Source organism: Apodemus sylvaticus, chromosome X (assembly GCF_947179515.1).
Source record: "Apodemus sylvaticus chromosome X, mApoSyl1.1, whole genome shotgun sequence".
Classification (NCBI taxonomy): domain Eukaryota; kingdom Metazoa; phylum Chordata; class Mammalia; order Rodentia; family Muridae; genus Apodemus; species Apodemus sylvaticus.
The window spans coordinates 104236368-104380546 of record NC_067495.1 but is presented as its reverse complement, the minus strand read 5'-3'; the positions used below and the strand labels follow the sequence as shown (position 1 = coordinate 104380546).

Here is a 144179-nt window from a genome sequence, read left to right as displayed (position 1 = left end):
ATATCTGTTATCAAATTAAGTCCCTTCTATTTCTAGTTTGCTTCAAATTGCTGATTATAACAATTTTTTTCATATTCAATCACATATAAACACCTATTTTTTTCCTTTATAGTCCTAGAATAAACTCTGTTTCGTACTGGATTGTTATTCTACAAATGTATTGCTAAAGTTCTTCTTATTAATACTACATTAAGCATATTTATGCCTGTGCTTATGTCGCTAATTTTCTTTTCCATTAATATCTTGCCAGATTTTGATGTTGGAATTACACAAAGTTCATAAAACGCTATGTTATTTGTTTTCCCTTTTCTCTTTTGCCTGAATTTATAATGTTACTTAAATGTTTGATAAACATCATCAATGAAACCGCATTAGCACAGATTTTTTTTAGGAGAAATTTTTAGTGATATTTTTTTCATGGTTCACTGCTCTTTATTTTTTATTGATATATATTTTATTTACATTTCAAATGATTTCCCCTTTTCTGGGTCCCCACTCCCCGCAAGTCGCATAAGACCTCTTCCCTCCCCCTGTTCCTCCATCTACCCCTTCCTGCTTCCCTGTTCTGGAATTCCCCTATACTCTTGTACTGAGTCTTTCCAGAACCAGGGGCCACTCCTCCATTCTTTTTGGACATCATTTAATATGTGGATTATGTCTTGGGTATTCCAAGCTTCTAGGCTAATATCCATTTATTAGTCAATGCATACCATGATTGATCTTTTGAGACTGGGTTACCTCACTTAGTATGATGTTCTCCAGCTCCATCCATTTGTCTAAGAATTTCATGAATTCATTGTTTCTAATGGCTGAATAGTACTCCATTGTGTAAATATACCACATTTTTTTGTATCCATTCCTCCGTTGAAGGACACCTGTGTTCTTTTCAGCTTCTGGCTACTACAAATAGGGCTGCTATGAACATAGTGGAGCATGTGTCCTTATTGCATGCTGAAGAATCCTCTGGATATATGCCCAGGAGTGGTATAACCGGGTCCTCAGGAAGTGTCATGCCCAGTTTTCTGAGGAACCACCAGACTGATTTCCAGAGTGGTTGTACCATCTTGCAATCCCACCAGCAGTAGAGGAGTGCTCCTCTTTCTCCACATCCTTGCTAACCCCTGCTGTCTCCTGAGTTTTTTACCTTAGCCATTCTGACTGGTGTGAGGTGAAATCTCAGGGTTGTTTTGATTTGCATTTCCCCAATGATTAATGATGTTGAACATTTCTTAAGTTGTTTTTCAGCCTTCCGAAGTTCTTCATGTGAAAATTCTTTGTTTAGCTCCATACCCCACTTTTTAATGGGGTTATTTGGGTCTCTGGGTTCTACCTTCTTGAGTTCTTTGTATATATTAGATATTAGCCCTCTGTCGGATTTAGGGTTGGTGAAGATCCTTTCCCAATCTATTGGTTGATGTTTTGTCCTTTTGACAGTGTCCTTTGCCTTACAGAAATTTTGTAGTTTTATGAGGTCCCATTTGTCAATTCTTGATCTTAGAGTGTAAGCTATTGGTGTTCTATTCAGGAACTTTTCCCCTGTGCCCATGTCCTCAAAGGTCTTCCCCAGTTTCTTTTCTATTAGTTTCAGTGTGCCAGGTTTTATGTGGAGGTCCTTGATCCACTTGGAGTTGAGCTTAGTACAAGAAGACAAGAATGGATCAATTTCATCACACAATCAAGAAAAGCATCTAAGAAATTCACTACCTCAGTTGTTGGTGATTAAAACAATTAGTTATTCTCAATTACATATTTCAATATAAACTTGGAATTGGCTTCAAGCTATGATTTTGGTCTAATCTTACCTCCTGTTCCTCATAGTCTCTAGACCACAAGCTGCCAAGGATGTGTATATTTTATGTTTAGGGTGAAATCACCAGAAAGCAAGCTCATATATGAAAGCACATTTTAAAATGTTTGTTTTCATCATTTCCACCAATATTTTATTGGCTGGAGCAAGTCTTATGGCCAAGACCAACATAAATGAAATAATATAAAACTGTATACCCTGTCAGCATAGAAAAGAGAACAAAGGATAAACATTCATAGACAAAAATAAATACAATATTACTGATTTTATTTATTCAGAATGTAATTTAGCAGAGCCATGCTTGGGTCACTGGTAAAATTCCAAGTATGTAAAAAGGTACTACACATATAATAAGTACTGGATAATTCTTTCTTGAAAATATGCATGATTGAAGTATTGATGGAATTATTTGGTCCCTTGTCCTTCTTTCTATAATAGAACCTAATTCAGATCTCTTCAATGACAGTAGAGTAGGACTTCATTTTTGTTTCTCATGACCTTTGAACCTACAGATACATGTATAGTCTCAACTTGAAGGGAAGAAGGAAGAGCCCTAACGTCTCAATGGCTCATTTTGAATCATGAGAAGTGACCATGGTTTGAGAGAGCATGACCTGTTTCTCTACTGGGTATGCTGTATTCTGATTGCTATGGAAATGCAAAACAAAGACCATGCCAGACAGCCTGTTGAACATACCAGACTCAAAAACACTAACCAAACAACCAAACAACCAAGTAAACAAACATAAAACTGATTATTATGATGTGGAATCAATGGAAGGAGAAATGTAGACTTTTTCTTTCTATCCTGAATCAAAAATTATCTATGTCATATAGCATCTCTACCAGATCCTATACTAAGATAGTTATCTGCCATACAGGAGAGGAGTTACAAAATTTCTTTAAGATATTAATGACTTGTATTAACATAAACTGATTGATGTTTATCTACTTTGTCACTAAATATGGTAGCCCTATAACCTTAAGGTGTAATGGAAGCTACATAGAGGACAAACATTTTCTGTATAAAAATACTTTCACACCACACACACACACACACACACACACACACTACACACGCACACACACACACACTACACACACACACACACACACACACACACACACACACGTGCACCAATATCTAGAGCCTGATCACAAAGATGTTGACTTAATTGTTCTAGGCATTATGATTTATTTTTAAAGAAAGAAAAGTTCCTCAAGCAATTCTAACATGTAGCACAGCATGAGACCCACCACTTAATGCTCAGTTGTTACCGCAAACTAATAAACACATGATGGATGAGAGCACAACAAAACTTCTCTATGCTGGGTCCTCCTTAATCACATAATAACATATTGTTGTCTCTCCCATCTTTAAACCAAAAACCTCTACTTTTCCCTCCAGGGATGCTTCTCTTTTTTCTTTTTCTTTTTATAGAATAACTCCTGGAAAGGGTTGCCTGTTTCTAGCCATGGGTTTCCCTCCTCCCACACTGTCCTGAATATATTCTAATAAGGGTTTAGGTTCCACCACTCCTCCAAATCTGCTCTTCTTGAGAGCATCAGGTCTCAGTTGCCCTGTTGGTATAGTTCCCCACAGCTGATTTTCCCTTCTCCTGCCTCCTTCACTTCACTTATAAGATGATACACTCACGTGTCAGCCTTCTTATCTGGGTAGCCAATTTTTTTCTTGGATTCCCTTTGCTGGCTTTTTCTTCTTATGCTGTCCAAGTGTTGAAGTCCCCAATGCTCAGTCCTCCTACTTTGTAATACTTGTTTCCTAGAACTCTATTAATAGTAGACACTATCAACACATGGCAACTTCAACAACGTATGTAACTCCCTTTGATATTAGGGTGAAATCTCAAATCTGACACATCAAGACTCCATATTTATACATGTGTGGACAGGACTAATTGAACTTAGTGACTTCTGAAAAAAAAAAACACATGAACTTGGGAGCAGGGAGTGGAGGTGGTTTAGGAAGAATTAGAGAGGGAAATAGAGACCAAATATGATTGAAATATATTATGTGCACCTACAAAATTGTCAAATAATAAATTATCAAATAAATAAATAAATAAATAAATAAATAAATAAATAAATAAATTACACACCCAATATTTAACTCCTGTTCTCTCTGAAACATTATAGATTTTTTCTCATCTATGTATATGGCAACATTGTTTTCCTTTTTGGTAAAGTCCAAAACTTTGAGGTAATTAGTTATTTGTATTATATCAGAAAATGAAATACTAGTATATCAAAACACAGATTAACCACAACACTAAAATAGTGGGTGACTTAATATTCCAGTCTCACCAATTGACAGATCACCTGGAGAGGGCTAAACAGAGATACTCTGGAATTCAATGACACGATAATAATGTACTAGCTGACGGGAACCTAGCGTAACTGTCTCCTGAGAGGCTTCATCCAGTGGCAGATCAAGGTAGATGCAGAGACCCACAGCCAAACATCCAGTGGACCTTGAGGAGCCTTGTGGAAGACTGGAGGATAGAAGTGAGCAAGTCGGAGGGGTCAAGGGCAACACAAGAAGACCCACAGGGTCAACTAACCTGGGACCATGGGGACACACAGAGCCTGGGTCACCAACTAGGGAGCATGCAGGAGCTGGACCTAGATCCCTCTACACATCTGTAGTAAATGTACAGCTTGGTCTTCATATGGGTCCTCTAACAACTGGAGCAGGGGCTGTGTGTTCCCTGCCATTGGATCTCCTTCACCCCCATCTGGACTACCTGATTAGTCCTCAGTGGGAGAGGATGTGCCTAATCCAGCTGGGATTGGATGTCCCAGGACCAGGGAGGTACCCAAGGGGTACTTCCCCTGAGGATAAAGGGAGGGGACAATGGGGGTGGGATTTATAAGGGTGGGACTGGAGAGAGGAAGGGGAGAGTGATCAGGATGTAAAGTGAATGAAAACTAAATAGGTGGGGAAAATTGTACCATAACACTCTACCCAAACACTGAAGAGCACATTTTCTTGTTTCCAGAAGCCCATGGAAATTTATTTAAAAAAAATGGATCATTTATTAAGAAACAGAGAAAATCTGGATACATGTAAGAAAGTAGAAAAAGCTATATCTAATTAAAAACCACTCAGAAAACGAAAAACATTAATCTTCTCCAACAGGGTCTCACTGGGTATACAAACCTCATTTAAGGGCCGGGCCTATGCCCAGCAGCCTATGGCCTACACAAAATAAACTCAATGGTATTTTTAGAGTTCTATTTTTTAAACCTTACATGTCTTTTGCTTGTATATTATCATTTCTGTCATTTCTGGGTTTGTTTTTATGCCTTTGCTGTGTTTTTGAAAGTGTATGTCTCAGAGGCTACATGTTTTTCTTGTGCTTTTTCTTTGGCTATTTGCCTGTCCAACTGTTTATTTTTTGTCCTATTCTGATTTGTTTTATTTTATTTTATTATTGCTATTATTTTAGATGTCTGTTTGTGTTCTTTTTTATTAATTATTTTATTTATTTACATTTCAAGTGTTGTCCCCCTTCCAGGTTTCCCCTCCACAACCCCCCACCCCATTCCCCCTCCCATTTGCCTCTTGAAGAGTGCTCCCCCACCCACCCACTGACTCCTGGCTCACCCCCCCCATCCTGATGCACTGGGGCAACCAACCTCCATAGTTCCTCTCCTTGAATTAATGACAAATACAGGAATCTTCTGTTACATATGCAGCAGGAACCATGGACTCACCCATATATACTCTTTGGTTAGTGGTTTAGTCCCAGGGAGCTTTGTGGAGTCAGGTTGGTTGACATTGTTGTTCTTCCTATGGTGTTGCAAACCTCTCCAGCTCTTCCAGTCCTTTCCCTAACTCTTCCATTGGGGTCCCTGAGCTCAGTCCAGTGGTTGGCTGTTTGGTTATCTGCATCTGTTTTAGTCAGATGCTAGCAGAGCCTCTCAGAAGACATCCATACCAGGGTTCCGTATGCAAGCACTTTTTGGAATCAGCAATAGTGTAGGGGTTTGATGTCTGTGAATGGAATGAATCCCAAGGTAGGACGGTCTCTGGATGGCTTTTGCTTCAATCTCTGCTCCATTTTTTTTGTCCCTGTGTTTCCTTTAGACAAGAACAATTCTGGTTTAAAATTTTTGACGTGGGTGAGTGGCTCCATCCCTCCACCAGGGAGCATGTCTATCTACTGGAGGTATTCTCTTCATGTTATATCTTCCTGCTGTTGGGTATTTTGGCTAAGTCATCCCATTGGGTCCTAAGAGCTCCTTGCATCCCCGGCATCTGGGACTTTAGTGCTTCCTCCCCTTCCACAACTACTTATTTCTATTCATTCTTCTGGCCCTTTGTACCTCTATCCTGTCTCTACTCATACCTGATACTAACCCCCCTTTTATTGCCCCTCCCCTCTCCCACCCAGATGCCTTGCTCCCTCTGCCCCTTGTGATTATTTTGTTCTCCCTTCTAAGTAGGATTAAAGCTTCCACACGTTGGCCTTCCTTTTTGTTAAGCTTCATATGACCTGTGAGTTGTATCATAGGTATTTTGAGCTTTTGGGTTAATATCCTATTATCAGTGAGCATATGCAATGTATGTACTTTTGGGTCTGGGTTACCTCACTTGGGATGACATTTTCTAGGCCCATCCATTTACCTACAAAATTTATGTAGTTGTTCTTAATAGCTGAGTATTATTCCATTGTGTAAATGTATCCCATTTTCTTTATCCATTTCTCTGTTGAGAAGCATCTGGTTTCTTTCCAGCTTCTGGCTATTATAAATAAGGCTGCTATGAACATAGTGGAGCATGCGTTCTTATTACATGTTAGAGCATCTTCTCGGTATATGCCCAATATGCAAGCTGGGTGTTCAAGTAGTAATATGCCTAATTTTCTGAGGAACTGCCAGATTGATTTCCAAAGTGAGTGAACCAGCTTGCAATCCCACCAAAAATGGAGGAGTGTTACCTTTCTTCACATCCTCATTAGTATCTGCTGTCATTTGAGGTTCTATCTTAGCCACATCTTAGGATGATATATCTCCAGTGGGGCAGATAGTTCCTGAATCTGCTGGGCCTGTCTGTGTTCTAATGATAAAGAAAAAGAAAGGGTATAGATATAGGTTGGTGAGAAAGTAGGGAAGAATCTTGGAGGAGTTTGGGGGAAGGGAAACCCAGAATATATGGTATGAGAAAAATATTTTCAAGAGAAAAGAACTAACAATTTCCAACAGTTTTTCACAATAAATATATTCTCTGCCCTCTTCAAAAAAAGAACAGCATGGCGTTGCCTGGCATAGAAACATACATATTGATTAATAGAATAGAACTGAGGACCCACATATTTAAGTTCATTCTTTTACAGCCATCTGCATTTTGCCAAACTCGACACCATACACTGGAAGAAAAAATAGCTACAGATAGAGGAATAAAACTAGATCTTCATCTCTCACTCTGTATGAAAGTCAATTCCAACTGGATCAAGAATCTTGACTTAAGACCTACCACCCTGAATATGATAGTTCAGAAAGGAGGGAATACACTTGATTCATAGTCATAGGAAAGGACTTTCTGAATAGGATCGCAGCAGTGAAAGCATCAAGACTAAAAAGCTGTTTATAGCAAAGGACATCATCATTCTAGAAGAGCCACAGCCTAGCGAATGAGAAAAAAAATCTTTAGAATCTATACATCTGACAAAGAGTTTATATCTTTATATAAAGGACAATAACATCAACAAACATCAATAAAACAAGCAAGTCAATTAAAATATGGAACATAAAGGGACTAGAAAGATTATACACCAGATAAGAGAACCGATTGCTCTTGACAATAACCTGGATTTCCAAGGGATCCATACTTTCTTTTGACTGCCAGGGGCACATGCATGCTGCACAGATATATGTGCATGCAAAGCACTCATGCACAGAAAATAATCTAAAAATGAGTAAATATTCATCGTATGTATAACAGTAGTAAAGAAAAAGAGGCTATCAACTTTGAAGGGGTCACATGGGAGGGTTTTGAGAAAGGATATGTGGTAGGGATTGGGAGGAAAAACTACAAAAAAATCAAATGTGACATGATTCTAAACAAAGTTCTCAAATGATAAATCACAAATAGGTGAGAAATAGTTTTTTTGATTGTTCAATATTCATAGCCATCATAGAATTTCAAACTAAAACTACTCCGAGGTTTCATCTTACCCCAGCCAGGATGACTAAAATCCAAAAAGCAAACAACAACAACAACAAAAATGTTGGCATAGCTGTGGAGGAAGGAGACTATTTATTCACTGTTAAGACTGCAAACTATTGTGGTCAGTATGGAATTTACTGTAGAGCAGCAGTTCTCAAGTTGAGGGTCACAATCCCATTGGTAGTTACATATCAGATATCCTACATATTAGATATTTACATTGTGATTTGTGGCAGTAGACAATTACAGGTATGAAGTAGCAACAAAATAATTATATGGTTGAGGGTTAGAATACGATGAACTGTATTAAAGGGCCACAGCATTAGGAAGGTTGAGAACAACAACTAGATTTTCCTCCAAAAAAGTCAAAAATTGATCTACAATGTGGTCCTGCTGTAGGTATATACCCACAGGACTCTGCATCTTACTACAGAAGTACTTGATCATCTATGTTATGCTCTATTGACAAGGACTAGGAAATAGAACGAGCCTACATGCCCTTCAACTGATGAATGACCAATGGAAATGTGGTATGTCTGCATGATAGTACATTATTTACCTGGTAAGAAAAATGGAATTCCTGGGTAAATGGATGAAGCTAGAAGCAATAACTGTGAATGAGGTAATCCAGATTCCAAAGGACAAATGTATATTTCATCTCATTTGTTGGGCATCAGCCCCAAAATTTTACATATGTGTGTTTCATTTAAACTATCCTTAGATGCCAAGCAAGTGGTAAGGAACCATGGGGAGGAGTACTCCAAGAGAAGGGAGATAGAACACAAAGATTTGAAGGAGAAAGGAAAACAATGAAACAGGAAGGGTAGAATGAGAATGAAGGTGGCTGAGCAAGGTAGAGATGGGAACATGAGGAGGAATGACTAATACTACAGATCTTTTGGAAAGTCATATGAAAGCCCGCTACTATAGGAGCCTCCTAACATATATTCATGTATTTTAAAACCTTACATGGAGTTATTCTGTAATGGGGGAGGGATACTGTGCCTACTGGAAGCCACAGGGAGATAAATAAAACATCCAGTGCCAAGAATGGGTTGTTCAGTGAGATCCCATAGACCTCAAAATAGTATAGACTATTTACATTGCTCTTAATTGAACCCAGGACTAAGTGGAAAAACGCTATTGCCAAAACCCTGACATGACTAACACATAGAACATGAAAAACACAAGCTGGTACTGACCAGGAAGTTTTTTCTCAGCTATCTAGTTTCCATACTGTTGAAAGATGCTATGCAGGCTACCAGAGTATTAGAGTGGCCCTCAGTCTTACCCCCTTTTCAAGCATGAATAAACAAAATAACCAAAGTAATAACTAAAAACTCACTAGGGATGGTTAGTTAGGATGAGCCTAACTGAGAATCAACATAAGCCTAAATAAAATGTCTACATTATCCAGAATTAGCTCTGCCAACTGATTAACAAAATCATGTTATTTGAATTACTATTTCAATCCAAATTATTATTTGGATCCAGACATTTAGTTATCTCATTGTAAAGCCTTGAAAAGGTCCATTTTTTTTTTAAATCAGAAACTCCTCATGTTTCATGATCAGTCTCCTTGATGTTTTAATATCCAACTGCTATACAAATATTTAAATTTATATAGAAATGCTTCAGAAACTTCTTGTGACATTTGAAATATAATAACATCTACTAAGTACAATAAAGTCACTGAGAGTTCTTTGTTCAGTTACATAGCTATAACATCTACTTCATTTATTTTTCCACTTCTTAGCCAGTTTTCTTTCTCTGATGCCTTGATGTAAGAGATGGAAATATATTAACCTCAATAGGTCACAACCAATTTGTCATTGCAATACAAAGAACTATAAAATGGTAGAAACATTGTGATTGACATCAATAATGCCAAACTTAGGATTTGAAACTACTACTCCAACCCAGCTTTATTGATGTATAATTAAAACAAAATTGTATTTTCTTAAGATGAAATTCATGAGATCTTTTAAGAATGAATTGTAAGGTGATTAGTTGTAATCACACTAATTAATGAATACAGTCTTTCATATAGTTTTTCTGTTAATGTATGAAATTACTCTGATATGAGATTATCCTGTTTCCAAAGCTCAAGTATAAAATGCATTATTATTTGCTACTGAAACTATGGTGTACCCTCTTAGATTACCAGACTGATAATTGAAAGCTTATGCCATTTGACTCAGTTTTCCCCTTGTCAATTATGGCCACTGGAATGACAAGAGAAAATAGCTTTTGACAGAAAAATCTACCTACTTTGTTTTGGACATGACCACATTCTTATTTTTATTAATGCGTGTCTTGAAAATGAATACCTCCCTGTCTTCTTTAGATGAAGGCAAACTTCATGGATACTGTGTCATTTGCTCCCCCAAACTCCCTCAGATGAATAAGTAGTTAAAACTCTGTTCCCATTTTATAGGAAACCAGCAGAGAGCTAGCTAGTTAATTGCAATTTTGGAAGGTCACATAGATGCATAATGATACTTAAGACTAGAATTCAAGTTTACTAAATTTTCTTTTAACTTTTTATTGGTTCTTTGTGAATTTCACATACATCCGAACCCCACTCATCTTGCCCTCCCCTTTTACCTACCCTCCACCCTTGCAATCCCCCCAACAGAGAAAAAAATCATCGAAGATATAGTGTGTCACAGTGTGTCCCACAGTGTACCATTTGTGCTTACTTCTTTGCTTGCAGATGTTCATTATAATGATTTGTTGGTCTGGTAAGAGGCCTCTGGCTTCTTTTATGTTATGGCTACTGGAACCTCTCTGGGACTCCTCAAAGATAGGCTGTTGTTGCCTTCTGTCATGGAGATCATAAAGCTTTAGATCCATAGGACCAGCACCTTCTTACATTCCAGCATGTCATCCATGGGATAGATGTTGGGATGGGCCCATTCAAAGCCCTGGATCTAGGCCTGAGAGATATCTGAAGTGGTCAGGTATCGCTGGCTCTCATGCCCTTGGGGCTGGCTCACTAGCAAACTCCTCTACCAGGGCCAGTTCTACTGTGCTTCCCAGGCTAGGTGCAGGACATGATCTCCCAGGTGTTCCAGCAGACGAGGTACATGGCCAGTTCTCCCATTCTCTTGACCCTAGGGTCAGCTCTCCAGTCCTACCATAGATGGCAAGGGAGAATGGAGGAGAAAGGACATCTTTCCCTAGTCCATGCCTCTTTCCAGCAGACAAGAGGCAGGGTGGGCTCTTCTATACTCATCTCCTCAGGGCTGCTCACCTGACCCCCCTCCCCCACACACACACACAGACATCCAGGGCCAGCTCTACTGTGCTGCCTAGGTGACTTGCAGGGCCTGCTATCCTGAATGTTACAGCATATGAGGGGCAGTGACAGCTCTCCAATTCTTAAGATCTACGAGGGCTAGCTTTCCTGCCTGCCAGTGGAGACAAGAGGGCATCTCTCCCTAGTCCACACTTCCACATGAGAGATGAGTGGTAGGGCCAGATCTTCCATTCTGGGCAATGTAGAAGGCCTGCTTTCCTGAGAACTGCGGCTGGCTAGGGATGGGGTCAGCTCTCCTGTTCTCATGCCTCCAGGACCAAGGTGGGACCATTTCTTCATAGTCCTCAGACATCAATATGTTCCCAGGCGACAGCCCAGACCAGGAAAGTTCACTTGGATGGTAACAGAACCCTGCTGCTGCAGTGCCACAGACTGAGTCATGGCCCTGAATGGCGGCACAGGCCAGGACCCTACACCATGGTTCCAGGTGGCATCACCTACTACTCACATCACGCTTTTCCTCACTACTCTAAAGTCTCCAGTTCTCTCTCTCTTCATTGCTCTGTTTCTCTTTCTCTTCCATTTCTCCACCACTTATTCCTCTTAGATGTGCCAAAGTCTGTGAGTGTCTGGGTTGTCTTAGGAGTAATCTCAGGAGTGCTAGGCCCTGCTCATGCATTATGGTGCCGGGCAGGGGCTCATCTCAGGCATGCTATGTCCCCTCACCCCCAGTCCCATGTGGTACATGATTGGTGGTGCTCTCAGGCTAGCTCTCTTTCTCCAGGTCTCATGGTGCAAGTCCAGTAGTCATCTCAGACTCATTGCTGGCCTGGCATGCCTTAGTGGCCCCATGCAGAGCTCACTCTAGTTGGGAGCCCTCAGTCCCAGGTGGGGTTCTTCCAGTCTCTGGCTTGCTCCCCATTGAGGTCTCCTTGGCTCTGGACTGGTGATCTTCTCGCATTTTTTCAGGGAATGCTAGGCTACCAATCAAAACATGTTCATAGGTCAGAATGCTGAGCATAGACATTGCCTCTCTCTCTTTGCCATCTACTGATGCACATGTGACATAGCAACCACACCTGGAATACTTCTTAGGGCAGGCACGCTTACTAACTTAATCCAGAAGTCTGTTTATTCTATGACTGTTTTATACAGTTCCCTGAGCTTGCCCATTATGGTATTACTTATTTTTAAAAGCTCTCCCAACAAAACAATCAATCAATATTTAACATTTAAAATATTTTATTTGCAGAGGGAAGGGGCTTAGGGAACTTGTGAGGAGGGGGGGAACCAGGAAAGGGAAAATCATTTGGAATGTAAACATAGAATATAGAAAATAAAAAAATAAAATTAAATTAAAAAAATAAAAAGAATTTATTTGGGGGAATTCATATGTGTATATGTGTGTGTGTGTGTGTGTGTGTGTGTGTGTGTGTGTGTGTGTGTGTGTGTATGTGTGTGTGTGTATGTATGTGTGTGTGAATGTGTGTATGTGTATGTGTGTGTATATGTATATGTATACATACACACAAAGTATATTGATTATATTAACCCCCATTTCTCTGCCAGCTCTCCCAGATATTCTTACCAGAACCCATACTCATCTTTGTGTCCTCTTCCCCAGCCCCTCCACTGAGTTTACTTAGGGCTTCCAACTCCTGCATAAGCATGAGGTAATTTATTAAAGCATGGGAAACTCACCAGGGGCCACATCCTTGAAGAAAACTATCACTTCCTCAGACTCCATCAACTCACAATAGCTTTTCAGCTTGGGACTGGACTACGTGAGCCCAGCTCCAATCCATGCAACCACAGTCTCTATGAGGTAATGTGTGAAGTGGCCCTAACACGTCAGGAAAACACGGTTCCATTGCAGTTGACCCAATCTTTCTGCTCCCCACTTCCATGATGGCACTCGCCTTGAGGAAACAGGGTGAAATAGAGATGCTTCATTAAGGCTGAGTACTTCAGAGTCTACATTTTGACCAACTGTGAGTCTCTACACTAACCATTACCCATTGCAAAATGAACATGCTCTGGTGAGTCTTTAGAAGGTCGTTTGATACTGCATGTATTTACCAAAAAAGAAAACTGAATAGAATTATACTCCCTCTTAAGGCCTATGATTTATCTAACTATGGATTCTTATTCCACTTTGCCATTCCAGACTGGAGTTCTGTCCTAGCCTCTAGGACTTAAATGCAATCATAAAGCGAATGGTTACCATCATACCATATCCACACCACTATTGCATTAATGGGAACAATTTCTAAGGACAATGATGATTGTACCTCACATTGTGAATTGCTGCTTAACACTGTTAATGACGTTTCTCCTTCAGAAACCTGCATAGCATCATTCTTTGCAAATGAAAACTACTTTGTGTTCTCATCTTATTCCAGTAAAGATGGCTAATAAAAGAAAACAAAAAGTAACAAATTCTGGTAAGAATGTATGATTATTAACAGTTGATAGGAGTGAAAACTGTGCAGTCACTGTAGGAATCAGTGTGGTGTTTCCTCAAGACGTTAGTGAAGGAACCATCATATAACTCAACTATACCACTCCTAGATACACACACACACACACACACACACACACACACACAGGGTTCTGTATCCTCTACAGAGATACTAACTCATCTTAATTCACTGATACTCGATTCACAATAGCTAGGACATAGAAATAGCTTAGGTGTCCATAAAGTGATGAATAGATAAAGAAATGTGTGCAATCTAGCCACAGTGGAATTTTATTCAGCTATAAAGCAAAATTAAATCAGGAAACTTACAGGTAAGTGAATGCAGCTAGAAGTACTCGCACTGATTAAGTCAAATTCATAAAGACAAACAACACATGTTCTTTCTCATATGAGGATCTTAGCTTGAAATCTTTCAATTTGTGTGTCTAAATCAGAGTTCCTGCAGAAGCTAGGAAACTATAAAGAGGGTAAAGGGGCTAGAAAACAAACAAACAAAAAAGGTCTCATTGAGGATAGTAAAAATTTAAGGGAAGGTAGGTAGCAGACTACAGGTGGAAAATTAAGGGTTGTAGCTTAAGTTAGGGGGTCAGGTCAGGATGGCCACAACTATCACTAACGATGTTTGAAAGCAGCTATATGTTTTATAGTTTAACAGTATATATACTGTTTTAGGAGCTTCCTAATATATAGCATACACATGTATATAGTATATATGAGTTTAAACGGAAATACCCTATAAAGTGAATAATACCCCTGCCAGACACCTTAAGGTTATCAAACGAAAGCCCAGTGCAGTTGTCAGAGACCTCCTTTAGAGTCATTGGTCGAGGCTTTTAATGACCACCTCCAAACAATACAGCTACTGCCATTGCTACTGGTTACCCTCCAGAACATTATAAGAACCTATTGCTGAGTACACTACATACAAGCTGGTACTGAACTAGAAGCTTCAAAGGCCATCTTCAATAACAACTCATTTTTATTTCCATCATCCATTGTTGTCCCTTTTCTATTATCATTCTGTCACATATTCATAAAGATATTGCCAAATCCAATAAGTAGTGATGTGCTTAGGACATAAAGTGTCTTCTCTCATTTATAATTTGTTGAGTCTCCTCCATTTAAAACATAATTTTCTAAATGCTTTGTTGCAGCATGGATAGAATCCATGAATATAGAAAGGATATTAGTGGGGAAAATTGAATAAAAGTGAGAGTTTAAACAAGTATCAACATTAATATCTTAATTTTGACACACCACACATGGTAACATACAATATAATGTGATTAGTGAAGATAGTTTGAAATGTATATGCTGAATAACTGCTTTTATATCTTTTGTATAAATATGAAGTTGCACATATTAATCTAAACTAAAATGTTATTAAAATATAATAAAGCCCAACCAGTTTGAACTCTGATATTCTATAAGAACTATATTGGAGGAAACCTAATAAAGAATCAAGAAAATATGCTTTCCCAAATAATTTTCGATTTGTTTTTTTATTTCAAGTAAATATTACAGCCCTTCATATGCAAGCATATTGTATCATTCGGAATGTATGTTTTGAATTGACATTGGGAAACTAGCAGCTAATTAAATGACTAGAGAACTGATTGTGCAGTTGCTGAAAAAGTTAAAATAATATCATGTATACCGCCCTTACCACATCAAGCTCTGTGATATTTTCCACATAGCAGTATTTACAAGCTGTAGAAAGCAGAATTGAAAAGAAAAGGAATCCTCAAAGAAAATTGTGTCTTTAAATCATTTTGTAAACCATCTAAACTTTCTTTCCTTTTATAAACATATTTCACGTCCAGAATCTCCAGGAAAATTATTTTGCTTCCAGTATTTTGTCTCTAAGTGACACTTGTCAGTATCATGGTGCGCTTCATAGTGACAGAGGAAAGGAAATGTGTAAAGAAATCTAGATTCTGCTTTCATTAGCACTAATGACGGTGTAATGTTAGCAGAGCCAATGTTCCCTGATACATGAAGACGTAATCTAAACCGTGGCTGTAGGATGCCAACTGTGTGGGTGAGCCAGGGACATTATTTGTTAACTTTCTCTAACCCACACATGCTGTTTCTTCACAGGAGTGAGCAAAATATACTAACCCACACAGTGTATTTTTAGTACAAAGATAATGCATCTGCGAAGCAAGTACTTTTAGATGCTCTTTAAGTACATGGGCTCAATGGCAGGAGACACCTCCACACTCCTTTCCTTTAATAGTGATCTTTTGGACCAATGTTAGGCTATGATTAAGTAAAACCCCTTGAGTTTGAATCTGACTAGTTCTTAAACATTTTATTCTTTTAAATTATATGTCTGGTTTATAGACATGAGTGTGAAGTTCAAGGAGTCCAGGGGCATCAGATATTCTAAAGCTGGGATTGCAGGCAGTTGTGAGCTGCCTGACCTGGCTGTTGGGAACCAAAGTCAGGTCATCTGAATCAGATGGTTTGGTTTTGATTAGTTTAGACACACACGAGGTTCATGACTCAGTTGTGTAAGAAAGGGAACATTCTTAAGTCTTCCATAGTTCGCCTTAACTTCCTTATCATCTCTTTATTGAGGTCAGTTACTCTTCACTGCCGAGAGTTGGGTATATCCTAGTCGGTCAAATCAGGTGCGTTTAACTGCTGAGTTGTTTCTTTAGTCAAATCTGGAAATTTTCTGAAATATTAACCAATTTACACTTTTATTTCAGGTGTTTCCTATTACTCCATACTCATTTGGGTAGATACACCATAGAGTATTCATTACTTCAGAGTTGAGCTGTCACCAGAGAAATAATGTGAGAAAGAAAGGAATAAATTGCTGAATTCTCAAGTTCAAACAAAATCAACCTAAATGTCCATTATTATGAACATGGATAAGCAAGCTATAATATACCTACATGATAGACTGTCACAGATGTCAAGATGGGTGAATTAGTTATAAACAATAGTCTTGATGGAGTTAGTGGTATAAAACTAGATAAAAAGAAACAAATACCTAAAAGGCCAGAAATGACCCCCTTTAACACTATAAAGTTGGGAGTTAAAAAAAAAATACTATTTTGTGGCATGAAAAGATGTAATAAAATACTATGAAAATAACAGAAATAGTGACAAATATGGTGTTCCAGTTAACAGTGTTGTGAGACAGAGGAGAGTAGAGATAGAATCAAAGAAAGGAGTTGAAAAATAGTTGGACTTACATAATCCTTGCATGTAAAACAAAGAATACCCACACATCAAATGAGGTACAAGAAGAAAGGAGGAGTGGCCCCTGGTTCTGGAAAGACTCAGTGAAACAGTATTCGGCAAAACCAGAACGGGGAAGTGGGAAGGGGTGGGTGGGAGGACAGGGGAAGAGAAGGGGGCTTACGGGACTTTCGGGGAGTGGGGGGGCTAGAAAAGGGAAATCATTTGAAATGTAAATAAATTATATCGAATAAAAAAAAACAAAGAATACAACAATACTATGCTTAACCAGATGAAATGTGGCACATATAACTAGATGTGAACATCTCTCACCTACATCAGCCAATCTCCAATTTAAGGAAATTGCAGGAAATCTCCAGAAAACCATATAATCAAAGACAGTGGGTGAGTAGGAATATGAAAGATGGAAGCAAAGAAACAAATGAGTCTTGCATGTGGTCCTTGTCTGGCTTTCTTTCCCTGCAGCTCAAGTCCCATTTCTATTATATAATGGCAGTAGCCGGAGTCTAGGTCAAGGTCTGGCCCTGCTAGTAATATACTATGTGATATAAGAAAACTTCTTTATTGTAGGATATTTGATTATACTCTGAACCCCAAGGTTGTGTTATTTACTTAAATTACCTGTGTCTAGTTGTGGTGTGGCTCATCCCTTAGACCACACCTTTAATCACAAGCAATGAGAGTAAAGTTAGTTTGTAGGAAGCACCCATGTTTGAAAGTGATGTCTAATTGGGTGACAAAGTGACAACTCAGAGAAAGACTTGACAGAATAAGATCTACCCAACTCTCACTCAGAGAGGAAAAAGAGGCTACTTAAGAGAGAGTAGAACAAAGAGAAAAGAAAAAGAGAGACAGTTTTAACAGGAAAGTTAGACAGAGACAGGTTGCAAAAAGAGAACAAGCTATACATAGATGAAGACAGAACAAGCCAGAGAATGGGAAGGAACCAGTAGATTAGAACAGATTGCTGGAGTTAGTATGATGCCAAGCAGAGCAATTCAGGAGAGGCAGAAAGAGAGACGACAGACTGAATTAGTCAGCATGGAGAGGAGTTTGGGGCCAGAATAACTGAGTTGAACCAGCCAGTCAGAGCTCAGAAAGAACCAGGAATGGGTGTGCTTATTCAGCAATAAGTCTCAGAGGCTGAAAACATTCTAGGCCTAGACTAGGTTGTATGGAGGCTAGAAGCTTCCAGGACTAGGCCTAGGTTTGTAGACTAAGGCAGTAAGTCTCAGAGCCTACAATTACCTCAGGAGAATAAAAAAAAAAATCATATACTTCTTTCCTTCTTGGCTTGCTCATGTGTATGGAAAAGTACACATTTATTTTAACTTCAAATGGTGTATAGTTCTAATTTTCATATGGGCTATTGCTGAGACACTACACATTTTGACCATAGGAGATGGTAAAATCAAATTGGTACTGACAAGGAAGCTTTGCCCATACTGTATAGCTTTCCTGGAAGGTGTTAGGAAGACTGCTGGAGGAGGAACATCATTAACAGCCTTGCCCACTAGTGAACTCTGTGATGTATACAATGACAGACATAGGAAGAGATCCCCACTGATGCAATTCTGGTACAAATTATATGTGAGTAACCAACTGTTTTCTAATGGCACTTAAGGTCTGACCCATAGGAGGATATACATTTCTGGTATGGAAATCTGGCCAAGACCTGGTTGGGGAGCTCATGGACCCTGGGGATGAACCTACTGATATTATTCTACTAAATACTCAAATGTTCTTCTAAATTTGTGTCTCTATAATCATAGGTTAGTAGAGCTTTCAGATCTCAGCAGGGAAGTTCCTTTGAGCAGTGAATGACAGTTAAGGCAAAACTTCACACCTGATCAAAGTGCATAAAATAAGTATCTGTGAAATGCTCATTCACAAATGGGGTATCTATATCATCCCTCTCACTAAAAGGCTCTGAGAACTTTGTAGAAAGCGGGTAGCAGGGATTGGAAGAGCTGGAGGTCAGGGAGAGCTAAACACTCTTTTCTGGACATCACTGTGTTCACGAACCAACAGCAGCTGTGGTTGCCTGCATAGGATTTACACAAGATCAAGCCAGCTAACATTCCAGCATGAATATTAACTCAAGAGCACACACCACAAGCTGAGGAGCTGTTGACAGTTGATTGCTTCTGGGAGAAGGGAGAGTTAGTTTTCTTAAAGGGTGTGCCCCATGTAGGTTGACCAGGCTCCAGTGGATGCCCTGCCACCACTACCACATGATTAAATAGTAGCACAAATTGGACATGAAGTAGGAGGCTGAAGAATAAGGGATGCTTCTGGGAGAAGTTTGGGGAAGCGTAGGGGGTGAATATGATAAAAATATATTTTGTCCCTATATGAAAGCCTTGTAAGAATTAGTAAATATATATATATATATATATATATATATATATATATATATATATATATATATATATATATATATATATTTTAAAAGGCTTACAGCTAAATTGGTTTTGTAGTGGACCATTTAACCAAATCTACAGCCTGTCACTCAGATAGCCAGAAACAGCTGGGACATTAACATTTAACCATGAACAACCAGCAGGATTCTTCTGCAGAGCTAAATACAGTCAAATTTTGTTATTTTTCTAAATATTATTGGCTTGGCTGTCTCTGCTTGAGAACAGTTTCCAAGGGTCATGAATATAACCCGAGAGTCCTCTTCAAATCCAACCTCAAAAGAGAGTAGATGGCTCTATTTACTTTTTAAGGAGTTGCTGTATAGGTTTTGGCCTTCTAACTATTCTATTTATTTGCCTGTACAACAACATGATAATAGAGAAATGAGGAGAAATGAATATGTTAGGTGCAGTTTTGGTGAGCTAAGACTCTGGGGATGGGGAGCCAAGGGCTCGCTGTTAGGTATAATATAGAGAAGGAAAATAGAATTTGGTAATACTCGCCAAGGCATTTATAGACACATGGCTGGAGAGCTTTAACATGTGGAGATACAAGATATGTGGAATAGAGAGAGATAAATATTGGAGGTTTGACATTCAGACAGATGATTTTTGTGTCTTAGTTATACCTTTTAATGTCTGACTGAATTTCTTTTGAAGAGATATAATGACAGTACCAGCACCTACACAATAGAGTTTTTGGAGGTCCAAAGAAAAGAGTGCATACATTAAAAGACATAGTTTTAGGCCTGACACATACTGTGTACCTGTTCTGGTTTCTGTTACTATGATAAAACACTGAGTATATACAACCTGAGGAAGAAACAGTTTTATATCATCTTAGAACTCCTAGGTCCCAATGCATTGCTAAGAGAAGTCAAGATAGGGACTCAATGAAGAAATCCATAGGCGGGAACTAAAACAGAGATTGTGGAAGAATACTGCACACTGGCTGCTTGCTTTCTGTGACTTTCTTGGCTTACTTTCTCATGTATTTCAGGATCAACTGCCCATAGTGGGCTAGGCCCTGCCAAATTAATCATCAATCAAGAAAATGTCCCCATACAAAAGCTCATAAATCAGTTTTATGAAGACAATTTTTCATTTGAGATTCCCTGTTCCCAGATGATTCTAGCTTATGTCAAGTTGACGAAAACTGACTAATGTATTAAATTAACATTTTGATGGTTAATAATAAATGCCATTCTAGAAAGTCCTGAAGTTAGAGAGATTGCCTAAGATCATTTAATTCAGTTGTCCTTTGGTTGTAAAGATGAGTAAGACTAGATTCTGACCCATAAAGAGATCGAGCTAACCAATGGCATTACCAGTACTGGGATGGGGGTCTCCTGAAGTCCATCCTGAGTTCCACCCTCCCCACACCACATACATACATTTAGTATTTATGTCCTTCTACCACTAATTCCACATTATGGAGATGACTACAGAGCTTGGGGTGATTCTTATAAGGGGAAATTTCCAATCATAGGAGTCAGCATACCCTTATGGGTGGTCAGAGAGGATATACTCCAAGGCTTACCAAAGATCTGGCTGCACCAGAGGATAATGTAAAGCACTATCTCTATCTCTGGATATCCTCAGAGAGTTTTAGGCCTGGAGCTGAAAAAGGGGGAACCAACAACTACTGGACTTACTGCTCTAGAGACATATATGGTAGGTAACTGAGAAGGAACCTAAGACCTCTACCTGCTGACCCACCATAATTTGCAATGTGTCATTCCTTCCATGTTCGAGGATTCTTGAATCCCCTGTCTCACTTTCAAGAGCTAAGATTAGCAAAATATTTAAAAGCCTTTTAGTATCAATATATTTAGCATTTTTAAATTAGGTGTCTTTTGACTATGAATCCATCCAAATAGAAACTGGTCTCTGGGGAACACCACACTGTCTTTTTGTAAAGATTAATTTATTTATTCTATGTATATGAGTACACTGTCACTGTCTTCACACACACCATAAGAAAGAAGGCAGGCATCAGATCCCATTGCAGATGAATGTGAGCCACCATGTGGTTACTGGGAATTGAACTGAGGACCTCTGGAAGAGCAGCCAGTGCTAGTCAGTACTCTTAACCATTGAGCCATCTCTCCAACCCCTCCCCCCACCCCGCCGCCACTCTCTTTAACACACACACACACACACATTACCAGATAATTACATTACTGTGTGTGTGTGTATATGTATAGCCAAAGAATCATTCTCTTTGTCCCATGTGATAAGGTGTCCCAGGAAACCACAGAAGTACTGGATCTCCACAACAACTCTCTAAAGGCATATTTAACCAGTGCTGTTTTGAAAAAAGAAAAGAGCTTGTCAAATGGGCTGCATAAAGATGATAATTAGATTAAATGAAATTAATCCCAAGGACTACTATTATGGGATTGGCTGATTACATAGGTAGCTAAGACCCACTAACTACCATTTTCCCTGCTGCACTCAGAAAGGACATTTTTGTTCTGGATGAATGTGGTAAGAGCAGTTAAGTCCTGTCCAGAGAAGAGACTCTTCTTCACATACTCTGAAAATCAGGAGTCGTAGTGGAGTCTCTGGGGTGTGCCCTCTGGCCTGACGGCTGCACTCCTGAATGCTCCTTGCTGTGCTGTGCCACAATTAATCAAGCTTTCTAGGTTTTAGTTAATTTCAGGACCCCAATAAATTGGTTTGTATTGGCATTAGTCCAATCCTGATAATTTCACAGCCGTGTGCTTGGAAACTGCTGTAGTTTGCACAGGACTTAGCAAGCAGGGAGCTGGGGGAGAAAGCATAAAAGGGACTCTTGTTTGGCTTAAGTTCCATTAATATTGGAGAAAGCTGAACTCTAAGTGACAGAAAAACATGGTTTAGCACATGGACTTTGTAGCTGGGGGTGGGTGGGTTTCTCTGTGTTCCTTTTGCTCCCTCTTCAACTCATGGCAGATTTGAAAACAATAAAATTAAATAAATGCAAATCGTTAGCTTGACATTTCTCTTTGTCTGATTGTTCTCTTGTTTTCTGTCTCTGATTTCACAAGAGTCCCTTGAGAAGTAAGCCTGGAGTCCATAATCTAGTAAAAGGTTCATTTGGATTTAGGCTATTTCTTGTTAAAGATGTGATGCTCTGAGTTTCTTTGTCATTTCTCAGTTTAAGGAGGCTTTTATGACTTAAGAGGCTATTGGGAAAATTCAAAGACAGCAACAGTAGGTCTCTGATAAGGAATAGCAATTTGAGACTGGCTATCGTAAATAAATGGCTGTAGAAATAATTTCAAAACAAAGAGGCATATATACAGATGTATAACTGTGTCTCTAGCACTTGGGTACCAAAAAGTTGCATAGCAAATTACAGAGACTGTGGACTCCATAAAACCACTGAATGGACACCTGCTGTGAGTTTACAGTTGAGCCAGAGTTTGAAGGGCTCTTAGCAGTCAATTCCTGCACTTTGCAGATGGCAACACTGAGGCCCTGAAGAAACAGGAAGCAGGCATATTTGCCTGTTGAGGCAGAGACAAGGAGTAAAGCTAAGGCTCCTAACTTGCAGCAGAGCGGATCTATCAAGGTTTTGATGGTATTTTTCTTGTGACAGGAAAAATTATATTGTCTCTAATATGAAAAGAGAAGAAAAAGACATCGACACTTGGTTGCAGACCCTGTGGGAGAATGACTGTTTAGATTTTCTTGGCAACCCCCCTCCCCCTGGATGTGCTAAGTTTTTAAATAACTCAAACACAGAGAAAACTGGAGATGAGTGTTTTGACTTCATGGACATGAATATGTCAACTGCGTTGACTGTTGATTCAATCAAAAACTATTATTCCTGTTTCTAGTTTGGAAATGCAAGTGAATTTTTCTCTTTGTAGCTCCTTAGTGTGTTGGGCGTGGCGGAGGGCGGGGGGTGGGGGGTGGGGGTGGGGGGTGGATGGGGGTGGGGGTGGGGGATGGGGTGGGAGAATAGAAAGCCTAGGCTGGCGTTCAGAAACATGGCTTAGAGGACTGACTGTTCAACTATCTCATCCACATCTGAGCCTCAGTTTCTCTTTCTGAGACGTAATCAGAATTAGGCTAGGTTTTCACTTCGGTAAACACACATTTTCCTCCATGAGACAGGAGAAGTTGAGAGTCCCAGTTGAGGATGTGCTGTGTCTCCTTTTCCTGTCAGCTATCTCACAGCACCTGTGAGATGAGATTCCTGCCTGTGAAGTGCAGCTTAGGTTCATTTCCTTTTGATCCTAGCTTCTGATTAGGCGTCCCACTGCTCACTCCAGTCCCTTGCTTTCATTTCCACCTGTGGGACAAAAAGAAGTCTAGTGGTCAGTGAGAAGAACCTGGTAGCACTGTCAGTAGGCCTGGACTTTTCATCTAGACCTCATCAAGCTCGTGCCAACCATTCCTCAGCCCACACCTTCCTTGAAGATTATCCATGCCCAATAGCTGCATAACTGGCCTGTGGGCTTCTAAAAAAAGAGGAAAGGAACAAGGCATCAGCGTGGATGTAATGATGGGTTCCATGTAAGGGGCTTGGATCAGATTCTTTTTGGATGCTTTCTGAATCCTAGCCTGTGAAAAACATCTTCTGGCTTTTTGCTCTTGACCATGCCAATAGCTTGCTGAAGTTTTCAGAGCCAGTTCCAGTCAGAGAAGCTCTTACAAGTTCTCACCAGCTTGTGAAGGGATTGTACACACATTTTTTTTTCTTTTTCCACCAACTTCACACCAGGTGACAACATGTTGACATGTTGTTAGTTGGAAATTGGCTATTTTGGAGATTATGTACATGGAGAAATTGGAAATTGCTATAAATTGAAGCTTTTCTTTTTCCCTAGAGAGCCAGCTTTACATTATCACTGCACACCATGTTTCAGATTCAAATGCCTCAAGGGTCTAGAAAGGTAACCGCAGTGAGCAAAAGAAGCCAGAGCATATCCAAGAAGACAGGACATGGTGTGGTGGTGTCTGCCACGGTCACTGAGTAGGTATGTGCTCTGAAAGTGGCCACCTTTCTGCTTTTCCAGCTTGTGTTCTCATGCAGGAGTGCCAGCCCCATGTCACTAGCAATTACAAGTAACTTTTTCGATGTAAAATCTCTCGAGAATGAAAGCAAAAACTTGTTCAGTTCACTTTCAAGTTTGGGAGAAAAACTATATCCTTGTTTTATTATGGCGGATCATGTGGGCAAGCTGTGCTCAGACCTTGAGTTAATACTGGGTCCTTGATACTTTGTAGACTCTCTGTCCCCTGCTTTTTTCTTTTGGAATTCAGCTCCTATGATGAGTGTCCAGCATCCTTCATAATCTGAAACACCACTTTCTACCTTGAGAACTGAAAGAACAGGCTAATGGGATCTACCTCCAAATCTACTTCTAGAATCTTATGATATTCTCTAGGTAGAAGGACAACGCCTGATGCTTCTGCACCTGTATTCAGGGATTTTGATTCACTGTTCATCTGAAGAAATGTCACCATTCTACACTTTAGCTCATTCTAAGACTCTCTCTGTTCTGAAGACAGAACAAAAAAGAATTAGTTAAAAAGGACAGGAAAACTAGAAAACTAGATAGACTGAGTAGCTAATAAAGACCTTTACCCATTGTCAAATAGCTCTCACATTCAGATTAAGAGAATGGAGGCAGAAAGGGGAGAGTGAGTGTGGGAATAATGACTATGTACATGTGATGTGCCAGATACTGCCCACCACTGAATAGTAACAGCAACATCATTACCAACATAGAAGGATACAGACTCAGAAGGATTATATAACTTTTTAAAAAGTCCAAGTCAAGTCACATTTGACTCTAAATTCTTGGTTCTTTGGATTATATCATGTTACTCCCCTGAGAGAGCTAGAGGCTGTGGTTGAGGCAAGATTGTCACTATGTTGGTTCTAATGAAAAAAAAAAAAAAAGGACAGTGAAGCAATCAGCTGCCTAACTCTGGGAATAAAAATGAATACTCTCGGAAGTTCATGATAGCTCAATGGATACCTTGGGACCCTGTGGTAAGCTATCTAAGCAAATGAAATATGGTAAAGTGATTAAATATTCTACAGCAATGTAAGTTTGAGAGAGCCATTTCTTATCCTGCATTTGTTTATGCATAGCATGACAATTGAACATATCCTATCTCTAGTTTTCCCTTTAGCATCCTTGGATACTAAATTGGAAAGAAAAAAAATTGAAACTTTGTGAGACAAGACAAACATTGAGTAGAACTAATTGTTTTATATTCCTTTCCTGTGACCCACTCATTGCAACTATAGGCACACTATTACACTGGAGCAAGAAAGTCACTGTTTTATCTTTAGATATTTATTATAATATAGTACAGTATAATGTGTTTAGTTTGAAAAACTCAGTATGCTTCCCAGATTTCCTATAAACAAACAATTTCTTTTGCAGTGGCCTGTGTTATAAATCTGAGGATGTGGTGTTTTGGAAAAAATAATTGTTTGAAAGCTCACACAAAGAGAAAATGCTTTCTATAATATTTCTATTCATATATAACAAAAAACGCAAATAAAAATTGCCTTGAGTTATTTTTCTTTGCTAGAAACAACTGAAAGGTATTAATGAAAATCTGACAACATAACTAAAAATACTATATCAAAACAAAGAAAATAAATGACTGATCCAAGAACTGGGGATTCATTGTGGTATTATAGCATTGTAGACATGAGCCAGGCCCTAGATTCAATATTCAGCAAAAAACAACCAAAATAAAAAAAATCATGTGCTGCTATTAGTTCTAATACGTTACTTTGAATATTTACTTTGCTGTTTTTTATAAAATTCTAGGAAACAGAATTAAGCAGTGATAACAGTAGCTATTGGGTAGATTTTGCTGCAAAAATAAAGCAATTTCCAAATCTCAGAACCTAAACACAGAAAGCATCCTTTGTTGCTCACTCAAGTAGATAAAATACACTTGCCTGGAGCTTTGCATTTCTTTTTTTGCATTTCTTAGTCATTCAAAAATGGAAGATTCATTTGATTATTTGCACTAATTAATTATTCTTACGGCAGGAAGGAGGGAATTAGGCAGATCATGCACCCCAAAATAATGATGTATCACATTTGGTGACCAAAGCAAATCTGATGGGCATGCACATCTCAAAAACAAAACAAAAAAAAAAGTGAAAAATCTTCTATTAACCTTAAAGGGATAAACTCTTAGCTGAATCTCACTTTCTATACATGACTGGCAGAAATAAAATACAACACAGATCCAAATTTCAGTAATAACCAGAGATGCACACAACCAACAAAGAGTAGAACTATAGCTTACATACATTAAATGGTCTACGGAGTAACTTATCAATTCACATACTCAACAAAGTTTCTTAAAAATACATATTCCAGGCTACTTTGCATTTTTTAGAAGTGGGTAAGTCTATTCTATAATACACTCATTGATTTACAAATATACAATCATTTTCAGGAAGTTAAATCAACGATTTGGCTTTGTCATGTTCTGATGAGATAGACGCATTTTAAAATCTCAAATTTGGAGCTGGAGAAATGGCTCAGTGGTCAAGAAAACTTGTTCTTCCTGAAGGGGACCCTGAGCTCACACAGCACCTAACAGCATTCATTCACTTCAGCTACAGGGGATCTGACACCTTCTTCTGACCCCCACTGGCACCAGGCATGCATATGGTGCACAGATATACAAGCAGGCAAAAGTCAGTCATACACATAAAATAAATAAATCTAAAATTTGTGTCATCATTACAGCAAAGTAAATATTCAACTTTGTAAATATTTACACTGTTAAGTATTAATAATTCAGTAATATATCCAGTTGTACCTTTTGTTTATTTTTGAGCTTACAATTTAATTACACTTCTTTCCCTTTTCTCCCTCAAAACCTTGCCATATGCCTTTCCACATTCTCATTTAAATTCATGGCTTCTTTTATCATCAATCATTATTACATGTATGCATGGATTTGTACACACACACACACACACACACATGCACACACAAAAACACATAGACTGTTGAACTCATACATTGTGACTTGTATGCATGCTTTCAGGGCTGAACATTTGGCACTGGACAACTAATCAGGGACCACGTTTCCTGTTCACAGCTTTCGTCATCCGCCTATAGTTCTTTGTTTAGCATTAAGGCCTTGTCTAGTTCACATTTGGACAATCTTGTTGATATTTTAGGAGTGTAGCTTCCAATGCAACTAGGAGACAAAATTTCACAGCAAACTCCCTGATCCTGCACCTCTTACAATCTTTCCACTCTCTCTTTTGCTACATTCCCTGAGCATAAGATGCAGGGGTATTTTCTATTTTTCAAATGAGTGTATATTCTGAAACTCATAGTATAGATTAGTCCATTTTAATATTTGCACTTATAAATACTAGCAATGTACACATGGAAAGTGAGCTTAGAGCACACTCATTCATAATTCTTGAAAGAAAATGAAAATATACATGTATATATATATATATTACTATAGCAAAATACGTTTAAGAGATTTATGTTGAAATGTGCACTGACTGATGCATAAGATAAAAGATGACCAGCATAATTCCTTACTACATTCTAAACCTTACCCTTCTACTCATAGGTAAGCATAGCTACCAAACCTGATAAAGGAAGTCTCTCTTTACAGTAAATGAAAACCATTACAAAATCCCACAACTGGACACTACACATATCAACAGATCATGAGGAGCCTAGCCCTAATGGATAAATCTACATAAGAGTTCTTGCATCTATGGCATAGGACATTTTAGAAGAGAGATGGAAAGATTGTAAGAGCCAAAATACCAAGAAGTCTGCTGTGAGGCTCCCTCTCTTAGAAATGCCCACATAAACAAGACCAGAATGGTGGCAATAGCAATAAATGGTCTTGCTAACATGGAGAAAATTTTTTATTGAGATTTACCTATGGATAAAAGAACTATAAACAACTAACAACTTCGGTGAGAAGCAGAAGTAGCCTCCAAGGAGATATACCTCGAACTTGTGTACACACAAACAACAAAAATGGACTCAGCAAGTTGTATTTATTTATGAATACTTGTACATATAAATTCATATGTATGTCTGTTTCAACAATAAAGAAAAAAAACAAGTTAAAAGTGAGGAGACGCGGGGGGGGTGGGGGGGGGTGGCGCAAGCCTTTAATCCCAGCACTTAGGAGGCAGAGGCAGACAGATTTCTGAGTTTGAGGCCAGTCTGATCTACAGAGTGAGTTCCAGGACAGCCAGGACTATACAGAGAAACCCTGTCTCGAAAAACAAACAAACAAAAACAAAAAAGTGAGTAGACATGGAAAGGTTTTAAGTAGGCATATGTGCAAAGGACTAGAGGGAGAAAAGGGAGGGGGAACATATTTTTAAAAAGAAGGCATAAATGAATGCAGAGGTATATAGCATTCATGACTTAGAACATAAAACTAAAGTCTTTCCAAAATTGGTCATTAGATCTTATGGAATTCCTGTACAAGTCCCAGTAAGTATTTTTGTAAACGTACATAGCTTTATTCTGAAGTTTATATTGAAATACATTGGACTTTGGTTAGCTAAAACAATATTGAAGAATAAAGTGAAATAAGCTATTTTCTTCATATTAAACCCCCAGTCCTTATACAGTAATCAAAGCTGGTAGAAGGGTAGACACAGAAATCGATAATATACACAGAAATCAGAGGTAGTCCCACACAGTATTTGCAATCAATGACTGGCCAAGTGTAAAGGCATTCAGTGAAGGAAAGGTAGTTTTATCTGCAAAAGACAGCAAAGGAGTTAAAACACCCATAGGCTAAAAAAGTAAAACTCAGCTTCATACTTCATGTATGAATGGATCCACTTGATATAGATAATAAACTTAAATATAAAACTTGAAACTGTTAATTTCAGAACAAAAATATAAGAGAAAAATGCATGAGTTGAACTAGACAAATTTATCAACCACATCTACAAAATGTGATCTATACAAGTAAATTTTGACAAAAAATAAAACCTTTGGGGGTTCAATAGGTTGCTCAGTGGTTAGAGCTCTTGCCAACCTTGAGCAACAAGCACCAGGATCAGAGTTGAGATCCCCAGAATCCACAAAAATGTCGCATGCATTGTTGTGGCAGTTCCCTGAAAGTTCAGGTGGTGGTAGGAGCTTCAGCTGCAAGCTGGCCAGCTAGACTAGTGTGTAGGAGCTCCAGGTTCAATCAAGAGACCTCTTAAGGACCAAGATGGTGATTAAGGAAGAATCCTGACATCAACTTCAGTCCCTCATACATATAAACACTCAAATGGACCCACACACATATAAATATGCATGCAACACATCTATGCAAATCCCTGTAAGAAACCATGTTTAATCTGCAAAAGCCCATGAAAAGAGAATGAAAGATAAGCTGCAGACAAGGAAAAATATTCACAGAGATCTACGAATGTCAAATAAGCACACGAAGAGGATAGATATCATTAGACATTAGAGGCAGTTTGCATAACACATTGGTATGATTCTAGTGCTTTGGAAATTAAAGCAAGAAGATCGTAAGTTTGAGATCAGAATGAGCTGCAAATAAGTTCAATCTAAAAAGGATAAAAGATGGAAATATCCTTAGATATTACGAGAATACAATTAAAACAGAATTAAATATAATTAAGTGAGGTTCTCTTATTTTATTCTTCAATATTGTTTTAGCTAACCAAAGTCCCATTTATTTCAAGATAAACTTCAGAATAAATTATCTGTTTACAAAAATACTTACTATAAGCTAAAACCAAAACCAGATACATCTACTAGAATAAATCAATAAAATTAGTAGCAGCAGTTAATGCTGGTAGAAGTGCAATAAGCCAGATATCACATACACTGGCAAAGGACATATGTTAAAAAGTATAGTTGCTCTAAAAAGACCTACGCAGTTCTTATAAAATTATATTATATATGCATCTGCCAAACAAGAGTTTCACTGTTGGGCATTTATCTTAGCGCAATGTAATATTGCTTATACAAAAATTGTACACAAATACTTGTAGCAACTTTTCTTGTAGTAGCCCAAATTTAGAATCAGTTCTTCAGTGAGAGATGACCTTAGGGCAAAATATTGTGCAGCAATAAAAGAAACAAGCTTTTGATAGGTGGAATAACTTGAACTTGTTTCTAGAAAGCCATTTTTGGGGAAATAGAGAATGCAAGGCACACACATAGATAGGCATCAGCTTATTTTGGGAGAAAAATGGTAGGAAGGTTACATTTTTATTCACCTAAAGCAGAGTTGCAGTTTAAGAATCAAGACCAGAGCTAAACAAGGACCACAACATTTATACTAATAAAGAATCTCTCAGGGAATTACAGCAGCCACATTTACTGTTGCCAACTAAATGTATAAACGATCTTGAGTGGATTCAATAGAACTAATTAAGTAGAACCAATTGACAATGATAACTTGCTTTAAGCCACTAAGTGTGGGATGTTTTATCATGCAGTAATCTAGATACTATACCAACCAGCAGGGTCGAGTGGTTTTAGCCAGCTAGATGAGGTTTTCAACCTCAGTAAGTCTATTTATTTCAAAAGCTGGGATCCATGATTGTCTCTGTTTCTTAAATCCCATTCCCTGAATACTTCTGGAAGTGTGCTGGAAAGGATGGTGAAAGTTGGAGCACACACACAAAGGGAATTGAATAAGCCCTCCTAGCTCTTGAAGAACTCTGGCTAGTAATACAAACTATCAGCACATTAAATGGCACAGAAACAGTTAGAAGGCAACACCGCTCCAAGTTCAAACTAATTTACTATAGCACAAATTAAATGCACGTGGCAACGTATGGCTACTTGGGCAGCAGAATGGAGCTAGACATTTTAAGCCCCGAAGGCAATATCTCAAAAAGGGCATCTCTCTCTTGTTAACAAGGAAATAAACATCTCCAGCAATGCAAGGCCTGGATGAATGACACTAATACTTAAGTAGGTAGAAAAGGGAGGATTCCTTCTAAGGAAAATTATTGTTTCAATTTTCATTTGTTCCTTGCTCCCAATGTGTGGGTTTTTGTTTGCTGGCTTGCTGGCTTTGCACTAACCACACTTTCTTTGAGAGTCAATTGCATTTCCATCTGTAGACTAGAGATAATATGGTCTAACGAGTTAAGACTCAGGATATATAAGTTAGAATCTCAAATATGTCGTTTACTATCTGTGTGACCTTGCATACATCCACTGCTCATGTGGGTTTCCACTTCTGTGGAAGATGTTGACTTGACTGGCACAGACGGTCCCCGCATCTCATCCAGAAGGCTACTGCTAGTTTATTTAGTTCATAAGGAAAGTGTCAGGGTTATAAATACTAACACTGATGTGATACATTGTATGTACTCCGTAAGCCATAAAGTGGAACACAGATGTTTAGAATATCAGTACTATCCATTTCATGTACAAAACACCCTTCAGCTCTCCTCCAAATTTGGGAGGGGAGCTTAAACTCTGAGTGGGTATTGTCTGTCAAGAAGTTGCTTTTGTGAATTTTCGAGGATTGTGAAGAATCTCTGTAACTATAGTCTGACACATAAATACACATCAGGAATAATGTGTCTGCAAGCTTCAGAAATACTACTCACTCTTCCTGTTTTGATTTTTGAAGGTCAGGCCCTTAATCTGCAGGACTGGTAAAACAGTGGTGGAGATATCAGGCCACTTCAATTTTTCCTCAAAATACTTAGCAGTTACTAGGGACCTCTCCCATGGAGTTTGGGAGAGCAATCTCTTTGTGGCAGAAATTAGATTTCCGAGGTCCCCTCAGTCTCCCTCCCTTTTCCACACCACGTTTAGAAAAACACTAAGCCTTTAACACTTGTGACAATATGAGAAATGCCCTGAAATGGTAAGATGTGTCTTAGAGTATAATTGGGAAGGCCAATTCAACTTGCACACTGAGCACACTCTCAGGAGCAGACCAGGTGCAGAGGGAAGGGTCCCTGCCCTGCAGGAGAGAAGGTGAGCTGCATCTGTGTAGAGGAGTCATGGGTAGTTAAGAGTTAGGGTCTTCTAGACAGGCAGCATAGGTGGGGAGCTCTTCTGAGCATCCACAGCAGAGGCAGAGGATGCATTACAGAAGATGCGCGGTCCCTTTAAGACCCCAACGTTCTACTAGCCAAAGGAGGGGTGTGTGGTGGGGGCGCTGCGTGATGGGAAAGTGCCGGCTGAGCCTCACACTTTCTCCCCGTTTTGTAACTTTCGGGTCTGGGATGTAGGAATAAAGCCCGGTGCTGGGACCAAGAAAGGGTGCGTGTTTGCAGCGACTGGGCTGCTTGCTGGAGAACTTCCCGCCAGCGCTGGGCGGCTGGGGCCAAGTGGGGAGCGGACAGGCAGGCGGGCAGGTGGCCCCGGGCCGCCGCGCCCGCGCCTTGGCTCTGCCCCCTGGAGCCAAGCGAGCCTCTGCTCCCTCGTGGTGCGAGGGCGGTGATGTTTTTCCTCCCACCCACTTTTGAGTCCCCCCTCCCCCTTCGCGCGCACTCAAGTTCTCTCGCCACAACCTGCGAGCCCCAGACCTCGGAGGAGCGCCCCAGGGAGCTCAGAGCGCGTGCAAGCGTGGCAGAAGAAGGCCAGTGCCCAGGTCAGTAATCAGTGCCTTAAGCCTTTCCTCTCACCTCTGCCTAGCTTTCCTATCTTTTCACAGGTGGGGTGTATTCTGTTCCCTGGAACTGCTCCCTGGACGTTCCTACAGGGTGCTTTGAACTTGGGGACCTGCCATCCCAACCAGTTCTAGAGTCCTGCGGATAGAATGAAGGTAGAACCCCAGGTACCCCCCAAGAAACAACCTGGGGCTGGGGATTTGAACCCACAACTTGCGGCTCCCTCTTCTACTTGTTCTGGGACTTCTTAGTCTTCCAGAGGCAGTGCAGGCAGTCCCTGCCCAGCGACCTATGGGTTTTGTGCTTTGCTTTATTACTACATGTGTGCAGGAAAGAGCCAGTTTTGCTCCTTTAGTTAAGTACTGTGGACTGATTCACAGTTAACGAAACAGAAACAGGGTGGGTGGAGGAGAGGCTCCTGTCTCTTTTGGGCATCCTCACCATTCCACCCCTTCCTTTTTTTTTTTCCCAAGGCCAGACCTCTGGGATCAGAGTTTGACATACTAGGCTCAGGAACCAAGTGGGACTGTTGGATTTCGGGGGCCTGAAAACCCTGCCTTCCAGCCCTGCCACTAACTCAACTCTGATTTCCTTCTCACTCCAGTGCATTCCAAGATGTTTGAGGTAGAATTGTGTGGAGTCAAACTGAATGCTAGATCAGAAGGTGTTTTCTAAGCCAAAAGCAAGGCATTCTTTTTGTCATAAGCACTGATGAAGGCTCTGCCTCTGACAAGAGATACCTTGGACTCTTTCTTTGGTAACCCACCAGGAGGTAATGGAGCTTTTGTTGTTGGGTAGTAGCCTGGTGAGAGGATTTCAGCTGATGGACAAGGACTCGGGTCTCCGGTGTCTTTCTTAATTGTTTGTCAGAAAGAAAATTGCTACCCAAGGGGCTATCCCACAGATGCCCTTGACTGAAATTACAAGGTCAGTCAAGCTCCCGCCCCCCCAGCCTTGAAGAGACACTGTCAGGTGTAAAGTGGTGTCTGTCAAATGGATAACCATTGTCTTTTCTTTAGAGATGTCTCTGGTTCTGTTCTGCTCCGGAGATCTGCTTTGAGAGTGTGTGCCCAGATGATGTTGCTTGATGCAAATGACCAATGTGAACACCGGTTTCCTAGAGACACCTGACGTGATGTCTTTCCCTGGGTATCTGACACATTTCTCCATCTCTTAGAAAGCTCAAACACTCTCCCACCCCACCTTAACCCCTAGGGTTATTTGCAATGTTTTATTTTCTTTGTTCCATTCTTCTTGGGCCCTGGATCCTTTGTCCTTACCCCACCAGGTCAGTGGTTACATTTCTAAGGAACCTGTAAGAGCCAGTGCAAGTTCAGCAGCACAGTAGTCTGTGTGAAGCAGAGAGTTAATGCAGAAATAACTCCAGTTAACTGGGTCAAAGTATAATTTGAAAAATTAGGGACACTTTGGCTCTTTGCAGGAATAAGAGTTGGATGTTTCCTGAGCGATGCTTCTGTTTATTGCTACAATCCCAACAAATGTCTTGAACAACCTCCTGCCCCAAAATAGAAAGGTAAAAGAATAAAGAGAAATAGAATAACGAAGAGCCCTGGGGAGTGAATCCTTTTCAGTTCATATTTCTGCACAGAACACAAAGGCAAGACTTCAGGATCTTGTAAATCATACGTGAATATTTATAAAACGATTCATTTTCTGATGTTCTCCATCACCTCCTGGGAGGCCACACAGATGACAGGAATGCCAAAAGAGATTAATTGCTCTCTAGTCACCAACTTTTCTGTTTGCTCATAACATTAGTTGGGACCCAAGAAAAGCAAAAATTCTAAGGGCCATTTTCTTGCCAGCTTGAGTTATGAAGCAATGCTACTGTTCACCAAATCGCCCAACCATTGTACAAGAAAAACAACCCCGTTGATTCTTGCATGGGGAGACTCAAAAACCATAATTTTAGAAGCACCCCTTGAGAACCATATATGATTGTGATAAATTAGATTTCCAAAGTTAAAAATCTTGGTCTTTCAGAGACTTAGAGGAAAAAGCTTATAAAGTAGGCTCAGGAAGAAATCAATTGGGGTGAGTGGCTGTGTTAAACTGTTAATAAAAATGCTTTCCTTCAAAAGGATCTAGTAGCTCTCAACATACAGTGATGTTGTGAGAGACTGGGATTGGGAAGCCCACAAAACAGATAAAAGCATCAGAATTCAGGCTTCAGCAAGGCTAGGAGCATGCACTAGGAGAATGTGAACCTCCCATAATGTGCAGGGAGAGCTGAGAAAGAGAGTAGATGTGTGCTAAAAATTTGCCCAATAGCACAAACAATTCTCTATGGTCAGCCAGGTGAGCATAGATTTATAATCTGAAACAAAGGGTTTTGGTTATTGGTGGTGGTGATGGTTTGTTGTTGTTGTTGTTTGGGGTTTGTGTGTGTGTGTGTGTGTGTGTGTGTGTGTGTGTTTTAGACAAAGTATCCCAGTGTGGGCCTTGAACTTATAGCGATCCTTGGGCATCTGCCTGCTGGGATAGTAAGCTACGCTTAAACAATGGATTTTTTTTTAAATGATCATGGCAGTTTCATAGCCTTTAAATTAAAAGCTGTGACATCCAGTATAAAGCCCAAAGAGATTCAATTCTCAGAGAGAGAGAGAGAGAGAGAGAGAGAGAGAGAGAGAGAGAGAGAGAATCTTGCATTTTGTTCCTTCAAATAAATAGTTTGTCAACATCGGTGTGTATGTTACTATTTATGATTAAACCCTGATTGAATACAATGCTTCTAGAATATTTAAATATTTTCTAATCACCTGTTGGAAGAATTTTATGAATTCTAAATTCCATGGAAAATAGTCATGACTAGATGCAAGCAAATTGTCTGTGTTTTAAGGCTTCAAAAGCTTAAGATTTCAAGCTTGCCCACCAATTCCTATTTTTAAAGAATTGTGGTTTCTTTAACAGCCTCTTGCGTGGTAGGGCAAATTGAATCACTGCTGAAATTTGCTTATTTTCTCTTAAAATTACCCATTTTACATTTTTTTTCACAATGGGTTTCATGGGAAGAGCTATGTCTGAACTATTCTAAGCAATAAAACTTCTCAGATGTTGAATTGCATCCATTACCAGATTATATCTACATTTTGCAACCTAAGTACCCAAAGTGAAGATTTCTTTAGGTCACACAAAAGACACAAAAGAAATACTGATTGAGGAAGGATCTTTGAACGATTAATGATAAAATTAGTCTAAATCGAAGGCTAATCCGTGCTACTTGTACATCTTTTGCCAGAATAGCCTTTTTATAAACTCCTAATTTCTGATTCCCTACTCCCATCAACCAAAAGTAAAATGGACAAAAATTTTCAATTTTTCATTTTTATTTTCCTATGTCTTGCTTGTAAGTATTTCGTCTGTGTCGGACAGAAATATGTACTCAACTCATGAGAATTTCCTCCCATAATCTTTACAAGACAGGAGAGGTAATGTCTTTTTCTTCTGCAAACAATGCTTGCTCTATGGTACATTCTAAAGTATTTTTTTTTTTAGCCAGTTAGAAATCTAAGTATCATTGATGTTCAACAGTCCCTAGGGATCTGTTTTAATTACTTCTTTCTTTCTTTCTCAACAGCTTTAGTCTACCACTCCTCAGAGTTTCTGAATTGCCGTTTGCAGTAGCTCAAAGGAGAAGAAAGTGGAAGATGGAAGGCATGAAATATATCGTTTCCTTGTTTTTCTTCTTTGTTTTCCTAGGAGGAAGCAAAACAGAACAAGGAAAACGTAAGTATCTTGCTTTGTTTTTTTTTTTAATCTGAAATTCATCACATCTTTGAAATTGTGGTTACATCCTGTAGGGATTATGATTAGCCCAAATGTGGCCATGCTGCTACTCTATGAGAAGAAAAGAAATGTTACTGATTTATGTATGAGTCGATAAAGTATGAGAGCTTTGATTCAAGCCAACTAAACTTGAGGCTGTTTTTCTGATTATCATATAGTGTTCATCTCAAAGAACACATGACACATTTTCGCTTTCCTCTTCTCAACTGTACAAATATCATTCCATTTTACGTAACTCTAGAAATATCTGACAGATGAGCTGGATTTTTTCCCATTTTCAGACTCCTCAGTGAAGGTTTTAGTTTATGAAAAAAGCATGAAACAAAGAAAGCAAAGAAAGCAAAGAAAGGCAGGCTCTGCAGATCCCTAGTATCGAAAATCAATGAAGGAACTGGATTCAGACCCAGGGATGAAGCTTAAGTTCCAAGAACTGTTAGTAAATTAGATGTCATTTATTGAAAGGAATGGCCACAAAACCCAGGGAATGGTTCTAGGAAATAAGTGATCTGTCTGGACTAACACATAGGAGAAAATGAGGGTGGTAGGAGTGCTGGAGGGGAGCACTAGGAGTGCTGGAGGAGAGCACTAGGATTGCTGGAGGGGAGCACTAGGACTGCTGGAAGTTTAATTTGCCACCCCTTGTTGCCACTTACATATCCATTCTTATTACAAGCTCTCTGCTATTTGCACAGCATAGGCCTCAACTTCTTTTGGTCACTTACAGCCACATTTGAGGTCAATGCTTGCTCTATATTTAAGGAGGAAACTAAGCTCTTTTTTAGGGCTCAACAAAAGGCAGAAAATGGAATTGGGGAATCCAATAGGGGTATATTCTGTGTGCCACTTAGTCACAAAAAAGAGCAATAAACTATTCTTGATAGGAGCTGTTAGCAGCATCTGAATCCCATCACTTGAACATTTATCTCTTCTATCCATAGAATTAAATATGGGCGGCAGAAGGCACTTGATATTGATGGCAGAGCCAAGCCTATTCTATCATTAAGAGTGTTTCTGTTCCATAATGATTTTCATAGCAAGCAGTCTTCTTCCTGGAAGAAAAAGTGCCTTTGATAAGGAGCTTAAGCATCTGTGATCTGTAGTGACATTTAGTATAAGTGAGGCATAAATGGAAGAGGAGTGGAGGGCAGTCTCGGAAAGGAAATTTGAGCTTCTCCCCTTGTCTTTCTCACATTACCCACTTTTCCTTCCATCCACAGAGTAGTCCATATCAGAACACTCTCCGTCTATTTAAGTGCATGTGATAGAAATGTTGTCTGCCCATTCTTAACTCCGTTAACAATTGGCAGACATAAAAAAATTCCTGGTCTCTTAGAAAGACATTTCCCTTATAGCCTGGGTTACTGATGGCCTCATAGGGAATATTGTAACTCTCGATAGATTATTTCTCCTTGGAGGTCTTCCATACTTACCAAGAACTGAAGAATATTATTCATAAAACTTAGAGCTTTGTTGACAAATCAAAGAAAGATGATTTATGAAGCCTAAACTGATACTTTCTAATGTTTCTTTGTGCTTATTATAATGTCCCAAGTCATTTTAATATTTGGTTGGTGTAACAGATGGCTTAAGGCACTGGTTTTGTTAATATTTCAGATTACACTCAGATGGTGAGGCCATCATTGTAGTAATTGTTTGCTGAAATTTCATGTGGCCACACCCAAATCAGAGATATGCAAAATAATCTTTACTAAAGTGAAAATATCAGAGTATGTGCTTCACATATGTTGCTTTCACACATGAAATGTTCATGCGCATATATTTATATTGATGCCCTAACAATGACAAAGTTATAAACAGTAGAAATATAAAACAAATGGAGAATTTCTACAAATGATCCAAGTACTGTAATAAAAACTCATATTTAAAAAATGGGGACTCTATAATTTTTTCTTAAACTATTTCTCAGAAAGACAAATATATACATGATAGCCTTCCATGTCATGTTAAAACATTTTTAACAGTGTCATGTCTTTCTTATGCCTAGATCATTTTCAACTGCACGTATATTCCATGGTTTAACTAAGCATCCTCTATAGATATGCTACTTCTAGTTTTTGACATTACAAATTAAGGGCATTAGTGAAACCTTTTAGATATTAATGCACACTTTTGTGAGAAATTGATAGTCAAATAGTGTTTTTAGTTTTAATCTTGATAACTGCTATCAAATTGCTCTTCAGTAAGTTCCTACTATATATGAATGTCCATTTATAATTCCCTTACAAAGAGTGTTTTTAATATTTATATTGGATGATCATCATAATTACATAAATCATATTTCATTTTTGCCTTCATATCTTTCTGTTCCTATGTGATTCTTTTCAGTAATATTCTGGCTTAATGGACTTACTAGTTACTTATTTTTCATGTGTAAAATCTTAACTAGAATTTTGTTATTCCAAATACTGCTTTGTAAGTTGTATTTTTATATCACTGTTTAAATTCTGTGTGGTCGGATCTGTACTCCTTTCCTCTGTGGCTACTGAATTTCCTGGGAGGTCTCTCCCACCATAGATTATTTCATTTTCTTTTGGAGTTTATCCATAGTTCTCTGTTCCATGAAAAATGTAGATTCATATATGGGATGCACCAGAGAATTACTTTTTTAAGTCTCTGGGATCATGAATATTACTTATGATCTTTTTATATTATCTATTCCAGAATTTCTACAAGTAGAAATCACTATATTTTAAAAGAAAAAAGGAAGTTCTTCAAAGTAAAAAGACACATGTTTTTACTGTCTGGTACAAGAGAAAGAGGCATAAGAGTATATGAAAAGGAGGGTTATTTTTAAATTTTACAAAGTTGAGAAAAATATAGAAATACAGAAGTGTTAAATTTTTTCATCTATTCATACTGTCTGTCTCCATTTTACTTGAGGAAGCCTCAGTTTTTGAGTTTTCAGGTACTGGTTAGAATAGAATCATCTGAGGTCCAGGAGCATGTTTGAGCTCCTATCAGGACATCCCAAGTAGGAAGCCTGTGAGGTATTCTTATGGTGAAATATATTTTCTCAACTGCTGTGGAAGAGTTTTAGGAAAAAGTGTTTTGTATGTATGCAGAAAATACTGTTCACAAGGAGTGGTGAAGGCCTGCGTTGCAGCTTGCTGCTAGCTAATTAGCCATAGTTGTAGCTTTCACAAGCAGGAAGACAGGCTAAGGACACCAGGAAATACTGATAGTGCACTGCAGTGGATGAATGAGGCATTTGTTGCTTATGTAAAAGTTTGCTACTGTCCAGCATCAGCAAAGTTTGAGGTCCTTAGCCAGGAAAGGATCTTTCTATAACTCCATTATTCTCTGTTGTTAAAGTTGTAGTCAATGAGGCCAGGAAGTTCTTTTGAAGTTCAAAGAAGCGTAACATTCACAGCATAATATTCATGCAAATATGGGACAAATGGGCTGACAAGTTTGCCCCTTTTGGCAGATCTAACTTAGGTAATGAAGTATTGATCAAAGTGAAGTTGAAGAACTGAATTGTGAAGAATATTTTATTATATGTTTCTAATGAACCAGACTACACTAAGTCTGGCAGAGCTGCTGGAGACAAAACTGTGTCGCATGGATCCATTCCTGCTCTATAAAAGTAGACTGGATCTCTGAGAGAATATATTCTCACTCGTTCTTTCTCTTCCAAGCTAAAGCTTGCAAACATTTATGTTTGGATTAAATAAAATGGGAGTCTAGAATTCTCAAGGAAGGCAAGCCACCAGCATAGTAAGAAAAGTGGGGGGGAGGGGGGGAAGAAACTTAGCAATTTGTGGCCATGCAGGCATCTGCTACATCTCTGGTGAAAACCAGACAAAAAGGCACTTTTCTAAGATCGCTCTGGAATTTCACATGATTATTAAAGATTAAAAAGAAGCAATAAAGAGAGTATACCTATTAAAGTTTTCTAGGTGGAAGAAGAAAAGAGGAAGAGGCCATCATGGTATGCATGCCTGTAATTTCAACTCTAGGAAAAGAGAAGACTGCGAGTTTAAGGCCAGCCTGGGTTATGCAAGTTCAAACCCTCACTTAGATTAATATTTTTAAAAGTAAATTCTGATATTTTTTAAAATACAGGAGCATGGTGACTTTGGAATTAGCCTAAATGCAAGCCTTAGTTTCACAAGTCTTAAGTATTTGGGGAATATTACCCTCTAGGTCAGTGGTTCCCAACCTGTGTGTTGTGACCCCTTTGGAGGTCAAATGACCCTTTCACAAGGGTCATGTATCAGATGTCCTGCATATCACATATTTACTTTATGATTCGTAACAGTAGCAAAATTAAAGTTATGATGTGGCAACAAAAGAATTTTATGGTTGAAGTCACTACAACATAAGAACTATATTGAAGGGTTACAGCATTAGGAAGTTTGAAAACCACTAGTATAGATATGTTCTTCCATTCCTTCAATGGAAGAAATAGTGATCACCATTGGATTAATTTTCCTCGTTGCTGTGAAAAAAAACCTGGCAGTTTAGGGAAAGAAACATTGATTTTGGCTCTTAGTTTGAGAATATGTTTCATCATTCCCAGAAGAGCATTGCTGTAGGAATTAAGGCACCTTATCATATTTTGTCTATAGTCAGGAAATAGACAAATACTGCTATTCAGTACCATTTCTCCTATTCATTCAGATAGGGACTAGAGACTGTCTTCAGGATAGTTCCTCCCACATTAGTTAAACTAATCTAGAATACCCCATCACAGGCATGTCCAGTGGTTTGTTTCCAAAGTAATTCTAAATCCTATCAAATTGACAATCAAATCAATAATCAGAACCAACCAATCATTTGCATATTTGCTGGGATAAGATTAACTTTTAATAAGTGGTAGCCATTACAGTAATGTTTTTTACAAAACCAAGCTGCATGGTCCACTAAATTTGAGATTAAAAATTGAAACAACATGGCATCAAATGACTTGGTGCAAAGACAGATCACTGTAAATGCCAGCCCGAGTTAGAACTACAGCACAGATCTCCAAATACAATATTCTCTTCACTATACCAATTTGGCTCTGGAAACTCTTTGAAGAATCCAGTTCATTTTCTTGAATTCAAGCCCAGTCTTTTACATGTGGCAGCAACTTAATATATAAGTGATGATCTAAGTGAATGAATAAAGACCTTTTTAACAACATTTCCTTAAGAGGGGCAGTGTGCACTTTGGGATTTAATGAACAAAAGTTATGGATATAATTCAGAGGTAAAGGACCTGAATTCCATTGCCAAAACCACTAAAGTAACAACAACAACAACAACAACAACAACAACAACAACAACAACAAAAAGACCGAGACTGGGGCTGGGAAATGGTACAAGAAGACTGATAAATAAGAATGAGGATTTGTGTTTGAATCCTTATTAACCCCTGCAAAAATATGTACCCATAGCAACGTAGGAGACAAAGACAGGAGTAAGCCAAGACATGATGGCCACCAATCAAACTCCAGATTCAATAAAAGACTGTGTCTCAAAGGAATATAGCAGAGTTATTGAACAAGACACTCAGTGTATTCCTTTGACTTCCATGTATAGGCATGACTATGCACACACATGAGTGTGAACACACACATACATACACCATAAACATATACCATATATATTCATTCACAAACAACGATATAGATACAAATAAAAATAAAATGTGAATCTTCAAAAGACAGGCTAAGATGAAAACATTTAGTTGCCTAATTGAACCAAATAAAATTTCTGAAAGGTTAGAAATATGTTCCTGGAAAGAAGTCTTACATTCTGGACAGTGAACTAAACATCAGAGTATCGACTATGGGAAAGAGACAAGAGAAACCAAGGCTTCAGTTTTGTGTATTTTGCACAAAGCACCTGGAATTTTAATCTTATCACAAGGTCATGCTGAAGAAGATTTTATTCATTTAAGATTTATAACCTGACTATTTCCACAAACATTGGATACAGGTTTAAGATGAAAAGACTAGTTAGAAAATAATGATTTTTAAAGATTAAATAAATCATAGGCCATCTAAATAAGAAGTAGATAGAGTTAGGATATAGTTAGGTAGATGATAGTAGCACTTTTACTTTCAATTTGGTGTGTACCTTCTGAAGAAATAAAAAGAGAAAACTGGTTTTTGTTTAAAAGTAGCAATTGTACCTATAGAATATCCTATTTCCCACCTACTGCTTAAGTTGTGTTTATTATGTGCTGCTCAAATAAAGCATATTCAGTATGATATAAAGAGAACAGCTATAAGCTTAGACTTGGAAAATAAAGAGGACCTCTGATAATTTTTTTTTTTAGTTAACCATCTGTAAAGGAATAGGGCAGAAATTAAGCAATAACAAAATAAATGTCTTTCAATAATGATAAAACATGCTCCATGGACTTTAACATTTAGTGACATTAATTAATTGGCATACAGTATAATGAAATGATCAAGAAATAGATGTTTAATGTTCCTATTAGACTAATAACGGCTGTCAGGCATCCAAAGAAATCTTCACATGAACATGGTTGTTTTTCTAATATAAGAATAGATTCTCATTGCCAAACATATAGAAAATATATAAACATGTAAGAAAAAACAACAGTAATCTTAATATCTTCTTAATATCTATGGATAATCATAGGCACTTATTACAGCTACTCATAGTGTCATTTTTTCTAAGCTTAGCAATACATACATATATATTAAGTGAAATGCTGTCTTGAAACCAATTTGAATCAGTACTTGGCATGTCAATTCAGTTGTTATCTCTAAAATGTATCAATATTTAACATATATTCTCAGGCTGTCCAAAAGTTAGGGACTTTATGTTTGCATGAAAAATAAATTTGATTCTGTTGTGAAATATTCAAGAGCCCATCTTGTATTCTTGATCAAACAGGAAACATCCCCAGTCAAACAGGTCTCTTTTAGCTAAAACTTGTGATGCTGAGGTGCTGATAGGAAGGATTTTTTTTAAAATAAGAACTTGGAGTTTTGGCCACAGTCCTATGCCATATGACATGGAACAGATTTTTAGCCAGAAAAAAAAATTCAGGTCAAGTTTCACCAGCCAAGTAGCCTTTTTGTAAAAGGATATCCCCATGGCCTCGTAGAAAGACTAATGAGAATACCATCCACTCTCAGCTATCCATGCTAATAAGAGATAGAAAGACATGATGAATTGAAATTTTATGGCATAACTCCTGTTCTCATCTTTGCCAATAGTGTCAACCTCCTGTGTCAACCATCTTTTAACTATCTACCCCTGTCTTGCTAGTGCATTTGAGTACCTCCTGGTAGAGAACCAAATTAGCCACAAGTGAATAAAGAGAGGACAATAATATGTGCACAATATTTTACAAGGGTATAGTGTTTGTTGTGGAGAGAGAGAGAGAGAGAGAGAGAGAGAGAGAGAGAGAGAGAGAGAGAGAGAGAGAGAGAGGTTGAATTAGTTTGGGGTAAATATGATTGAGATATTTAATTCCTAGATGAGGAAATAAGCCATAACCATGGAATGAGGAATTTGACTTCTTCCTAAATTTCCTTTCTCACTGTTTTTCACTATTGAAAATGGGGTCTTAATGTCTGGAGGGAATGGGACAGAAACTTCATCTAAAGCCTCATGCCAAGGAAATAAGACACAAGTTATGTAACTACTGAATGTTGCCCTGTCTATATTGTGCTTCAACTTTGATAAATGAACAGAAGGAAAGTTCTTATGGTTTTCTCCCCCCTTCACTGTTCTAGAAACTTTATAAAGAAATTAATAATTAAAAAGGAATTTGTTTACTTGGTATGTCCACTCCACGTAACTCAGAGCAAAGATTCATTTTTCCCTTTTCACTGACCGTATGTGTTATGGTAGAATAAATATTATTGTAATGCTGACATAGTGATGTGTCTACAGTAAGAGCTGTTATCAAAAACAGTTCATGGGAATGTCTTCTTGGTTTTGGACTAGTGGTAGAGTTATTGACCCTTTGGCCTAATCTTGGGAGAAGTGCAGAGCATTAATGACACAGATGTATGTCTCTGTGGTTGTTTACATTCTGTATTATTTCTATTAACAGGGGTTACTAAAGTAGCAGGAATTTCTACTTCTAATTAAGGCCAGCTGAGCTATTTGAAAAACAGCTATAAGGATGCAGGTTGAAGGTCCATTTTACATGTTAGTTGAATTCCTTTGGGACTCCCAGATACCAGCAGTTAGCAAGAAGGCTCTAAGTTCTCCAGCTGATGTCTCTCAGATAATGCCTCTGGACTGATGGACTTTTCTTCTTCATATCTCCTAGAGATTAGTGTAACATCTTCATTTCAACAAAATCAGCTCATTGGTGCTTCTTGTCCAAGAAGATATATTGGGTTTCTAGGTGTGCTGGATTATACATTGTAGCTCTTTAAATTCTTTCCTGGGTAATGTCAAATCTTTTTAAAGTCCAAACTTACAAGCATATGTTGGAATTAAATTTACTTTAGTTTCTGAAAATTGATAATTGTTCAGTGTACACATAAATGTTTAGAATTTTGAGTACCCTTAGATTTTGAGAAATGTTAAAATATTTCTTAATGACTCATTTTTAATTTTATTATATGCCTGAAAAATATTAATGTCAGTGATTGCTGGAACATTATTATTTTTTGGAACATTATTTAATAGCACCAGTGTTCTGTTTTTTTTTTTTTTTTTGCCTGCCACCAGTCCCTGTCTTTTGCATCTTTAAGGATCTCATTGGCATAATAAACTAAATATATCATTGATATAAAACTGGTATATATGATGTAATACCATTATTTTGCATTAGGATTGGTTTTCTGTCATCAGTGGTGTTTTGAGTAAGGTTTTTGCATTCCTAAATAATACAGTTTGGAAAACACTGTGATAGTAATTTGGTTTACATAAGATGTGAGCATATAGGGTAATCATTTGTAGGTTTAAGAAAATGACAGGGAATTTTAATTTGGGGTGAATTTTGTTTTCCAAACAAGATTGCTTTAGCTCAAGAGAGCTGTTCTAAACTTTGTTTTGTTGCTGATACAGACACAGAAGTTCAAAGTGAAAGATTGGCCATCTATATTTTTTGAATGTTACTTCTTTACATTTCTTTCTTTTAATTTTGTGATGGCTTGGCATGAACAGAAACCAGAGTCACACTCAGTGGAACCTGTTCTTCCATCATGTGAGTCGTGGGATTGATGTCTGGTCATCAGGCTTGGCAGCAGGTGCCTGTCACCACTGAGCCACCTCAGTTGCCCATTTGGAATATAAAATTATTTTAATGTATAAATTCATTTGGAACTTATAATTGGGTAACTTATTTTATTTTAGTGATTGTTTAATCTTTCCAAGGTCTTAATTTTCTGTTATCTCATTTGTTTATCAAGTAAGACAGAGATAAGTCATCCTAATATGAAGATTGCAGCTCGTAGCAAAAATTCATCTAACTTTATATTTTAAACAGGCAGATCTGATATCAACCATACAGTATACTAATCCACCTGAGAGAAGAATAAAATACATGATATACAGGGTATATTTTATGTAAACCATGGATTTATACTTAAAAATAGCTTCTAAGTGCTTTCAAGTACTGTAGACCCAGATACATATTGCTGTGCAAAACTAATAATGCTACTTAAAGGTGTCATGTTCACGAAATTGTTTTCAAGTATGCCAGTTATTTCTGAAACACTGAAATAAGTTTTATATGTAGAATGCAAATCACTTGATTGTCAGTGTGACTATAAACTTATTAACATAATAGTCATTTTCTTGTCACTAACAAGAAGGTAGGGAAAGATGCCTCATTTAGATATAGGTATTGTGAAATTCATGATCATTCCTCAATAGTTAAAGAATTTTGGATTACTGAAATATTTCTAAGTTGTGTCTGTATAAGGAAGTTGTATTTCTAGACTTACCTGGAAACCACACATATTATGCCTAAACACCATTGCTTTTTAGTGAAAGCATGGTCCTGAATACACATTCTTACTCAGGAAATATACTTTAATGTAAATGTAATGTTAGGGTAAAAATGGCAATATCATAAAGTTAGAAACAAAAAAATGATTACTTAAAATTAACACATACTAAATCTTACTGATAATTCAAACAAAATACTTGGTTCCTTATTCCCTATAGAATTGCCAAGGTTTAAAGCTCTTAGGCTATCCATTGCTGGTCATTTTTACCAACTGATAACGGGAACAAAGGTTAGTATAGCTTTTCTGGGAGAATGTTTGGTAATATAGGTCAAGAATTTAAAAATGTGCAAAACTTTTGACCAAAGATTTCTGTTTCTTAGAAATTATATTAAGAAAACAACCAGTGTAGAAAGTTTTCTCATGAAACTTTTAAAAATAGAAATGGCAAGAGTGTAATTGGCCAAATAGGGAACTGGTTAATGTTAAGGTTAAACCATATCTTGATATAGATTATTGTTCCTAGGCATAAAGTATGAGAGAATATTTAATGCCATAGCAATATTCTCATCATGGTATTTTGTGAAGAAATTTCTCTCTACATAATATCTGGATAAAAATTGAGTTTATAGTTTCCTATTTGATATGCAAAAGGCTTCAAAGATTTTTTTCAATTCCATTGTGTTAGAAAGCACTTGAATGACCTGAGAGTTAATGATTCCTCTTAGATTCAGTATGATGGGAGATGGGATGAAAACAATATAGATGGAGGAAAAAAACACAAGAATGTCCATGTAGAAAATTCCAAAGTACCAAGATTAATGTATAAGAATCAATTGTTTTCCCTATATTCTGGCAAAGAACAAGAGAATTTTGAACTAAAAATGTGCATAACTACATATCAATGTTCTTACAAACAAAATGTATATATAATAAGCAGTGTTTTTAATGCAAATTGTAAGGCATTGATTATGTAAAAACCAAAATAAATAATTGGAGAGTCCCTGATACTGGGTTGAAATATTAAAGATTGTTAGTATTGGTTTTTCAAAATTGAATCTGTATGCCAATAGCATTCAAAATCATAACAAATCTTTTTTGTGATTCAAGTTTGTATGAAAAAGTAAAAGATAGAAAACAGCAAAAAATACTGAGAAAATAATGATGTCATGGAACGGATGTTACGTGATTCAAGACCTATTGTATAAGCTGGAACAATGAAGACTGTGACGCTGGTTAAAGGAACAATAAATCGATCAATAGAACACAACAGGATGCCCAGAAACAGATATATGCAAACATTGTCAGGAAACATTCAACAAAGAAGGAAAGTTGTAAATGAAATGATGGATAGTCTTTTCAATAGATAGTGCTTGAACAATTGACCTCAAATACCCTGAGTAAATAAGTTAATTAATTGAGCCATGGATCTTACATACTTCACAATAGTCTTGGAGTGCATCACTGAACAAAGTCTAGGTAGTGGTTTGACTTTGGCAATGATGATTTGAATAAAACATCAAAGGCACAATTTGTGAAATACCTGACAAAATAGACATAATATTAAAAAAATGTTTGCTTCTCTAAAAGACATAGGATCAACAAATACTATAAAATTGAAACCACCATTCTCAGGAAAGCACATTGGTTAACTGTGCCAAACATTTAAGGTTGATATTACATGATGTCTCTATGGTATGTTCCAGAACAAAACGCAGGAGTACTGCCTAACTCACTTCTTGATTACCCTATTTCCATCACACCCAAACTTGACAAAGACACTGCAAATAGAAAATAGTAAACCAAAATCTTTCATGAATATAGGTGTTGGAATCCTTAAACATTTTTAGTTAATTGAGGAACTGGAGACTTGAATCAGTGGTTAAAAACTTTTGCTGCTTTTGTAGAGTACTGGAGTTTGGTTCCCAGCACATCCATGGTGTGCCATAGAACTATGGACTATTCCAGGTCCACTGAACTTGACAATCTCTTTTTGGCCTCTGTGGATCGTGTGTGTGTGTGTGTGTGTGTGTGTGTGTGTGTGTGTGTGTGTGTCTGTGTGCGTGTCTGTGTGTGTGTCTGTGTGTGTGCACTTGCATATATATGCAGGTGTACACCCACTTAAATAAAAAATAATATTTAATTAACAAATTGAATTTAATGATGTATGAAAAGAGCGATTTACCATAGTCAGGTGGGATTTATTGCAGGTATGTAAATGGGTTCCAATATTTTTAGTCAAATAAGATAGTCTATCACATCAAGATGAAGAAAATAAATGCAAGATGAAGAAAATAAATTCTTAAAAGATGCCAAAAAAGCATTTGATAAGAAAAAAATCTAATACTATTTAGCAAACTAGAGTTTTTTTCATCATGACAGAGGACAGCAGTGTCATGAAGGTGAGCCACTAGATGCTTTCCCACTTAGGTCCGGAATCGGAAACAAAATCTACTCTGACTTTTAAATTTTACCTTCTAGAAGTCTTAGATAACGGATAAATCATGTATGCATACTGAAAGAAATAAAACTACTTTTGTTCACAGATGACATAATTATTCATGTACAGTTCCCCCAAAGGACTGGAGCGATGATCCAGGGACTAAGAGAAGTTAATGCTTTTGCAGAAGACCCCAAATTTGTTTACAGCACTCACATCAGGTGGCTAACAACTGCCTATTAACTCTAACTCTGAGTCAATGCCCTTTTCTGGGCTCTACAGATGAAGGAAATGCATGGATATCAATATATCAAATTATGTGCAGGATCTCTATGAAGAAAACTAAAAACTGATGAAATGAGTGAGCTAAACAGCTATTTTGTGTTTATGGGTAGAAATACATGTAGTTGACAGATATCAGTTCTAACCTCATTTGAAAGTTTACACGAAAGGCAAAAATACCCTGAATAACTAACAGTATTGAAGGAGGAGAAAAAAAAATAGTAGTGGTTAGTAGTGTTCAGACCCTACACAATTTCAAAGCTGATATAAAACTACAGTGATGGATACAGCGTGGCTTGGTGACAGAAGAGAGAAATGGATGAATATAACATAATACAGAGCCAACAAGTAGACTAGTACATATGTAGCTGATTGATTTTTTTCACTGAACAGAGACAGTTCATTGGAAGAGAGGCTAGCTATCCTTTCACAAAATAAAATTTGACCTTAATAAAACTTCTAAAAGATAACATAGCAGAAAATCTGGGAGTCATTACATTTGGTAATGGTTCTTTTGACACTGCTCCTAAAGCATATTCTGAAAAGTAGAAATTGACAAGTTGGACTGCTTTTAAGCTAAATTGTTCTGCTGTGAAGAAAGCATTATAACAGAATGGAATGACAGCTCAATATCTGTGTCTCTACAATGCATTTCTACTCACAATATGTAGCAAACTCTGTAAGTTGACAAGAACAAGAACAATCCAATTAATATGTGGACAAAATACCCAAAAGACAGTTTACTAAGAAAGGTATGCCAGTGACAAATGAAGAAAGGTTCAAATTACATTCCATAAAGAAACAACAGAATGGGGGCTGGAGATGGCTCAGTGGTTAAGAGCAATGGCTGCTCTTTTGGAGGTCCCGAGTTCAATTCCCAGCAACTACATGGTAGCTCACAATCATCTGTAATGGGGCATGATGCCCTCTTGCAATGTATCTGAAGGCAGCTACAGTATACTCACATACACAAAATAAATAAAACTTAAATTAAAAAGAAAATGCACAAAATAAATGATCACGACTGAGCATGGTGTCTCATGCTTTCAATCCAAGCACTTGGGAGGCAGAGGCAGGCAGATCTGTGTGAGTCCAAGGCTAACACGGTCTGCATAGAATTACAAGCTATACATGGACACATACTTATAAATGTTTTGAAATAATATGATGTATTGATTTTTTAAAGATACTGCTGTGCACTTACTAGAATCGCCAAACATTGAGAATAACAAGTGCTTGTTGAGATATGGAACAACAAAAACTTTTTCATTGCTGGGTGGGGAGTACTAGCTTTGTTTCTGTTGCTGTGATAAGACATCATGACCAAAAGCAACTTGGAGCACAGTTTATGTCATGTTACAGCTTATAGTCCTTCAAGAAAGGAAGTCAGGAAAGAAAAGCAGGTCCGCAGTCTTACAAAATCAAAAATCACTTACTTTTTTTTTTTTTACAAGAAGATAGACTGATATGGCACAGTCACAATCAAATCAAAGCAAAAACCAAACTTCAATCATCTAAAAAGTTCAGTTGATTTATAACCATAACCCACTAACCATCCTTTGAGCTCCACAAGCCTGAGACTCTCTACTTCTCCAATTCTACCATCTGTGGCACACACAATTCACCTCATAGGATCACATTGGCTTTATTTCACAGTTGTTGATGCCCTTGGCAGTTGTCCTATTGTACTGGCATCTACATTATGCTAGAGCCTCTACTGTAACTGAGGCACCTACTCCAATAGTCTCTCCAAACCTCTCTTCTGGGTCTCTCTCCCTGCCATACCGTGTCAACCTCAGCTGCTTCCCATGACCCATTTATGACTTCAAAACCAGCATTTCCTATGTGACATTACTAACCCTCACTGCCAGCATGAGATTCAGATTTGGCCACCCTGTACCACAGTTTCTCTGTGCTGACCTAGAGAAAAATTCTGTCAGAAGACATCACCTCAATGATGCTGTTTTTTTTCTTAATCACAATTGATTTCTGAGACCCAGCTAACCAATATCAATTGTCCTGTTTAAGCAAAGGCTTTTCTTCAGTGGGGGAGTCTCCTATTTATCACAGCTGATTCTTCAGCCCCAGCTGACCAGAACCACAGATTCCTAATTCAAAATAGTGCAAAAACTGATAAGAGTCTTTGCTTCCCCATTCAAACTTCTCAAGCCAGACTTCTATCTTCTGAATTTCTTTCCATGTTCTTATCATCCAAGCTCCCGTTAAGCTTTGAACACTCAAGGGCTTTTCCAGCCCCCTCCAATCCAATATCTTTTACAATTCTTCCCAAACCAACATAGTTCCGTCACAGCAACACCCCACAATTTTGATACCAGTTTCTGTCTTAGTTAGGTTTCTGTTGTGATGATTAACACCATGGTCAAATGGAACCTTGGGGAGTAAGAGTTTATTTCATCTTGTGCTTCCAGGTAACAATTCCTTACCAAGGAAGGGAAGGGCCTGGAGGCAGGAACTATTGTAGAGGGCCCTGAAGGAATGCTACTTGATGGCTTGATTACCCCAATTTGGTCTGTTTACTTATACCTCAAGGACCACCCTCCCTGGAGTACCACTGCCCATAGCGTGCTGAGCACCTCCCCCATCAGTTGCCAATCAAGAAAATGCCCCACAGCTTTGCCTACTGGCCATTTGATGGGGAGATTTTCTCAATGGAAGTTACCTCTTCTCAGTTGATGAATTTACATCAAATTGACAGAAACCCTAACTATCACACTGTGGGCATGCAAAAATGGCAAAGGAAATTTAGAAGGAAATTTACCAATTTCTTTTTGAAGCCAAACATAACCTTGCCATCAGCTTCAGGAACTGTTTTGTTACTGATACTTAAACGAGGTAAAAATGCATGGTCACACCAAGACCTGTAAACAAGTGCTATGGAATTTTTATTCACAGCTTCTAAAAAAATAAGTAATCAAGTTTTCCCTTAGTAAGGAAGTAGTTGAACAAGTTTAAGTGTAGCTATATAATGTATTTTTGATGTTTGAGATATACAATCATAAAAATAAGTGAACGATTAATAATACCTTGAAAGACACATAGAAACCTCAAATGCGTATAGCCAAATGAATGAAGCTAACTTTAAATGGTCATATATCTGATGTTGCCAACACTCTGGCATTCTAGAAAAGTTCTAGGGAAAAGTCCAATGGAAAGATAAAACACAGAGCAGAGCAGAAGTTCAGGGCAATGAAGCGTGTCTATTTGTTATTGCAATGGTGTATATATAGCATCCAGTTTTAAAAAACACATGGAACTGCAGATTACAAAGAGTGGACCCTAATGCAGAACCTGTACATATACTTTGATTAATATTAACAACTCAACATTGGTTCATCAGAGAACATGAACCATGTTGATGCAAGATGTTAATAATATGGACAAGTGAAAATGTAGGTGGAAAGTATTTGTACCTTATGCTAATTATTTTTAGCCCTAAAACTGCTCTAACAGATAAAAACAGATTTTACAAAGAAAAATTTGAAGGGATGATATCAGAATGTGGAAAGTGTTTAATTGCTGGCTGAAAAAATTTCATGTGATTTTTTTTCCTTTCTGTTGTTTTTATTTTTTTACTAACATACAATTTTCATATGGTGAAATTTCTCCCTCTTTTAGAACAATATTACAAATGCATTATCTCCTTTAGAAACCACCATAATCAAGGTACCCCCAAACACTTCATGTTTACATTTGAGATTTAAATAAAATATCCAAAGAAAAGAAAAGGGGAAGGGTGGGGAGGGGAGAGGAGGAGAGGAGAGAGGAGAGGAGGGGGAAGAGGAGGGAAGAGGAGGAGGGGCAGAGAGGGGGGAGGGGAGGGGAAGGGAGGGGAAGGGAGTGGAGGAGAGGAGAGGAAAGGAAAAGAAGAGAGCATGAGATCTTATCACAGATGGTTGTGAGCCACCATGCTGGGAACTGAACTCAGGACCTCTGAAGAGCAGCCAATGGTCTTAACCATTGAGCCATCTCTCCAGCCTCTGAAGATAGATTCTTTTATCATCATCCAGATGACAGTTCCCTCTCCCTGTACTCCTCCCAATTCTTCTTCACCTCCTCTTCTATGTGAATCCACTCTCTTTCTGTCTTTCCTACACCTCTATAATGTAGGGAACTGCCTATGCTTCCTTCTATCAGTTTCATCATTTCAGTTTATGCATTAAATGTTTTGATTCATTTGTCATTCATTTTTGTGCAGGCTGATAGATACAGGGATAGTTTTGTTCTCCTGAATGTGGACCACCAGATTTCCCAGCACCAAGTGTTGATATTATCTTTTCTCCAGTGTGTTTTGACATCATTACTATGGCCTGTATTGAGATCATATCTCCTACTTCGCTAATTATTCCTCTTCATTCGTACCTGCCCATCTTGAAACAGGGTCTTGCTATGTTGCTAATACTGGCCTTAAAACCATGGCATCCCCCACCCACACCCACACTGTGTTAGCCTTCCAGTTACTGGGATGAGAGGCATGATCCACCAAGCCTCCTCTTTTACTTCACTTTTGTAGGTGTTATTAGAAATGGCAAAAGGCTAACTAAATATTGGATACAAGTACTTAAATGGCTCTATAGTATTTATTGAATTTGTTTAAAACACTATTGTTTCTTCATAGAATTGACTTTGCATCTTTGTTTAATCAGTTTAGGTATTCTGTTAGTTTGTTTATCTAACAATTAGCTGATAGTATATATACTGAAAGCTATAACATCTTTCTTTTTCAAAACTATTTTGGTTCTTCTTTCTATTACTTCTAATAAAAATGCATTATTAAACTCCCATCTTTTTAAAATAAAATATCCTGCTAATACTTGTGTCTTTTTCTTTGAGACAAGGTTTTACTATATAGCCCAGGCTAGCCTATAATTTACTACATAGTCCAGATTGGCCTTGAACTACTAGGGATCCACTTGCCTCTGCATGGAATCTATTATCTACTTTGAAGAGAACTGACATCTTAAAAATTCATCTTCCAACCTACAAATACTATAAATGTGTCTGACTTATAGGCCTTCATTGTTCCCTTCCAGCAATGCATTATAGTTTTCCTCTCTCTTTTTTGCATTATAGTTTGGTTAGTGCAAACCTTGCATATGTTTTGCTAGATGTGTACTTCTAAAGTCTCATATTTGGGAGAAGCTAATGTAAATATTGTATGTACTAGTTGGAGCTCATTTGCTTTCATATATTGTATATACTAGTTGGAGCTCATTTGCTTTCATATCATTTTTGAGACAGGGTGTGACTTTGGAGTATGGGCTGGAAGTAAAATCTCTTCAGCCCTCCTGCCTTTGTTCCTCATGTGTAAGGAATGATCTGCCATACGCAGTCATACATCAGTTTCTCTTTGTTTATTGGTACAACCACTCTGGAAATCAGTCTGGCGGTTCCTCCGAAAACTGGGCACCTCACTTCCAGAAGACCCTGCTATACCACTCCTGGGCATATACCCAGAAGACTCCCCACCATGTAATAAGGATACATGTTCTACTATGTTCATAGCAGCCCTATTTGTAATTGCCAGATGCTGGAAAGAACCCAGGTATCCCTCAACAGAAGAGTGGATGCAAAAAATGTGGTAGATCTACACAATGGAGTACTATTCAGCCATTAGAAACAATGAATTCATGAAATTCTTAGGCAAATAGATGGAGCTGGAGAATATCATACTAAGTGAGGTAACCCAGACTCAAAAGGTGAATCATAGTATACACTCACTAATAAGTGGATATTAACCTAGAAACCTGGAATACCCAAAACGTAATCTACACATCAAATGAGGTACAAGAAGAAAGGAGGAGTGGCCCCTGGTTCTGGAAAGACTCAGTGAAGCAGTATTCGACAAAACCAGAACGGGGAAGTGGGAAGGGGTGGGTGGGAGGACAGGGGGAGAGAAGGGGGCTTACAGGACTTTCTGGGAGTGGGGGGGGGCTAGGAAAGGGGAAATCATTTGAAATGTAAATAAAAAATATATCGAATAAAAAATGGAAAAAAACAGTGAAGAAAAAAAAAAGAATATGTAAATATGGTTTGTCTTGAATCCTTCAGTCTTGCTAAATTCTCTTACCATTCATAATAACATTATTTTTTAATAGATTGGTGAGTTTTCTTTTTAGAAAACAATGACACTTTGTAAATACTTTATTTTTTGCTTTGTGACATATAAGCCTTTTTGGACCTGCTTCCCATGCTAACATTGGAAAAACAGACATTATCATATAATTCTCAGTAATAAGGGAAAAAAAATCAGTCCTTTGCCATGAAGGGAGTTTAATGTCAGCCACATTTTTATTGCTGATGATTTTGTTATTAGATGCCCTGTATGAGGTTGAAGAAATTTTCTTCCCAGTTTACTAAGTGTTTCGGCCATGGCTGAATGTGGCATTTGGTCAGACTCAGGTTTTACATCTATTGCAAGAATTCTATCTTCATCCCCCCATTTGCAAACAGTGAAAAAATTACAATGATTGAACTATGAATGAGGAACTAACTTTCACTTTTCAACAAAAACACCACTTGCTCATAAATTATCCTTTTAACATCTTAATAGATTTAATTTACACCAGTATAACTTGCAGGTGAATTGGTATTGGAGGTCATATGATTCATAACTGAGAAATATTGATTATTTTTCTCCTCCGGTGGCATGTATAATACTTTCCAGCACCAGTAGGGATGATGCTTACAGTTGGACATCTGCTTGATTTTTTTATGATGGATTACATAAATGTGTAGTGCCTTCAGCAATAAGGCCTTACTGTCAAGTTGTGGCAAACAACCCACAGCCTTGGCAATAAATAGCCAGTGGTGTTTGCAAGGGTCTGTGATTCTTCTTTGACTAACAAAACAGCAACATATAACCTGCTACTGGTTTTGAAGCCTTTACTTGTTAGTATATGAAGTCTAGATAGGGTATTGTCTCCCATTATTAGTTGTCCTTCCACATAATCCCTCCTTCAACCTGCCCTCCCATCCCCCTCCCTATAATAGTCTCCCTAGTCTATTCAAGTTTCCCCATCATTTCCTTTATAACACCATATTTTATTTCCGCTGCTTCAGAAGATTCCCCTCCCACCACCAGGTCCCTTACTAACTAAAAAATCACTTTAATTATTCTAAATAAAACACATATATCTAAAGCTTGAATGCTAATTTCCACATATAAAAGAAAATATAAAATGTTATCTGGGTGTGACTTGCCTCATTCAGGATTATTGTTTCTAAATCATTAATTTACCTGCAATTTCATATTTTCATTTTTCTTAGGAGCTGAATAATATTCCATTGTGTAAATGTACCAGATTCTTATTTTCCTTTAATTAGTTGATGGACATCTAGGGTGTGTTCAATTTATGACTATTATGAATAGAGAAACAATGTACATGGATGTGGGTGAGCATCTCTGTAATGAGATGTGGTATTCTTTGGATATATACACATATATGTATATATATACACACACACATATGCCCAAGAATGGTATAGCTAGATCTTGTGGTATTTGCTTCACTTTCATTTCTTGACCAGTATATATGGAGTCATGTGATGGATTGAATATAAAGAATAAATGTCTACTAATCTTTAAATAACAAATACATATAAAACATGACAAGTAATATGGAATATACTCAAACATCCTGCAGTATAATGCAAATTCCAACTATAAAAAGTTTTAGGGGCTAGAGAGATGACTCAGTAGTTAAGAACACTCGTTGTTCTTGCAAAAGACCCATACATGACTGAACACAAACATCTATACCTCCAGTTCCAGGAGACTCAATGCCCTTTTTTGGCAACATGCATGTAGTAAACAGATCTGCACGTAGGCAAAGCACTCATACTCATAAAATCAAACCAAATATGTCTATATTTTAAAATTTCCTTAAACTTAAATATATTTATTATATATGTATGGATATTTTGCCTGCATGAATGCCTGTGCATCACATCTGTGTATGTTGCCTGCAGAGGCCAGAAAAGGACATCCGATTGTCTGGAACTGGCATTATGAATGTTTTCGAGTTGCTATGTTGATTCCATGAATTGAATCCAAGTTCTCTGGAAGAATAGGAAATACTCTTAATTTTTATGGTGTATCTCCAGCCCTATAATAAATATTCCAACAAAAGGAAGTGAAGATTGTTCATGCTCAAGAAAATCTGTATGTTAAATGGAAGCAAAGTGTTCATTATTTTACCTTTGAAAAGGAAGCATATCCTTCTCAGAAACCAAAAGGCCAGTGATAGGTTTTCTTATATTGCTATTATAATGGAGCTGTAAGTAAGATTTAGAACTCCACTATCAGATCAACCTGTGTTTGAGGATCATCTCAGCTGCTTTCAAGTACTATGTCTTTTGGCTTCCTTATGAGTTATTGTAAAAATGGAGTAAGCAAAATACATAAAACATTAAACCAGCAGTAGATGCTGTACAAATGCAATGACTCTTCCCTTGATGTACAAAGTACAATGGATAGAATCCATAATTGTCTTTGAATTTCATGACGTGGCCTATGTATTCTAACACTGTGTTCTCCCCCCCCCCCCCCCGTAACAGACTCAGAGACACATTGCATGTTTCAAGACAAGAAGTATAGAGTGGGTGAGAAATGGCATCCCTACCTGGAACCATATGGCCTGGTTTACTGTGTGAACTGCATCTGCTCAGAGGTACATTGCTTTATTGCTCGAGATTTCTCTCTTCATTCCTTATCACATGGGGAGGTTGTCAATGTTCATTTGGCCAGAGAGCCTAGGTGATTACAATCATAAGAAATATTGGAAAGCACACAGGTGTCATGGTGCATGAGGTAACGGTAGGAGAATCAGTAGTATTTGATGAAAATTCTTGCCTAGATAGCAAATTTAAGATCCACGTTAAAAAGGGTGGGGGGTCCCAGGATAATGGCCAGATTGCAAAGAATATCTCTCTTGATTTATTTTCTTTTAAAGTTTGGCTTGTTTTTCTTGAGATCTGTAAATATTTACTATAAATAATTTTCTATAGGCTTTTAGGCTAATTATATAGGACATAATATGAGAAAGTAGGAGAATCAGATAGGAAAATTGATCTGCATTCTAGATGGTAGTAGAAGCAACCCCAGTTGTGGCAACAAATAATGTCTTCAAACATGTTTAGTTCTCTTAATGAAAACCACAGCATGAAGCAAATTGGGAAAGAAAGCCTCATCATAATCTTAAAGAACTGAGAATTCTGAATGCATAGAATGAACTATGTAAACAAAGAATGTAGGGGAAAAAATCTAGGGTAAAGGCTGCGTGTAACTCCATTTCTGTGCCTAGCTAGAGCAGACAGAGTCATTGAAGCTTGTTCTTTTGCCATTTGAACAGATCTTTGTGATTTCCAAATGTTTAACTTGTATAAAGCATCCTTCAGTTAGTATAATAGTAGGAGGTATTCAGTGTTTGTGGAGTTTTAACTTTGTGGTAGACTAATTTTCAGACCTTAAAGCAGGCCACCTATAGCACATGGTGTGTTGGATAATTTACCTATAAACTCTGTGAGATCCCTTCAGTTTCCTCTTTCAAACAGGATAGCCTGGTGTGGGGTAGCATGCCTATGGATCTCAGCACTCAGGAGGCTAAGTCAAGAGGATCGTGAGTTTGATTCCACTGGTTTCAAAACAAGACATAATGATATTACCTATTTCATAAGTTGTATTAAGGATTAAACTGACTAATTCATCTAAAACAATGTACAAGTGATCAGTGTTAACTTGTACTATCATCATTATCATTACCGTTATTTGTGCTCTTACTAATCTCTAGAGTGTAGAAGCAAATTCAGTATACAGCATTAAAGATTGAATTTTCTTCTCAACCAGGAACTATGCTCTTTGATGTGCTGCTGAGAGCTCATCTTCAGATGCTATTTCCTGACCCTGAGTAGTGTGGTACATTAAGAGCCTCTGTACTATTTCCAAATACAATATTATAAAACTTTATTCTAGAATGCACATGAGAAGAAAAGAGAATTGTAGTACTAGGTGACTCCAGTCTGGATAAAAGAAGTCTGCCTCTTTAAATGACTAGGGCTTGTATTAAATAGAGAATCTGGGGGCTGATTAACTGCCTGGTATGGCATTATTTTGTCAGATTCTTGACTCAGTACATTGGAGATGGACAGCTAGCCCTTGGGGGCCGAGGCTTTGAAGTCCACAAGGCAGTGAAAATGTTAACATGATCCCTATGCCAACAGCTCACACACTAGGCATATTCTTTCTCTGTTCACTTCGCCACCCTTTACCCTGTAACAGCCTGACAGATGCAAGTCACCCTTCCTTCAGATGAATTATGGATGGGATATGTAAATGTAAATGTAAAATGCATTTCCAAAGCTTTCTTTGTTCTAGCAATGACTGAGAGCTGTCAGAGTTGGGGATCATGTATTGTTAAGTCTTACAGGGACCAAGTTGCCTCATCCAGACATACTAGCTGATCATCTCAATATCTAGTTCTAGCTTGTTCTCGGAAACCAATGTTGACTGAAAAGGGAAATGAGGAGAGGAGTCACGCAACCTAACGAATCAAGGCAGAACTGAAAGCAAGGACGTCCATGCCAGGGATGTCTCTGCACAGGGCTGGGAAGCAGCTCTCAAGGGACCTATTACTCACCACCCCTTCTCTTCTATGGCATCAGACAGGTGGTTATGAAATCAAAATAGGCTCTTGGAAAAGCCATGTAGCTAGAACTGTGAAGGGTAGAACTATCACAGAGCCAGGCCACAGGACGCCTCCCATATTTATAATTAAAACTGGGTTTATGTTGAACCCAGCCTCATAAAAGGTATGCTGATATGCTTCCAATCAACCCAGCAGAGGTGCTAGGAATGGGAAAAGGAACTTTTTTTTTAAAAAAAAAAAAAAAGCTTATTGCATTCAGATTCTTGGGAATGCATTATTCACTGTCTGGGTGAGTCCCTGCATGACTGTTTCCCAAACTGGCATAATCCCAATGACCTTTGAAAGACATATTTTTTCTCTCTCTCTCTCTGCCTTCTCATTTCAGAATGGGAATGTGCTTTGCAGCCGAGTCAGATGTCCAAGTCTTCATTGCCTTTCACCTGTGCATATTCCTCATCTGTGTTGCCCTCGTTGCCCAGGTAATCCAGTTTGCCTCTGTTTCTCCAGTCTGTGATTCTGTTTTCTGTCTTTGCCTGATCCAACTAATCTTCCTAAACTCCCCTAGAAGCAAAACTTCCAGTCAGAAATAAAATTAGAACATTTTAGACAACTTAAACTGGCCCCCTAAATACACTTTATAGCCCAAGTGGGACACATTCTAGGTTCTAATATGTTATTGGGTACCCAGTAACAGATTTTCATTGGGCTTTTAAACATTTGAAAGGGAATGAAAGGGGAGAAACGAATTATAGCTATAAACAGCCTCTTCCTGCCATGAGCAGTAGGTAACAGGGGAGTTGTATCATTGTGGCACGTGTCCTATACAATTAGTGCTGGAATTGCATCCAAGCATAGCTTCAAAATGATGAGGAGTAGTTCATAAATCAAAGGAACTGAACCAGTAAGGTTTATGACAGTATAAAGCTGCCTGCCTGCTGAACAGTCACCTCCTCCACACTGCACAGTTGTTATTAGGTACACACTGTTAAGGGCAAGTCTGGGGATAACCAGCTAGAAATATTTTCACAAAGTTGTTAGGAAGCCTGTTTTCACAGTTTATGGTTAGGGCATTTTCCTGAAGTAGGGGTCTCCTCAACTACACTTTATTTTGATATGACTAGGGCCTGGTTCCTGCACCAGAGTCTTAGAACCATGGAATGATTCAGAGAATGCCTGCCAACCCAATGGCATTCTAAGGGAAAGCTATCAGACTGTCTTGAGATCTGAAAATTGAAAGCCTTGCCATCCTCTAGATCTATTCATTCTGCTGAGGAGAAAAATTGATGAAATGAATATTCTGCAGTATACTTTAGGGAGTCAGAGAACTCTTCAAAATTAATTGCAGATTTTAGATTTACTGTGTACAGAGGTAACTTCCTTTATAAATAATATATTGCTTTATTGATATTGCTCTATAAAGTATACTTCTATGCCATAGTAAATACAATCTAATAAACAAAGACATTCATTTTCCCAGGTGACAAATATCCCATGCAGATCTATCTCTTTTTGAATGTCTATGATGATAGTATATGCACCAAAATATGAGGAAATGACAAATCTGAAAGTTACTTTTCAGAGTAAATTCCTACAAGAGCATGCTGGTTTTGAATGTGTTCATTTGCTTCTGCTTGAATTGAATTGTAAGAGGCTTTGATAAATGAGAGAGAACAGTATTTCTGATCAATAGTATGCAAGATAGCCTATGATATCACTACATAATCTATCCAAGACATCTTCTAAAGTGGCCGAATGTCATAGGAACTTGTCTAAACCACAGCTTCTTAAATCGTGGGTCACTGGCAGAAAATGATTACTAACAAAAATGGTAAATAGGGGCTAGCAGCTATTCTAACAGAAAAGGAATGTGCTAAGAGAATTGAGTTCATAAATTCCAGGGGGGAAAGGGTGAAATAAAATGACTTGAAAAGCTAATTTTACAATGCAGAGAAACTGTTTTTCCTTTCCTTGTCTTGCAGTTTGCATATAAGAAATTTAAGTTAATATTTCTTTTTCATTATGGAAAGTCTTTCTGTGAGTAGTTGCCCTACATTCTCTAATACTTATATTCAAAATTTATGAGGTCATTGCCATTCTTGAATGATAATTTGGCTGGGTATAAAATTTTAGGACGCTCATTTCCCCTCAGCACTTTTGAGGTTATTTCTAAATGGCTTCCTGGCTTCTGTTTATGAAAAAATTGAACTATTTGATTATAGTTCTGTTGTAGGTCTTTTTATTTCCTTCATCTTGAAAGATTTCTTCTTTTATTTTGATGAATAAATAGATATGGGTTTATGTATAATTTGTTTCATTAGCCTGCTTTGTGTGATTCCTTTTTTGGTTGTTGTTGTTGTTGTTGTTTGTGACAAGATTTTTCTAAATAACCCTGGTTGTCTTGCAACTCCCTATGTAGTGTAGGCTGGCCTCAAGCTCATAGACATCTGCCTGCCTTTGCCTGTCAAGTACTAGGATTAAAGGTTTGTGCCACTGTGCCCAGCAGTATCATTATTTTTCAGATTGTTTTGTCAGCCTAAGAACTGAGAAATGTTTGTCAGTTATCATATTTATAAAAATAATCATCCCTATATCTTGCTTCTCACTGTTGGAACACCTTTCTCCCTCCACTTCTCACTCTTCATTTAATTTTTGGATAAAATTTCATGTATCCCACACTAGCCTTAAACTCCTAGTCCTTCTGCCTCAGCCTTTCTGGTGCTATAAAACCCGAAAATCTAGTGTCTTTGATGTAAAATGTTGCACCTCATTTAATTTGTCCTCTGTGTCTCCTAATGTCTTTTACTCTTTTTCATTGTACATATTTCCCACAATGATACTTCATTAATTCTATTCTCTAGTTTATAAATTTCTTTCAGACATATTATTTGGACAGTCCGTTAAGTTTTGTTTATTTATCTTATCTCCAATAACTATATTTTCTTCCAAGTTTTCAAATTATATTTTAAAAATATTGACATATTATTTTAAAATCCTGCTATAATTTCTTGGGGTTGATTCTCTTTCGTTTTCTGGTTTTATGTATTTGAAATGTTCTTATACTACATTCTAAGTGGAAATATTTGTGGGTTTTTTTCAGATGTAAATTCTAGCCTTTCTGTAGTTTCTTGAGTGCTTTTCTTAGTTATGAATTTTTCTTGTTTTTCTAGATATTACTTAAAAGTTATTTAAGATTTTTATCTTGAATGAGCCCTTTATTCTTTAACGAATGGTTATTTCAGTCCTTTTTGCACATGTTGCTCTAACCTAGGATTTTGGTTATCTCAGACTAGGTTCCTCCTGCCTTAATAGAAACTTTTGTTTCAATGTAGAGTACTATTCTTTCATAATGTTCTTGAAATAGAACCTCAACTACAACTGCCAACCTTGGGTAATCAGTGTATTTTGGGAGAACAACACAGTGCGGGCAGAATTATGTTAGAACCTTTTTAGATGTGAAGCATATGACTTTGGTACTCAGCCATGTTAGTCATGTTTCTATTGTTATGACAATAAATGTGAGAAAACCCAAATTAACTGAACAGGAAAAAAGCAGATTTATTTTGGCTCACCTTTTCTGAGGTTTCAGCATGAGGTTGTTTGGCTGTGTTGCTTTGGTCATATGAAGTCCAACATGTTGGGAAGTATTTAGTGAAAGAAAGTACTTTGTGCAGTGCAATGTCAGGCAGGCAATCAGGACGTGGGAGGAGAGAGAGAGAGAGAGAGAGAGAGAGAGAGAGAGAGAGAGAGAGAGAGAGAGAGAGAGAGAGAGAGATCAAGGTCGCACTATTTCCTTCAAGGAAATGCCCCCTTTTCTAAAAGTTCTTCTCCATCTTAATAGTGCAACATATTCATTAATGTTTCCGGACTTTCAGGGATACCAAACCCTAGTACCAGCTTCACACAGAAGCCATTTTCAGACTGTAGTTCCACCTTAGCTAGTGTCACCTATCTGTATGTTGTTCCAGTTGCCAGCTGACCATTTGATTTGGCATTACTGTACTCTTCTACATCTGATTCTACAAACTATTTTACCTTATTCCTATGTTTCTTTTTACATTTAAAGAATTTTATTTTATTTTATTTAGCTTCATGTCATCCTCATTCTGAGGGATTTTTTTTCATGTGCTCTCCTTTGCCATATTGAACCACAGTGCAAGAAGTTAATTTTTCTTTCTATTAAACAAAACAAAGCAAAAGCAAATGGTTTAAACCATAACAGAAAATAATGGGTTTGATAAAAGAATTTTGCTATGTAGATATTGATCTCAGTTCTACTATATGGAAGTTTTAGACTCTTGAATGAATATTTCTAGAAATAAACGTCCCACTCATGTAAGATGGAGTGTCATAGTCCTCCTAAGAGACAGGACATTAAATTTTATGACACCTCTATATTATTTCCACTCCAGTGATTATTAGGCATGAAGAAACTCATGCCATCAAGGCCACAGAAATGCCTGGTCAAAGAAAAGGAACTAAAACTAAAGTTACTATTATATCCCATCTATTTCACCTCTAGACATATATCCTGTTGCTCTATTTACAATATCTAGGAAATGGAATCAACCCACACATTCATCCACAGGTGAAAGGATAATGGAAATGTGGTACATATGTAAAATGGAATTTTATTTACCCATAAAGGAAAACAAAATTATAGAGCATGCAGGACACTCAAGGGAACCAGAGGATACTATACTAAGTGAAGTGACCCAGACTCAGAAAGTTAAATGCCACATTTTCTCTTTCAAATTTACATCATAGCTACTGATGTTTGAATATGCATATCTACGTGATGTAAGTAAATATAGATGAATCAAAACTAGAAATGGCCCCATGATGGCGTGGAGGACAGGCTTCTAGAGAGAGCAATGGGGAAGGTCATACCATAGAGGTGACATAAAACTAGAAATGGGAATAATACTGGGACCTAGGATGGAAGCAGGGTTGGGTGAGACAAAGAGATATGGGAGAAGACTAAGAAGGAGATTGTCCAACCAATACTATATGTAAAAATGACACAGGAAAACCTGTTATTTTGTATGCCAGTTTTAAAATGAGAGTTATATTTAAAAGCTATATTTATATATATATAAGCTCTATATCTAAGAGTGATTTTCCATAATGGCAAATAGCATTGTGAATTACAAAGGAGCAATCATGTTGGTAATGGCAAGATTAGAGGAAGGGTTCTAAGTGTTGTGCTTGAAAAATAGAGCGGGATTGTGTATTACCAGTTGTTTCTTTGTTCCCACACCTTTTGTTGTAGACCATTTACGCTCAAATTTCCCAAAGGTCTTACCTGTTTGTGGCTGTGTCCTGTAGCTCCTGCAAAAGATATAAATCTGAGTATGCAGACTGCTTTTCCAGAATTGCCAGTGAACAATAGATACTGATTGTCATGAAACACTGATGAGCAGTGTTTTCTTCTTTTGGTCACATACCACAGGCCTCTCCTGGGCCCAAAGAAAGCACTGCTGCTACACAAAGGCTGGGGCATTCTTCTGAGGATAGTTTAAACTACTAGGAGTCACGGGTGTCATTGATCCTGTTCTCATCCCTAAGCAGGACTGACTGTATGTAGTCCTTGAGAAGCCTATAGCGACACATTTCCCTATCTTCTCTATTAGGGTAAAGATGTACTAAGGAAAGAAGGATAGCAAACCAAATATTTCCCTTTTAAATTTATATATAATTTTTGTCACCCAAATAAGTATTTCTTACTGAACAGGACCCTAAACTATGATTTTTATCTAAGAATGCTTAATGTTTATTCCATGAGAGTTTGCTATTCAGAATTAATAAATTTGTGTTCCCTTGGAGGTGTTCCAGCATTCCTAGGTTATTAAAGAGTTGTTATAAAATGGCCAAAATAGCTGATTTGATCTGGTTACTGGCCGCCTAATCCACACTGTTTTCTTTCGGCTAGGTGTGAAAAAGTTTGGCTCTTTGACATGATTTTATTAGGGATAAGGACATAGTGGTTTTATTTCCTCAGTCCTGGTCTTTTTAATTCCTGGTGGGGCAAGAAAGGGTTTTTCCTACTGAAGCACTGTATTCTCAGAAGGGGAAGGCTAGAAACTCCATCATTTCTTTTACCAATACCTGAGTTGTAGATGAGTTTGCAAACACAGATATTTCTGCTTTAAGGCAATAGTGCATCTCTGAAAACCCTCACTTTCTGTCTAGTTGTACATTCAAAAATTGCAGAGCATTTGAGAAAAAATAAGATTAGAGAAAACCACTCATGGCTTATGAAAGCTATAACTGGAATCCTGACAAAGCAGTATACTAATAAATACTAGTGGAGTCTAAGGGTTTCTTACATTTGCAATTAAGCAATATTACAAAAATAGAAGCATCACCTTATAAAATGGTGATAGTGTCTTACTAGGACTAGATTAAGAAAGGTCTGAGGCTGCCAAGGTCTGTATAAGAGAACAACCCACATAATTATGCACCTTAAAAAGAATGTGCCACCAAATCAGAGACAAGAATAACAAAGGGTGATTGGAAACAAGGTTATAGTTCTTCATTGCTTATTGGTGCAATTCAGTCAGTGTACTTGACATTTAATTTCTGTCATTTGATAGTGCAAAATTTCATGAATGAATGAAGAAAAGTTCTCCATTGCACTAATCTGTTATTCTTATTCAACATACATATACACAGATTTATATCATGTAAATCCATACTCCAGCAGAAATCAGCTATGTAAGATAAAGTAGATATAATCTCCTTGGCCTTTGACACTATAGAGGAAGGAGAACAAATCACTTGACCACTATGCATCCATTTTTTCATATTTCAATATTAACTTCATGCATTTTGTTTCTTGCTCCCATTCCATACATTTAATCAAATGACTGTGCCTTTGACTTCTGGCATTAATAGCAACAAAAGAAGGAGGCCTTTTTTGATCCTTTTAGTTTTGTCTGTTTGTACAATAATGCAAGGAGATAAGATGGATATTTATTAATTATTTATTTATGTTACAGTAAAATTCACACAACATAAAATTTATCATTTAAAAGCATGCAATTCAGTAATATTAAGAACATTTACAAAGTTGCGATGCCTTAAACACATTACACAGTTACTTGTCATTTTCCTCACTCTACGAATCTGTGGATATGACTATTGTGGAGTTCACAGTAATGAATTCATTCAGTAAGGGGACTTTGGCTTATGGCTTCTTTCACTTAGCATAATGTTTTCAAAGCTAGGGCTCTGTTATAGTTTGTGCCATTGTTTCAGTACCTTTTTATGGCTAAATAACATCCACCGGCATGCTCATACTGCTCGTTTTAATCCCTGTTCTGTTGAGGTGAAGAGACAGCATAACCAAGCATTTCATTAGGGACTGGCTTACAGTTCAGAGGGTTAGTCCATTATCGTCATGACAGGGACGTGGTGGCACACACGTGTTGGTGTTGGATTAGTGGCTAAGAGTGGAATTCCTGATCTGCAGGTGGTTGGGGGGAGAGGGAAAGATAAAGGGGGAGAAAAAGATAAAAGACACTTGCCTGGTAGCATTAGTGGCATTTGAGGTTTAAAGCCTCAAAGTCTACCCCCAGCAGCATTCCTCCTCCAACAAGAATACAACTACTCCAACAAGGACACACCTCCTAATCTTTCTAAGCCCTTCACCACTAGACACTAAGCATGCCAATAAATGAGCCTGTGGGGGCCATTATCTATCAAAGCAGCATATTACATGTGTTTATCATTTCATCAACTGGTGTTCATGTCAGTTCTTTCCACTATTTGACTGTTGTCAGCAGTGCACTATGAATATTTGGCTACAAGATTTTGGGTGGCACATGTTTTTGGTTCTTTTAGGTGGACAACTAGGAGTGGAACTTCCAGATGAGTTCAAAATGATTCTAGATCCACTTTCACATTTTTAGACTTCCTTGTTCTTTTTTGTGTGTTTGTTTCCTTTTATTATGTTGTGTGTCCTGTGTTCATGTATGTATGCATGTTTGCATGTGTGAGGGAGCGCATTGTACCTTTGAACTTATACACAATAAAGGTTGAAGTTTGAAGTTATGATTGCCTTGAGCTCTCTCCACCATATATATTGAGGCAGGGTCACTCACTGGATCCAAAAGTCACTGGCTTGATTCATTTAGCTGGGCAGCTCACTGCAGTTAGCCCCTCCCTCTTGCCTTTGTTCTAGGATTACAGATGGACCATACCCCCACCACTAGCTGCCTCTTTATATGAATTGTGGGGATCTGAAGTCTTGTCTTCAGGCTTGTGTAGCAAGCACTCTACTCCCTGAGCCTCTCTCCATCTTTAGGCTCATGTGGTTTTCTCTCAGCTGCTTTGTTATTCATGCCATTAACTATTTCTGATAATCATTTCTTTCTCTTCATTTCCTATGTTATGTTTTAGATTCTGTATTCAACTACCTTTTATATTTTGTTGAAAAAGCTGATGACCTCTAAACAGCCAGTTAACTTTTATCCCTTTTTACTAGGAGATGAATATTGTAGCTGCAGTATGAAATGTTATCAGCTCAGGGGATTTCTCTCTTTCTTCTCTTTTCTTCTCTATTTTCCTTTTCTTTTGTTTCCCTTTCTTTTTTTTTTTTTTCTTTTTTTATTCTTTTTTTATTCGATATATTTTTTATTTACATTTCAAATGATTTCCCCTTTTCTAGCCCCCCACTCCCCGAAAGTCCCGTAAGCCCCCTTCTCTCCCCCTGTCCTCCCACCCACCCCTTCCCACTTCCCCGTTCTGGTTTTGCCCTATACTGCTACACTGAGTCTTTCCAGAACAAGGGGCCACTCCTCCATTCTTCTTGTACCTCATTTGATGTGTGGATTATGTTTTGGGTATTCCAGTTTTCTAGGTTAATATCCACTTATTAGTGAGTGCATACCATGATTCATCTTTTGAGTCTGGGTTACCTCACTTAGTATGATGTTCTCCAGCTCCATCCACTTGCCTAAGAATTTCATGAATTCATTGTTTCTAATGGCTGAATAGTAAGTACTCCATTGTGTAGATATACTACAATATTTTTTGCATCCACTCTTCTGTTGAGGGATACCTGGGTTCTTTCCAGCTTCTGGCAATTATAAATAGGGCTGCTATGAACATAGTGGAACATGTATCCTTATTACATGCTGGGGAATCCTCTGGGTATATGCCCAGTAGTGGTATAGCAGGATCTTTCGGAAGTGAGGTGCCCAGTTTTCTTAGGAACCGCCAGACTGATTTCCAGAGTGCTTGTACCAATTTGCAACCCCACCAGCATTGGAGGAGTGTTCCTCTTTCTCCACACCCTCTCCAACACCTGCTATCTCCTGAATTTTTAATCTTAGCCATTCTGACTGGTGTAAGGTGAAATCTCAGGGTTGTTTTGATTTGCATTTCCCTAATGACTAATGAAGTTGAGCATTTTTTAAGATGCTTCTCCGCCCTCCGAAGTTCTTCAGTACTTTTAATTACATTTTTTCCTTTCCTCCTTCTAAACCCTCCCATATACTATTCTCTCCTCTTCTTCAAATCCATGGCCTCTCGTTATATTTTAGTTAGCATTTCATGTAAATATATATATATATATATACATATATACATACATTGCATATATATATATACATATATATATATATATATCCGAATATGACCTGTTGAGGCTGTACAATGTCACTTGCATGTATATTTTCACAACTGTGTGTTGCTAGACAACCAATTGGTATTCTCTTTCTTGGGAAGGGCCACCTCTCCAACTTTCAACTGTACTCAGTCACTTGTAGTTCTTTGTGTAGGGATGAGGCCTTGTGGGCTTTTCCCCATATGCAGTTTGACAGGGTTCCTTGGTGACTTCCTTGTTCAACTTAAGTTTGGGTAGACATGTTGGTGAGACTTTATGGGTGTAGCTTGTGTAGAAGAATTAGCACATAGGGAGGAGTTGTGGTTGACAAGGAAGGAGGGAGATAATAAAGGACAGGAGAGGATAATCAGAAGGTATTTGGTATACATTTAGGAAATTGTGAGGAAATAAATTTCATTTTTAAAAAAGTTCACATATTTAAAACAAAACAAAATTACAGCTAGACCTGGTAGCTCATGCATGTAGTACCAGCACATGGAAGGCTGAATCAAAAAGATTGTGAGCTCAAAGCCATCTTGAGCCATATAATTATTCCCCATGTCAAAAACAAAACATATTTGCCTGGGTGAGATCCAGGGTTTATTCTTTGGCATCTTCCAATAGCCACTGACATTTTGCTAGGCACAGTGGCATACACCTGGAATCTCAGAACTTGGGAGTCAGATGCAGGCAGGTCTCTGTGAGCGGGAGACCAGCCTTGTCTGCAGATTGAGGTCTAGGACAGCAGGGCTACAAAGTGGGACCATATCTCAAAAAAGAAAGGAAGACAAACAGGAAGGAAGGAAGGAAGGAACCACCAGATATTTTGCTTGAGATCCAAAGCTATCCAGAATCTAAGGATTCTATACTGTTGGCCTCTAGTTTATAGTTTATGTTATCACTATTATTTTATCATTACTATAATTTTATTTTTTCTATACAGCTTGGTAGAGGTTATTAAAGGACATGTCTACCTCTGATTATTAGACCCTCTGTCTACACTGACAGCTCTCTCAGACCTCTTCAGTTATCTGCCATCTTTATTTACATCATTTTTCTCAATCCTGGTCTTTGGACATTTTGAAAAATATGCAGTGTTAAAAACCTTTTTCAAGAAAGTGTCACTTGTCACTTTACTTCAAGTTAGGCAGGTGAATTTCTTTTTGCCAATAGTTTGATTTCCTATATAAGAACAAGGCTTTTAGAAAAGAACAATATTGTCTTCTGTAATGACAGGACAGAGAGCTCTTCAGCTGGCATTAGCTGGCCCCTCACAAAGGTGGAAGACAGCAGCAGCTAGTTCAGAATAATTTTTCCACTTGATTTCCATATTCAAAAATATCTTGGGGCTGGAGAGATGGCTTAGTAGTTGAGAGTTCTTGCTGCTGTCCCAAGGAACTGAGTTCAGTTCCCAGTACTCGTGTCAGGCCAGACTCTAGCTCCAAGTCATCCAATTCCCTGACCTCCATGGCTCCCTGTACTCACATGCTCATAACCAAATGTAAAACCAGCACTGTGACAACCCCCCCCCAACACACACACACAATTTTAAAAATAATAAAAAATATTTAAAAAACATTATTATAATGATGTTTCTTAATCTGGATGGTATTTAACAAAGTTTCCTCTAAGGAACATAACTTTGTGGTGTGGTAATAGGGTTCTTAAGGGAAAATATTTGTATGGTCAAGTATATTTGGAAGTTTCAGAATTAGACTTCAACCAGCTACTTTCAATGCAGAACTTCTCAGAACCATTGGTATATTAACATGCATCATATACTAGAAATGTGAATAGGATGCAGTGTTTCTCAAACTTATTCAGCCATAGGACTCATGATTTTGTAAAGCACTTTATAGGATTAGTGTTCTTTGATACATATTTTAGAAAGCAGTGGCTCATGTCAATTACTAAAAGCCATGTGTGTCAAAGCAATAATCTGCGAAGGGGCCAAGGATGCAATTCAATGGATAGACTGTTTGCCTAACCTACAGAAAACCCTGATTTTGATCTCCAGCATCACATAAAACTGGGTGTGGTGGCACAGGCTTGTAATTTCATCACTCAGGATGTAGAAGCATGAGGATCAGAAGCTCAAGGTCATCAGCCACAAAGAAAAATTGGACTCTAGTCTTATTCATGAGACACTGTTTGAAAGACATGGTAGCTCTTTTTATCGTTTCTTTAAGACAAGGTTTCATTCCTGTCCCCTACTTCTGTACCCTAGAATTCATTGTGTAACCAGTTGGTCTCAAGCTCAGGGCAGTTCTCTACCTCAGCTACCTATGTACTGGGATCACATGCATGAGCTATCAAGCCCAACTTTATGTGAGTGTCTTGATGTGGAAGAGGTCCTTAGCATAACGGGCTATTTTTTCCCACAGATCTGTAAATATGTACTCATTACAGTTGAACATGCTTAAGGGTAACCTTGGGGAATATGATAAAATGTCGATTGCCAGACTCTACACTAAAAACTCGGATGCAGTTGGGCTGTTAGTTTCATATACTTAACCCGACATTCTTATTAATTTCATCTCTTGGATTTGGAAAAGGCAATAAAGCTATTGCATCCAGGGGAGATCCTGGGAAAGGGGACTCAGGAGAACTCAGAAAGCAGCAATCCTCTGTAAGACTGAACTGGCGAGAGGACCCTGCTAATCTTCAACGGGCACCATGACAACATTTTGCCAGAGTAGCATTTCCCAAGGACTAAGCGTGCAGTGGCATGCATACAGTGTGCCATCTGGCCTGCCTTCACATGCTTTCCCACTACTTTCTCTTCTGCCGCCATGCACATTCAGAGGCCCTGGCTGTCATGTCCAGAAAGCAAGACCCTCCGTGGGGAGCTCCCCCTTCTACCCCACCCATTGTTCATGACTTGTTGTTGGCCAGAAATGAATGGCATTTCTCGGAATTAGCCCAGGAATTTCTGCTGATAAACAAATGAAACTCTCAAAGGGAAAAGCAATCAACATAGTTTGAAATAAAATCAGTGTTTTCAACTTAGTCTGTTTTCAACTTGGTTTGAAGCAAGAGTCACATCTAGGGTATTTTAAGAAACAGATTAGTGAAATGTCCTTCAGTGGATTTTCATCCTAGTTGCAGGCCTACCTCTTCAGCTAGGGCCTGACTCCTGCTCCAGCTTGTGGAAGAGTTGATTGATTCCCTGTGATCTGTGCTTCCAAGTCCTGTTAAGCCCGCATATGCTCCTCACTCATCCCCATTTCCCCATCAAGGTCTGACACCTGAGGTCAGCACTATTTCAGCATCGTTCTTTTTTATGTAAACTGAGATTCCTGATATATTAACTCATCTGTCTTGAATGCACACAAGCATGCATATGTGTGTGTGTGTGTGTCTCGAGGAAGATATCTGACATAAACCTCTAGCCTACAAACACAAATATGTATGTTCATACACATGTTCACACACACATGTGAACACATGCATACCACACACGTATCTTCCTCGATGACTGTCCACATTCTGTTTTGAGATTGAAGGTGCCTTAATGAGTAAGGCTCTCCTTTTCCAAGGTCCCAGTGCTACAGAGCACCAGGCCTCTGTTTAACAACAAGGAGTTCTATATACATGGCATAGGACATAGTAGTTTCTAGAATGTGTTGCCAGCTCTCAAGTCTTTTACTTTAGGGTTAATTGAAAACCAATATGTCCTCAAAGTAACCAAATATCCTTGCTATCTGTTGCCTGGAGCCAAAGGGTTTGAGTTCAGGATTTTGGATACAAAATGACTATAACCTGAAAGGTTTGCCAGATTATTTTCAGCCACTAAGATAAATAACAGTCTTTATTAAAATGATTTTGTCTGATTTTTGTATTTAGACTTTTATAGTCAGCTGTTCCCTAAGAGTGATTTTTGAAACTGGCAGACATAGGGTGCCAAATGATTGTTCCAAAATACACCTCCTCTCTACATTTGGCCATCTAAGTATTCTATTTGTAAATGTCTCAATGTGTTTATTGTCCTCTGTCTTTGCCACATGCACACTAAGACCCAGAAGGTTAGCAGTGATTCAGCCATATCTGTGTGTCTACTTGCAAAGTGTTGTGGGCATTGTTTTCCCTCAGAATTGGACAGAGACTATAAAGTATCTATACACATCTTCTAAGGAAAACCTCTCAATCCAAGCTGTCCACAGGAGATGCACTACCTCCTTGTCTGGAATGCTCCTATTTCAGGTATATGCCACCATGCCTAACTTTCACTTTCAGTACCAATTGGAGAAAAATAGAGTTAAAATCAGGAAGACATTACTCTATTTCCTTCCTGCTGTCTTGGTATCTGTGCATCCTTCTTAACTAAACTTCCATCTTGTATATTCTCTTTTTATTTTTAAGGTTTTGATTGTTTCATTCCTTTCTCTTCTGTTATGTAAAATATACAAGGCATACAATTAAGCATTTAGGCCGTTTTAGGTTTACAACTAAGTCTGTGTCATTCAAGAACATTATCCTTGTTATATAAAGCATCATCAGCATTATGTCTTTCCTGAATATTTTTCTTTTCCCAAACTGAAACTAACCACACATTAAACACAACCCCCAACTCCATCTTCCCTAAGCTTCTGATGACTGCCAAGCAATGTTCTGTCTCTGAATTCGAATATTTTAGGTACTTTTTATAAGTGGAATTAGACATTTATATCCTCTTTTGTCATTGATCTATTTCATGTAACAGTCTTCAAAGTTCATCCAGGGTGATTTGTCTCTTCACTTTTAACTCCTCCCCTCTCCTCCCATAACCTCCCCTTCTCATTCTCCTCTCTCGTCTCCCCACCTTCCCTTCTCATCTCTTTGCCCCTTTCCTTCTCCCCCCTCCTCTCCCCTCTCTACCACTCATCTCCTCTCTTCTTCTCTGTTCACCTCTCCTCTCCTGTCTTCTTCCTTCCTTCCTTCCTTCCTTCCTTCCTTCCTTCCTTTCTTTTTTTCTTCTGGCTTGGAGCTGGAATTCAGGATCTGAGTTCAAAAATTAATCTAGACCCTATTTTAAGTTGAGAAAGCAGGCTGTGAAGAAATTTGAGAAGAATTGGTGTCTTAGGGTTTCTATTCCTGCACAAACATCATGACCAAGAAGCAAGTTGGGGAGGAAAGGGTTTATTCAGCTTACACTTCCACACAGCTGTCCATCACCAAAGAAAGTCAGGACTGGAACTCAAGCAGGTCAGGAAGCAGGAGCTGATGCAGAGGCCATGGAGAGATGTTCCTTACTGGCTTGCTTCCCCTGGCTTGCTCAGCCTGCTTTCTTATAGAACCCAAGAATACCAGCCCAGAGGTGGTACCACCCACAAGGGGCCCTCCCCACTTGATCACTAATTGAGAAAATGCCTTATAGCTGGATTGGCATTATGTAATCGGGAGTTTCATATACATACACACACACACACACACACACACACACACACACACACACACACACATATATATGGTTAACTACACAAGTAATGCTTTGCTGGATACTTGGAAGGAGTGGGTGCTGGGCAGGAGAGAGAGAGACCCGCCAGGACTTGGAGCAGAGGCCTGGTGGGGCAGTACTCTTTCTTAATTATTAACGGCTACATGACATCACTCAGAAAAAGAAATCGCAGGATAAGTAAGGACTATTAGAGGAGTCTAGCAAACATTGGTTTTTCAGAGCACATGCCGTGTGGAATGATGAAGATTCAAAAAAAAAAAAAAAAAAAAACCAACAGGGATTCTGACAACGATGATCATAACAAGTAGCAGCTAGTATTGATGACAATGAAATGCTGAAATTTGAAAAGCACAAAAATCCCATAATTCTATCTTGGGGGGCGGGGGGGACTGCCAGGGAGACTTCTGTTAGAAACTGATTAACAGAAGGTTGTCATCTGCTCTAGGGACCTCCACGGCCCTAGAAATATGCCCGTGTTCCCCTTTATCTGGAGGAATATATTTCTGAAGGCACTTTCTCTGCCATTGATGAAGAGGGAAATCGTGTCTGGAGCCATTCAATACGATTTTTATTATAAAAAGATAATTAAAGGATTAGATTATCAAGCCAATGAGTCAATGCTGAAGGAAAACTGTAATTACTGAGCTTGCTGAAAGAAATACCATGGGGACTTCAACAGCTTCAGAAAGATTAATGACTTTTTCCTTCCATCTCCAAAAGGGAAAACTAGTCAGAAATTAACTTCAGCACAAGAAAGTCCCAGGGAGGTACTTCCAGTCTTTAGCAGGGGAGCAGATGTTGTCTAAAAGTCAGTATATTGAAGCCCAATCTTGACGTTCAGTATAAGCAAGATGTGCATGTGTGTCACAATAGTTAGATTGGCAACAACTCCCAGTATCTAGCGGAAATACTTACTGAAGTTGACATGGCAAATAGTGCACCTGCCTGGAGAATTCATGTAAAATTATCCATGCAACTGTATATTTTTGCTTTCAGTATACACATCATATTTCTCAGGATCACATATTTTCATTACATAGTGTTTTCATTCCTTTGGAATGGTGTGATTGGAGGCAGTCAATCAAAGGGCACTGACATGTAGGAACCAGCCTAGGATCCTGTATGTGCGTAAACTGTGTCATAGTCTGTATGACTTTGTTCTTCGTGGTGTTTAATTTGTTTGCTATCTCTCTTCTTCCTTTTTTTCTCTCCTGCCTTCTTGTGCTTTCCCCATTTTTCCTCTCCCTTTCTTCCCTCCACAACAGTTAAAAGCAGAACAGTCCTAAAGTCTATGTATCTACAGAAGAACATAAGTGGGCTTTTAAATCTATAAGGTATTTCATTGCATTTGGAACCATGACCTCCAAGCTGCAGAAGTCGCCATATGTTAACATCTGGATATAGGCATCTAGTTTCAGGCCTAGATCAGTGAATGAGAAGGATCTTTTGGCTTCCAGAAAGTCAACTTGAGTAAGACCTCTTTTAGGGAAGAGAAAAGCGCCATTCCAATAAGGATCAGGCTTTCCCAACATAAAGCTGTATTGTGTTGTTAAAAGGGGATAGGCAAGGTCTAGCCCTGGTCTCTCCACAGTTGACTCTGAGAACCCTACAGAGTGGGTTAGCCTCTTTGTACCCATTTGCACAACCTGTAAAATGTGTGATGGTTCTTACTGCTACTCAGGCTTGTATTAATAGGAAAAAATAAAGGAAGATGACATGGGACTGTTTTGAAAATACTAAACATTTTTATTCATTGCTTTTCTGTCACTGAAACAAAATACCTGACAATCAACTTTGGGTAGGATACATTCATCTTGGCTCAGAGTTTCAGAGAGATGTCAGAGACCATTGAAGACAAAGGTTTGGGCATAGGGAATAGTGGAAAGGCGTGGGGCAGCAGTTTGTAAAGATTGCAGCATAGAGTAGCTGCTTATTGCATAGTATAGACAAGAAGGTAGGGAGCTAGGTCAGAGGCTAAAGCAGTTAACACCTTCAAAATCCTCATGTCCCAGACATCCTGAAACCTCCCAAAATAGTACCACTAGCCAGACACTAATGGTCTAGGGAAGACCTTTCAGACTTAAAGTATAACAAGGATATATAACCATGACAACATTACATCACTGAATGGGGAAGGACATAAAACCTAGGGTCCCAATACTGCATATAAATATATCTCCACTGGTAAATGAGAACCTTGATATTTGGTACTTGCAGTCCTAGATCCTGATGATAGTAGCACCAGAAATAGGCACTGACCATTTGTTTCCAATTCCAGGACAATGATGTGTGAGGTTGCAAGGAAATTGGGTGGCAAGTTTCATGACAGTCATAAGGGCAATACTGAATCACTGACATCTTTGTGTCTGCCCTTTCTTCTGATGAGGCTCTGACAGGGACCTTCAGTCATACACCTCATCATACTGCTGACTTCACAGAACTGGACAAATTGTTAGCAGGAGAGAATACACCTGGAGACTAGGTTAAAAAAAAAAAACTCTATATTTCCTTGGAATCTTGAATTAAGAGAGTGGTTTAACTTGGCTAGGCTGGACTCTTCCTCTAACTAGCTCACTATAATTAAAGCATTCTTTTCTGTGAGCTCTCATACACTGATTAGGCTACCATAATTTCTCTCTGCTGACTAGGGCTGCTTTGCTCCATCCTTTTTCACTAATTCATACTCTGGCTGGAGCCTGCCATCCAGCATTTCTTCCAGGAGCATAGCCTGCCTTTTCAGGAAGTATCTCAGAATTCATGGGAAAAGAGCCTTTGCTACACAGTTCAACTTCCAAGCCAAAGAGGATCAATCCATTTTCCTTTCACTGGGACTTTGCAAGTGCCTTTTCATAATGATATCAAGGGGAATATCATCTACATTTAGTGGGTTGCAGCTAGCGAAATGTGAAGAGCTATAGGATGAATAGGGTCGCAATGCAATAAAAAGTGTCCTGTACAAAATTTCATTGCTGTCCCTATTGATAAGCACCAGATTAGACAACACCCTTAATCACAGAAACCCACAGAAAGCAAGTCTTCCCCTAACAAGAATCAGTGGTCTGATTCCTTCCTGGCTTTCCTCTCACATATTCATTTCACAAACATTTAGAGAGTGTAAGATTTGAACAAAGTCTCAGATATGTTTTAGTGTTCTTGTCTTGGGGAATTTATAACCTAGTGTGGCCCACAGGCATAAAGAATATTATTAAAAGATAATATGATAAGTGCTATGGTAGAGGTGCAAACAAAACCCATATACACAGAAAAAGGATAAATACTGATAATCTAGCAAAAGCAAGCAACAGGCAAAGCCTCAGAGAGGAGTTGACATGCAATTTGATTCTGAAAGATGGATGGGACATTGCCAAATGGAGATAAGGTGTTGAGGAGAGGATATGCAAAGGCATGTGACCAGCCGAGCATGGTTTATGCATGAAAAGAGGAAGCTGGAAAGGTCAAGTGGATAGAGACCAGTCTTGGGGGACTTCAGCTGTTCTGTGGTTGGGCATTATTTTGTAGAGGTAGCCCAATACAAGGTAGAGAGTAAAATTTTAGTAAGTCCACATGTCTTCTTACTATTACCTGCTTGTCTCGAAGTTCTTCCCATCCCAGTCTCTGTCCAGCTACTCAGCACTTGTCTCTAACATCTGATGAGAATGAGCCTCATTTACTCTTTCTGGGATATTTTTCCATTTATTGATGGAACAGTCAATACTGAATTTCAGAAAGAATTCAACAATAATAGAAGATTTCATGTAAGTTAAGAGAAGGCATTTTAAAGGACTGGATACTGAGGATAGGGAGCACAGATGCCACATTCATTTTATACTTGCTTGGTATAAGATTATAAGAGGGTGTATAAAATGGTACCATAATCATAATCATTCTTACCTCAGAGGAGTGATGATGAGGATTGCTTAGCACAGATGTTATCTAACCAATAGTATGATTTAATAAATTTAAGTTATTGTTTTGTTGCTGTTGTTGTTGCTGCTGCTGCTGCTGCTGCTCTTGTTGTTGTTGTTACTTCAAGCCATGGGGCTATAGTTTAATATGTAGACCTGGAAACATGTGATGGCCAAGTTATTGGGTGTGTCTTGTTAGTTGCACATATGTGCCTAGGCACCTGACCTCCTGAACAATATAATTTTCACTATTTTACTGTCAGAATGCAGATGTTCTCATGTGGGACCAGAGCATTGTTTTTTCATGCAAATGGGTATTTTGTTTTCATTCTAGCAATGTGGCAGGTAGACAGCCTTTGTCTTCTAAGCTGTGGATCTAAGTATAATAGTTCATCTCTGCAGTTCCAACACTGAGAAAAGTGAGGAAGAATGATCAAAAATAGCAGGCCAGTTTGGGCCACACTGCAAGGTCAAAGTTAACTTGTACTACACAGAAATACCTGTGTCCAAAAAAAAAAAAAAAAAAAGTACTGAGACAGCCCAATAATAGAATGCTTATCTAGCATGTAAGGAGCTCTGGGTTCTGTCTCTAGCACTGCAAGAAATACATAAATACACACACAGGTAAATGTTTTTAAAGTGCTGATCTATGTTTGAAGTCCAGGCCAGCAAATCTGCTCTTATTGTATGGGAATATGAAACAAAAGACCCACAACAGTTAGGCCAGAACCAAGGAGATACATTATAAGGAAATTAAGTTGGGAGGGGCTGGATAAAGGAACAAAAGTCTGAACCAAGAAGGAAGAGAAAAACAAAATCAGATCAGGGGTGGGGGTGGGGGGTGGGGGAAGCTAGTAAGGACAGGATAAATAAGATCATCCAGCTGCCCCCAAACTGAACTTACAGTGTTTTCTGTGTTCTCCCTGGAAGAGGGGTTGGCTTGTCCAGCATTCAATGGAAACTTGTTGATTGACACTAAGTTGGGCACAAGTTCAATGTGAGTGTGCCTTTAGCTATTTATTTGATTTTTAAAAATTGCATCCTTTGCAGTAAGACTGTTTAGCTTCTACTGGCGCCCTGGGGCAGTAAGTTTAGATTGTTAAAATAGCAGCCATTAACACTCTCTGTGTTATGACACTGTTCTCCCTGCCCCCCCCCCCCTTTACAGAAACTGGGCCCGGAGAGTCTTTGACAAAAGTTAAAGTCTGCTCTCCACAACAACAACAACAACAACAACAACAACAAAAAACAGTCTCCCAAAGCCAGGGCTATAACCCCCCAAAGCCTTCAACTCTGCCCACCCCTGCCTCATGCCCATATGTTTCATTCACTGTGGAACATGCGAACTCATCAGGTTCAGTCCTCATAGCCCCCAACCCCCAAACACACACATCCCACAAGCAAGAGGGACCCCAGGGAGCCCCTTGTGCTTGCTTTGCTTTCCTTTCTTTGGCTTGTTTGTAAGTGAAATCAGTTTGTTAAGATGACACTGGATTTCTTTGTCTCGTATATTAATCGTGTTGTGGAAGTAGCACATAAGGCCCTTCCTCTTAGAGCTGCTCATGCTTATTTCTCTAAACCAGTCAGTATAATTCTGATTCTATTGATCAGGCAAACTGGTCTCTGTGGTCTTTGCATACAATGCCTCTTGAGCAAATAGCCCAGGCAGCTTCTAAAAGATTTATGAATTCCTGGATTATCTAGATTATTCATAGGTCTACTTAAAAGGGAATTTTTCATGAGAGGACTGGATAGCCTGGCTTTCCTAAAGGCCCTTGGGGAAAGATCAAAAGGACAGAGACAAAGGGGACAGTGTGGAACTGCTCAGCTCTCTGAACAAGGCAATAATCGAGACCAGACACACAGAGCCAGCCACCATCTCAGAATCGGCACTGGTCACAGCTGAGCCACCACCTAGGCCTAGGAAGCACAAAAGGGAAGTTCTGTGTTCTCTGGATAACTTTGGCATGCTGTCTCTGCTGGCATTTTCCAGTGGAACTCTGTGCAATAGTGGACACCTCCCATTACAGTAGCCACAAACACATGTGACTGTTGAACACTGATATGGTATTCGACTACTTTGAGACTCAGAAACTGCATTCAAATTGGGATTACTAGGGATTAGTTCAGCTGTAAATTGATACAAATGACTGGTGAGTGCTGTCCTGCATGGCCTCACTCTATCTCACTCATTGGGAGCGTTTATGCTGAGTTGACTTCTATTTGTTTAGTTCCTTACAACTGCCATAAACTTCTTAAGAGCAGGCACCATATATCCTATGAAGACAGAAAACTCATACCTTGAAGTAGAGTTTTGTTCATTCAGCCCTCTAGTTCCACACTTGACAAATAAGATGAATTATGCTTCCATCACATCTTCCTTTCAGAAAAGACTTTTAAAAGTGAATACTCCCTTTGCCTCCATTGTCTGCAAGACTCGCAACTGAGATTTATCCCTTGTCATTTGGAAATATGTTGGAGACAAAGTCCATCTATATCTCCTCATATGCTAAGATACAAAGTAGACTCTGGACAAAGGTTTGCAGAGTGAGTAAATTTCTCTAAAGCAGTGGTTCTCAAACTGTGGATCACACCTTCTTAGGGGTCACCTATGGTCATCAGAAAACACAGATATTTGCATTATTATACATAATAATAGCAAAATTAGGCTTACGAGGTAACAACAAGAATAATGTTATGGCTGTGGGTTGCCACAACGTGAGGAACTATATTAAAGGACCACCGCATTAGAATGGTTTTGAACCACTGATGTAAGGCCATCCTGGGGCCAATTATCTTTTACATTCTATTTTGAGGGAAACCAAGTGTGTTTCAGTGCCTTTGAATCAGTCAGACCCAGTGCTGGTCTGCTCAGGGAGACAGAATTTTTGCATGTGGTCCTGACCTTTGTAAGTTTGCAGATATAAAGGAAAGGAAAACTGGTTCTCAGCCCCTGCACGTTCCGAATTGCATTGATTTACTGAACACACTAGTTGTCTTTTGCTGGCAACCAGGAACACGTCATAACTCTCTCTCTTCTCTACCTTTCTAAAACAACCTAGAATTAAACATGTCCAGATTAGAACTTGGAGGGATTTATCTTTCTGGTCACTTTAGAAAGTGATACGACATACTGACTCCAAACTAAACCCAGAATCCAGTGCTAAATGGATTCTGAGAATGAAGAGAATACAGTGTATAGGAGGAAATAAAGTATCCTCTTATAATCCTTGACTTCTATTCCTCCTACCCCAGCCCTTTGCCCTTAACCCAGAGCTAAGGAATGGTAACTAAGCACTGGCTGAATTGAAGCAAAACCTGTTACCAGCCACCAAATGTCAAGTTGCAGCCAGGCAGTCCTGGCAGGAGCCAGGCCAAAGCAAGGAGGCAAATAGTTTATGTCCCATCTGCAGCGCATGGTCTGCTCATTTGTTGGTACCACCTAATGAAGAAGCGATCTGGTCCTGAGATAGAAAGCTTCCAGGGACCCACCCAGTCCTAAAATTCTGAAGCCTAAGTATAAGCATTGGATGCCAAGGACACTGAAGAAAGTCTCTGGAGCATGTAGAACACCAAGCCAATTGGAGTGCCTGCTAAGCCAGCCCAGGATTCCTAGCATTCCAGCCACACCATATCCACCCCCAACCCCGGAGGGCAGCCAGTGGCCACAGCAGAGCCCGCATCCAGCCGGCAGAGACCCACAACAGACCCTCCAAAGGCCTGCTTCCTCACTAATGGCCTGCCTCTGCTTTGTGCTGAGTTCAGGGAGGTAGACAAACTGTAACACCCAGTTTAGCCTAAGAATCTGACTTGCTGTGGACTCTCTGGGCAGTGAATCATTTTGAATAAGCACTTAAGCAACTTTCCACTGAGTCATCCTGAGGACTGTCAGGTTCACTAATCCTGACATATACTGTGTATATCCTTTGTTCAGATCCTGTCCCCATGCTGATACTGGGGGCTGGATATAAACAGCAGAACTTTAACAATGTGCTTGTTGGAAATCATTTGGATTAGGACTTCCATTGCCTGCCTCTCTCCAAAACTGCCTGAAGCACAAAGAAAAATCTTAACCAGTACCAACTCTTGGTCCGTGTGTGTGCTTTTGGCAACATTGCTACCAAGAATATGTCCTCTTTACTTTAAGTGGCACTGCATGTTCAATTTCTTTTCCAGATCCTCCATGGATCTGTTTTCATTTGGCTTCTTCTAGGGCAGGGCTGGCATTTTCTTTTTCCTGTAAATATTTTAGCATTTGCAGGCACCTCTTGCTACAATACTCCCTTTACAGTGTGAAAGCTGCCATAGACAATATGCAAAGGATGGTTATGGCGGCTTTCCAATAAAACTTTATTTATAAAGACAAATCCTGGGCTTATTTAGCTCACACCCCTGTTCTAGGCATGAAATAGCCTAAAGTGGTACATGAAACCTAGTCTCTCTGGCTAGAATGTCTGAGGACCATTTAGAAGATTGGCTAGTTTTCATTCTCCTTTTAGGACAGAGACATAGACATTATAAGAATAGTCTTTCTCATTTTGACTATCACAATCCATTTCTCAAAGGTGTTAGACACATTGTGATAAATAGGGTTGAATAAATGAGGGTGAATTAACAACATATAAACTTCAGAACTTAAAACACTTAAAGGCGTTCATCTCAGGTTGATATGTCATTCTTACCATTGACCCTGGCTGACGGAGTCTTCCCATGTAGAATTTAGTATAAGAAAAGAATATAATAAAAAAAAGTAACTGGTACTCTGATTCTTAAGTCTTTTGCCTTGGAATAATAAATCACTTTTTGTTGTGTGTCACTGGTGAAAGGAAGTCACCTATATTCTCAGGTCCTGATTCTTAGGGACAGGGAAACACAAGACTATCATGTTTCTGGACAAGGCCCCAATAGTCGTCAAGTCCAAGAACTATTTCCTAGCATTCTTCTTGATGACTTTTCTTTCCTACCTTTTTGATTGGCCTAAATGTCTCTTTTGCCTCAAACTTACCTGGCTTTCCTCATTCATTGAAAGTAATACTCGAGAACACCACTGAGGGGCTCAAATATTAGTACACTAAGCAATACTTAAAATTTTGTGTAGTCCAGCCATGAATATGGAGTCGGGCCTCTGAGCCAGCTCCTACATGCCATTGGATCCCAGCATTGATTGCCACTGGGCAGCAAGCCTGAGAACAATTAGACCTCCTATGCCTCTGGTTTTGATTTCACTTTTATTTACTTTTAGTGGGAATTTGAATCAGAGAGGGAATTCTAAGCACAATGACTCTAGGCAGTTCCTCCCTTTACTGCTATGAAGAAGAGTTGTCAAGACAGAAAGAGGTGCGGAAAGGAACAGACAACACAGGTGATGGTAATGCTGTGTTATAAACTGTATAATAGATTTGGAAGAGGAGACTATGCAAAAATAGAGGATAGCCAGGAGAAGCTAATTGTTCTAATGATCTCAACTGCCCCATGACTATAAATACAAGGCTAGGGAAGAATCTCTGACTCGGCTACATGTGATTAGGCAAGAATTATGGGACATTTTCTTTAGTACTCTTACCTTTCTAGGACCTTGGAGTCCCTCTGTTAGATCTTTTGCATGCAGCCTCCAGTCTGGGAGAAAACAAGGCAAGGAAAGTTATGTAGGACATCTGACAGGTCAGTCTTCTAAGGCTCTTGGGTCATTTATCACCAAGTTTTATTGACAGCATTTACAAGGCTCCTTACTGCAAGGAAGTCTATGAAACACATATGTATGTAACTGGGTCTCAAAATGGATTTGGTGAGCATGGGACATCTGGCACAAAGAGGATTCTATACAGGAAATGTTCCCACTGGCTGAACCGTAGATTGAAGCCTTGAATAACATACTGCCAATATTGAAATATTTGCTGCTCAGAGTGCACTGTACTACTTTGTGATCTAGGAAACTACTTCTGCTTTTGGATGCCTTTGTATATAAAGAAATGTGACAGATTCAGTTCATTGTGTCTCACTTTTTTCTCTGTACTTCATGTGACCTCTAGACCATACCTAAAAGCACTTATATTCTCACGGTCACAGAGGCTTAAGATGTGAATCCTAGAGACAGAAATGTGAAGATGTAATTCAGTGAAATGATAATCAGGAAGACCAGGCAACTTATTCTGAATTTCGAACCATTCAAAAGACACATTTATAAAGTAGGGGACTGGAGCTAGAGAGATGGCTCAGTGGTTAAGAGAGCTAGCTGCCCTTCCAAAAGAGCTAGGGTTGCATCCCAGCACCCAAGGTAAATTGTGTATAGCTCCAGGTCCAGGAGATTCAATGTTCTCCTCTGGCCTCTATGCACACACATACTCACACAAGACATTAAAATGGGGACAATGAGAAGAAGCTTGCTGTTTCAGTCCTGTAACACATACCACAATTTCAGTTAACCTCTTTATGGATATTCTTGGTAGTTACTTCTTGGGTTAGGGTTTTGTTTTCTATTTTTATGCTTAATTACATTTTCATGGTAAATACTATTTGTTGCAGAAAGGAGAAATTGTAGGTATAATCTCTTGTTGTTTCATCTAATGTTAGGTTTGAAGACTGGCATTTATATAAAATAAAAGCTTTTCTGTGTTTATTGTGACTTCTTAGGTAGGTGGTTTTACATGATGTAGTTTTGGATACTTATATGTGAGAAATACTCAAGTGCTTAATGTCATTAAGAATAGCTAGTGCTTCGCTACCTATCTAGAGCTTTTAAAATAAGGAAGTTCCCCTTCTGTACATAGTATTTAAAGATTGAATACGAACATATCAATAACTTATTTTAGTCAAGGCTTGCTCCGTCCACTCTGAGAACAGAGCATTCCTTATAATGTTGGGCAGTCCTTATGATTGTAGAATCTTTATTAGTTTCCCTAGCTTCTGCCTACTGAATTGGAGCAACACATCCTCCACTCGTGGCAATCAAAACTATCTCCAGCCATTGCCACATAGCCCCTTGGGAAATACTATTCCAAGTTGAACCTTCACTTGAAATAGTGGGTATCTTGGAGAAGTTGAGAACTATTGCTCTAGCACTAAGGGATTCACATTTGCTTACTTTTGAAAATTACTTTTGATTCTTAGAATCTTTTATTCTTCCATGATTTCATCAGTGTATCTTAATCATACCCAACCCATATGCTCTTTCTCACTCTCTCTGGGACCCCCAAATACTTTACTGTCCCATTCTCATATTTCATTTTATTTTTTAATAATACCCCAAAATAAATTATTTTTTTAATTTTAGTACTGCCTACATACACATAGGTGTGGGACCATCCACGTGAGCATAGGAAACCCACCAGTGACTTACATACCTGAAGAAAAAATGACTTCTCCTGTCTCAGCAGCCATCATTTGCCAATAGCTCTATAGCTAGGTCTGAAGCTGATATATAGACCTCCCTCAGAACCCTACTGTGGAAGTCAAGGCATTTTTCACATGTCTCCCAGAAACAGGAGTTAGAGACAAAGGTTCTGGAACTTACTGATAAGCATGCTTGTACTTAGATTTCTGAGAAATATTTAGAGAGGCAGTGTGAAAAAATTATCCCATGTGTATGTTCAGAATTCAGATTGAAGAGATTTTCAGTACTCACTGACCTTTGAGAAGGTCACTTTTCAAGGACATTTTTTATGTCCTGCATAAGATGAGTTCTAAAACCAAAGTCCTAAAGGAGTGCTTCTCAACCTTGAACCTGCACATGAATTGCTGCTCATCCTATAGGAATGAAGATACTAGGTCTAGAAAGTGGGGTGTGAGGGTCTGCATCTAGGTCTCAGTTGACACCAATGCTGCCCACCTCCATACCACTTTTGAGGAAAGGGTTTGTGTTCTTATAAACAAAGAGTTGCTCATCTATATGCTATGTTCATGTTCTGTAGAGGGATATACTCCCATAAAGTATTATTCATTAATATTTCTTCATGAGATCTCTCTCAACAAAGTACAACCAATGTGACAGCCTCCCTGTCCTCCTCCTCATTCTATGAAATCAGTTGAGGTTTAAAAAAGTGGGGTGGCCAGTTCTTTCTATTAGTCATCATCTATGCCATATACATAAATGTGCACAAAAGTGTATATACATAAATACATATTAGAGTAAATATTTTGTAGGCTAATCTCAAATTCACTATTTAGCTGAGAATGACTTTGAACGTCTGATTCTCCTTTCTTTACTTTCCAAGTGCTAAGATTATAGACATGTATCTTCATATCCAATTTATGCAGTGCTGGCGATCAAACCTAGGGCCTTTTTTATGCTAGGAAAGCATTGTACCAATTGTGTTACATCTCCAGCCCTCATGCCTATGTTGTTCAGAATTCCCATGTGTCTGCCTTTTGAAAGTTTTTAGAATATAATTTTTATTCTTCAATAATTCCATACATGTATGCAAAGTATTTTAATCATATCTAACCAAAATATATTTTCTCATTCTCCCTGGAACCCTCCTTCAAATAGCAGTAGTCTTTCCAGAGGACACAGTGAAAAGAACTGTTGAAAACCATTAGGGTAACAATGTTATTTTATCCTGGTTTAACTTTTAGATATTACATCCTCTATCTCTAGAGCTCACAGATCTTGGACTCACAGACCCTGTTTTTATTTCTGAATTTGATGGACTCCTAGTTTTATCTCAGCAGGAGATAATACCAGCACATATCTGAGAGGATATATATATATATATATCAGACTTAATGAAGATCAAATTGAAGTCCTGAATATAGAGCCTGTCCAATCACCATCATTAATCTGTAAATATTAATTGTGAATACTGATGTGATTATTATAATTATTGGAATCTCAACCTTTAAACTTTATTTTGTGCCCCCACTATTTGGATATGTTGCACTCCCAACAGTGACTCATTATTTGAAGTGATTTTTAAGCAAGCATAGTATGATGTGGGGAATTTGAACCCACTCTTACCAGATAACTCTTCTCCTCGCTCTCTTCATAGGAATTACTAATGGAAAACAAAAATCAGACCTTATTGCTATTCTAGCCTTGGCCAATTCAGTGGTAATCATGCAGCCTGTTTGCTTGATTAAGATTTAACTCCTGCCAGGCGGTGGTGGTGCACGCCTTTAATCCCAGCACTTGGGCAGCAGAGGTAGGAGGATTTCTGAGTTCAAGGCCAGCCTGGTCTACAGAGTGAGTTCCAGGACAGCCAGGGCTACACAGAGAAACCCTGTCTCGAAAAAACAAACAAAAACAATTAACTCCTACAGTAACCTTTTCTTCTTCCTATTGGCATGAGGATATGCAATAGTATAGGAGCATCTAAATATAACTCCCACTTTCAAACTGAAATTGTTCATTAATCTTTTTATTTGTTTGGTCAGCTGGTAGGTTGGCTTTGCCCTCTGCATCTCTGTTTCCCAAAGAGAAGACACTGTTCCATAGCGTCAGTAGTGGAGTTCTTTTGCACCCACATTTCCTAACCCCATTTTTCCCCTTCCCTGTGTTGTCTCCTGTTACCTAAATTATTCTCCCTACAGTTCTCACTTTGACTTCCATCCTTAAGGAATTTCCTAGGAAGAAAACCATGGTCCTTTTACTTTTCTGCTGTTAGCTGTTGTTGTTGTTGTTGTTGTTGCTGCTGCTGCTGTTGTTATTGTTGTTGTTTGAGAAAGGGTTTCTTTGTGTAGTCTTGGCTGTCCTAGAACTAGCTCTGTAGACCATGCTGGCTTTGAACTCACAGAGATCTGCCTGCCTCTGCTGGGATTAAAAGCTCATGCCACCACTGCTGATTTTCTGCTGGTATTTCTAGTACACGATTAGCTCCTCTTTTTAAGTCTAGAAGGAGAGGCACTGTATTTTCCTAATAGTGTTCCCCTTGTTCAGCAGGCTGAAGCCTGCAGCTTTTGCTTTTACCTGCCACCTCTTTCTCTGTAACCTCTGCCAATGACCTCTAGAGATGGACTACTTTCTGAAGGCTGATGCATACAGTTTACCAAACAGAACAAAATGTATGTTTGGGGATAAGCTTTTTCCATTAATTCTTGGATGCTGACTGTAGTTTTTCTTCCTTTAGTAAGTAACAGACTAGCAATAAGCTCTTTCAACCATCTTCAGACAGATCCTACTTCTAACTTTATTTTCTCTCCTCCAGTCATCCCAGAACACTTTCTCAAAACTACAAAATCTCACCAGATCACTTCCCTGCTTTAATCACTTCACTGGCTTCTCATCATATACACAAGAACTGCAAACTGCTGCACTTGATATCATAGTATCTCCAGGTGCCTGATGTCTGATGTCATTGCACTGTCCTTGCGAGGACCAAACTGTGGTTTCAATCATTAACACTCTACAGTATTTCATAGGGGGAGGCCTTTTCTCTTGTTTTAGATGGCTTCATAGTAGAAATAAAAGGTCAGGAAAGGGAAAAGACACAAGAGTTGATAGAGACACATGCTAGGTCTTAGCTGAAATGGCTAACTAAGGGTGAGAAGTAGGATCTTAAAAACTCACTACTTGCTACTATCCAAGAGATGACCAATATCTAGATTCTCATAATGTCTGGATTTTAAATTTGATATACAGTGGTACTTCTCAGAGGGTATTCCTGGATGCTCTGAGCACAGGAGTTCAGAAAAATGCTCTGTTGTGACCATACATGATTCTTTACTGAGATCCTTTAACAGGATGAAAGAGACATGGAGTGCCTACATTATAAATCTTTCCCCAACTTTATTTAATGGCTGGAATCGTGTTTTCACAGAACATCCTGTGGACTAGTAGTGCTCTGTAGAGCAGACTTGGGAAATGCTGCTGTAGGCAATACAAAGGAATGCCTGACCAAACTCCCCACTGTCTCATCCAGATGCCTCACATTGTTTCTGTAAGTGCTGCTTGAGGGTAGTGACTAATTTGTCCATTTCAAAGGGGCATTGCCCTTCAAAAAAGAAAAATCCCAGTTCCCAATGGATTAGGACTAAGGGAGTAATAGTAGAACTCATTTGGGGAATTTGTTTGGGGGAAAGAGAAAGGCAGAGAGTGACACATGTTACCACAAACCTGTCATTAACAATTACAAATCATGCACAGCAGTTTTAACATTTTCCTTGCTACTGCTAAGGCAGTAAAGATACCTCTTGAGAATTAGAAAATGTAAAAAACGTGTAGTTTAGCAACAAAGCGATAATAAACAGCTGCCACATTCACAGTAGAAGGGTGTTTTTGCTGTTTTTCTTTGTTTTGTTTTTAGCCTACATATTACAAGGGTAGATGACCATTTGAGACAGAAAAGTTAGCCTTAGAAAACAAATTTTTGTCGTTGAAAATTGCTTCAGTTGTTGAACTGGGCTTCTTCGAGCATGTCCAGCCTGTGTTTTTTGATCCTGACTTTCTGTCCTTGTCTTGGCACTACAGATCTCCCATTTGCATCTTGGGGCTTTCCTTCCATGTGTCAAAAGAAAAAGGATTTCCAGTTTCCTCTTGGAGGAAACCCTAGGAGATTTGTGTAATGAGATTAAATTAGTTCGTGAGGGGAATCATGCAGCTGACAAGCAAAGTGGAAGAAATCTGGACAGGGGAAGAACACAGGTTCCCACTGAAGACCAAGCTATGAGGAGGCTCTGTCACTAAAAGGCCCTCAGCTCACACAAGGCTGCTCTCAGATGCGCATTCCTGTGGATGCAGAGAATGGAGAGCAAGTATTGTGCAGAGATTGGTATGACGGAAGCACCTGAGCTTTCTTTGTCAGCACTGAGGGCTCCTCTTTTGCATCAGGTAATAATCTGAGTCTGACAAAACCCATTGACCATTGTCCCAGAAGGGTACATGCGCTCTCACACACTCAAAACTTCAGTAACTCACTTCATAACGACATTTGGAAGTCACGATTTACCCCCATTAATCTAAGCTTTAAATGAGGAGCCATTTGGCACCTGGATGTGTATGTTTACGTCTTAATTGAATTAAAAATGGGCTTTGTACATTCAAGCACATACCATGTTTCTTCCTTCGTGTCATCCCCTGTTTCTATGCTAAAGCTAACAGGATTGGAGAAAGAGAAGACACGGGTCTTGTTTCCTTTGTAGTTATTGATTATTTAGAAAATAATATAGCTGGGGCCTGTGAGATCACACATAGAGACACAGGCAATGAAGCCTAGCAACCTGAATTTCATCCCCAGAGACTGTAAATTGTCCTCTGACCTCCACTATATGCACAGTATGGTATGTGCGCATGCTCCCCACCAGATACCTGATATCACGTGTTATGCATTAGGAAGAGGAGGGAGAGACAGATCATTTGCATTGCTGTAAGACATCAGACTGACTTTAGTAGACCCTAAGGGGTAAGGAGGATATGATTAAGCAAAGGGCAGTCTGTGGGGGTGTTTGGTTCTAGCATGAGTCAGAGCAGAGTTGGCCAGGAGCATCATGGAGCAGGGCCCTACCAGTAGAGCATTCTTCAGCTCAATGGCATATCCTCAGGGGAAGCGCATTTGAGATATGTGTCACTCCACTGGCTGGGATGCGACTCCTTCTGGGGAGGTTTGGCTTGGGGTGCTTGTCCACAAGCCAGTTGATGAGTAGTCCAGACCCTCAGTGCTACCTGAAAGGCAGCAAGTCACCGGGGCCCTTGCTGATCTAACTGAACTGGAATGGGATTTAGTAAGCTTTCAACTCTTATCTAGTCTGCTAGAACCAACTCAGTCCCAAATTTCCTCTTTACCTTCAGATAAAGTGCCGTCGGTAAAGTGGAGGGAGCTATAGTCAATGGACTGTTGGTCTGGTTTACTGCACTCCAGCAATTTTCAAAAAAAAAAAAAAAAAAAAAAAGATTTGCGTGTAGAATAAGCCCTGCCATGTAGAAACAAGTTAAAAAAAATGACTCCTCTGGACAAATGTACATATACAGTTACTGAAAGCTTTTCCAAACAGAACCAGGGGAGGCAGAGCTGCAGCAGCCTCCCCACTCAGCAAGCCAGTCCGCAAACCCGACTCAGAATACACAAGATGCCGCCAAAGCCCCAATCTGTGCCCAGTCTGAAAACAGCTCTTACTCCAAGCCTTCCCAGCCTTCTGCCTGACAAGAAGGCCCTATCAGGCAGGGTCAGCTACTGCCTGACATTAGCTGAAGCACGCACAGGCCAGGCGTGGGATGAAAGACAACCTGCAGATGGGAGGCCGGATGAGGAGGGGAGAAGTGGGATTTCCCAGGGGTGTGAGCTTTCAGCGCCCTCTTTGCCTCTCTTCTCTCCAGCTGCGGCAGCGAGGACTGTTTCCCCTCACTCTGCACCTTCTTGCTTGGGACAGAGTGTTGTGTCTGTCTGTTCAGCTGAAGAGTGATCTGCCGAATCTGCTCCAGGAATTTCCTGGCCTGGGACCCCCACGTGGGGGTGGGGTGGGGTGGTTGGGCCTGGGGTGTGAGCTGAGAGGCCACTTGTCTTGCTGAAGGTGTACACACAAAGTCTCTTTAAACTTTCCATACAGGCATATCTTCCCTGCATCAGTCTCTTTGTTTAATTCAGCAGTGTATCAGTTGGACTCCATTTCCCTAGGCAGATAGAGGGGATAAGGGGGAAAAGAACTATGGCACAAGATTGGACCCCCCTTTATCCTTGGCCGGTCTCCATTTATTTTAATACGTTATCATATTTCACGTCCTCTCTGTCACTAGGGAGCGTCCCATTTTGTAACCCATTTGTCTTCACTGATATATATATATACAGTGCACTTACATTTTCTTCTGAACCATTTTTGTTATTGAAATATTTTCACATACTAGAAAATTCACCCTTTTAAAATATACAGTCCAATGAGTGTTCGCATATCCTTCATTGAAACCAACACAATTTTCTCACTCCTGAATATTTTCACCTTGCCCATAGGAGGTTCCATACTTACTAACAGACACTCTAGTCTGACTCCTATCCCCAGGTCCTGGCATCTACTAATTTAATTTCTGTCTTTTCAGATTGATATTTTCAATTCATTTTATAGAAGTGGAGTCATAAATGTACTATTTTGAGACTAAGTTTATTCATTTAGTATATTGGTTGTTGTTGTTGTTGTTGTTGTCTTGGTTTGGAAGAGGTTTATGACACTTCAAAAGAGGCTTGTGTTAAACTCACTATTGTAGCCCAGTCTAGTTTCAAACTTTTAGCAATTCTCCTAATCCAGACCTTTGAGTATTAGAATTAACATCCAACTCACTTATACATTTTAAAGAAATTTTTATTTTTCTTTGACAATTTCATGTTTCTATGTATCTTGATCATATCCACCCAAACTCCCCATCCCATCTTCCATGGTGTTTCCTAGGCCTTTGAGGGATAGTTGATATAGACATCACTTTAGGGCTAAGCACTCAACAGTCACTTAACCAGTAATGCTACTGCACAACCAGAAGCAAAACCACCAAAAGCCTTCTCTTACCAAAGTTGAAAACAACACTAAGCTATGAATATAAACATAAATATTTACAAGGCTGTTTGGGAACATGTTCATTTTGCAAAACATTGGTAGTAGGTTCCCCACTAGGGATTCTAACCTCCTTAACCAAGGGCTTTGACCAGGTCCACAGCAGTAGACACAGATTTCTTCCTGCATAGCAAGTCTTAAAGACAGTTGGAAAGCAATTAGTTAATTAGAAACATTAGCGGCAGTCTGCCCTGCTGGCTTCTGACTCTACTCACCTCCTGTGAGCATCAAGTGAAGACGTAGCTAGGTGAGACTTCTCTGAAGAGGTGATACTGAGAGCTTGACCATGATTAGAGGGAAACAAGATAATAGGTGAATGGGGAAATAGAGCAGAATCCTACACTGAACATTTTTATGCAAGCCTTTCTGAAAAGCAGCTCACATACTGATTTAAAACAAGATGAAGCTCAATGCAGTCAACGCTCATCTTTGTTTAGCAATTCCCCAAGATACACAGCAGGAAAGGGCATTGGAAGTGACAGCTTAAGTGCATTGAGAGGGTGGGAGAAGGAGCTCAACTTCTGTTTCTCTTCCTTGTCTGTGGGAACCACCCACAAGGGCAAATACATTTGTGACTCTTCTGACCCTTAAATCCTCCTGTCTGACACTCTAGTGATCCAAAGCAGAATCTAGCATGTGGGTGTGATAAGTGACTTTGACCAGAAAACAAATGTTGGGACAGAAATTACATTTGTCAAATTGGGGAGATAGCTCATCCAGTAAGACTTAACTACACAGACATAAGGAGCTGAGTTCAAGTCTAAAAAACACTACTTAAAAAGCCATTTGTGGTCACAAACACTTATTTATAATCCTAGGGCTTTGGGGGCCAGAGACAGAAGGAGAGTAGAGAACTGATGGCTGCTAGCCTAGTTCCAGGCTCAATGAAAGACCTGTGTCAAGGGGAGAAGACAGTGCTATAGCACATGTTCCTCTGGCCTCCACTCCACCACCCACATACACATACATAAAACATAGGCAACACAGAGAGACAAATACTAACACCAACTGGACTATCACTGACAGGAAGAAGATGGGGTGAATGGTCTCCAGAGAACTAGGGCATAATACTATGAATTTAAGAGCTTAGGAATGAGTGACTATCTAGTCACCGTCCTGGATCTGATAACTTTTAAGAAATTCTACAAGAGATAAAGACTACATTTTACTTCATGACAGTAAAAATAAACATTGTCACTGTGTTGAAGGCCTGGATAATTTCTAACACAGTACATAGTATGGGCTGAAATTATTGTTTCTCCTTTGGAGTTTGGAGTTTGAACACCTTGTAGAGAAGCAGGATGTGCCAGTGTAAGACCATGCTCACTGTAAGAATTATTCATCACTCTCCAGCTCTTCCCTTGTAAAAAATGCTTTCTGCCTTCAAGAAACCCCATCATCCCAAGCAAATAATGATATAATAATAATTTTATGTATTTATCAATAATATGTAACCATTATTATGTTGAAAACATTAGATGTCTTGCTTACTTCTCACAAATCATGAAGCTGGTATTGTTAGCATCCCCATTCACAGATAAGAAAACTGAGGGAAAGAGCTATTGAGCAACCCACGCATCTTCTAAGCAATAACTGATTATAATGAAGCTGAATGTTAAATCCAAATAGGACATTCTGAAGATAGGCATCTCCATCCACTTATGACAGATTGCAGTGGCTACATTTTCAGCTCCTCCTCTTACTACAGTATCATTTTGTCTGAGTCACAAGTTATTTCCTACAAGTACCCTTACTTGTGTGCTTTCTTTCTACTTAGACTAAGACTTAAGAGGCCTGCTGAGATTTACACAATGACATATGGAATAGCCCTCACCCACACTTTCCCTAAGGATGCTGAATTAATGGGAGTAAGGGAAATTCCTAGTTGCTGAAATAATACTGTAGAAGTTGTCCCAAAAGTAGGAATAGAGCTAGGCTATAAGTGGCCAGTTTTGTAGGATGGAATTATGAACTCTTGGATGAGACCCAAATGGTTATCTTATCTAACCCATAGCTTTCAAATTGAATCTTTAGAAACATTGTCTTCAAGATAATCTTTGAAAGATAAATAGATTTGTATCATTCAAGAACTTAAATTCATATGAAAGTTTATTCATATATAATTATATATCTATGTTTATCTAAACACACACATATATACATATATATGTTTAATTCAAACTATCCCACATAAAATCATTTATCTCTCCACAACACATAATGTCTTTCTAAGTATTATGGCTTTTTTGTATAGCTTTTCTTAAGGAATAGAGGTGAATATGAATATCTACTCTTTAAATAATATTATCTAATGCATAAAATACACTATAGGGTTCATAATCATTTATACTTTATTTTTCATAATCTCTGTCAAGTCTTTCATTTTCATATTACCTCTCCATCTTGACATCTTGACCCCTGAAGTGGCCTGAACATATTCTGGTACTGTGTCAGTGAAATATCCCCAAAGCAGAAGTTATATTCAAGCTCACCCATGACAAATAGTCTCAAAGAACAGAAAGGGTGTCCTGGTCCTTGCGATTAGCCCCTGATCATTAGAAGTCCTAAGAAACTTTGTATTCATTTCGTGACACTCTGAATTTGCATGTCTCCTGACCTTGAGACTGCTTTTCTGGGTAGCCAAGAGTATCCTCACAAAGCGAACAGTAGTCTGGTGGTGAGGAGAATAGAGAAGAGACCAGCCAGTGAGTTCAAAGAATGATAGTACCAGGCAGGAAAAGAATGATGTGCCACAGAGTTTTTGGTAACATTTTCCAGGTACTCTGAAGACAAAGACAAAGGGTAAAAAAGAAATAAAAGACTGTGACACAGTTACTCTCACTAAGAAATCAATGGTAGTGTTGTTGCCTAAGAGACTTTACCTAGGAAGATTCAGTGCATACACATCTATTTGCCTCAGAAAAGGAACCCACAATAGAACGCAATACAGGTTATACCACAGTTCAGCTTGATTGAACTATGAGTTTTCACTGAAGTTGCTACCAGGAGTATTGGTGAAGGTTTATTTAGAGGAGCAAAGAGGACTAGAATGCATTGGTAATATATATTTAAAAATAAACAATAAAAAACAAAGGCATCATGGGTGACAATACTCACCAAAGCCACATCCTTGGGTCTCTCTGCAAAACTTGCATGCAATGCAACAGGTCCAAGAATCCTTTTTCTGCCACTCTCTGGCCAGCACCTCTTCTCCTAGCAGTTTACTGTTTTAATAAAACAGGGCAGGGGCCTTCAGAATTTTATAAGTATCAGTCTTCCCAGACTTGTAACAACCTCCTGAGGGTTGTGCCTTCTGGAGTGGGTATTTTGATTCCCAGGAAAGTCTGTTAAATTGCAAAATCTAACTGCAAAGTGACAACCACTTAAGCAACAGGATGACTCTCCAATAGCTGTATTTTAGACTTCAGTAAGAGCAAAAGGAGTAATAAATATTTAAGGTAAGGGAGTCTTCTGCAAGCATCTCAGAAAATATAGCTCCATTCATTTATAAGGTCATTCCTTGTGTAAGGAGAGGGAAACAGTTTCTTTTCTAACCCATTTTTAACAATATGTCTCAATGCTGGTCTGATTATTTCCTGGTGTCCCTTTTTCCACTACTTTTCATAGTGTTTTGTGGGGATTTAAGTAGAAACAGGGGACATAAAGAGACTAGAAGCTATGCAGCCTGGATACTTTTATTGTAGTAGTCTCCTGAGGGGTCCTGGAGCCAGCCTGGGTTTACACTGATTTTCTGCCAGTTTTCAACTAGGAGCACTGAATATGTTCCAAGGAGAGTTGGTTCAAAGCCCAGCCATCTCAGAAAATCTGGGAAAGGAGAGGCTAGAGACTGGGGTGGCTTTTCTTGCTTATGCGGTTGGGAATCATGCTGTGTTGGCCCTATAAAGATTTAAGAGGAGATTTGAGACATGTGCCCCATTCTTAGATAGAAAAACACAAATAAGGAAAAGTGGCTAGTGCAACATGGTAGGGAATTGATAGTGGGCTGCCATTATGATTCATAGATACTCTTCTAAAGCCATAGCACCTGTTTGTGAAAACAAGGCACACTGGATGGCAGAAAATCTATTTGTGAGTCTACTCTCCTATTGAGCAGCTCCGTAACATGTGTCAAAACTTTTGGGGTTATCTATAACTTCATTTTCATTATTCTGTCCCCCAAAGCATTAAGAATATTAGAAGAGTAAAACCAAGAGTACTGAGAGAGTTTTATAACATAATAATTGGTGGAAGTTTGACTATAATTTCTCTCATTGGCTTTGATTTCCATTCGCCCCTGTCTTCTGCTGCCTCCCCATATTCTGTTGAGTAGACTCCAGTGGCACACTACTCAAAAGACGGCAAAGGAGACTGCAAAGTTTATATAACCTGTGGGAAACTTATCCTGCAGGTACCCTGGCACTGGTGCCATTGAAGTCTCAGCTGAAATGAATCTACATTTTTTTTGAGGCTAAAAATTTCAAAAGGTTTTGTGAGTGACTGTTTGTGTGTGTGTGTGTGTGTGTGTGTGTGTTCCAAAGGTCTGCCAGCTTCTGTGAGAGTCATGGCAAATATTGTTTTGTAAGTCATTGTACGTTTCCTTTACCACAAAATGCTAAGATTTGGAATAATTAGAGCCCAGGGGGCAAATGGCCCTGCTCCTGTCCTTTCCCCCAAGGAATTCCACTCATTTCTCCCAGCTGCAGCTGTCCACATGCAGGCACACATGGACAGGGCTAGGGACTCATGGCCCAGACAGAAAGTCAATTAGCATGAAATAAAATCTTTCTTAAAACTCTCTTGTTTTTAAGACAAACTTCAGAAGCTATCCTGACATGCTATAACGGTCGTGGATAAGTAATGAACATTGGAGGGAAGAACAAGTCAAGGTCAGATCAACTTATACAGAAAAGTAGAAAACTAAGTTTTTAGCCAAATCATTGAAGTTGATGAACAGTGCAGTTTTCTGGGTATTTTTAGGACACAGAATTGCAATAAGACAACATAGCCCTCATGATTGCTGGTCTGTGGTCTCATTTTAATTAAATGACCCTTTGCTTGCCATGGGTTTTAAGTGATTGGCACTTTACTTGATAGTGGATAAGAAGGAATTTTGGAATCAGATATCAGTCCATATCCTGGTGCTGCCACTGAGCTATGCTACAAACCCAAGTCATTACAGTTCTTAATTCTTGATTTCTTCATCCATAAAATTGGCATGATCATGTATACAGCTGAATGTTATGGGTGAAAATCAATGAAATAACGTACTTAAAAACACCATGTGCATAATATCCACTTAGGACTCAATAAATGTTAACTATTTTTATATTATTATAATGATGACAGACATTGTTATTATTAGCCTTTATCATTTTTACCACATCTTGAGGATGTCAGTTTGTTTTTAACAGTTATAGTGATGTGTAATTTATCCACATAAAGTGGACACTTAGTCATTGTATTCTTTACCGATAAAATCACCCTACTCCCTGAGCCTCTCTAAGGAAACCCACACCTCCTGTTAGTTCACCTTTTCCTCCATCCTATGGCAAACACTTTCCACACATCAATGAATAGTGACCTCAGAATATAATCATTACTATTTTGGTGTATATTCTCTGTGTGTGCGTGTATATATGAGAAGAGAGACAGAAAGGCAGAGACAGAGATAAAGAGAGACAGAGTGACAAAGGCAGACACAGGACAGAGATTAAGAGCACACATACTCATGCAATACAGAATATACTAAAGGAAACCCAGTGGAAAACACTCCAGAGATCATTCCCTGTAAGTTATCTAACTGAGTGAATTAATTTTCTGCTCTCTGACAGTTCTATGCTAGACTCTGTCAAGTAGAAATACATGAAAGAGACTCAGTATTCAAGAAATAATGCATGCACTCATGTAAATAGGCAAACAGAAGGTGAAATTTAGTTTCAGGACACAGTGTATTTTGAGTCTTCTTTTCAATGTTTACTAGTTTTGTTACTTCAGGTAAGTCATTCTCGTGATCCTCTCCATTGAGAAATGAAGGTAAGACCCTAGCATGTTTGGCATAGTTAGTTATAACTCTCACTTTTAATAATATATCCACAGCCTCTCTGTAATGTTCTGCTATGTGACCATAGTCCACAGACACTTGTTCTACTAACATTCAAGTTCCAGATTATGTGCTTTAGACATCAAGTGCCTTGAGAGGTCCACAGCAGTAGCTGGAGTCTTTGCACAACCTTGTGGAGAAAAGGGGAGGAAAGTTGAACCTTTATAGGCAAGGACTTCAACAGGTAGAAAAGAGTGAAGGTAGAAGGCTGTCTCAGTGGAGAAATTAATAAGTAACAACCACAGAGACCAATGGAAGTTAATGCAAATGCATGTTAAGCAATATAAAACATTACAAGGAATATTCTTTGTAGACCAGTTACAACAGACAATAGATGATTCTTCTGAAGGCCTGAGAGAAGACTAAATACTAGTAGTATGGACTTCTTTTAGATAAGTCAATATCTTATCCATACTGGACCAAGCAAAAGTTCAATCAAGGAAAGGCCTTGTCCTAACATTCTCTAGTGCTTATGGTAGTGCTTGGCACATAGCAAGTGTTCAATAAATTGTAAAGAAGACCAGATGGTCAGCTGTGATTTTTCTGTGACTGTTTTAACCTCTGGTGCAAGGATTGTGTTTTAACTCCCTCTGTGTAGTGCAGCCCCACCTGCTGTCGAGAATTATAAAATTTGTTGCAGTTATGCCAATACTTTATATGTCTTGTTTGTTTGTTTAACTCCTCCACTCTGTTCCAGAAGACTCTTTACCACCGGTGAACAACAAGGTGACCAGCAAGTCATGTGAATACAATGGAACCACTTACCAACATGGAGAACTGTTCATGGCTGAAGGGCTCTTTCAGAACCGGCAACCCAATCAATGCAGTCAGTGTAGCTGCTCGGTAAGACCCTGCCTCTCAATGCCCCTGCCACTCCATACCCAGATAGGGAAGTAGCTACCGAAGCATCTGTGTTTTCACTGAAGCTGACACTAGAAGGTGTTTGAATAAAGATGAGTTGAATTGAAATCATAAGCCTCCCTACCTGTCCAAGTTTGAACAACTATCAAAGAGGTCCAAATCAGTTATAGCCATGCTTACAGCCATAAAAGTGCTAAAATGAGCAAAGACGAGCTGATTGATTTAATCACCATGTGCTTTTCCTAAGTGTTTGTACCACCTAGCCCTTCACCTGAAGGATTCACAGCTATTGAAGTCTTGGTGATGCCATAGGTTCAACACTACTCTTGCTCTAGGATCACTTGATCCAGTTTGCAAGAATACTAGGCATCTATTTGTTCCTCTCCTATTTCTAGAGCACTTCATTCCCTGGAACATATCACTATTCTTTTCAGCTTATTGCTAATAGGGAGCCATTCCCAATTTTCTGCAATGAGAACATTATGTTAATGTCTGACCACAATGATTCCAATGCACTGTCACTGTGTATGCTTTATAAAGTCTAGCAACTATATTCATTCCTAATTGTTCAGTACAGAGAATGTTAGACTGAACAATAAAATAGAGTAGATATGTAGAATGAAGCACAAGAGGAACAATCAATGGATTCTTAGAGCTAGTGGATTCTGGGAATGGGGGCATCAGTTTTAAGGACATGGATCCTAGTAAGTGACTCATTCTCCAGGAGAATGCCCTTATTCCCTTGAGTATATATGAATAGTGAAAATGGACCCAGTGGCTTGCAAAAAAAAAAGGACAAGACATTAGGAGGGGTTGAGGATGTGGGTGAATTGGGGGGAGAGTTAAAGAGGAGTTGGATGTGATCAAAATACATTATATGCATGCATGAAACTTTCAGAGATAGTAAAATAGTATGCTTTTAAGAAAATAAAGTTTTAGAATAAGCTGACCTACACAGCAAGAACTTGCCTCAAAAATGACAACAAAAAGATAAATGAAATATGAAACTGGAAGGAATTTAGAAACATCTTTACTAATTGACAGAGACAATAAACACTGCATAATCAAGGGAAATGATAGACTATCTTTCAGTTGGGATTTTTAGTGAAAACACTGAAGGTATCTCAGTAATATTGGAGAATATTACTGTGACACTGTTTCTCTAATGGCCTTTCTGGCCTTAATAGCTTGTGTATCCAAGAACAAACCACAAAGTTTAAGGGATAATATTTAAAATGTAGAATTTTAGAAAACTGGAATCATTTAAATACAACTCCAAAGGAAAATGGTTCCTCTCCTTTACTTAACATGGGACTGAGCTCTGGGAACAAAAATACCCTGTCTTTTTGGTTTTTGAAGACACTGCTGAATTTTTTTTAAATAAGGGCTACAGCAAAAAGCCTCACTTCCATCAACTGTCTACAGCCGGTTTGAGAGATGATAAGGAACAAAGGAAATAGTAAAAGCAAGAGAGAGAAACAAGATTGTGAGGGTTTCAAGGCTGGTGATATTCCTCCAGGAACATTGTTTCCTTGAGCCAGGATACCTGACAAAGATCGTGAACTCTTTGGAGAGTTCATCTCTTTCATGAAGAAATAGGAAGTGAGAAGTGAAACAGTGCACGGTGAAATGGAAGAGGAGTTTAAAGCTAACTCAGAGAGAGAGAGAGAGAGAGAGAGAGAGAGAGTTGCCATATTCTGAGTCCCCACTAGATCCCTGGTATTGAGGTAACTCCTGACAACTACTTATCTCAGATCATCTAGACATAATTCTCCTTTTCCTTTTCTTTGGCAGGAAGGGAATGTGTACTGTGGTCTCAAGACTTGCCCCAAACTGACCTGCGCATTCCCAGTCTCAGTTCCAGATTCTTGCTGCCGAGTATGCAGAGGTAAGTGTCCTATATTCCAAAAATCTGAACCCTGCCATCCTAAATAGCAGAAATTAGAAAAAGCAAAATATCTGTTACTTTTCTCAGTCTTTGTTTATAGAAATGCTCTCAAATTATATCCCGAACGGACTCATGATCACCTCAAACTAGTCTTTCCTTCATTAGTGTCTATTTTGGGCTTTACAATGGTACCGTATTTCCTTTCTAGGCTCCTGGGTCACACTTAATCACATTTAACTTCGCCTTTGTTGCCTCTTCTCAAGTTATCAAATCTACCAACAGGCCTTTCTAGTCCTTCACAGTAGCAAAATTAATATTTTTCTTCTTTAGCTGCATACAATCAATGAATGTACTAATCATCTCCTGGGTGCTCAGTTAAAACTAATCATGCCAGAGGCTATTTGTATAACATATGCATATGAGATATTGCTAGACTGTTTATTATTTTTATATGAATTACAAGAAGGAACCCCATACTTAGGACACTCTGTTGTCATTTTCCAGAAAGTCCCTAGGTGAGGACACAACCCATGCAGCCACAACAAAGATACGTTTTCTTTTGTCCTTTCAGACCTCTCATTTCATCAGAGAAAGCAAAAATAAATAAATCAGCAAGCAAATATCTACATATAGTATAAATATTATTAAGGTAATAAACGAAAAAATATTTTTTAAAATTCAGAGGTTTACTCTTTAGTTGTGAGGAAGGCACTGGATAGAGAATCTTGAAACTCAAACATGAAAGAGGAAAAGGAGCTCTCCATGCAAAGAGCTTGGGTAAGAGGATTCCAGACAGTGATGAAAAATAGTTCTAAGGCCCCAGGAATGGAAGTGCTTGGAGCATTCCCAGAGTCTGGGAAACACTGTGGCTGGAATAAGGTAACTGCGGTTAAAACTGGCAAGAGATGAGATGGAGCTGAGGAGAACAGAAGGTAGGACATGCACGTTTTAGTGCCCTGGGAAAACAGTGGAACTGCGTGAGTAAGAGCCCTGCATAGTCCCATTGAAAAGGGCTCAGTGGCTCTTTTGTCCATGTTGTATTAAAGGGAGGCAATAATATAGGAGGAGAGCCCTGAAAACTTGGGAGAGTGACCTTTCCTACATGAAAGAAGGACATTTGCTCTGGTATCGCAATGCAGAGTATTTGTTCTAAGAACAGCCCGTGGGATCATAATGCTTCACTTGCAGCCCAGTGTAACTACTTTCTAGCTGCCTGACCACCGTCAACCTTCCTAACAGTCTCTATAATAGGGAGATGGGTTGTGGGATTTAAGTGGGTTTAGAGCAGTGCCTTGCATAATCTGAGAAATCAATAATAAAGAGTAGACAAATGTGATATGTGTCTACCACATTGATTTCTTTTTTTTTTAAATTTTTTTATTCGATATAATTTATTTACATTTCAAATTATTTCCCCTTTTCTAGCCCTCCACTCCCCGAAAGTCCCGTAAGCCCCCTTCTCTTCCCCTGTCCTCCCACCCACCCCTTCCCACTTCCCCGTTCTGGTTTTGCCGAATACTGCTTCACTGAGTCTTTCCAGAACCAGGGGCCACTCCTCCTTTCTTCTTGTATCTCATTTGATGTGTGGATTATGTTTTGGGTATTCCAGTTTTCTAGGTTAATATCCAATTACTAGTGAGTGCATACCATGATTCACCTTTTGAATCTGGGTTACCTCACTTAGTATGATGTTCTCTAGCTCCATCCATTTACATAAGAATTTCATGAATTCATTGTTTCTAATGGCTGAATAGTACTCCACTGTGTAGATATACCACATTTTTTGCATCCACTCTTCTGTTGAGGGATACCTGGGTTCTTTCCAGCTTCTGGCAATTATAAATAGGGCTGCTATGAACATAGTAGAGCATGTATCCTTATTACATGGTGGGGAATTCTCTGGGTATATGCCCAGGAGTACCACATTGATTTCAACCATACATGTACATTGGAATTGTCATGATGGACTTAATCTCATACAAAGAGAAGAAGGTAATTCTAATATGTCACCAGAGTTAAGAAGCACTGAATTAGAGGGAAAGCTTATGTGATTTCCTTGTGGATGGCCTGAACTATGGTATACCTGTATTTTAAAAGTCTTTATCCTCACATACATCATACATAACAATGTTTCTATGGTAATTCTAAGCAGAGTTCCTGGATTCTCCTGAATGTGTACATTTGCCCTCTGTTCTGGTTGTCAATATTTCCATCTCATGAGGATCATGCTGAATATGTCTGGACCACACCTCCAATGACATTGCAGTAGAACTCAAGAGTCAGTATTTAAATCAATCCATCATTGTTTCTGCAGTAAAAATGTGGTGTATGGACCAGCACTTTGTTAAAATACTATAAAGATCACTGAAGCCACCAGCCCTTAGGGAGAGTTTGCTGTCTGCATTGTGCAATGACATTGAGCTTTCTGAAAGTCTGAAACTGAGATAAATGGATATAAATGTAATCACCTTTAATATCTGATTTGTTGGTCAAGTAATTGTTCTGCTACCAGTGTATGCTCATTCCCTCCAACATACGACTTTCTCAGTCTTTGTAAGTCAATGTGGATTCAATTACAGTCTAATTATATTTTTTGCTTCAGTAAGGTCATGCATCTTTCCCTACCTGTATCTCAGGGTGTGCATGTGCATGTATATGTATATTACTACTTTTATATGTATGTATATTACTACATTTGTGTCAGAATATAGAAATTGAGATATGATGCCCTTTCCTGTCTTTTGACCTTTGTGCCCATTTAATTTTAATATAGCCTAAAGTCTAAAAGTCCATTATACACAGAGATGGTGCACGAGGTTGATAATATAACCATCTGGTCATTCCAATTCCGTCATTAGGCCAAAGCTATTTTATTTGAAGAGGGGACTATGAGAAATATAAGCTGAAGCAAACAGGCTCCCAAGACAGAAGGACATGGATTTGACATTATAGGACCACCATCTACATGATTCCATTAGACAAGACACTTAAACCACCCAGAGCCTGGGATCTCTCAGCTGAGACAATGAAGGATGTAATATTCACCACCCACTTGGTTGTAAAGATTAACTGCAATGGCATAGAATGCTAGGATAAGACCTCATAGAGAGTGATTGTTTAAGAAGTGGCAATTATCCTGAAGTTAAGTAGAACTGAGCCTTCTCGTGTTTGATAGATTTGCCTTTTATTTATTTAATCTTCACAGAAAGAGCTTTATTTCTAGTCCTTCTTGTGGGAACAGATCCTAGTACTGACTGTCTTCAATTCTCTTGTCATGATTTAAATTTTCCCTTTTAGTGAGTCCTCAGAAGCAGCAGATGAAAGCTCATTATTACTGATCATGTATTGTCCCTTCATATGCTTGACAATTCATTCAATTCTTCCTTTGGCATCTCTAGCCTAAATGCACCATTTTCTTTCATCTTTCTTTATAAAGACTAAATCCCCCACTTTTATAAAAATTGTTTTTTCTGTGCCTCCAATTTCTTTACATCTTTCAGTTGTATATAATGTGCTTGAAATGCCTTTGAAGTTTCCATTTCTGAAGCACCTAGTTATTTTTTTCTGTGGAAATGATGTTTGTACAAAGGTGTATCTTGTAGAAGCATATTACTCACACAGCAGGGAACCCAGACACTTCTTCCTTATGCTGACCACCCTAACTGCAGGCCAAATGCTGAAGGGTAAAAAACAACAACCTTTTGAGTGCTGAACTTGCAAACCTTCATATAAAGGGCCCCATTGAAACAGCCTGTCTGCACTGTCACCAAACACTAATTCTCGCCTTTCTCCCTGGGCCAGACGGCAATCCCAGACTCAGATTGAATCTCAGCTCCAGCTTCAGTTGTTTAGACATGTCTGTGAGCCTGGGACAGTCAGGAGAGTGTTGGCAGGGTGTGTGTCATTGCTGGCACCTCGGCAAACCTCATCTGGACTGGAAGCACAGTGAAAACAGCCGCTAGAACCATAAGGGAAACTTTATCAGAAAAAAACATCTCTTCAGAGATTGTACTACTGCCATATATGGGGCAGGCAGACCTCAAACTAAACCCACACCCAGCTTTCCCCCCACCATTTATCATTTCGGCTTCCCTTCTCCTGCCTATGTGGCCAAGTCAAAGGGGAAGGCTATGTACTTGGACTATGGACAAGGGAGAAGAATTTGGGATAAGCTGCTGAATGCATTCAAAGGCAATCGTGGATTTTATACATTGTGTGGCTATGTAGCACTTACTACTACCCTGCAGTATGTGCGTACATGTGCAGTAACTCACTTGATCTGTACAACAGGAGTGGAAACTGGTTTCATTCCTATTCTACAGCTACAAAGTGGCGGCTGAGACCCTAAGTGATCTACCCCAGTGTAGGAGAGACTAAGACGGAATCAGCAATGGAGCCTAGTCATTCGGATTCCAATGACCCAAATTAGTAACCACCACAAAAACTGTTGGGATACTTTTCTTATTTACTTACATCATTCTATGCTAAATTCTTCTCTTTCCCAAAAAAAAGGAAAAAGTCCTCAGAGCAAGTACCAAGCCTATTTTTGTCCACCATTTTCTCTCTAGCATGGAAATAGAGCAAAGTGTGCAGTGGTTACCTGACTACTTGACAGTGTTCTTGTGAATTAATGGAAGCAGGTATCTGCAGCCAAGATTCTTTGAGTATGAAGAGAAATGGATGAGATGAGAAGGTCCCCTCTAGTTGTGAAGTGAGTCGATTGAGACCTTACAGAAAAGGGCAGGCAATACCTATACCATGTCCCATATATGTTCCTTTTCCTCCTTTACTGTTGTGCACCTTGTCACAGTGCTGTAAATGTGTCGAAACAGTTAGTGAGGAATTTACTAATTTGGGACCCTGGAGTCAGCATGACTGAGGTTTTGTTTGGTTGGTTTTTTGTTTTGTTTTGTTTCTGTTTGTTCGATTTGCTTCTTAGTCCTATGGATTAATAGCACAAATCGTGTAACTTACAACGTATATCATATACCACCAAGGAAAGGCGTTATAAAAGTCAGTACCTGAAAGGAGGGAGGACCCAGTCCAGGGAGTAGGACTGGAATCCCTGGCGGAACTCCCTTCCATCAACTCTTGTGTTTTCTGGGTCACTTGCGCACTCTGGGGTGAGAAAAGCAGAAAAAAACGGTGACAGTCCTATAGTCTTTGAATCGTAATTTCTGATGCTACCATGACACTAGCACTGCTAGCCATGTTTGTCCCCCCCCCCCCCCGCCCCATCACTCTGTTGTCCTACTTCGCATGCTGTCCCTTATCCTTTAATTCATTGTTACTTGTTTGGGTAGGTGAGTGAACAGGACTGCTTGTTGTTTTTAAGCTTGAAATGGAATATATTGCCTATATTGCCGAGGCTTGCCTCACATTTGTGACCCTCCTGCCTCAGTTTCCCTACTGCTGCGATTATAGGCATGCACAGCCAGCCATACCTTGCTCTTTGAAGAGCTTGATTTGTTTGTAAAGGCTTTAAAACAATCTGGTCCTTCCTTTGCCTGCAACGTATCCCTATTTCATTGACAGGAACACACAGCCAGACCCTGTGGCCCAGACTATGTCATTTTCCCTTGTGCTACATATCTCTCTTCAACTTTACCCACCACAAGCTTTAAATGACACCTCCCTTTCACCTATTAGAATGTAATCATTTTTTCAGAAGCTGAGCTGAAACCATTGATTTGGATTTTTTAAGTCTTTTTATTACTTCGTAATTTCATACATGTATATAATAAATTCTGTTCATAATCACCCTGTCTTGCCCTCATGTCCTCCTCCTCCTGAAGCCGTTCTTTGCTACAATTCTCCTTCCTTACCCCATTACTGAGCAATTCTCAGCAGTTATTGAAACACCACTTCTAATAGCTGTGACTAGTCAATATACATCAGGCATATTGACTTCCGGCTTTGACTAACTGGAGATCTTAGTCTGGTCCCTACATGTTGATACAACACAATACCTGAGACGAAGCCATTTTCAAGAGGTTTATCTCGAGTTCTGGAGGTTGGAAATTTGATATTGGGCTACTCTTTCTGTTAGGTAAGGGCCACATGCTTTTCTGTCTGTGACAAAAGAAAAAAGTGGGATAGGAAACTGTTAGGTCCAGAAGCAAGGAAGAATACAGAGAAACTGAGCTGCTTTGTTTTTTCTACTCTTACAAGAAATCCAGTCTCCAAAGAAGGATGGTAACCTCTCAAACACCACATCTTTCAACACCATCAGAACCAAATTTGTATGGTTAGTAACCTCTGACAGGGGCAAACAACATTTAAACTTAAAGAGTTTATCATTTAAAATAGTCTGATATTCTCTTGTGTTGTTCTCTGTTTCATGTGTGTTGTCTTCTGAACCAGGCACTTCTGTAAGTAAAGGACCATCTTTTCTTACCTTGTTCTCCCAAGTATAGTATTAGCCATTTAGTTTGCTAAAGGGTTTCATAAAATCTAAGACAGGCACAATTACAAAAATTACCGTTACACATTCAGGTCTCATCTGGAGACAGAAGAGGTTGTTAAGCTCACAGCTTGCTCATTCCAAGCTCATTGCTCCAAGGTTTGTTGTTTAGGTTTTTAAATGAAGGAAGAGCCAGGCATGGTGTCACATGCCTTTAATCCTAGCACTCAAGAGGCAGAAACAGGCTGATCTCTGTGAGTTTAAGGCCAGCCTGATCTATGAACTCTGAGTTCTAAGACAGCCAAAAGTACAGCATAGTGAGACCCTGTTTCAACAACAACAAAAAAGAACCAAAGGAAAAGGCTGGGATGATAGCAGTATATCCAAACACAAAGCCTCCTGAACTGTCCTGGGTTATTACTAATTTGGCCCAGAAGGAAACGTTGTTGATGGGAAACATTAGTGGAAAAGCGAAATCTGGGCTGTGGCTGTAGCTCAGTGGTAGATCACTTGCCTGGTGTGTGGACATCTCTTAAGATCTATCTCCAGCTCTGTAAATTTTTTTAAGCTAAAACCCATGTTGTGCAAGCAAAACCTTATTCCTGTTCACTGGCAGCTTTCCATTTCTCTTTCCAAAAGGAATAGGTTATACATCCATTAACTATCATATCTACAGTTAACAGCAGGGACTCATAAGTTTTTTTTTCTCATACGGTTTTAAATGGCATTCCATCTTTAAAAATTTGTACTGAAACAAAATAAGTTTTTAAAAAAATATTTTTTAATTTAGTGTATTCCCACCTACACTTGAAAACAACTGAAATACCACATTTCAAGGCTATACAAAAGTCTGACCACTGTCAGCAATATCTTATTAACAGTGCATCACTTCTGGTCAGGAATAATGCTACCATATTTGAGATTTTCCAACGTTCCCTGCCCTTCCCTCACCCCCAACTCCCAACTAGAACCTTTACCTTCCATGGAAATTTTCTAGGTTGTTTTTTTTCTCTCCATTCTTCGTTCTTAGAATTCATCCCTACATTATTATGAACTGTCTCAGGACCCTCATTCTTCTGACATCATGTTTCTTTTTGGCATGTATCTTATTTCTATGCCATTGCTTCCTTTGGACAGTAGATGAGATACCATTGAATATTATATAGAATTTAAATTAGTAGTCAAGTATTCTAATTGGCCTTTTAGGATAATATGTCAGGATCAATAACATCCCAATCCTTTTGTAGAGTTTTGCTTTATATGATTTTTTCTATGATTGTGTTAGCGTGGTTATAAAAATGAAGAATTCCCCGTATAGCATTTTATAGCAATTATTTCTTTATGGGTGATTAAAGTCACTTTTTAGCCTCATTCTTTTTTAAAGTATTTCTAGAAATCCTCAAGCTGGCCAGAAGCTCACTATTGGATGTGTCTTTTGCTCACATTATAATAGTGTCTATGAGCCTAGGCTCTAACATTACAGGAATCAGTCTGACCTCTTGGTCACCAACATGAGCAAATGGTAAAGAACTATGAAAGAACCTAAGCATGCTTAGAAAATGTGAGCCAATCCCTGTCTCATATATATATATATATATATATATATATATATATATATATATATGCATATGTATAAATACTCTTTCTTGTGTATCTATGGCTGCATGTCTGTGTATATGTGTTCATGTCCAGAACCTAGCATCTGATGTTTTAGAAACAAAAATGTTCCTTTTCCTGTGTGAGGTTAAATTATCTCCTTTCTAGGCTCTGCTTGCCTAGTTGATCTAAACTCTCTCTTCAGTTAAATACCTATACATTTGTAGGAGTCCTTGAAGCTTGGATTTTCCCACTCACTCTGTCTCAGCTGTTTTTGAGTAGAAGGAGGAAAAGTCAAAGGAGAGAAAGGAATGGAGGCAGGGAAATAGACAATGCTTATATGATAATTTCTATGTGCTAGATGCTATTCCAAATATTTTCTATATATACTAATTAATTTATTCTTCAAAAGCCTTCAAGGTAGGCATTACTGCATCTGTTTTAATAATGAGGAAATGACATACAATGAGGTGGATGGATTTGTCCAGTCACACATGCAGAAAGAGAGAAAGCTTAGGATTGCAGCCAGACTCTAAAAGTTCTACTCTGCTCTCTCAGGCATTTAATATATGCTGCCTTTCAACTTGAGGAAATGAAGCCACTTTGAGAATTCTGTTATCTCTGAGGCTACTGAGAAATGCAGTCTATTCACTGATTCTTTCTCTAGGGACTAGATATGGTACTCTGGGAAGCCATGACCCCATTTTTAATGATGAATTGAGATATATTTAACTATATCACCATTGAAAGACTGGAGTGTTGGTCCTGCACACCAGGTACTGATTGGTTGCTTCACCATATCTATGCTTCTGAAATTCAGCTGCAAATGGGTTCACGCTTACAATTCAGCTTTATAAAAGTATTGTTCATTTTTCTGTGTAATTGCCTTGTACATAGCAGGTAGAGCTCTCATAATTGCTTTCTCTGTACTTGATCTTCCATTTTTCCCTCAAAAGCTCTTTCACTATCTGCCACTGTTCTTCTGATCTCAACTCATTCCTCTGAAAATTTGGAGGAACCACACCTAAACCTGATGATTCATTTCTTAATAATGATTAGAGGGATGATTATATAATTCACCACCTGAAACAGGCATTTCAGAAATCAAGAGATGAAATAGTAGTAATTGTGCCTGACAGATAAAAAGAGACAATAAAACTAGGTTAACGGAGATCTAACTGGCCTTATGGCCACAGTACTTCTGATGTCCCGAGTGGTTCAGAAATGACCACACACTGGTATACTTTTCTGTTGAGCCCTGTCTTCATGGATATATTAGAATCTCATTGTACACATAGTCTTTTGAGAAAACAGAATTTGCTTCTCTGCCCTACTCAAGCAAACCAGAGATTAATGGAAGCTGTGTGAGTTATAAAGAGTCTGGAGTTTAAATCTAGTTTTTGACCATTTTTTCAAAAACTTGTTTTCCATTTCTCCTATTACCAGAAAGCCAAGCCATTCCAACTCCATAGGGTATCACTTGGAGTGCAATTGAGGTTTGAATGAACAACACATGTAGCTTTTAAGGTTAAATGAACATTGTTTGACATATAGGACACTAGAGTTGTTTTTCATCTTGGTCTAAAAAATGGTTAAAATTACATCTTGTTTCTTCTCAGGATTAACTAAACTCCATCTGTCTCCATAAGAATCACAGTTCTCTTTTTCAAAGTAGTAGTTTAAAGAAAAGAACTCACATCACTCAAAACAAATTGTCCAGTGAACTGGGAAAATGAAGCAGGTTTTAAAGATATTCATGCCTATTTTCCCAATGATATTAGAGCTAAGATTCTAAATGAATATGCAGTCTCTATTTTTAATAATCAGACAGACACTAACCAGGTCTAGAGAGCTACTTTAAAACATGTAAAGTCTTTGCTTCTAAAATGGCCATTGCAGTCTGCCAGTGATTCCAATTAAGTTAAGTGAAGAGTTGAAACCTTTATCAGCTGTTTACTAAAGTGGTAAAATTTAGTAATGTCATTCTGAGGATTTTTTACTTTCAAAGGTGACAGAAATACTAGCAGTCTCTGAAATATGAGGACTTATGGGACATATGGGGGGGGGCTGGGAAAGGGGAAAGCTTTTGGAATGTAAACAAGGAATATAGAAAATAAAAAAGCAATTAGAATATATTTAAGCAAACAAGAACAAAAGAAATATGTTATAGAAGGAAAGGGAGAAAGAAGAAGAAAGAAAGGGAGAGAAAGAGAGAGAGAGAGAGAGAAATATTACATATAGTAAAGAGTTTCTCTCATTGTGTGTGTGTGTGTGTGTGTGTGTGTGTGTGTGTGTACTCAGAAGTAATGGCTTGAGTACTTTTGTAAATGGGTCAGACTCTTCATTTTATGCTCATGTATGCATTTGCAAGTGCTCAGGCAGGGGCTCCCTCATCTGACCCTGTTTTCGCAGGGTATTAATCTTCTGCTGCCATTCTTGACACTGCCTTAGCTCATTTGCTTTGCCATCTTAAGTTTCTGCCTAGATGTGACTACATGCTTCTGTAATGCTTCTGCATTTTGACTGGACCAAAAATGCTTAAAGGTTCTTTAACTAGAAACCCTTTCAAAACTCCAGTTCCTTTCAGAGGCGGCTAGGCTAGGAAACCACTTGTTTGCTAAAATCAGTCAGGAAATCATTAAAAGTGAATTTGATGAAGAGAGCTGGGCTGTGTGTTTTTTTTTTCTTTTGTAATTTATTTTCTTTCTTCAGCTACTCAGATCTGGCTTGAGGCCATACGATGTAGCTTTATTACATTTCATTTTACCATTTGCTGGTAAATCCTTTTCTGGTTTTCGATCTTCCCTCTGGTCTACTTTCCTTTGGCTCAGACTCACCACTGCCAACTAAACAGGGCAAAAGAATCTCAGTTTATCCCTACTCAGTCACCGTCAAGGACACCGAACACCTGTCCAGACTTTCAGGCTGACAGTCATTTCATTCTCTGCTTCCCTCCTCCATAGTCACATCAACCACCAGTCTTACCACTTTCCTTTGGTCTTCAGCCTTGGGACTCAGCTTTCCTCCCTGAGTAGTGTGCAAAGAGAGCCTATGACCTCTTACTCCTAGAGCCTGCATCCTGATGATACTCTGAAGTTTGAGTGATCCCCAGCTAGTCTTCACTGTGCTGCCTGAAGAAGCTTCTTTAGGTATCATTTGTACTATAGGACCGGACCCTCTATTTAAAAATTAATAGCAGGTGAAAAGTGAATTCTTCAACCTGTTTTTGATGTCCCCGCTTACAACGTCTCTTTAACTTCAAAAAGACCCTACTCTCACCTTCCTTGTCCTCCCAATCCCCTTCTCTCTGATTACCAGCCTCTTATTTTCCCAATCTGAAGTTTGTATCCAAACTATATCTGCTTACTTCCTCCAGTGTGCGGCTAGCTATTTCCAAAGTGCTGCTTCTTTGCACTTTCCCACCCAATATGGCCTAAGCTGTCTTTCTAGCTACCAATCTCCATATGTTTTTAAACTGTACCTTAAACTGATGTCCAGTCACTTCCAAATGCAGCATGAACATCTTGAGGGCCAGGGCCTGGCATGATTTCTCTCAGTTGTCATAGTATCAGTGTTTCCACTTGTTCAGTATTCAAGGCTTGTTATTTGACTCTTCAGTATTATTTCCAGTCACAGCCTACTCTCAGTGTAGTCAGCCAGAGTTTCCATATAGGTCTTCATATAGCCTTTGTCTATCTTCCTGCATCCACACAGGAAGAAGGTTGTTCTTTCATCCACACACTTAATTTGGTATTTTTATTGAAGTTAAGTTCAATTCCATATTAAACCACTGACTGATACGTACCCAACAATATAGCAGCTGTTCCAGCCCAGCTATTTTTAAATTTCTGTATGCATCCAACTTGATTGATGAGTTCATCAAAACCTAAATTGCTGGCCCTCATCCCACATTTTCTGATTCAGTAGGTCTGGGGTGTGATCCAAACTTTTGAGTGTCTAACAAATTCCCAGATGATGACAACAAGGCCACGCTTTGGAAAGTGGTAACCAAGAAGATACAAAAATAGTCTAAGACACAATCTCTCATTTTAAGTAATTTACAGTTTATCCATGAAGAACCAAGAAACATTTAGCAGTCAAAAATATTTATAATTATTTGTTATTCATTCATGCAGCAAATGCTGAACGAATGCCATGTGCTACTTGCTATTGTCAGTAGTAATGTTACATCATTGATCAGAGTATGCAAAAATATTGATTTTTATAGTGGAATTATAATGGGGGAAAACAGAAAGTGAACAAATATTTAAAATGTAAGGCACTTCTAAGTTCTCTGGAGAAAAAAGTAGATAGGGAATATCAGGAGGTTCAGAGGTTTCCCAGTGCCATCATTTGATGGTGATGCACTCCCAAATGACAAAGAGTAAACCATCCTCTTATAGGATGAACACGATTGGTCAGGAATGTTTCCTGCAGTTTGAGTGTTAATTTCCATGATAATTGGTTAACTATGAATAGCTATTTCAACTCTCTGAACTTTGGTTTCTCCATATGTTTCATGTAACACTTGGACAAAATTGTGTCTGAAGGTGTAGGATACTAAGTAAATGATCTAGGCATTGTAGGTCAAGCCTGAAATCTTAACATGTGCAAAGTTGACATAGGGAGCTATCAAAATAATTTTCAAGCCTTTTCTGGTGCTTAAAAAGGTATATACTTTTCCTCACTAGTTCTATCATGTACTGAATGAGTTAATATGTTACGATTTAGTTCCAAAGTTTTGAAAGCCTGAGAGATAAATTATAACAAAAAACCCTCTATTTTCCATATTCTGTGTTATCCCATTCAATAGCTGGTTGGTGTTTAGCATAATGTATATTAAATATTCATTATCTACACACACATACTTGCATATATGCTTGTGTGGCCATAGGTAACCAAAACTTCTTGAAAAATATCCAATTTGTTTTTATGTTAATCAACTAATGGATACCAATATCTTTTGTATGCTTATGGTTCACAAAACCTTAATGTAACATCTTTCTCTTAAAATTACATTCTGAGTTGGGTGTGGTAATGCACTCCTATACTTCCAGCCCTTAAGGCAGAGGAAGCTTTACAAGCTCCAGAACACCCTGAGCTACATAGTGAGTCCATAGTTTAGCCACAACTACATAGAAAGATCCTGCCTTAAAATAAAACAGAAGCTATTCTGCAAGGCTTGTAATAGGCAATTTACTGTGCAAAGAATGGGTCATATAGACATAGAGAAAGGTGTCTCAGATCAAAATAAAAGACAATGCTATGCTGTTTTATTACTATAGCTCTATAATATAGCTTGAAATGTGGCATGGTAACCCCCTTCTGTATTATTGTTTTTATTTAGGATCAGGCTTCCATGTGATTTTTAGAATTTTCCCTATCTATCTATCTATCTATCTATCTATCTATCTATCTGTCTGTCTGTCTGTCTGTCTATCTATCTATCTATCTTTGTAGGAATGTATGCATGTTGATGTGTGTGTGTGTCTGTGTGTGTGTGTGTTGTGTGTGTATGTAACAATAATAACTAAAGAAAAGGAGTTCATGAATTTGATAGCAAATGAGGAAGGACATTGGAGAAATCAGTGTTGAAGGGAAGAGTGGAAATGTAAGTAGAGCACTCATATATAAATGTCTGAAGAAATAAATAAAAAGACAGCATTTTGGATATTTCTTGTGCTAAATACTCTAATCATAGCAAGTTTACTTTTACTTTCAAATCAATTCATAGCTTCTCAGAGACATAATGGTGAACTTAAGTCTTGACCAATGAAAATTTCAAAACTCACTGTAAACACAAGTTAAATACGATCTGCAAAATACTTAACCGTCACTAGAATAAAATAAGCAAAAGTAATGATGATGGCTATATTAAGGTGAAAGGCTATTATTTTCCCTTTTATATTCCAAGTTCTGGATAATGTTACCAGTTGATCTACTTAGAAAATGATAACTTTCTTCTGAGTTGTTTTGAATCAGGAGGCCAACCCAGAGAAATTGTCGAGTGCTGTTTCTTGAAGGGTAGCCACAAAAGCTAAAATGCCGTGAGAACTTTAGACACATGGCTCCAAAAATATAGCTGCATCAAAATGATAGTTTTCCCTTTCATGTATGTGTGATTCTCTCTTTATTCCTTTTTAATACACAGGGGATGGAGAATTATCGTGGGAACATTCGGATGGTGATATCTTCCGGCAACCCGCCAACAGAGAAGCAGTAAGTGTAACGAGCTCCAACATTTCCACACTCGACAGGGGCTAGCCAAGCTTTGCTCTCCCCATGGCTATTATTCTGTCAAATCCAAAAGAAGACCGATTTCTAACATCAGTTTTCTCCTTCCTCTGAAAAATTAAATGATGTCATCTTATCCCCATCTTGTAAGCATTTATTGTTGGTAATTAGGGCAAGAACAGGAACACAATGCAGCCATGACCTTCTTCTGGCTAGGTCTGAAGTTAGGACTCTCTTAGAATGACCTGACAAGTTTGTACCTTCTAAGGAAGACAGTCACCATGACTGTTCTCAGCAGTGAAGACTTTCTGTGGCATTTAAACATATTCCACTTTATCTTTTTGGTCAGATTCCTTAGAAACCTGAGACTTCTTGGGTCATGTAGATCAAAGAAAAGAAACTGTGGGCCGGATTCTCTTCCCCTTTCCCCTTAATTCTCTTGAAAATCTCAGAATAAGTAAGCCTGACAAGTAGGATTATATATATATTATGCATTGTATTATAATATAGTATAATCATATAATATATTATATAGCATTCTAATGGTATATTATATATAGTATTTTAATGGGTTTGTTATCTAGTATATTTAATATTTTCATGTATATTACTATATATAGTAACAATTTATGTTTAATCAACTAACAGAATATGCCATCTCTAAGAGTGACTGTTTAAGAAGAGTTACTCAGACATCTTAAAATTTGAAAAGAAAATGTTCTAGGTCAAAGAATGAATCACATTAAGGGACTTATAAAAGTGTTTCCAATGTACAATGGTGTTTGTCATTGCACACAAACAGATGTTCACAGAAACCCTTATGTAAGAAATATTTTCAAAATCCATTACAGCATTGCTTTCATACTTTTAGATCAAATGAACATAAATATTTATCAGTGTATGGTTGGCTACATCACCTAATTATTGGTATATAATAACATTGTTAGTAAGAATATAACACAGGTTGGAAAGATAGCTCAGCAGGTCTTGGCTGCCAAACCTGAGTTCTATCTCCAGGATCCACATGTTGAAAGGAGAGAACCAACTTAAGTTTCCCTCTGACTTACACATGTAAACATACCATTGTACATGTGTGAACATACACACACATTAAATAAGTAATAATTTTAAAAAGTAAAGTTTTATCTAAATGCAGGAAAACAGAAAAAGCCCTCAGATATAATGAAACATAAGTAAAATTTGCTTTTAGAAAAAAATGTATAAATGAGAACTATCTGAAAGAGCACAATTAATATGATAAGATTAGTAATAAAGAGAGAAATAGACATGAGGAAAAGTAGAATTTGACTTGTTTGTCTTCTCGTTATTTCATGGTTTTCCATAGTGTTAGTTTTATCATAAATAAAATTAAGTGATTTTGTAAAACCTTAGAAACTGGAAACAAGACAGTAGGCTAGGTAATTATAAAGCAGGCTATTTTCATAACTAGAGAGGGCATTATGAAGGAATTCACAAAAGGTGCTATTGAGTGACAGTTGCAAACATCACCATGTCACTTAGGTTATGATTCACTGTCATTACAGTGGCTAGTTCTGACTTGCACAGAATATCTTGCCAACACCATACCAAAAGCTTCAGCAGTGACAGTACATAGTTTTTCTTTGCTTTATTACTTGATGCTATTGCTTTCTAAATATGCTATTTTAGATTTAGTGTAGAATTGTGAACAAGGTGGAAACCAGTGCATTGGGAATCTCATGAAACCATTATTTGTCTCACAAGAAAGACTGACTGCCTTCTCACATTCAGGGAAAGATTTTATCCATTGCCCTTCGTTGGATTTAGAGTAAGATACTATACAGATCCCAACAAGGCATGGTTGCAGTCTCAGGGTTTTTGTGTTGTGGGTTTTTTCTTTTTTTCAATCCAGGTTTTGTTTTTGTAAGAAGTTGAGAGCAACTGCATTAGTGGCTGTCACTAAATGTCATTCAAAACTTTAGTCCCAGTAACATCCTTCTGCTTGGCTTCTACAGTAAGCACTGAAACTACTTTAGTAGTATTGCTGCTAGATATTATTCATTTTCTCTCCTTTTTTATTTTAGGTATGCAACTCAAAATCCCTATATCTTGCCTATCACCTTCACTATTTCTTCTAAATTTCAGTAAGGGATGGCTCAATCTAGAACTGTAGCAAGAAGAGCAAACTTTTGGCACTGCTAGACCAGATGGCCAGATGGTTTCACTTTATTATAAGTAAAAATTTCCCTTTGTTTTGAGGGGGATTGTTATTGTGGAATATGATTTAAATAATACATAGCATCCATAGTAATGGAAACTATGTACCTGGCACATAGTAGGCACCCAATAAATATATGTGTGGTGTGTTGAGTGAACAGGAATATAAGATAGAATAAAATATATGTGAGATTGACTCTTGAGTTTTACTCCCCCGTTAAATTTACCATCAGGCTAGTGAAAAGTTTGGTATACGCTCTTTCTGGGGTTACCATTGGTATAATGAAACACCATGACCAAAGCAATTTTGTTTGTGAAAAGTTTTATTTCACTTACGTGCTTATAGGTAACAGTCCATCAATAAAGTAAGTCAGGATAGAACTCAAACAGGCCAGCAACCTGGAGTTAGGACCTTATGCAGAGGTCATGGAGGGGTGCTGCTTACTGGCTTAGTCCCCATTGCTTGCTCAGTCTGCTTTTTTTTTTTATAGAACCCAGGAGCAGCATCCCAGAGATAATACCACCCACAATGAGCTGGGCCCTCCCCCATCAATCACTAGTTAAGAAAATGCCCTATAGGTGTGTTATGGAGTTATTTTTTTTCAGTTAAGGTTCCCTCACCTCCAGTGACTCTAGCTTGTGTCTCATTGACATAAAACTAACTAGTACTGTATCGAAACAACATGAAACAGACAAAAATCCATATGTGAGTTGCTGTCTGTGCCCTGGACTGCCTGCCACCTGACCCCTACTTGCCCTTGGAGTTTGGAGGTGGGGTGTCACGGAATCAACGGTACAGACTCGTGAGGAGCCATGGCAAGCTCATCTGAACACTGCTGCAAGTTTCTTTAATTCCTTCCACCTGGGCCCCATTGGTCCCAAGAAAGCATCTCTTCTAAACAGCAGTTCCTGATTGGCTGTCACTGTCTGTGTCAAGCAAACCTTGGTCTCTCATACAGTCCTCAATTAGGTCCTGCTACAGGAGTTGCCTTTGTGGCTGCATGGCCGATGGCATTAATGCAGAGGCAGCCACACTGTTCCTCCTACAGTCAGTCACATTGTCAGGAAAAAATTGTCAACATGTCTATTCTAACTGAATAGAATTTTACTGAAAGATATAGACTTTGGGCCTCTTTAACTTCAGTGTAAGGTGTTCTTATTTTTTTTTATTTTTTTTTAATTTTTTTTAAAAATTTTATTCGATATATTTTTTATTTACATTTCAAATGAATTCCCCTTTTCTGGTCCTCCACTCCCTGAAAGTCACATAAGCCCTCTTCCCTCCCCCTGTTCTCCCACCCATCCCTTCCCACTTCCCTGATCTCGTTTTGTCTTATACTGCTACACTGAGTCTTTCCAGAACAAGGAGCCACTCCTCCGTTCTTCTTGTACCTCATTTGATGTGTGGATTATGTTTTGGATATTCCAGTTTTCCAGGCTAATATCCACTTATTAGTGAGTGCATACCATGATTCACCTTTTGAGTCTGGGTTACCTCACTTAGTATGATGTTCTCTAGCTCCATGCATTTGCATTAGAATTTCATGAATTCATTGTTTCTAATGACTGAATAGTACTCCATTGTGTAGATATACCACATTTTTTTGCATCCATTCTTCTGTTGAGGGATACCTTGGTTCTTAATATAGCTAATTTTAAAATGTTTTAATGTTTTGGAAAAGACATTGGCCAAAAAGTTCTTTTAGCTAGCTAGTGACTGCAGGTTGACAGTGATTCAGATATAATGATTTTGATTATGTGGCTTAGCATAAATTCTGAAGATTCCTTTCAAACCAAAATTTCGTTTTGGCTTCAGATAACTATACTTGCAATTATAAGAGATAACATGGAGAAATTCCATGTGTCCTTTGCCCAGTTTCATCTAATAGCAATATCAAACACATTCATAAGAAAACATTTAGAACTAAAAATACTCATTGAATATTCTTTTTGGACCGTAAAGTTTTTCATTTCTACCAATAAAATCATTATTCCATTTTAAAGATTTCATTTGTAGTTTCAATTATGTGTATATTTATAAACACATTATATACATACATACATAAGTATGTACATATATACATATATATATACATATACATATATGTGTGTGTGTGTGTATATATATACATGTGTATATATATATATACACATACACATATATACATACATACAGGAAGGTGCAAGAATAGGTGCTATATCCATAGAAGCCAGAAGAGGTTATCAGATATAAACCTGGATTTACAGATGTTTGTGAGGCAGCAAACATAGGTGGTGAGAAACCAAATTAGATCCTCTGCAAGAACAATGTATTTCCTTAACTGCAGAGCCATCTCTTCAGTACCCCCATATCATTATCTTTTCTTTAAAAATTCACTTAATACATAAAATTTTGTCAGTTATTGGAGTACCATGTGGTATTTCAGTAATGAATGCACTGTTTAATGTTTAAATTGTGTTAAACATATCTGTCTCCTCTTTTATAATCTGGAGTCAATGCCTTCAAAATTTTTTCTTCTAGATAAGTACAATATGTACTTCACTATTGTTATATATAAGCAGTAGGGTGCCAGATCTTCTTGCTGCTGTCTAAGTAAGACTTATGGCAAGTCTTTACAACATCCCTTCCTCCTTTCCCCTGGTAACACATTCTACATTAGATATACATTTTAGATTCCTTATATGAGTGAGACCATGTAAACTCCTCATACTTTAAACACAAGAGTAAGGAAAGGAAGAGTTTGTGGGAGAGGGTCTTCAATGGAGGGGCTTTGTCAAATGGGAAAAAATCTTCTAGACAGACCTCAAAAGTTGAACAGTGTTTTCAACCCTTCAAGTTAGTAAGTCAGAAGTACCAAAATACTGAGCAAAACATATTTCTAGCAAACATTTTTTTTGCCTTTCTTCTCCTCTCAAGCAGCCTTTTAACAACTCATTTTAAAGATAAGCTCCAGTTTCACTTACAGTTCCAAGGTCTTGATGCTTTTTCTTCTATTCAGTTTATGAGGTCAGACTGGCTCCTGAACTTTATTTGGTCAGAGGACTCCAAAACAGTCATTCTACAGACTGTGAAGGTTATATTTAGGAAGATACATGTGTATTTGCACACAATAACTATTAATGAAAACAGAGTCCATAAATATAAAACAGCAAGGAAGGTTGGAGAGAGGAAAGAGAAGGGAGAAATGCTAGAATTATAATATATTCTCAAAAATTATAAAAGGTTAAAACATTCACACACCATCACCTTCTACCTCTTGCCCCAAGCAGAAAACTCTTTATGTTTATGATTCCCTACCTTGTGTTCAAATTAGATGTGTCTATAGACTGTATAAAATTCCTGATGCCCGGGCCTTACCTCAGACCAGTTATATCAGAATCTCTAGGGGTGACAACAAGTTCTTGGCATTTTTTATAGATCCTTGGGTAATCTTTCCATGCAGTCATGGCAGAGTCTTGTCTGTATATGCCATTCTAAACACTATAACTGAGTATATGCCCAGGAGTGGAATAGTGGGGTCCTCCAGAAGTGTCATGCCCAGTTTTCTGAGGAACCGCCAGACTGATTTCCAGACTAGATGTACCAGCTTGCAATCCCACCAGCAGTGGAGGAGTGTTCCTCTTTCTCCACATCCTCCCCAACACCTGTTTTCTCCTAAGTCTTTGAACTTAGCCATTCTGACCCTGGAAAGCCTCAGTGTAGCAGTGTAGGGGAATATCAGGACATGGAAGTGGGAAAGGGTAGATTGGGGAAGAGGGGGAGAGAAGAGGGCTTATGGGATTTTCAGGGAGGGGGGAATCCAGGAAAGGGGAAATCATTTGAAATGTAAATAAAGAATATATTGAATTAAAAAACAACAAAATAGCTGAAAGTCTTTCTGCTTGGAATAGCATTTAGTTACTGCTATTCCTCCTCTTTCTACTTCTTTTCTTCTTTCTTCCTAACTGTCTTCTAAATACTACCACTTCCACTCCATCCTTAAAATCTCTACCTCCTATTCTGAAGAAATTCTTGTTATTTTCTGTTCTCCACTCCACTACTTGCAAAATAAAAGACTGACAAGATGGATTAGTTCTCTTTATGCTGTGACAAATAGTGGACAGAAGCTACTTAGGAGGAAAGATTGACACAAAGTCTCCAGACATATCAGTCTGTAGTGGGAGAGAAGGCATGGTGACTTGGGGGGATCAATTTGTAGTACTGGAAACAGTGATTGGAGCTCTTCACGGGATACAGTCACACCAAGATGTAGATAACTGAACAGGAACAGGAGGCAAATGGTCCTTGTCTAGTGAACCACCTCAAACAGACAGATCTCACATTTCAAAAGTTCCATAACCTCTCCAAAAAGTAACACCAGGCAAGGACCAAGTGTGCAGGCAAAGCTGTGAAGACATTTCCAACTTAAGACGAATGTGTGCAGCTGTGCAGTCTACAATAGGCCCTCTGCTCAAAATCTCAATGCCTCTGCTTTTGTTCTTTGTTTACGACCATTTCCCATACTTCTCCCCAGTGCTAAAGAACAGTTTTGCGTTTTGTGCTCACCATTGCAAATCAGAGAACATCATGTACTTGCAACTTTCCTCAGGTCACTCACTGACCCTCCCTAATGGTGTTGCTGTTGAGCACCTTTCTTTCGGCTGCAGTGGAACACCCACCACGCAAAATTCATGTGTCTTTGGCAAAAAATATTGTCAAAGAACAGGAGGGAAAGAACAGCCTGTAATGGCCTCTGTGAAATACAGCCGATTATGGCAGAAAGAGATATATAAACCATTGTGGGAATGAGAAATATTTGCCCTAAGAATCCCATCCATGTGCATGATAACAAATTGGAGCAAATTCTTGTTTGTGTGAACAGTTATGCAATGTGCCAGAGCAGACTCATAGATATAGAGGATAATATTTTATTTCAGAAGTCCAAAGGAGTCCTTGTCTTCCAGTTTCTGTTCACTTTTCTCTTCTTTCAAAGCAAAACTTTTCAGAAGATGTGCTTATGATGCAGAGCAAAAATCAATTCATCTTATTGGTTAGGTGGGGGTCAAAGGATTCCCTAAGTTTCTCTGTTCCCTCTATCAGTGAATATAAGGATCTTCCTTTTTTACTGCCTGTGAAACCCTTTCATGGACTTTGCCTTCTTTACTCATAATACATGTCTCTACAACAGTGCGCGTTAATGCTCTAATCCCTAATGCTTCATTATTATTCAAGCCTTCTTGAATAGAGCACTCCACCCCAGCTCCAGGGAAAGAGAAGAAGACGAGTAGAGCTCATCAATAGCCTTGGATGAAAGAGTAGTCGTACCAAAGACTCCATACTTTTATTCACTTAACAGCTATGGATGCCTACACTCTAGATACTGCACATTGTTCTCGGCACCAGAGATAGAGCAGTAAACAATGCTTGACTCTATAGAACTTGCATTGTACCACTTTTCTCTATCAGTGAAGAGCTCTACCACATTGCCTGCGTTTTTACTCTCGGGATACATCTCTGAGACCCTATTTGACTCCCAGCTTTCCCTCTTCTTCACTTTAGTGCTTTGAAACAAACTTTTGGTTAAGGCATTTCCCAACTTTAAAAAAAATCCCTCAAAGGCCTCCACACTCCCACCTCTATCATTTACCAAATAAAGCACTTACCCCTGAGCTTGTCATTTAAAGTCCTCCATGATTTGGCTCCAACCCCCTTTTGGAATGTTATCCTTCAACTGTTCCCTTTTAAGGACTCTATGTTCTTTGCTACACCTTCTCAATTTGGAAACTTCTGCCTGGAATATTCCCCACAAACTGCCTGTTTAAAAAAAAAAAAAAGTCTACCCACTGTTCATGGCCCCGGTCACAAACTCTCGCCAACAAGCATCTCTCCTCATAATTTAAACACCACTTTGGACTTTTTCCTGTGACCTGTTACCTTCTGCCCTGTGTTGCAGGCTAACTCTTAAACTGGAAAACATGAGTCTCTTAAAAGGAAGACGCTTCAGCCTTTGGGGCTGTTTTCTTCCCCAGGAGTTTCTCTGTGCCATCTACAAGGAGAGACGAAAAGATTCAGCAAATTGTTAGTGCTGCCTTCACCCAGTGGCATCTTTATGTTTGTTGATTTAGAAAGACATACCATTAAGATCGGAGTTCATCACTACAAATCAAAGCCATTGAATTGTTGCTGCCGCATATAACTCAACACCTGCCATCTCATTGTGGATATTTGTCTTGAACTTCTTTTCCTTGTCATTTATAGAGACATTCTTACCTCCGTTCTCCCTACGATCCTCCTCCAAGCAGACAAGCTGGAGGTCTTCCCCGCTTTCCTGGGAGCAGAAGTCACCGCGGAGCTGTTATAGATTCCCAGCAAGCATCAGGGACCATCGTGCAGATTGTCATCAATAACAAGCACAAACATGGACAAGGTAAAGGGAAACCTCCTCAGCATTCCTGATATTTAGAGAATGATGAAACATTTATGGGACAGAGCACTTTATCCCATTAAAAAAAAAACCTGCATACTTACATGTGGATCACTTAATATGAAGTCTGTAAATAGATATGAACAGGTGACTGGAAGTAACTTATAAGAATTTTCCCAAATGTACCCAGAGTAGTGTACACAAGTATCTTTTGTGCTTATGAAGCAGCCTCTAACATTTTGACCATTGCCTCTGGGAGTTGGAAGTCATTTGGGAAAAAAATCCACCTTTTTTTTTTTTTTATAAGCAGGACACCCAACATTCAAAGGTACTCGGTGCCCAACACTGCCGAAATTCTTCTCAATAGTTAAGTGTTAAATATCAATAGTTAAGTGTTAAACCTTTCTCCTGGGACTCTTGTTAAATAATCTTGCATCCAATCTTAGAGATTTTGCTAATGAGGATCACGCTTCCAATTGAGTGAGTCAGTGAGATGTCCAGAAACCACCTATCTGAGCACTGGGACCACTGAACAGGTTAACACTGTAATACACTCAGCCTTGAGTTTGGTTGCATATGCATCCATATATGTTCATTTTCTCCCCTGACTCAAATACCCCAAATCCAATTGTGGAGGTGGGAAGAAGAGAATGGCATAATATTGACTGATTTTGAGTTTGTTGGGTATCCTGTCAATCAGTTCTTTGGAACCAATGCTCAACTGGTTCCTTTTTACATAACCACAAGCATGTTTTATTTTCTTTAGAGAGAAAAATAAATCAAAAGGCAATTCTTTGGACAGGATAAAAGTAAATTATTGAACCAAATGCATGAAAAGCAGGGGTGAAAAAAACAACCCATTACAAAGAAGTCCTAGGATAAAGCCCAACAGAGCTGGTCAAGCCAAAGTTAGTTCATCACATCTGTTACTAGTTAGATGTAAATTTCAGATTATACATAAGAACATCACTTTTTAAATCTACCGGCTCAAGAGAAAACTCCAGATGCAATTTAATAAAACAATAATTGTTAAAATAGTTTGAAATATGCATTATTGTCCTTTGTTTGACTAGAAATGCATGGCTTTTAATTTGCAAGGCTTTCCAATACAACATTATGGAAGGAAGAAGAGTTAGGTAAAGATATATTTGGAGTTTTCAATCCTAAATTACCCCCAGTAGATTCCCTTTGCTCTGGAAGCATTGCAAGCCTTAAACAAAATGATCAAGGACAAAAATAGACTTTGAAAGCCTCATATAACATAATTTCCCTAAGAACTCTTCATTTTTCACAGTAGAAGCTCATCCCCTGACAGCCTTGGTGTCCTACAAAAGCCCTGGCTGTTTCAAATTTCTTTATCTGACACATTTATTTGGATACAGCTCTTCTCTTTTGACCTTTCTGTTAGAGTTCACTGAAGAATCTCTTGTCTTCACCTTAACGCCCAAACCCCAGCTGGATGATTCAAAATCATCTTCTGGAATTTTGTTGGTGGGAGGAGGCTGCCTTCCCTTCTAAGGCTACATTTTATTCCACTGCAAAGTGTGGGATTCTGCTCAGTCTGGATTGTTCCCATAGTCCAAAGGTTTAGAAGAACAGCAGCACTTAGCTATAGAACTCTAAATAGTGCTGCCTGCCCTGTGTTCCCTGAGAGTGGATCACACTTCCACTGAGCTCTCTCCATAATAACTAAGGTGCATACTCTTAGATCTTTGTTCAAATTCACAAAACAAAAATGACAAGACTTCTCCATTTGAAATTTGAATCCTGTCAAAATGTCCTTGAAGCCAACTCTGTACCCATTTGTTCAAAATGTTCTAGAAAACCATGTTACTATGTCAAGTGGAGGAAAAAGGTGGAAAAGAAAGAACAATACATCCTGTCTGATTTCTATGATTCTGTTCATAGCCCTGAGCCTCACTCCTTAGTATCTATTGAGAATCTCTGTGCACTGGGATCTTCTCCAGGTTAGGTTCTTGGAAATCTTTATACAGATTGACCTGTTAAGAGGGCCCAGTACTCATGCAGTTCTTGCAATGTACAATAAAAGACAGTCAACATCGTTCATATTCTTTAATGTGACCCAGTGGACTTGATGAGAAAGAAATAGCCCAATGATTCATCCTGAGTCTGTTGCAGCCAAATCAGTCAGTTCCTAGAAACGCCCCAACTGGGAATATGTCTTCCCCCAGCCCTGCCCAAAGCAATCCACCCTACCCTACAGATAACGATGATCAAGATGCCGACAGGTCTCCTTGGGTGTGATGAGACTATGGAAATAATAAAAGACACACCCAAACCCAATTACTGCTTGCCGTATCCACAGTCTCAGCCTTTTAGAGATGGAGAAGATTCATTCTCGGGCATCTCCATTCATTTCACTGCCTGTCCATTTATTTTCCTGGATCCTAGCTCCATAAAGCTGACATATATGGAAAGATGTTCTTTGTCTATTTTTCTAAATATATTCCCTTTCCCTGTAGCCCAAATGAATGCTCTTTTAAGGTATTTCAGAAAACATTGAGTCAATGACTATACTTCCCCTACCAACTGCCTGAGGGGCAAAAGATATCTGTCTGTAAGGCAAGTACTTACTTGCTGTGGTCACATTTCTACAACAGTTACCAATGGGAAACTTGTAAAAATGTCTGAAGATTAAAGTGATACCCATGGAGAGTCCTGGCACCCAAATCTAAGCACTGAAGATAAGTGCTACCATTTCACAAGTTACCTAACACATGTGTGTCCTTTTCCTCTCACCCTTGTCTTAGCACCCCACTTTCTGTACCAAAACATAGTTTGGCAACACTTAATCCCATGCTCATCCATCTCTATGGATAAGTTAGGCCCTTATAGTATTTCATATTCTGAATGGATTTGATTCATAATTTACATGAAATTGGCCCTTTGGAAAGAAGCAGTTTTTTCATCTAGCCCTCCTAGGTAGCAAATCTCTTGGGGAAATACCCAGAAGCAAAACAACTTAGACCATACACATTTTCTGTGGCACTCAAGGTATTAAAAATACTACATTCTACTTGAGATGCTTTATCAGATGTTCAAGACAAATAGAACTCCATTTTAATGTATTCATTCACTATGTACCCCACTGAAAAACTCTTTGCAGTTTGCACACTATTTGTCAGACTATTTGTAAGCATCCAGAGGCTGATGCAGATGCACGTGGAGAACTACTGAATGTAGCTTATCACTCAGTGAGTGCTGTGGTAGGAGACTATCTCCATAAATGCATCTTCTTGCCCAGAACAAAAGATGATTGATATTTTAAAGAATGCATGAGTAGTGCTCTAAAGCTTGTAATTCATCTCCACTCTCTCTACTCCTGTGATCTCTTCCAGTGTGTGTTTCCAATGGAAAGACCTATTCCCATGGAGAGTCCTGGCACCCAAATCTACGAGCATTTGGCATTGTGGAATGTGTACTATGCACTTGTAATGTCACCAAGCAGGAATGTAAGAAAATCCACTGCCCCAATCGATATCCCTGCAAGTATCCTCAAAAAATAGATGGAAAGTGCTGCAAGGTGTGCCCAGGTAAAAAGGCAAAAGGTGCATTGGCTGGAGGCCCTGCCTTTGGCTGAATGAGATTCACACATAGTCCTATTCAGTTTTCTTTGTGTGTCAAAACTATAAATGACCTGTCTTATAGTTCTAATGATAATAGTCCTAGCAAGAATGAACTTCATCCTTTCCTCTTTTGAGACACTGATGGTTGCTTTGAAGGAATTACCTACTCAGAGTTTCTTTTGTCTACAACCTCAAACACATGCCAAATTGCTTAATTTGTTCTTGCTTTTCGAAATTAGAGAGTTTACGTTGTCACTGATTTAGGAAAAGTCATACCTTTCACATTTTAAATCATTAACTCACTTCAAGACATAATCCAGTACTCTTTTCAGTTGAGATATGCATGAGTTACAGTGGAGAAAAATTAGGTTCTGATCCAAATCTAAGGTCATTATTTGAACCTTGAAAATACATCAAATCCGTTTGTATCTAACCCCATGTAAAAAATTATAAAGTTTATTACTGTGCTCCATATTTATAATTAATTTGCAATTTCTTTTTAAATTTTTGAGACATCGTATCTGTATACACTTATGGGGTACAGTATGTTAATTCAAAATATATGCACATATACATATATATGGTATAATTACTAGGTCAGGGTAATTACTATTCTCTCTCCTCTGATATTTATCCCTAGTCGCTTCTAGTCATTTTAAAATTTATCATCAATTGGTTTTTGATAAGGTAACTCCACTGTGCTAAAGAAACAGTTCATTCTAATGGTATTTTAGGATCTATTATCTAGCCTCTATCTCCCCTTTACCACCTTCTAACACTAAAATTCTATAATCATATTATTTCTTCGTTAATGACAAGAACAGTAAAGTATATAAACTGACTTTCCTAGACTCATGAAACTAATTGACAATACAATCAAAATGTCAAACCCAGGTCACTTCCAGCTCATTGTCTTTTTTACTTGAAACTGTTGCTGATCTATTCCAAGCACAAATTATTAAAATGGTGGTTTTTAAGACATGAGCTACCTAAAAAATTACCATCTATAATATTGGCATTGTAACTTTGGCTTGCTACAGCTTTTCTTGTGTTCTAGAACAAGCACCTTCACCTTTATGAGCCTCCATTTCTGTTTCTTCAAAATGAGATGGTTAGAGCAAGTGGCTTCCTACAGCCACCACCACCCCAATCCCAGAATTCCACTATCAGTGAATTAGCCATTCCCAGGCACATGAATTTATTATTTCTTAGGCCTTCTGAAAAGAATTTATATAAATACAATTGAAAAACACTTTTTTTAAATGGAGATGGACAGATCATCCATCTCTTCCATTAAACAATTGCTCCGGCCTAGCATGCAAGCAAGCATTCAGTGTAATACATGAGTATCTTCATATGAGCCAATGAGTCCTGAAATTGGCTGTACATTGGAATCCCCAGGGGATTTCTAAAAGTACCTGTGCCTCATCTCAAATATTGCAATCTAATTAATTTGAATCGTGGCATGGGCTTGGACCCTCTTTTTAGTTTCTAGGACTCCTTTGATGTGCAGAAAAGTTTGAGAACAATTACTGTCTGCTCACAGTGGCTCATAGTTTTGTCCTTAAAAATGTGGTTTGTGGACTAGCAGCACCTAGGAGATAATTACAAAAGCTGACTCTCAGGCCTCTACCTGTTCTGCATCCAAATCAGCAGTTAAGATCATCGAGTGATTCTACTCGAAGTATATTAAAGTTTGGGAAGTAAAGATTTGAGGTAACTCTAATGGCCTTCATCTCCCATGGTGAAAGTCATAGGGATATATAAAGTCATGTGGATATATAAAAGATAAGAGCTAACCAATAGTAGAGAAATAAACACACTAAAATTCAGGTGAAAGCATGTTTATTAGGGGTATGTAGGGAGCATATTCTAGAAATGATATGGATATCAGAGCCACCCAAACATGGTGACTTATTGTCACTTCAAAGTCTGTGATCTAATTTAATCCATAAATCTTTATGTCAGTTGCAATCCCCAATCTCTTGGGCCAAAGGCCTAACATTTACCCTTAAAGGATCATCTATGGTAAAAAAAAAAAAAAAATCTATAGTTACCTAAATACTGAAGATAAGGTATTCCAATTTGCTTCTTTTATTTTCAGACAAAAATCTCATTTCACACTGTACTTAGGACTTTATTCCTATGAGTATTTGAAGTAAAAGAAGAAAATTGAAACTAAGCATGCAGTAGTTTAAAAAAATAGTTTCCCTCTCAGGTTGGCTGTGTTTTAAAAGCATCCAGATAAGCAACTCCACCCCTGAGAAAGTAAATGGAGACACATAAAGGTCTAAAATCCAGGATTTTTGGTGCAGTGATGTTATTTATAATAGTGAGAACTTGACAATAATCAGCAAATTCACTCATAAGGGAATGGCTAAATTATGGTAAAAGCGCACTGTGGAAAATTATGCAGACATTAAGATCATTGTAGACGAAGACTGCTGACATGGAAATACTAACTTAAAAAGCAAGCTACAAAAATGTGTATTATACTTAATTTTCATGTTTAAGAAGGAGTTTGTCTGTGTTTAGATTTTTTCAAAGCCTGGAAGGGACTATGACAGAATGTTTACAGAGATCATCTTTGGATAACTGCCTTATTAAGTATTCCTATTTTCTTCTTTAACTTGTATTTTTAAAATTTTCAATAGTAAACATGTATTACTTTCATCACTTGAAAAACATAATAAAAGTTGTTGTTTTAAAAACCACCTTCCAGAATCCCAATTGTCAATATATTATACAATCTGACTGAGTGAATTCTGTTTCCCCTGATGAGCTATTTTGACTGTTTTCCATCCTAATCAGATATGTTGAGATAACCTGTCCATCAGGCATCATGGAAAGAGAGAGTTCCAATTTCATTCTACGTACTTTCCTCTCTCAGAGCCAGACCTGGGTTTGTGCACTTTAAATCACTCCTAGGGATCATATTGCCCAAGAGTCTCTGTCTGCATGGCCAGGCACCTGCACAGAAATTCAGCATTTACAAAGTATTAAGGAGTTCGTATTATGATCACCCTAAAAGATGCACGGTTAAGACCTACTGCATGGAAACACAAACACTGAAGATGGAGAGGTGAACAAGACAAGAAAAGGCTACAGCCTTGTTCTTGCATTGTTGTGGAGAGGAAACACGGTGAAACCAAATGAATATTAATTTTAGCAGGTGATGGGAACTGTGAAGGGAAATGGCACAAGATCAGGAGATGGTGACTAGTGCAAGCAAAACAAAACAAAACAAAACATTTTTAAGACAGTAGTCAGGGAAGGCTTTTCTGAAAAATGTGATGTTCAGATAGACTCCTAGATGCCATGTGGGGGTCCACAAACAGGAATATCACACCATCAGTGTCTTCTTAAAATAATGGCACGTGATCTAGAGGAAAACGGACAAAGCAGTGAAAGAAAAAGAATACTGTTTTGGTAGTGAAGAAAGTTCACTGGTGACCAAGTCTCATCCTAACAAATGATAGCAGGCTCCATCAGCAGCAAACACGGGCCAAGCAAGGTAAAGGATTTAAGTTCTGCCTCTCTTCTATTGCTCTGCTAGAGGCCAGCCTTGCCCTTTATGTCAGTGTTCACTTCCTGGATTGACTACAAGTTTCCCAACTCACTTCTCATACCCCCGGTACTGCTGCCCTGATACCTGGAATTCCTTACATATTTCTTTTTGGATTTGATCATTAAATGTCCTTGTCATGACATAAAAACTTTCCTGAGCTGAGATAACACATCTTCGTCTGTCATCACCACCTCCCCAAATAATGGTATCTAAGTTTCTTAGTTCTAGATGGCGCAGGATAGTGTTCTCATGGGGAATGGACATGGCCAGCAATGACTTCAGTTGTGGCACGGTTCGCTGAAAAGGAGATGAGAGTAGACGAGCATGGAGGTGAGGTGCCTTGAGATGGCAAGTGTGAAAAGTGCAAGATATTATTGAATACATCTAAGGACAAAATTTGCCTCTTTTAGGGTCTTCCAGTTTCAACTAGGGCTGAGTCGCTAATGGAGTTTTGTTGTTTGTGGATTTCTTCAGTTGTGTAAGTCCAGATCTTAGGAGGGGTTGGTGCTTCTAAATGACTCGTTCAGATAATGAGAAAACTCTGAGCATGTGACTTCTAGTAACATCATGGGTTGGGTTACATGGGTCAGTTACATTCATAGCCAACATTCAGCCCTCCTTATATAGGTGACAATTGAATTCCTAGAAGTCCCTTCTTCTCATTTGAAAACTTAGCTCACAGCCCTTCATTATCTAACATTACCAAAACAGGACTGGCCTGCCAAGTAATCAACTAGCTAAAAAGAACGACAAGGGAAGAAATGAAGCTTGATTCTAAGGATAATCCACAAAATGAATGATCCAAGTCAGAACTGTCAAGAGATCACAATGGTTTTGTCCTCCGAGTGCCAAATGGTGGGAGATGGCAGTAGAGAAGAAACTTAATTGGGTCCAAAAGAGACATACAATAGCAATTTGATCAAAATGTCCTGTCCAATGTGTCTGATTAAACAACAGTGAGTATGAGCCACAGATTCCCCCAAACATTCAACCCTTAAGTGGTTTCATCACTGACAGGTCACCTATTCTGGTAGATGGCTTCCGTACAGTCTCAAAGTTTTTATGGTGTGTAAGGCTTTTTCTTCATTGTTCTTTATTTGAGTTATACTCTTTGAATACACACCTAGCAAATGAACAACTCACCAATAATCAACCAGGGGAACTTATTTTTTGGTATGCACCCTGGGCAATGGGGACTGTCCTGTGAAATGCCAAGTATTATGGGGCTGGTGCCTTTCTTTATTCCTAGGAGCTGAAGTTCAACAGTTTAGTATACGTAGGATATGATCCTCACACAGATGGTGGATCTGACCAATTTGTGTGTGTGTGTGTGTGTGTGTGTGTGTGTGTGTGTGTGTATCTCCTAACCGTATGCTCCTTTGGCATAGCATACACATGACTAATCTGACATCTAGATTTTGGCACTGGTGCTGATCCGGTATTATCATTCCTCTTACAAACAAATCAAAGAGCATTCAGAAATGTCAAGCCAATTTGGATGGATATGTCGGGCAAGTATATGCACATAAGTGAGTGTCATGAGTGTTTTCTAAGTATACAGAAATGATGTCAGAGAAGCTAACCAAAGCCCTCTCAGCCCATTTCCTGGGCCTCTTTTAGCAACATGGGGTTTGATGGAACACGATTCTACTCTAGTATGAAAAATTCAGTTCTCCCTTAAGTACCTAAGAAATGTATACCTGGCTATGCTATACTTCTTCATTGAAGTCCGCTTCTCAGTGACTGTTGTAGGGAGATCCACTTCAGTTTGTGGGTGTAACCTACACAGCCATGGATTCTGTCATCACATGGAGTCATGAGAGGTTTTATGTGTCTCGGTGATTTGATGGCTGCTAAAGAATCAGCTGGAGCTGAGTTAGTGAGGTAAATCTGGAAACTGTGTTTCTGTAAAAATGTTCCTGTTGATTGTTTACTCCTGTTCAGTGTCAGAGATTATAAACAGTGAGATAGCTAAATACAGAAGTTCACTTCTAGTTTTAAAACAATCTATGCCAAACCTCTACTTGCTTCCTGGTTCCAGAAGAACCTCCAAGCCAAAACTTTGACAGCAGAGGTTCCTTTTGTGGAGAAGAAACCATGCCTGTATATGAGTCTGTGTTCATGGAGGATGGAGAGACAACCAGAAAAGTAGCACTGGAGACCGAGAGACCACCTCAAGTAGAGGTCCATGTTTGGACTATTCGAAAGGGTAAGCAAAACAGCATTGAATTTGTGTTTTTATGTGTAACAGAGAAAGAACTACTTTCCATAATTTGGCTTCAGCATGTTCCTGTGTTTGGGTCAGAAGTTATACTGTTGCACAGAAACTAGTAGGTGTCTAGCATCGATATTATGCTTTCAAATTTAACACAGCCTGTACTAAAGATTAATGATTAACTCTTAAGATTCCCAGGGTTGTCTTTTTCACAGCACCAAAATCTGAAGGAGGGATTCTTTCTTCTTCTGGTAGCAAAGCCTTTTGTTTTCATTAAAATTTTCAATAATAGATACATTCTCTCTACATATCTTTTTGACTCTTATTCTTCCACTATTTTCATTTTTATAACTTCTAGAAAGAAATGCATGTGGCTCAATTTCGACCAATATGTCTTTTCTAATTTCATTCTTATTTTTTAATTAGGTTACAAAGTAGCAAGTTTTTATATATAGTTCATTCATTCATTAGTTAGCTAGTTAGTTAATTTGTTTGACCCATTCCATTTTCCTGACTAACTTCCATAGACTCCTTCACTCCTAGTATTTCCCCTTCTACTTTCATGTTAAATGCTGTTGTCTTCTGTACATCTCTCCCCTAAAGCCTTTTTTCTTCTAGCTTCCCAACATTAACACATATGCTTACTCTCACAAAAATACACATATATACAAATTAGAAGGTAGGATCCACATCTAAGGAAGAGCACACCCTGTTTTCCTCTTTCTGGCTGCATATCATTATCATTGAACCAATTTGTTGTTTTGTTTTGCCTTGGTTATATTATATCAAATACCAACCACCAGAGGTTAATTTGTTGGTCTGAGCAAGGCACGTGCATCAATCAGTATATTTCTGTACATCCTCAAAGTGTTTCTAATCTATAGCCAACATTGTAAACTAAGAAACTGCAGTCTACCTTTCCAATACAAAGCTCAAGAAACAGGAAAACCCTTTCTTCCAGTGTGAAGATATGTCTATGGAATTACACCATGCATTCTGGATTAAGATAAATTAAAACATCCTTCCAACTTTCAAAAATATTATGATCTTGGGCTCACTATGTAAAGTTTTGATGACTTCAGCTCCATCCCTGGAACTCACATGGTGGAACTGAATCCCACAAGTAAATTGTTCTCTGACCCTCACGTGTATGGTGTGGTGCACATGTACCTACACATGTGTACACACACCTACACACACAGACACAGACACACACACACACACACACACTAAAAAGATTATGATCTCACTCACAATCCTATCATGATATCCAGTTTCCTTTCTGATTCTTCACAGCAGCCACGACAAACAATATTCTTTTTAATACTCAATGTGCTCCTACATCTATCTGTTCACATCACCACGACAAGGCTAGTGCTGATCTAGATTGGTCAAGGATTTTCAGAAATCCAATGGTAGGCTTAAGATTTCTCTTGGACAATAAGATAGATCCTTTATCTGTTGAACCTACCTCTTGTCCAAGGCTCAAGAGTATTCAAATAGCTAGGTACATACCTTTAATCTTATTTCTTGGGAGGCAAAGGCAGGTGGATCTCTTGGAATTCGAGGACAGCCTGATCTACATAGTTGTAAGTCAACCAGGACTACAAAGTAAGCCTCTATCTCAAAACAGCAACGATTATAACAAGTGTTGAAACATGTGTGCGGTTCAACATCATGCACAGAACTGTACTAAGATGCTGCTAGATAGTCCTTCTCCAGAGATGAGAATTTAATAGGTCTTGGCTACATTATAAGCACTTCATGATTAAGGCAGAAACTTGTGATACTAATTCAAGTGGTACTTGGATCCCACTTTGAGAAATACTGCTATAATGTTTACAGCATCTTTTCTCTTTCCTTTTCCCAACAACCTTGCCTTTTCTCCCCACCCATTAGAAAGTATGATAGGATATGCATATGCTTTTCAGCCATGTTTATTTGGGCTTTATATCTAAGCCTTATGAGTTTCTAGCTTTAATTCCATATTGTGTTTGTTTACTAGTCACCTGGGACTAAGAACTGATCTGATGGTTTCTCAAGCACTGATCCCAGTCACATATCCTTCAGCCCAGTAAAGTATAGATGGCTCACAATTTGCCAGTAGAACATATCAGTAGCCTCTACTCATACTGAAGGGAGGTTTATGCTTCCTAGACACAGAAAAACCCAAGCTTTGTCTTCTTTATTCACTGTTGACTACTGAGTTCAAGTGAGCTGGTGACATGTTGCTTCTTAAGTACTTGGCAGGTTTCAGCTATTTACCTGTCTCTAATAGAAACAATTTAGGCAAAGTGGAAACTGGGGAGATGAGTACGAGCTTCCTCCCACATACCATTTGTTTAGATTTTGCTTGTTTGCTTGCTTGTTTGTTGAGAGAAGTCTAAAGGGATTATGACTATTTCCCAAAGGAAAAATTTGCTCCTCTGTGTGAATTTGGGAATGGGGGTAGCTTCTCCATTTACACAAATAATATGCCTGTGATTTGACTACTGGCTTTTTATTGTTTAGCCAGGAGGGCAGCCTAGTGGTTTGGCAGGAACTAGTCTACCCAAATTATGGCCAAAGGCAGAACTTCTAAGACTGCCTCTGGCTACAGAAACTCCAACCCGTGCTCATGCTTTGTGTAGGCAGGAGTTCCATGGTCAGAAGTACTACCTTCCTTATCTCCAGTCCCAGGAGAAGCTAAAGAAAGGCCAGTGAGCCAAGGAAACAAATGGAGTTAATTAAAATTCTTGAACCATCCAAGTTCCTGGTTAAGTATATTACACAGCCTAGCTCAATACTCCTAAGACCCAATAATGAGATTATATGCTCAGCCTGGGCAGAAAAGAGGGTCTTTGCTTCCAAAAGGAGATAGAAAATATTTCATCACCTGTTCTACTTTGTGCTTGGCCTTAGGCATCCTCCAGCACTTCCACATTGAGAAGATTTCCAAGAGGATGTTTGGCGAGCTCCATCATTTCAAGCTGGTGACTCGGACCACCTTGAGTAAGTGGTACCTCCTTTTACTCTTTGCTGGAAACCACCTCTACCTTTTAAATGTATTCTCAATGAGCATAAAGAATGCTTGGTGTCAACATTAGGGAAGCTTGGACATGATGAATACAAATTTTGGTATGGTCCACATACACGCTATTTCAGGTCAAGAATTCTTAAACATCTTTTTAGAACTGATAAGCCAAGGCCCAAGAGGGTAGAAGGAAGCTTCACAATATTTCAGGTATGGTATAATTGCGAAGTCTTAGTATCTGGAAGGCTGTGTTCTCTGGGGATGAGGGAGAGAGACAGAGATAAAGACTATTCGTTCTATGTTACAGCAAAACTCTCTGACTCTTTTAGAACTTCCACTAGGTGCTCATGTTTCTTTAAAAGCATCTAGGCATTCTTGCAGACTTGCAGCTCTCCCACTTTCTACACTAGATGGAGCTTAGGGACTAGATTCTGCAGGGCGCTGGGGTGGGGATGGGTGGGGAGCACTTCTAATGGAATAAAAGGCACCAGATTTCTATCCACAGGGAATTTCTAATGGGCAAGACAGAACAGGAACAGGCCTTCGGTATGAATTAGAATAGCTGTGAGGAGTTAAATTCTTAAGTGCTCAGGGGAATCTGCAAAGAACAATGAGACTAGAGCCAGGTGGGCTTAGTCGAGGAAGGCTTCGGGGAGGAGGTGCTTTTTCAAAGAAAAGGGTGTGACTGGGCAACAGGTCAAGAAATCAGTCCAGGGCGAAGGTGCAGCCTAAGTTAAGATTCAGGCAGGAGCAAACAAGAACTGTGGGTGGGGGTGAGGGATGATCACCAAGGCCACAGAGGGTGCAATGAAGATGAAAAGAGTTGGTATAAAATAGTCAAAAGGCTTAGAAGAAGCCAATGAAGAGAGCACACAAAAAGCAAGTAACATTGGGAGTTGCTAAACAATACGATCAACACAATGATATCAACGTGGTGCTCTGGGCTTTTTGGTAAATTTAAGAAGCACTCACCTTGGTGATTCCACACTAGGAAAAGATTTGTTTGCAACGCTAAAACATTAGATTTGACTTCCAGTATGAAGCACAGCACTGGAGGTTAGTAAGCAGCTAAATGGTGTGTTTCCATCTGGCTTTTAGAAAGAGGGTCTGGCTGTGTGGAGTGGGGCGCACCATTTAGTGACCGAGCTGGTGACAGTCTGAATTCAGAACTTCTCACACTATATGGTCTGTGAGACAAGAGAGGATAAATCACCATGAGAGATATTTCTAAAACTAAGTCAACAGAATATATGTCACAGGGAGGAGGGAATTATTTTGGAATGGCTCCAGTATTAATAACTTTATAGATTAGGTAGATAGTAATGCCATTCACCAATGAAAAGCTAAAGAATAGGTAGGTATTGGTGAATAAGAACCTCTGCTTGGAATGTGTTTTGATCAGGATGCCTGAGAACTACCTAGATAGGTCTTCTGTATGTCTTTTGAAAGATCAATAGAAATTAAACTGAACAGTATGAAAATTTGAATGCAGGAATCAGGAAATCCTTATTAGGGATTAAGGAATAAAGGAGACAGAGATTAGGGGCCAGGGAGCAATGGTGTGACTTTCAAAATGACTATTTCACCATAGAATACACTTCAGTTTGTGTTGTAAGCAAGCCACAGGATTGGGCTCCAGAGGACATCCTGGGGACACAGAAACAAGCCCAATGCATTCATATAATGCACCTCCATAGCCCGGCACATAGTAAGGCTTTGGTAAACACTTGTCTTCTTTTTGTCTTTAACTTTCCTACTGAGGCATGATGAATAGGGAGAATTTAAGGGAGAAATACATGGGATAATCAAGTCGCAGTTATACTTTCATGAAAGTAGGGAAGCACGGAAGTTCAAAGCAGGAGTCTCCTGAGCTTGGGCTCAGGGTTCCCCATATTTCATCACCAGGAAGACAGGAATCAAAAGAAAAGTGAGGATCTGCTGTGAAACAGCAGGCAAATAGAAGTGATACAGCCAAGTTAAGAGCAGAAAGGGCCGTGACAGCATGTGAATGGAACGCTAGGAGCAGCCATAGGATGGCATTTCAGGGTGCCAAGGACGCAAACGGACATGTAGATATAGAAGAAAATAAATACGAGTAGTTGTTGACAAAGGAAGAGAGAGGAACAGGGAAAATAATGATAAATAATCAAGTAACCCAAACCATTACAAGGGGCCAAAGAAAGCAAGCTGTGATCCAGTAGCTCAGTAGGTATTGCTGTCCACAGGCATTTTTTTTTAACTTGGTGTGAAGTGAGCCACCTGTAGAGTAAGCCAGCAGACTGTATTTTATAAATGCTGAATACACTATAAAAATTCTAAACATGGGGGATGGAGCTGGTTCGGTGGCTAAAGTGTGTAAACTGTTCTTCCAGAAGATTTAAGTTCAGTTTCCAGTACGCACATCAGGGTAGTTCACAATTTCTGCTCCAGGAGAGGTCTTGGTACTACTGAACCCTGTTGGCATCTGAACTCATGTGCATGTTCCACCCCACCCCCACAAACACACTATTTAAAATCAAATAAATCCTTTAATGAAAGCTGTCTAAACATAGTGCTTAGGATTTGCTCATGGGACAACAGTTTTGCGTCTCATTTGGGGATATCTATCAAATGCTGTGTATTAAAGTGAAAAGTCCTTGTTTTATTTTCTGTCTCTATCCTAGAAACACATTTGTGTGTGGGGGTGCTTTTTTTTTTTTTTTTTTTTTTTTTTTTTTTTTTTTTTTTTTTTTTTTTTTTTAGTGAAACAACCTGCCTTTTATATTTAAAATGTCCAGAGAGTGCTACAAGGATGTGGGGATGAGTGAAGGGAACTGGTTATATTCCTTACACACTCCTGACCATTCTATGTTTGCCTTTTAGACAAGTGGAAGATCTTCACTGAAGGAGCAGCTCAGCTCAGCCAGATGTGCTCAAGTCGGGTGTGCAGAACAGAACTGGAAGATTTGGTCCAGGTTTTGTACCTGGAGAGACCTGAAAAGGACCACTGTTAGACAAAACAGCCAGGATTGGATAGTGTCAATCAAGGAAACCCAAGCTGCAGCTGGACTGCCGGCTTACTTTGCTTAAGTCAACAGCACTCCAAAACCCCAAAGTCAACCTCAGTCAAATTATCCACGCCAGCCACAGCAAACCTTGTTCCTCTATGTGCAGTGCTGTGCCAGCCCTCAAACATCGCCTGTAAAGAGAAGAGAGGACTCTTTAATGGTTTCTGGAGGGAGAAGGGATAGGATTTTGTGGTGCAGCTCTAGTTTCTCTGAGAATCACTTTTATTTGCAGGTTAAAGTAAAAAAGAAGAACATTTTTAGGGATTCTATGTAGAAAGTCCCAAGAAAGAGAAAGATATTGCTCAGTTTGAGATGGGTCATGTCAAACAATCATTTGTATGAAATTCTTTTTGAATGTTCAAATGTCTGTCATTCTTTTTTAAAAAAAGTTATTCAGTGGGTGGCAACACAGTCAGATGGTTATAGAGCACATACCTAGCGTATGTGGAGCCAGAACTGACAAAAAATGTCCATCCTCATTATCTCATGTGTACACACACACACACACACACACACACACACACTGCACATGTAACTTCCCTTCTTCTTCTTCTTTCTGGCTCCTAAACACCTTTAAGGTTGTTGATATCCAGGGAAACAAACTAAAAATGTATGCAAAAAAATCTCTGCCCTCAAGCCTTTAAGGCAGGTTTTAAGTAATCAGCCATAGCCCTAGGGTGAAGAACCGCCAAGCCTTTTGTGGGTCTTGTTCCCTTTGAAGTGCTAAATTCATTTTTCCCAATAATACCACTTCCCTTCCCATATCTGAACCTATGGCACCTCCATTAGGAAGGTAGAATTTGGAGAAATCATCAGAAACTAAACTTATTCCAAACAAAATAACTGTAGAAGGACACAACTGATAAAAATAAAGTAGCCCATTTTTTTCACAGCTCTATGGGCTGATGAACTAATGATGCTCACCTATTTTCTTGAGGTAATAGTCACCTAGCCAAACACTGTAGGTTGGCACTTTTATTCTAAAAGCCTTTTTAAGGGTAATCTTCCTTCCCTGATTACAGGGAAATTTTACTTTTCAAAGAGACTCAGTCCTTATGAGCTTCTCAACGTTGGTTTTTCTGTTAAGAGTTACTGTTCATTCAGGGAGCTGAGAATTCTGGCAAAGATCTTTGTTCCAGCCCTTCCTACTGTCCTTCCTTGCCTTATTCTTAGCATGGGTTGCACTGAGGATTTTAGAGCAGGCTGCTTCTGAAGTGATTGTTTGCAGCCCAATTCCTCAGCATCAATAATCCTTTCTGATGGTTGGCTTTAGAAAGCACCTTTTGGAAAAAAAAAAACCTATAAATATCTCTTAGCAAGGATCATAGGCCCGCTTTCTGGGTTTGCCCCTATGAGGATCATGAATGAGCTCACATGAGTACTAAGAAATTCGAAGACTAAGAAATCCCATATTTCCCACTCTAGGTGAGAGAACATGATAGGAAAAAGTGTGAAGAGTCTGATCTGTACTAGAACCTGACAGAGAAGGGAAAGTTCTTATAAAAGAGACACCAGGCTTTGGGGCCAGGGCTTCATGAGACAAACTTCTTGTCAGCCAATCACACATCCTCCTCAGAAGAGGGGCATAGGGCATCCTGGGCTGCAAAACCACAGAACATTATTGAACATGTGATGGAGCAATGCCAACCCTCTGCTGCATCCCTCTAGGAGGAAAGAATATTTCCAGAGTGTGGAGATCAGTAACCACATCCTGAAGGAAAGCGGCGATTCCCCTGCTAGATGATTCACCCACAAACCTTCCCAGACAGGTGTTCTCTGAAAGCTTAGCCTCAAGGGAACACCTAAAGAGCTTCCCTACATAGACTTCTGAGTCCAGGTGCAGGAACACACCTTTCTAAAGTGCTGTGGGAAGCAGGAACTGGGGAGCTGTGCTAAGTCCATGTAGAAATTCTCCAGTAATTTGGTGTTGGTTAGAGTATAGAGCATAGGGAAAGAGTCCAAACTGCCTGTACTTTGCAGAGAAGAATGGATGCTGTTCTTTTGTATATTTATTTGTATCATAAACACTTGGGAAAGCAAAGACCATAAGCACCATTTTGCAGTTTTATCCATTTTCCACATGTAACCAAGTATGAATAACACAACAATATTACCCCTTCACTCTTCTCACAGGACACGTACCCAAATATGGTACTTATTTATGTAGTCACTGTGTTTCTGGATTTTTACGTTAATAAAATTTTAATTTAAAAAGGTTATGTCTGAGACGATCATATGATTTACACTCTGGTCAAGACTGTCATTCAGTTGGGTCAATGATGATAAGTGGGCCTAGTGGTGTCACAGTTTCCTGGAAATTCTTGTCACAGTCCTCAGTAGTTAGCAGTGTCAGCTTAGCAGTAAAACTGCCTAGATTCTTAAGCCAGCTCTACAATTACTGGGTTTGTCAGTCCTGCCAATTAGAAAATGAGATAACAATGATACTATTTCTCTTCACCTGAAATCTTGCCATAAGACTTAATGTAGTCAGTGCATACAAAATAATTAGAATAGTGTTTAGTGTCCATTGAGTATTCATCGATGACTATGGACATTCAAGGTGAGCAGGGCACTTAGAATGATCATTGATGTTTTACTTCCCCCTGGACCACTGACTTATATTTCAAGAGGATCTCAATTTTGACCTGATGTTCACAGCACTTTTATGCAAATTCATTAGGGACCAGTATAAGGATGTTAAATGTGTTGATCCAGACTACATTCCCACAAATTCCCAATGCTAACTAAATACAAGCTGTTCAGAAGTTAGAATGTGTAAGGACTTTAGGAGATAAGTCCAAAGTGTCAATAGCTGAGGTATCAGGTGTTAGGCTAGAAACTATGTACTGATGTTGGTAACATAGGCAAAGAAACATGTTGAAGTTTCTGATGCAGAGGCCTGGTTGGGGTAGGTTGTAAAAGATAAGTAAAGGGCTGGTTTGAGGAATTGAGCTTGAAGCTCAAGAGAACTCACTAGAGAAACTCTAGTAGAGTGAGAAAAATAAAGCATAATAGAGCAAGTGTCTGTAGAAGGAAATAGGCTCTAAGCAATTTTGTCTTACCTATGGGAGCTATCTGTCCCTATCATAACACAGAGGGGAGACAGACTATAGAAAGGACAAGATTAAAGATCATGGGTACTAAAGGACTTAGTCTGTTTCGTGTAGGCGGTGAGAAGTCATGTCCCATGCTTCTCTCAGGACACAAGTCTTGACCCACAACTTGGGTGGCCATTCAGCTTTGGATGTTGAGCATTCCAATCTCGTTCTAGGGAATCTCTACTACCTCCCTCCACTTATACTCAGTTTCACTTCCTTCTGGATTCAAAATATTGTCTGACATCCACTGAGGAAAGTGCAAAGAAGTTGAACTACGCCTCGGTGGATCCATCCTCTTTTATTCCCTTTCTCAGATTACTCACACCTGCACTTCTTTCAGCCATCGAGTTGGTGTTCCTATATACAGACAAGAATTTTAGGCTTTTGCTCTCAACTCCTCTTGCAGGATCTTTCTCTCTCCTCCTCCCATAGGTCCTAGGAAGCAACAAGAACTGTCTCACATGGGCTTGCAGGGAAAGCCTGCATGCCCCC

The 144179-nt window shown here is 38.7% G+C and overlaps 1 protein-coding gene and 1 non-coding gene across 2 annotated transcripts; one reads left to right on the top strand and one right to left on the bottom strand.

Moving 5' to 3' along the window:
* Positions 1 to 12233: 12233 nt before the first annotated feature.
* LOC127675940 (small nucleolar RNA SNORA17) lies at positions 12234 to 12363 on the bottom strand. The gene has a single exon (XR_007975612.1). It is a non-coding gene; the product is annotated as a small nucleolar RNA SNORA17 (small nucleolar RNA).
* Positions 12364 to 32545: 20182 nt separating this feature from the next.
* On the top strand, positions 32546 to 142771 carry Chrdl1 (chordin like 1). The gene is given in 13 exon segments (XM_052171137.1): positions 32546 to 32861; positions 32864 to 32955; positions 36573 to 36721; positions 57979 to 58091; positions 60451 to 60544; positions 100278 to 100420; positions 102233 to 102326; positions 116477 to 116544; positions 124994 to 125162; positions 128519 to 128713; positions 134356 to 134523; positions 137431 to 137520; positions 140405 to 142771. Coding segments are annotated over 13 exon segments (1563 nt in total). The 5' UTR covers positions 32546 to 32804; the 3' UTR covers positions 140536 to 142771.
* Positions 142772 to 144179: the final 1408 nt, after the last annotated feature.